The 138,935-nt window shown below is 43.0% G+C and overlaps 12 protein-coding genes and 2 non-coding genes across 23 annotated transcripts; 5 read left to right on the forward strand and 9 right to left on the reverse strand.

The window, feature by feature from the left end:
* Positions 1 to 3,918: 3,918 nt before the first annotated feature.
* taf5 (TAF5 RNA polymerase II, TATA box binding protein (TBP)-associated factor) lies at positions 3,919 to 10,881 on the forward strand. The gene is made up of 11 exons (XM_049008702.1): positions 3,919 to 4,416; positions 5,109 to 5,349; positions 5,475 to 5,790; positions 6,336 to 6,499; positions 6,732 to 6,867; positions 7,012 to 7,132; positions 7,681 to 7,810; positions 8,061 to 8,225; positions 8,511 to 8,688; positions 8,788 to 8,965; positions 9,578 to 10,881. The coding sequence occupies exons 1-11, from the start codon at positions 3,990 to 3,992 to the stop codon at positions 9,790 to 9,792; spliced, it is 2,271 nt and encodes a 756-aa protein (XP_048864659.1). The 5' UTR covers positions 3,919 to 3,989; the 3' UTR covers positions 9,793 to 10,881.
* LOC125739042 (RING finger protein 24-like) lies at positions 10,718 to 16,335 on the reverse strand. Of its 3 annotated transcripts, XR_007397015.1 has the most exons (7): positions 16,198 to 16,335; positions 14,802 to 14,949; positions 14,670 to 14,712; positions 14,225 to 14,272; positions 14,022 to 14,104; positions 11,924 to 12,479; positions 10,718 to 10,846 (listed from the first exon to the last, which is right to left on the reverse strand). XR_007397015.1 is itself a non-coding variant. In XM_049008704.1 (6 exons), the coding sequence occupies exons 2-6, from the start codon at positions 14,909 to 14,911 to the stop codon at positions 12,359 to 12,361; spliced, it is 405 nt and encodes a 134-aa protein (XP_048864661.1). In that variant the 5' UTR covers positions 14,912 to 14,949; positions 16,198 to 16,335; the 3' UTR covers positions 11,596 to 12,358. The 3 variants fall into 3 exon arrangements, 2 of the variants coding, with proteins under 2 accessions (XP_048864661.1, XP_048864662.1); XM_049008704.1 differs by lacking the exon at positions 10,718 to 10,846 and having other exon boundaries at positions 11,596 to 12,479; XM_049008705.1 differs by lacking the exons at positions 10,718 to 10,846; positions 16,198 to 16,335 and adding an exon at positions 15,202 to 15,477 and having other exon boundaries at positions 11,596 to 12,479.
* trnav-uac (transfer RNA valine (anticodon UAC)) lies at positions 13,378 to 13,450 on the reverse strand. Its single transcript has one exon. It is a non-coding gene; the product is annotated as a tRNA-Val (tRNA).
* A 1,703-nt stretch (positions 16,336 to 18,038) lies between the features above and the next one.
* On the reverse strand, positions 18,039 to 20,284 carry LOC125739041 (calcium homeostasis modulator protein 2-like). Its single transcript, XM_049008703.1, has 2 exons — positions 19,273 to 20,284; positions 18,039 to 18,451 (listed from the first exon to the last, which is right to left on the reverse strand). The coding sequence occupies exons 1-2, from the start codon at positions 19,813 to 19,815 to the stop codon at positions 18,044 to 18,046; spliced, it is 951 nt and encodes a 316-aa protein (XP_048864660.1). The 5' UTR covers positions 19,816 to 20,284; the 3' UTR covers positions 18,039 to 18,043.
* A 2,312-nt stretch (positions 20,285 to 22,596) lies between these two features.
* LOC125738605 (calcium homeostasis modulator protein 1-like) lies at positions 22,597 to 24,376 on the reverse strand. Its single transcript, XM_049007763.1, has 2 exons — positions 23,545 to 24,376; positions 22,597 to 23,088 (listed from the first exon to the last, which is right to left on the reverse strand). The coding sequence occupies exons 1-2, from the start codon at positions 24,091 to 24,093 to the stop codon at positions 22,597 to 22,599; spliced, it is 1,041 nt and encodes a 346-aa protein (XP_048863720.1). The 5' UTR covers positions 24,094 to 24,376.
* Positions 24,377 to 25,395: 1,019 nt separating this feature from the next.
* Positions 25,396 to 30,134, reverse strand: calhm3 (calcium homeostasis modulator 3). Its single transcript, XM_049007428.1, has 3 exons — positions 28,939 to 30,134; positions 27,823 to 28,078; positions 25,396 to 26,930 (listed from the first exon to the last, which is right to left on the reverse strand). Exons 1-3 carry the CDS (start codon positions 29,223 to 29,225, stop codon positions 26,481 to 26,483), a joined length of 993 nt encoding a protein of 330 aa, XP_048863385.1. The 5' UTR covers positions 29,226 to 30,134; the 3' UTR covers positions 25,396 to 26,480.
* Positions 30,135 to 30,476: 342 nt separating this feature from the next.
* Positions 30,477 to 35,551, forward strand: LOC125738474 (inositol 1,4,5-trisphosphate receptor interacting protein). 2 transcript variants are annotated; one of them, XM_049007426.1, is made up of 3 exons: positions 30,703 to 31,209; positions 32,555 to 32,602; positions 32,919 to 35,551. In XM_049007426.1, exons 1-3 carry the CDS (start codon positions 31,131 to 31,133, stop codon positions 34,538 to 34,540), a joined length of 1,749 nt encoding a protein of 582 aa, XP_048863383.1. In that variant the 5' UTR covers positions 30,703 to 31,130; the 3' UTR covers positions 34,541 to 35,551. The 2 variants fall into 2 exon arrangements, with proteins under 2 accessions (XP_048863384.1, XP_048863383.1); XM_049007427.1 differs by lacking the exons at positions 30,703 to 31,209; positions 32,555 to 32,602 and adding an exon at positions 30,477 to 30,689.
* Positions 35,539 to 41,255, reverse strand: LOC125738476 (glutathione S-transferase omega-1-like). 2 transcript variants are annotated; one of them, XM_049007429.1, is made up of 7 exons: positions 41,149 to 41,255; positions 40,803 to 40,838; positions 39,765 to 39,873; positions 39,452 to 39,674; positions 37,660 to 37,761; positions 37,373 to 37,479; positions 35,539 to 37,238 (listed from the first exon to the last, which is right to left on the reverse strand). In XM_049007429.1, exons 2-7 carry the CDS (start codon positions 40,828 to 40,830, stop codon positions 37,088 to 37,090), a joined length of 720 nt encoding a protein of 239 aa, XP_048863386.1. In that variant the 5' UTR covers positions 40,831 to 40,838; positions 41,149 to 41,255; the 3' UTR covers positions 35,539 to 37,087. The 2 variants fall into 2 exon arrangements, with proteins under 2 accessions (XP_048863386.1, XP_048863387.1); XM_049007430.1 differs by having other exon boundaries at positions 40,803 to 40,841; positions 41,149 to 41,243.
* Positions 41,256 to 42,872: 1,617 nt separating this feature from the next.
* On the reverse strand, positions 42,873 to 45,648 carry LOC125738477 (glutathione S-transferase omega-1-like). Its single transcript, XM_049007431.1, has 7 exons — positions 45,576 to 45,648; positions 45,249 to 45,284; positions 44,436 to 44,544; positions 44,123 to 44,345; positions 43,773 to 43,874; positions 43,470 to 43,576; positions 42,873 to 43,325 (listed from the first exon to the last, which is right to left on the reverse strand). The coding sequence occupies exons 2-7, from the start codon at positions 45,274 to 45,276 to the stop codon at positions 43,175 to 43,177; spliced, it is 720 nt and encodes a 239-aa protein (XP_048863388.1). The 5' UTR covers positions 45,277 to 45,284; positions 45,576 to 45,648; the 3' UTR covers positions 42,873 to 43,174.
* A 111-nt stretch (positions 45,649 to 45,759) lies between these two features.
* Positions 45,760 to 64,026, forward strand: cfap43 (cilia and flagella associated protein 43). Of its 2 annotated transcripts, XM_049009352.1 has the most exons (38): positions 45,760 to 45,873; positions 46,410 to 46,663; positions 47,216 to 47,312; positions 47,427 to 47,594; positions 47,852 to 48,002; positions 48,419 to 48,575; positions 48,699 to 48,781; positions 48,929 to 49,060; positions 49,178 to 49,291; positions 49,965 to 50,045; positions 50,360 to 50,508; positions 51,067 to 51,170; positions 51,258 to 51,407; positions 52,802 to 52,968; positions 53,065 to 53,229; positions 54,670 to 54,800; positions 54,980 to 55,148; positions 55,493 to 55,597; positions 56,335 to 56,412; positions 56,496 to 56,621; positions 56,792 to 56,896; positions 57,196 to 57,312; positions 57,782 to 57,985; positions 58,098 to 58,304; positions 58,576 to 58,662; positions 58,931 to 59,011; positions 59,164 to 59,289; positions 59,448 to 59,567; positions 59,906 to 60,013; positions 60,290 to 60,376; positions 60,841 to 60,929; positions 61,090 to 61,297; positions 61,531 to 61,643; positions 62,174 to 62,333; positions 62,415 to 62,579; positions 62,833 to 62,913; positions 63,270 to 63,423; positions 63,596 to 64,026. In XM_049009352.1, the coding sequence occupies exons 1-38, from the start codon at positions 45,845 to 45,847 to the stop codon at positions 63,769 to 63,771; spliced, it is 4,998 nt and encodes a 1,665-aa protein (XP_048865309.1). In that variant the 5' UTR covers positions 45,760 to 45,844; the 3' UTR covers positions 63,772 to 64,026. The 2 variants fall into 2 exon arrangements, with proteins under 2 accessions (XP_048865309.1, XP_048865310.1); XM_049009353.1 differs by lacking the exons at positions 62,415 to 62,579; positions 62,833 to 62,913; positions 63,270 to 63,423; positions 63,596 to 64,026 and having other exon boundaries at positions 61,893 to 62,208.
* Positions 64,027 to 65,712: 1,686 nt separating this feature from the next.
* On the forward strand, positions 65,713 to 65,794 carry trnas-gcu (transfer RNA serine (anticodon GCU)). Its single transcript has one exon. It is a non-coding gene; the product is annotated as a tRNA-Ser (tRNA).
* Positions 65,795 to 66,101: 307 nt separating this feature from the next.
* sfr1 (SWI5-dependent homologous recombination repair protein 1) lies at positions 66,102 to 67,901 on the reverse strand. Its single transcript, XM_049009355.1, has 3 exons — positions 67,375 to 67,901; positions 66,808 to 67,188; positions 66,102 to 66,379 (listed from the first exon to the last, which is right to left on the reverse strand). The coding sequence occupies exons 1-3, from the start codon at positions 67,465 to 67,467 to the stop codon at positions 66,191 to 66,193; spliced, it is 663 nt and encodes a 220-aa protein (XP_048865312.1). The 5' UTR covers positions 67,468 to 67,901; the 3' UTR covers positions 66,102 to 66,190.
* Positions 67,902 to 72,861: 4,960 nt separating this feature from the next.
* Positions 72,862 to 96,929, forward strand: col17a1b (collagen, type XVII, alpha 1b). Of its 2 annotated transcripts, XM_049006645.1 has the most exons (56): positions 72,862 to 73,017; positions 75,146 to 75,216; positions 75,533 to 75,583; positions 75,831 to 75,965; positions 76,461 to 76,514; positions 76,631 to 76,672; positions 76,962 to 77,009; positions 77,167 to 77,310; positions 78,124 to 78,234; positions 79,090 to 79,227; positions 79,337 to 79,396; positions 79,651 to 79,761; positions 81,188 to 81,340; positions 81,516 to 81,599; positions 81,681 to 81,725; positions 81,842 to 81,985; positions 82,362 to 82,532; positions 82,690 to 82,740; positions 82,882 to 82,908; positions 83,330 to 83,356; positions 83,441 to 83,503; positions 83,599 to 83,703; positions 83,926 to 83,988; positions 84,116 to 84,151; positions 84,251 to 84,304; positions 84,429 to 84,464; positions 85,139 to 85,174; positions 85,335 to 85,397; positions 86,318 to 86,353; positions 86,464 to 86,535; positions 86,733 to 86,759; positions 87,929 to 87,964; positions 88,052 to 88,087; positions 88,272 to 88,352; positions 88,467 to 88,502; positions 88,745 to 88,771; positions 88,977 to 89,072; positions 89,404 to 89,454; positions 89,549 to 89,611; positions 90,139 to 90,198; positions 90,490 to 90,516; positions 90,844 to 90,903; positions 91,144 to 91,224; positions 91,431 to 91,478; positions 91,903 to 92,025; positions 92,141 to 92,260; positions 92,417 to 92,500; positions 92,814 to 92,930; positions 93,136 to 93,210; positions 93,417 to 93,560; positions 93,968 to 94,117; positions 94,204 to 94,488; positions 94,565 to 94,726; positions 94,871 to 94,951; positions 95,082 to 95,144; positions 95,506 to 96,929. In XM_049006645.1, the coding sequence occupies exons 2-56, from the start codon at positions 75,156 to 75,158 to the stop codon at positions 95,553 to 95,555; spliced, it is 4,404 nt and encodes a 1,467-aa protein (XP_048862602.1). In that variant the 5' UTR covers positions 72,862 to 73,017; positions 75,146 to 75,155; the 3' UTR covers positions 95,556 to 96,929. The 2 variants fall into 2 exon arrangements, with proteins under 2 accessions (XP_048862602.1, XP_048862603.1); XM_049006646.1 differs by lacking the exons at positions 78,124 to 78,234; positions 79,090 to 79,227; positions 79,337 to 79,396.
* Positions 96,841 to 117,443, reverse strand: LOC125738085 (serine/threonine-protein kinase 10-like). Of its 4 annotated transcripts, none has more exons than XM_049006648.1 (19): positions 116,572 to 117,443; positions 111,837 to 112,001; positions 110,985 to 111,033; positions 110,482 to 110,631; positions 109,832 to 109,904; positions 109,490 to 109,684; positions 109,311 to 109,392; positions 108,618 to 108,749; positions 107,644 to 108,477; positions 107,441 to 107,571; positions 106,704 to 106,827; positions 105,397 to 105,576; positions 104,525 to 104,617; positions 100,832 to 100,961; positions 100,580 to 100,704; positions 100,291 to 100,479; positions 99,719 to 99,844; positions 99,509 to 99,622; positions 96,841 to 98,859 (listed from the first exon to the last, which is right to left on the reverse strand). In XM_049006648.1, exons 1-19 carry the CDS (start codon positions 116,719 to 116,721, stop codon positions 98,713 to 98,715), a joined length of 3,189 nt encoding a protein of 1,062 aa, XP_048862605.1. In that variant the 5' UTR covers positions 116,722 to 117,443; the 3' UTR covers positions 96,841 to 98,712. The 4 variants fall into 4 exon arrangements, with proteins under 4 accessions (XP_048862605.1, XP_048862606.1, XP_048862608.1 ...); XM_049006649.1 differs by having other exon boundaries at positions 107,644 to 108,474; positions 116,572 to 117,442; XM_049006651.1 differs by lacking the exon at positions 104,525 to 104,617 and having other exon boundaries at positions 107,644 to 108,474; positions 116,572 to 117,442.
* Between the last annotated feature and the right edge of the window lie 21,492 nt (positions 117,444 to 138,935).

Raw genomic sequence — 138,935 nt, forward strand, 5'->3', positions numbered from 1 at the left:
GCGTTAGCTAGCTAACAAATATTTTTTAAATGGTTTAGTTTAGGTGTCCTGTCCCTAAGCACTGTGTGTTTTATTAAAGTTTGTGTACTCATCCCCACAGGTGGGGGGCAGCTTTAGAAGGAGCAGTTTTCCATTGTGACTCAGCTCAAAGGCCGACAGCTAGTGCGATGACTCAAGCTACCTGCTCATAAAGTCTCCCTGGATCATTAATTGAACTGCTTTGACCCCCCCCCCCCCCCCCCCCCCCCCGCCCGAATGATGAGGATGTCCGGATTTCTGAGAGTCAGCTGCTATTCCTCTCCCAGATTCTGCTGTCTGTCATAACTGAGGGATGAGCAGGGATCGGGCCGTCAGGGTCGGGGAGATGGAGAGCAGGGAGTGATGCCCAGATTCTGTCCCCGCGTCATCCAGCCCTGTGATTAGACAGGCAGACTCCTTTGGGTCAGGAAGACTAGTTAAGGTTAGGAAGACTAGTTAAGGTTAGGAAGACTAGTTAAGGTTAGGAAGGCCCAGCTGTGAATAGGGATGGTGATGCAGCTTCACAGTGCATATTAAATAGGCAGACAATAAGTCTGCATCTGAACACACACACACACACACACACACACACACACACACACACACACACACACACACCGAGGTAAATGTATGGTGAGCAGATGGTAAAAGTCCCACCTAAAAGCTCCTCTCTTCATCATCTTCTGAACAGACGGTAATTAAAGGTTAAAGGTTTTCCCTTGTGACCAATCTGAAAGATTCCTACCGGAATGTTCCCTCCATGCTGCTGCCTTCAGCGGCTCCGCTTAGCTCCCCTCCCTGCAGTACTGAACAGCTATAAGAGTGGCACGCTGACCTCACCTCCTTCAGACGGGCCTTGGGAATTCATGGCATCCAAGTCCATGCTTAACAACCCTGCTGGAAAACAAGACCATTAAAGGACATGCTGGGTCACCAGAACACTGTGGGCCAGCTCTGGCCTCTCTGAGAGACAGCAGAGGGTAAGATAAACTAAGCTAAGCTAAGCTAAGATAAGATAAGACAAGGTAAGATAAATCTTTATTGTCATTGTCACTTGAACAACGAAATTGAAATGCAATCAATGTGGCATAAGAGTAACAAAAATATTTTAATTAAAAGAAAATGCTGTGACCACAGTCCTTTATGCTGCACTGACCGAGCTGGACCTGAAATATGAGGAGATGTTGCACAACTGGTGGCACTGTTACCTCAGACTCTCAGTGTTAGGCCTCTGCTGTGTGTATGTGTGTGTGTGTGTGTGGAACTTGCATCTTCTCCCTGAGTGTGCTGGTCTCCTCGGGTTACTCTGCCAAACACATGTACTTAGGCAAGTTGGCATTGCTGAATTGCCCATAAACTGAGTGTGTATGGGCCCTGTTACTGACTGGCAGCCCATCCAGGGTGTACCCTAGCCTTCTGGCATGAGATGAGTGCCAGCCCCCAGCACCCCCCCCCCACCCGTGACCATACTCAGAAAAAGCAGCACAGTTTTTTTGGCATCCCAATCCTATCCATTCAATATTTAAATCTGCCGATTCCGAATCCTAATCTGACCTTTTAATAAATATTTAAATATACATAAACATACATCTGGCGCATTCATTGTCTGAGTAAGCCTCATGATTTTGCGGTATTCTTCCTTATGATGGCCAATCAGGCTTTGATAGTTCATACAGATGAACTAGAAGATATCTGGATTGGCCCAGATTCACATCTTTGTTATCGGATCCGGACATCACTGCTACAAAACACTTCAAAATGTTAGTAAATGCTGCAAAACTGTAAGTGGAAACTCTACTGAAAGAGGCATTCACTGTAGGAAAGTCCATACTGCACTCTTACTCCAGTAATGTAAATTCTGCTAAACGGGAACAGTCTGCCACTGGCTGGCATCCATGCCAACTTGAGACTGACAGCAAACTGAAGAAATATCAGCATATGCTTGTACAAATGTCATCATCTAATTGAGCTACCAGCCGGAGAAGAAAAGTATGCACAGAGTCAGCAGGGCAGAGCCCACAGTGATGTGTCTCAGTACTTTGCTGCCATTTAGTTTTTCATTGATACAATACATTGATACATACCATCCAGAGCAGATCCACTGGGCCATAACAAGTGTGGATTTAGGCCTAATCTCAGGAAACACAGAGGGCAAATCTGTGGTCACCCTCTACGGTATGCCACGGACTACAGGCAGGCTAATCAGTTATGCTACCCTACCTGCCTGAGGGAGGAGACCGGTGCAAACATGGGGACGATATGGAAGCCTAATGGAAGAGAACTTTTGTTTTATGGTAAATGCATTGCATTTATATAGTGCTTTTCTACTCCTACATTGTATTCAAAGTGCTTTATATTTCATGCTTCACATTCACCCATTCATACACACATTCACACACCGATGGTGGAGGCTGCCATGCAGGGGCCCACCTGCTCACCGGAAGCAATTTGGGGTTCAGTGTCTTGCTCAAGGACACTTTGATGGGGTCAGGAGGAACCAAGGCTCAAACCTGCAACCCTCCAGTTGCCGAACGATACCACTACCTCCTGCGCCACCATCTTCCCCAAGGTTATCCAGGATGCATGAAGTATATTGTTACCATGGAGCAGTTAGCATTGAAACTGGTAAACATTCATGGTCGTCTACTTATAATCACTGGAAGGAGCTAAAAAAAATCAGTCTAACAGCCACAGTTCTTCTCAGGAAAATTTGTTCTGGTCCAGACTGCAAATATCACAACTAAACTCCATTTAATCTGTAATTCTTTGGATATTAACCTCAGTGACTATTAAGACACACACACACACACACACACACACACACACACACACACACACACACACACACACACACACACACACACACACACACACAGGTTTGTAATTATATCTTTGGAGAGACTTTCCATTCATTTCTATGGGGAAAACTCTAATCCCAACATGACAACCTTAACCCCTACCCAGCCCTGATTTTAACCAAAAGTAACCAAACAAAATATGAGAATTTTAATTTTTTTCACATTCACAGATCTTTGTGGGGACCCGAAAGAAAGTACCTACAACGTCAAAAAAACACAGGATTTTATTACATTATGTGTCCCCATAAAGCAATATAACCCTAATCCACACACACATGCGCATTGTCCATTGTCTCAGAAAGGCTCTGTGTCCACAGAAGGATGCAGAATAACAATGAGTCCCAGCAGCCTGGGCTGTACACTTAGCAAGACCCCCCCCCATCTCAACACCCCCGTCTGTGTACCTGACAGAGTGTGTACCTTCACCCCAAAAGCAAAGGTTATGCACTTGAGCGAATGCTCCTCCCCCAACTCGAAACCAAAATATGCCTCGTAGATGCCAGTGCCCCAAACTTTATGGAATACAATGGCTTCGCTCCTTATCATAAATTTAAATATTAAAGCTACTCAAAAGATAAAAATCCATGGCAGGAAAAAAGCACGTATGTGGCATATATCGCCCGTCTGTGTTCAGTTACTCGGGAAGTGAACAGTCAGGGGATGCAGACATAAAAAAATATCACTGACAAAATTAATTTAAAGGAACCCACTATCTACATTAAAACATCAAACAGAATTATAGATACATCATGTCAATTAAAAAATATAATACGACAAATCTTCGACCAAGGCTCCATCTACTGGTGAAATTTATGAATGCTTATACCAATCACTGATCACACTTTGGGCAAAATTCGAATTCACAAATATCCCAGTTGCCATGAAATGTGAAAACAAACAATATTAAGCAATATATTATGTCTGTACTTCACAGATTAAGTCGACAATATTTGCAGTCTTTTTAAAGTAACTTCAACGCAGCGGAAAGATTCCTCCACACTCCCACGCAATAGGTGGCGGTAACGAGTCGCAAGTAGGGTCATTTCCTCCGAAGAAGAAGCAACAGTGGCAGCCTATCCATGAACTGAAAGAGCCGCAACGTAACATGGGAAAATGGCGGCTGTTCAGGATGGTCAGATCGAACCGGAGAGCGAAAAGGAAATTAAATCGGAAGCTTTAAACGATGCGACGGGAAACCATGCAGCTGCAGTCGGGGGGCTGCTTCCCTCCTCTCCGGTTTCGACTGTGTCCGTCGGAGCCTCAAACTCCTCGAAAGCGGCGGCGTCGGAGGACCAGCAGACTCTCCTGGCCGTGCTGCAGTTTCTCAAGAGGAACAAGCTGGTGGAATCGGCCGATATCCTGCGCCGAGAGGCCGGCTTGCTGGAGGAGCCGGATGACTCGCAGGGCTCAGAGGGCGGCCGGGATGAGTTAGCCGGAGGGGCGAGTGCGGATGAAGGCGGGGATGCCGCGTCGCTTTTCAGCCGAGTGACAAGCGCCACGGGAGCCTCTGGTACCGCAACAGGTCCGGCGCCTAGTAAAGGTACAGTAAAATAAAGTCAAAGGCTCCCCGGTTATGTTAATTTTTTTACTTGTTATTTGGAGGGTTTATGAGGTAGATTGTTTTTGCGCGATCTGTGCGAGGGGCGGTGGTGTGTGGTGGCTCCGTGAGTGGTGTCGCAGATTGCTGAGACCGCCCACAGGACTGCTTTTCATGCACAGCAATAACAATCACATCTTTTTTACGAGGCTGCATTGAAATACAATGAAATCGATGCTGTTCGTGTAGTCTTATAGTACATACACACACACAGAAACTTGTAGAGGAGGTGGGACCAACCAATCAGATGTTCGTCACACGTGCTGTTTTAAAAATGTGGAGTAACTGAAGATGGGTAAACTGGGTTTTCTTTGTATTATATCAGCTGGAAGCAATAATATTTCAATTCTGATACGTCAATTGTATTCCCAAAGCTTAGCCTAACACAGCCCGCACTATCACTAACGGAAGTTAACTGAAAGCCATTCGTTAACTAAAAGCCATTCGAAAAATGTCTAATTCCTTTTACCCAGTTATCAAATCTCAACATACAGCACAAAGGAGTGTCGTAGGCAATCAGTAAAATTTAATCCAAACTTCAAAAGTTATAGATAATTAATTGCTGGTACAACCCTGTATGATATATATGACTGGATAACCATTGACTATTTGTCATGTATGTTTTTATCTGTCAGTTACAATAGCCCCAGGAGCCGAGGACCAACCAGATGTCAGTGTGGTACTTTCTGCCTACAGCCAGCAGGGGGACCCAGCACTGTACCAGATGTACTATAGTGGACTCAAGAGGTTTATTGAGTCGGTTCTTGACTGTCACAGAGCTGAGCTGTCGCAACTTTTTTACCCACTTTTTGTCCACATGTACCTGGAGCTTGTGTACAATGACCATGAGCAGGAGGCAAAGGAATTCTTTGAAAAGTGAGTCCTAAAAGGTGGACCGCTGACATCGGCCTGCGTAGTTCCCTTTGGTGTTTGTCTGTGGCTTAAACTCAGTGGTTTGATTTGTTTGTTTAGTTGACCCAACCTCCCTTGTGCGCCACTAGATTCCACGGAGACCAGGAGTGTTACTATCTGGATGATCTGCGGGTACTGTCCGGTCTGACCAAGAAGGAGCACATGAGGGGCAACGAGACGCTCCTCGACTTCCGTACCAGCAAGTTCGTTCTGCGCATCTCCAGGGACTCGTACCAGCTGCTCAAGAGGCACCTGCAGGAACGCCAGAACAACCAGATCTGGAACATCATCCAGGAGCACCTCTACATCGACATCTTCGATGGCATGCCACGCAGCAAGAGCCAGATCGACAGCATGTCGGGGAGTCTGGCGGGGGAGGCCAAGCGGGAAGCCAACAAGGCCAAGGTGCAGAGGTCTTCGGGAGCTGCTCTTTCGACATAACAGGAAATGATCGAGTACAGAGTACATCATTTGCCAGCGTCACAGGAAATGCTTATGCTTCTGGGAAATGTAGTCAGTCAATTCAACTTTGTCATTATACAATCATGGAACAAACGTACACCCGAATGTATGTTTGTGTAAACTCCATTGTGATTATATGTCACATGCACAGTAATCACCAGGGATTATTTTGATGCCCAAAAGTTAGTGATTTGTCTGAATTCAGCGTAGCAGAAGGTGTAAAAATGGTACTATAATATATGATGGAGTGGGAAATATGTAAACAGGATGCAACAAACACAATACCAAATGGTACCATTCATTTAAAGTGAATTACTAATAAATGTGCTTGTGGGAGTGGCAGAATGGAAAACATGATTGGTTCAGGGAGAGAACCAATCAGATTATAGAGGAGTTGGGTCATTGGAACTAGAGGAAGCTGGACCAAGACATCTGATTAGTTGGTCCTCTACAAGTCTCCACTTCTTACCCCGTGACCATGTCCGTAGGTGTTCTACGGGCTCCTGAAGGAACCGGAGATCGAGGTGCCCCTAGATGATGAGGACGAGGAGGCGGAGAACGAGGAGGGGAAGCCCAAGAAGAAGAAACCGAAGAAGGACAGCATGGGCTCCAAGAGCAAGAAGCAGGACCCCAATGCGCCCCAGCAGAACAGGTACGGCAGAGATGGCCTGGAAGGACTCGCCGGGGCTTTGGGGTCTGCGCTTATCTTCCGGGGCTTTGGGGTCTGCGCTTATCTTCCGGGGCTTTGGGGTCTGCGCTTATCTTCCGGGGATTTGGGGTCTGCGCTTATCTTCCGGGGCTTTGGGGTCTGCGCTTATCTTCCAGGGATTCCGTAACATCGCGAACATTCCCTGGTTTGGGAATAAGCTCCCTTTCTTTGCCAGGATTCCTCTTCCTGAGCTGAAGGATTCTGACAAGCTGGATAAAATCATGTATATGAAGGAGGCCACTAAGCGTATCCGACTGGGCTCAGACAACCTGCCATCAATCTGCTTCTACACCTTTCTCAATGCCTACCAGGTAAGTCTACCCAGACCATTAACTACCCAATAGGAGTGCACTTGTGTTTATCGCGTATGGTCTATACCACAAGCGGCGACACTGCATGATGACCTCGCCTCATTCGGCAATAGCAGAATCTTAGCGCTGTCATCTGCTGTGCAGGGCCTGACTGCTGTGGATGTCACGGACGACTCCAGCCTGATCGCCGGGGGCTTTGCCGACTCCACCGTCCGAGTGTGGAGCGTCACTCCCAGGAAGCTGCGTGCGGTCAAATCTGCAACAGGTGAGCTACCGCAGGTTGGCGGCCTCTGAGGCACCGGATTTTTGGGATACACTTAACATGCTGGGGTGAGAAGGGAGGTCATTCATACCACACTGGAGACACCCAAAAATCTACAACAACCGTAGGGGTGCTATTTGTCATCTTTACCCAAAGTTTCCTCATTTTCAGTCCAGCTGGCCCCTTCTGGTTGGTTAGTTTTTGGTGGGAATATCGGCGTGAGCAGAGAGGTGTGGCTATAGCTACCAGAAGGCTGTATTAGGGTGCTGGCCTCAGTAGGGAGAAGGTCAACGTGGAGTAAGACTGGACATGCTGGTGTAGATGTTGGGATCGACACACTAACTCACCAACCATACTCATATGAATATTTCCTTCCGTTCGAATTTGTTGGGATTGATTTGATTTAGGGTTTTCTTGCAGTATGCTCTGCTTTTGATCTTCTCTACTGTCTCTATCCACTATCCATACCCTAACATTGCTGAAAAACATGCCCAGTTATAGACCATTAGAGGCCAGCAGACATTTTGAGGACCTGTTGTATCCCTCTCTAGACTTGAGTCTGATCGATAAGGAGTCAGAAGACGTCCTGGAAAGGATCATGGATGACAAGACAGCGAGCGAATCCAAGATCTTGTACGGGCACAATGGTCCGGTATATGGAATTAGCTTCAGCCCGGACAGGTAATTCATTCTGAAATATCATTGCTACTGTTGTTCTTATTAATGATAATTTGTACCTATTTTCCTGCACAATATTATTTGTACTGTCTGCTGTCTGTATGTTTGTTTATATTACTATATTATAGTAGTAGTTTTAGTAGTAATAATATAGACTTCCCTATTATGTCAATTGTGCTTTGATGTAGGCACGATTGTCGCTTGTTTGAAAGACCCCCGGAACCGGTCTGGATATGTCCGCCTGCTCTTTCAGGAACTATCTGCTGTCCTGCTCGGAGGATGGTACTGTGAGGCTGTGGAGCCTGCAGACCTTCACCTGCCTGGTGTGCTACAAGGGACACAACTACCCCGTGTGGGATGTGCAGTTCTCCCCGCATGGCTACTATTTCACGTCCGGGGGCCACGACCGCGTCGCTCGGTGAGCCTGTGTAACTGGGCCGGGAGCCTAATGATTAATGACTTCAAGGCTGTTTCAAGACCCTCAAGATGTTTTTCTGTCATGCAACTGAGCGCGATACTTAAACTACGTGGCTATACTTAAAGTACCGTTCAGATGTGGCTACGTATAAATGCGGCTAAACTGTATAACAAAAAATTGTGAATGATTTTGTTAGTGGTAATAGCAGGGTCATTCCATTAGGAGGGGCTGGTGAGCCCCATACTGAATAGTGTCACTTCTAAGTCTGTCCTTTCTGGTGTGAAGGCTCTGGGCCACAGATCACTACCAGCCTCTGCGCATGTTTGCGGGCCACCTGGCCGACATCACCTGCACCCGCTTCCATCCCAACTCCAACTACGTGGCCACGGGGTCTGCTGACCGCACCGTCAGGCTCTGGGACATCCTGAACGGCAATTGCGTCCGCATCTTCACGGGGCACAAGGTATGCGCGCCACAAGGAGACATGGCAAGGTCATGGGTCAGAAGGTGCTTGCTTGAACCCCCCCAGCGTCCGTGTACCACATAGTCACTGTTTCCCCAGGGACCTATCCACTCGCTGGCCTTCTCCCCCAATGGGAAATTCCTGGCGTCGGGGGCCACTGATGGCCGGGTGCTCCTGTGGGACATCGGCCGGGGGCTGATGATTGAGGAGCTCAATGGTCACACGGACACAATCTACGCCCTCAAGTTCAGTCGAGATGGAGAGATACTGGCTTCAGGTCAGCTGCGTACTCTGTCTATTAGCCATCTGGATTAACGAATGAAAGAACTCCTCTGTCTTGTTGCCCATTGCTACTTTAGGTGATGTGCAGCTTTTGCTCCAGTACTGCTTGCATATGTAACTGGGCATTCATTAGAAGCTTTGCTTAGCTCTACCATTGCATGGTTGACTCCTTGAGTTATTTTGACTTTGGCTTTGGACCTGGGGTGGCCAATCTTATCCGCAAAGGGCCGGTGTGTTTGCAGGTTTTTGGGGTAACCTTTAGGTCAGCTGGTCAAATCCAGGTGTGAGGACTCATTAGCCAGTCAGTCCTCTAATTAGTAATTTAATAAGGGTGTTGCAGTGAAGACCCTCATACACAGCGGCCCACCCCTGGATAAGATTGCCCACCCCTGCTTTGGACTATAACGTTTGCTAAGTACAATAAAAGTAGATTTTAAAGGGAGTTAATCTAATCCTGTGATTCTTTATCCAAAAAGTTAGTGCAGAAATTCTAACTGGGCTTGTCCTGCAGCGTTTCTGTTTTACACTCTGTTTGACTTAAGAAACCGCCCTTGCCCTCCGTCTGCTCGAAGGCCAATCAGCAGCTCCTCTGTTTCCTGCTTCCCAGGCTCCATGGACAACACGGTCCGCCTCTGGGACTCGGTGAAAGCCTTTGAGGACATTGAGACAGACGACTTCACCGCCGCCACCGGTCACGTGCACCTGTTGGAGAATTCCCTCGAGCTGCAGCTGGGCACCTACATGTCCAAATCCACACCCGTCATCCACCTGCACTTCACTCGCCGGAACCTGCTGCTGGCGGCTGGGGGGTATAACCCGTAGGGGGTGCCCACCTTGAGGCTCCCCTTATTGGGGGGCATGGCGGACATGGGGTCCGGAGTAGCGACAGACCCATCTTAAGAACTTTGCTAGTATAATAAGAGGCGGTTGGGTCTCAGGACTGCCCTGTGATTGAGGTCCCGATCTTTCACAGAAGTCACCCCCCCCTCATTGAATCGCAGCGAGGCTGTGAGCACCTCCTCATAAACTCTTAAATGGACGGTTTAGGTAGCAGTCACTGCCAGGACCGAGGCCCACGTTCCCGAGTGTGTGGCTCGCAAACATACAGCATTTCAGTCATTATGCAATATGTAAATAGAAATAAACGTTTTTAACAGGAACGCTTGTACACGCTGTTCGATTGAGGCTCTCTGCACGATTGTATGCGGCAGCAGACAGAAGAGAGAAGCTGATCAGGAGGCGTGATTCAGCCGTGACTGCAGATCCAGTCACGAAAAAGAAAATCATCTACCGTGGGAGGTCCTGCTGGTGTCTTAAGTCAATGTTTCTCGACCTGGTTTGCAGGGACCCTCCCTTTTCTGGTAGGGAGCTTGGAGGGAGTAAAAACATGGACGAGCTGGAGGTCCTCAAGGATTGGGCCGAGAAACATTATTTTAAGTTCTGCAGATTTCTTCTAGTACATGGACTTAAATAATAGGCCAGTTGAGTTGTTGGCTCAGACATTTCATGCCATTGATTTCATTAACAAACCTACCTATGTAAGGATGAAAGACTGTAACACTCTTTTGAAAAGGTTACTTAGTTACTGTTTTAATAAATCAGTGGAAGAAAACTTGTTGCCAAAAGGGCCCTAGTTGTACTGGTGCTGCGGGCTTCTGATTGGTCATTCCCTGAGAGCCCAGTTGTGATTGGTCCACATAAATGCCAGTTGAAATTGAGTAATATAAAAACACTGTGTTTTATATATGCTATTGTACAGCTTTCTCCTGTTTTCTAATTACATATTTATGTAACGATTTTGCCTTCACATATTCTGTTACTAACCAATGTCCCGTCCTGGGTGATTTCTGGGATTGGATCCTGACTTGTCATGAGCCTGATTTGGATAAAAAGTTATGGAAAATGGTTGAATTGACAGGTATCGCTACTGGACCCTGTCAGTATGTATTGCTTTTTTAAAAGTAATTTACCCTCTTCCCCAACAACTCTCACTCTATCCCGTTATGAAGCATAACTATGAAACTAGCACCTTGGTCTCTGCCGGTGCAGTGTTGAGCTTAACCCTTTTTCTATGCTTTTTCCTTTATGTGTGAGATGCGAGGGTCACGTATGGTTGATTGCGCGTGTCTGCTGCCGCTAGATGGCATCATGTTTGCTGTAGAAATGTAATAGTTGTTTTGATGAATTTTCATAGGAAATTCTGTTTATTGTAAAGTGTGATCTCATAAGTACTTTGGTACGAATCACTGTGATAATTTTATCATGAAGAGAGGGAAGCATGTACGTGAAACATGCCTCCTGCAATTGTGAATCCTGCAATTGTGAATCCCGCAATTGTGAATCATGAAAATCATTTTTTGCTACAACAGAGGGCGTTTCTCTCATAGGACATGTGTGCCTGCACAGGTTGTGCTATAACAACAGAATGGATCATGCAAAGCCACCAGGAATTGTTCAGTTCCTGTCCTGGTTCTGTGCGTATACAGTTTGCATGCCCTCCATGGCTGGGTGTGTTGGTGCCGCTGAGTTGCCCATAGTTAATTTACCCTCTGAGTATGTTGTGTCGTAGGTATGATGTAGGCATGTTACGACGGATTCTGTAATAATTTGGCAAAATGAGACAAATTTACACCACGTCATGTAATAACTCGATAATGTTACACACCTATCGACTTCAGTTTTACATTGTAACATTACCCTATCGCCATTATTGTCATCATCTAATTTACATTCTGTAATCTAAGTTACATTCTGTAGAGTTATAATGTAGTGCGGCATTATTACATAATGAATTCTTAAAAGGTGTCAAGTGGGAACAGTTGATAATACTGAAGTGAATGTGAAGAAAAATTGAAAGTTTACTCATCAGACTCTTCACAAAAAATATATATTTACTTTGGTGCAATTAAAAAAATTGTTAGATTGTTGCATTCACATCCTGAGGAAAGCATACATAGTTTTACTTTTGTGGTGGTGCAGCGGTGAGCATTGTCACCTCATACCTCTGGGACCGGCGTTCGAGGTCACCAGCCTCGGAAAGACCCTTTAAGTGGTTTTCAGTTCATAAGCAAGAAAAGCTTTTTGGGGAATTTAAACCCTGTTTACATGAGTGTTAACTCTACAGAGAACATCAGCATTTATCTACAAATGATGAAGGCTGGGACTCTGCTTCCTTCACTGGGAGGTCTCTGAACCACTTATGGTTCATCCCAATGAGGCTCCCTCAGGAAAGCAGAGCGGAATGCAGATCAGCTCAGTTCCGATCTCTTTTTGCCAACTTGGAGACCAGGATCCATGAGATCCAGAAGGAGGAGGCTGAGATTGGGCTTCTAGGACGGAGGTTAGACGCTCGCCATGTTGGTCCCAGTAAGCCACCAACACTGCCCTCTCACAGGTCCTGGGGAACCTGGAAGTTGATGATGTCCTGTGGGCCGGTGAGTGGCACCTTGTACACAGGCTTGTTGCACATCGGGCAAACGCTACGTATCTCCAGCCACTTCAGCAGACACCTTCCCAGGTATGGAATGGGGAATAGGAAGGAAGAGGAGGAAGAGAGATCGGTCAAAGCTGTGCATTGGCCTCTGGATTAGCACAACTTAACATTAACAGTACCAGTCAAACGTCTGGACACACCTGCTTTTAAAGCATTTGTCTCTATGTTAGATGTTATTCACCTTATAAAAAAATGTCTCAAAGGCAATGAAGAAATACTAAATTTCACCAAGAGAAGTGTTTAACATGAAACTTTCTCAAATTTTAGATTGTTCAAAATAGCCCCTTTTTGCTTGGATGAAAGGATTGCTGACTTGACGTTCTTTCAACCAGCTTCCTGATGTAGCCACCTGGAATTCAACCAGCTTCCTGATGTAGCCACCTGGAATGCTTCTCCAACTGGCCTGAAGGAGTTTGCACAAGTTCCAGCAGCAAGTTGGCTATCTTGCTCTTACACTTTGATCCAACTCATTCCAAACCACCTCTATAGGGTTTAGGACAGGGGATTGTGGGGGGCAGGTCATTGGTCACAGCGCTCCATCTCTTTACTTGTTCACTAGATAATACAGTACTTACATAACCTGTGTGCTTAGGGTTGTTATTTCGTTGAAAAGTGATTTTCAGCATGTGTGTCCAAACTTTTGAGTGTATTTGAAAACACCCCATATTACATCTGCCATTTTTCTGTTTGATCCTCAATTGGAAATCTGAATACCCACAGTGCACTGCAAACTTTGGTATGCATTTAGATTTATTTTATTTATCAGACGCATTTGTCCAAAGTAAAATACAAGTGAGGCCAGTAGCATATTTCAACCGTACGTGCTGTCGAGGAGTCGACTAGGCATAAGGGCAGCTAGGCTGAGCTTCCAGCATATGCATAGGTACAAGTAATATTGGAGCTAGAAAATAAGCTGGTTCTACCGGGGCTTGAACCCAGGACCTTCTGCGTGTAAAGCAGACGTGATAACCACTACACTACAGAACCACTCTTCATCGTGTGATAGATGTTACAATGCTACAATGCACACCATAGAATTAAAAAAATAACATGATTAAAGTAGGGTCAATGAAGCCTGAAGTTACCACATGAAAGTCAAATAATAAGACTTGTTTTAATACTTCTGTAGCTCAACAAGTAAAGCAGTGTGCTAGCAAGGCAAAGGTTGTGAGTTCACATCCTAAAGAGCGTACGTAAATTGTAACCCTTTTTAATGTTGTATATTGCGTTGGATAAAAGCATTAGGTAAAGGAAATGCAATTGTAATTAAATTATCGGTTTGCACATCCGTATTTGCTTTATTCAATTAATTTTGTTGCTATGTTTTGCTATTTGGAAATTTCAATGGTCTTTACTGCCAGAAATCATTAAATTTCATTATTTTCCTATAAAGTGAACGATGTATATTTTCCTATATGGGCAGTAGGGAATAACCCAAGAGAACCATTTCAAATACAGCCCTTCACTCATTTAAAACGCCTCTTCCCTTTGACATATGACCTTTAACCCAGACAGTGTCACGTTTACTATTGGTGGGCTAGCAGAGGTGAGTACTTACTTTGTGTGGAAGGTGTGAGAGCATGGGCAGAGAGCGAGCTCGTCACGCATGCGAAACTCCTCCAGGCAAATGGCACACACCTGCTGCAGGGGCAAGTCAGGATCGTCAGTCACTCAGCGGAAACTCCAGAGAGTCGCAGCCTATCGCATTGCAAAGGCCTTGGCTATGGTCACAGTCACAGGAGGACAATGCAAGGGACTTACTCCAAGGAGACTTTGGAAAGTCTTCTGTCCAACTCGTTTCAAAACTACCTATGGGGGAAAATAACAGCCTGTAACGGCCTTTTCGTGTGAAGCAGAGTCTTCCGGCATGAGAACTGCATGGAGTCTTTATTGCCACATGACCAAGGCTGGTGGAAATTTTTGTTGGTTCAGCCTCCTGCTGCTGGACACAGCATGACAATAGACAACTAACAACGGGGACACAGCGCAGACAGAGTAAATGCAAGGCACAAGATGCACAGCAGAGCGCAGTATATGCGTGGTATGCGGCAAATGCAGCGGTTTGTACAAATTCCAGTCGCACAACACAGAAAGTTGACTGAGGCACATACAGATGTTTTTCTTGACACTTTATTGACATTCATTTCAGCCTTTGAGAAACAGGGGTAATTGAAAAAGATTTTTTTTTTGATATTTTAAATGTTACCTCATTGTATTCATAGTGTTCCCTTGTTCTATATCGTCTCAACCTGCAAAACACAAAAACGACTTATATACACTGCCGTGCAGCTCCAGTTAGGGGTTCCAGGTCCTGGAATCCACACAGAACCCTCATTACCTGAACAGATAGCAGCAGCAGATGACGGTCAGCATGAACAGGAACAGGCCGACGCCCAGCCCAGCGATGTACACGTTGAGGGGCATTTGGTAAATCTCTCCCCAGGTCATCTCAAAGCCCCCAGGGTTAGTCTTGTGGCACAGATACCCTGTAAATGAAGACTACTGGTTACATGATGGCTGTCATTATGTGAGGTCATGTAACATTTCGTTAAGAATCATCTGCCCCTTTCACACAGAATCATCTGCCCCTTTACCAAACCGTGTTATAATCACCAGGTCTAAGCTTTCCTGGAGACTTTCTCAGGATCACAGATTCAAAGGATCTGTGAACCTGGAATAAACGTTATGCTGGTTCACTAAATTTTAAACTACCGAAGAAGAAGCTTTGATAGACTGACCGTAACGGAGCCCCTCCCACGTATGGTTCAGCTTTAATGGACGCCTCACATATGCACTGACTAGTTTAACATACCCTCTCTCACTGTAACTTCTCTCAAATGTACATTGACCTTTCACTGCTCCGACACAGACTTAGTTTCAGTGAAACTCTGGTCAACCCCTCAATCTGGTAACGCTAGAGGGATGGGGTGGGGGGAGTGGGGAGGACTGTGGCAAACTTGATCCATTAAACACCCTTTGTGACACTAACTGGACTGCATTCCAGTGCTGTGTCGTATTCCATTGTATGCGGCATAACACAATGAACTGCACACTGCATAGTTCACTATTTAGTGCATTGTATTGCACGCTACACTGTACACTACACAGTGCACTAAATGCTGCAACAGCACAATAACATGGGCCCTGCGCGATGCTTAAGTAGTTTAACCACAGGATCCACAGGACTTAACCTGTTCCTTCGTCAGGAAGTCGTGACCCCAGTAGAAGCTAAAAGTTGCTGGGTGGGGGGGGGGGGGTGATACTTTTGTAAAAACTGGGCTCTATCCATCTTGAGCTGAGAAACATTGACTTATACTGTACTGCCTTAAAGCTGCAGACTGACACAGTCAGTTAGTGAGGGCAGCCAGGCCTTAATCCCAGTCAGACCCCAACCCATCATCAAACTGGTACCCAGGCTAACCGAATGGTGGCGCACAGCCCAGAGAGGAGCTATGGAGGGAGACAGTAACCTCAATCCTATCCTAACTGATAGACCCTGCTGCTATTTAAAAGGCATTACATTAAGAACAACCAGCATCAACCCTGTGTACTTCCCTGTGGATATTTTATCTCTGTAGATCAGTTTACTCCTGCTACCTTTACATCTGCATTACAGTCCTGCACAAAGATCTTTCACATTAATATAAATGCACCCTGAGAACAGTACAAGACAGCAATCACTTCTGAATCTATTGAGAGTGTCTATAAGTAGTAGGATAGTATTTGTTACTTACTCTTTGTTAGCAGACTTGTGTGCTCAGTATTTAACCTTCTCTCAGTGGTGGATTGAGCCAACGAGGTATTGGTAAGTGATCGTCATCCCCCTAGATCCTCCTTTCTTTACCTTCATGGATACAGAAGATCAGCTAAACTGCCAAGGACTATAGTTAATGGGTTTATTGGTTGACTTCTTCTGAACTTCATCTGTACATGAAATACAAAAATAGAGTGAAATCTATCTAAAAAAAACCTTCATTGTTTATATACATAGTGTTGCTGATTGACTGCTCTTGTCTTGCAGAAGTTTAGATGAAAGATGAGTAAGAGTGGAAAGAGCCGCATCCAGTCCTGTTCATGGTATCACTCTTCTGGTGTGGAAAAACAGTTTTGCTGGTGTGAGTCTGTGCAGCAGGAAATTTGCTGTCCATTGGAAAGGCTTGAATCAATGGACACTTGTTTTCCAGAGTACAACACGCAGCGCAAGCAGACCAGTTGCAGGTTGTCCAGCAGGGGCTGGACAGGAGCTCAGCAAATGGAGGAATGTGTGATGCCGCTGGCAGCCGTGAGAGGTACCGTCAGCCCAGCTGGCGGGAACTGTGTCATGGTGTCATTGAGAGAGTAGCCGTTATGCTTTGCTTACAAAGTGCTTCCATTTCTTTGCCCCGAGCAGCTGGTAATGGAGCCCAGTGCTGCTTCTACCCGGTATGTAAACAGATCCAGCTCATGTGACCGCCGTTTGCATGGCTACAACCCCCACCTTCACAGAGTGTCTGGCTGAGAGAGGGGGGGCAACATGGGGGGAGAGGAGGAGGGAGAGGGGAAGGACAGGAAAAACAGAAACTATGGGAAATGGGAAAAGAAAGGAGCAGAAAATGGTTGTAGTAGGTCGTAGATGCCCAGTAGGTGTCACTGTTTTCTTTTGTTCTGTGACAGAGCAGAATAGCTTTCTTTGGTACAGTAGCTTGCTTACTGGTAATACTGGTGCAGTGACACTATATATGTATATTGCAACACATAGGCATAGTAAAAGATAACATGGTCCAACTTGCCATCTAACATAAATATTTTCAAAACAGTTTATTCTGATTTCTGATTCTGTAAAGAATATAAATAACAAATGAAAAATGATACTTAACAATAACAACAAATCATGAATGGGCAGAAGTTCTTGGGCTAACGAGCAAAAAAAGTGGCCCACTTTGAAGTATATAGTGAGAATTCAGGGCTGTTTCTGCCAAAAGCAGTATGAACGCATCACAAAAAATGGTGTTTTCTGGGTAATAGTTTGCTGTGATGGGTTGTTCCCTGAGTTGTTCCCTGAGTTGCACCCCCAGCCCCCCAGGTTAGGCTCTGGACCCCCCATGACCCTGAATAAGATAAGAAGTTTCAGAAAATGGAACGGATGGATAATAGTTTGATGTGATCATGTGAATGTATGTTGAGATCTGCATAACAATTGTTTTTAAATGCTGGCGATCTGGCATAATCACGGTCCCTGTGACTAACGTGCTGATTTTCATAGGTGAAAAGGTGAGCAGTATAAAAGGCAACAGTGAAAGAAGAGATGCTAAAATTTGCTGTCATGCTTGTGCATTACAGATAGTATTATTAAAAAGTCCAGGCGACAGTGGGAGGGTGTCACACCCTACACCATGACCCTTTCTCTGTAAACTTTATCAACTGCAAATGCTACCTCAGCGTTTCTCGTGAATGAATGGCACCCTGCCCCAAAACAATGGTTATTATTTCTGTCTAGCTGCCAGGCCCTCTTACATAAATGCAGCAGAAAGTATAGAGGACAGATAAATGAACAATAAGGTACAAGTCGGTGGCTTCCTGGTGGCTGGGGGTCAGCTGCCATTAGCAGAGTGCATCCATCTCAGTAACTTCCACGTTATTATCTGAGCTGACAGCAGCCCATTTGTTGAGTTGGCTGTAGAGGGGAACCCCGTTCTTTTCCTTGTACAGGTAGACCCCTGTGATGTTGTTCCACTGGGATCGGGGGATGTTGTTCTGGGCTTGGTACTGCTCCAGTTGCTGTTTGTCCTCCTGCTCCAGTGCCACAAACCCAAAGAACTGCTTGACGCTCTCAACCGCCAGCAGTTTGGCGTGGATGCCGGCGGTGCGTTCGAAGATCTGGTCCTCGCTGTAGCGGAAGTTCTTCCAGTAAGCCTCCTGCTCGGCTCCCAGGGGGCTACAGCATCGCTTCAGGCAGAGCAGGAGGAAAAGGCCGACAGCGATCAGGCCGGTCAGCAGCCAGCCCAGCAGCTGGGGAAGAAGGGCAGGCCATAGGGTTTGCATGTCAATACAAGCAAGGGACGCGGAGTTTACAGTGGCTTCTGATGTTATGGCTTTATGAGACATGGCAGGGAAATTTTTGGAAAGATTTACATACAAACTGTGGTATCTGGTACATCCTCTGGAAAACAAATCATATTAAGCGGCAAGTAGGTCATCAGATCACTGAGCATGTGAAGACTGAAGGCTAAACTTATCCTGGATTGTATCATTAAAATAATTAAAATGTGCAAAACTGATTACTTTACAGTTCTATATTTAGCAGATACTTTTATCCAAAGTGACGTACAAGTGAGGCAAACAGCTAGGCTGAGCTCCCAGTGCATGTCCAGATACAACTGTAAGCCACACTGCAACAGACACTGCAACTTTTAACGATGAGGAAACTTGTTAAACATTAGTCTGCAATAAACATATTTCAGAATGGCAATAAAAAGTAGGGATATCGTTCATACAGAAACATATAGAAAATGTCAGCAAACATGATATGAGAGATTTTTAGGTGAGTCGACATTTACCTGACACTTTTAACCAAAGTGACTTATTGCCAGTGTTGGACATTTCAGGCCCAGAAGCTACAAATCCGGACCAAGGTTTTATTTCTACCACCCAGCTGAATACTCTGTGACTGTGACTCTTTAAGCTCAACTGGTTGGTAGAAACAAAATCCTGGTCTGGATTTGTAGCTTCTGGATCTGAAATGTCCAAAACTGCTTAGAGCAGACAGAAAGGTTACAAGACTCTATATGTTGAACTACAGGAAGACATTGTGATATAAGTAATTGTGTTACCTGAGACTCGTACTTCAACTGACGCTCAATTGCTGCCCAGAATAGCAAGACCTCAGCAGGTACATCCCGGCAGGGGAAACGTGCCATTATGTGAGGTGCGTAACCTTCCGGAAAGCCCTCCAGGGAGGCGGGGTCCACAAACTCACTGCGGGCACAGACGTAGGCCTCGCCACGGAGCAGCGAGAGCACAGTCCACGTGACTGGAGCCACAGCGGCCCGGCCCACGATGGAGCCCAGCAGGGCGAAGCCTGCCGGGCCGGTGAGGCGGCGGCAGAACCGAGTCCGGCATTCCGACACCAAGCTCCAGGTGTTCCGGTTGAGCATGACCCCGATCAGGAACAGGGCCAAGGCAGGCACCCCAATGGCCGCCAAGCCGTACAGGTAGTTTCGTTCCGGGGAACAGGGGCAACTGAAGGCGAAGATGTTGTAGGCTGTCTGGCTGGCGACCGTGCCCACAGCGATCAAACCGTTGAAGATCACCACATCTTTGCTCTTGAAGAAGAGGGACAGGAATTTGAAGTTCTCTGATATGAGGGCCGCCATCGTATCCGAGCATTGAGCGCGCCGAGGATCACAGAGTGCAGCTGACTGTTTAACTGCGAGCCTTCAGTACCAGCTTTCACAGAGCGATCGGCTTTGGTAGGTGAGGGAGCTGCAGAACCCAGTCCAGCTCAAGCTTCAGAAGGCATCTGGTCCTTGCAGTGCAAGGCATACTCTAAAAACCCTTGTAAAATTTCTGTGGCCTCCACGCACTTTAAGTATCCTAGACAAACCAAGTTGAGAAAACTTTCTTTCTGCAGTGCTCCTTACGGTTTAGATCACCTCGCCTCTGTCGGAAAAACCAGGTCAGAAATGCACAGGTTTGTACAAAAAAAAACAAGAAGCAGAGCGGATTTTAACAGCTGAGACGCAGAAGTGCCGGCGCAGGGAAGCAAAACCCGACCAACGCCTCACTCCCAGGAATTCGTCACTGGCAGGAAGTGTACCTCAATCTCCTCCCAAATGGAAAAAGCATGTTTCTACTGCAGACATGTGGCAGAAATAAGGATCCAAGATGGCTGCTGCCTGATTTGCATTACACACCAGGATGTGTGTCTTTGATTATGTGAATTGTTAGAAAGATTAAAAACTGATCTTAGGTATTCAGACCAAAATATAAATAGGCTGAAATGGAGCTAATAACATTATGAATGGGTTGATATTGTATAAACATTAAAAGGATGTAACAGAATATACGTGATTAATTTATTTTTTTTGGTTTCTTTTCTGTTACAGTCCAGACCGTGTGTGTGGGTGTGGACTGAGTGACATCATTGGTGAATTGTAGGTAACTGCAAAACACAGGATAGGAAGCCTGTTTGGACAAAAATTGACGCAGACAGTGATATCGGCAGGTTTCTGCACTCTGAATGATGTTCTTTATTGCAACTGTATTGATCTCCAGCGACTCACTGCAGCCTTCAGCCAAACACTGTAAAGAAGAGTAACTGTTCCTTTGTTGATATTTGTAATGGTTCGAAGATTACATGATGGTTAATCACTTTAAAAAGACAATAGGAAACATCCAGGTGAAAGTCCTCCATGTGACTCCTTTGTCCCCTTTTTATGATGTCACTTTCTAAGCATGTAACTGCGAATGGTCAGCAAATGAAAGTACTTTATATAAACCCAACGAAAACTAGGATGGGGAACAGATATCAAAGTACAAGGGGAAAATTAAACTATAAACATGCTTGTACTGTACAGAGAGTAAGTTCAATGTATTAACCACTGCATTTTTTTTTATAAATGATTCAGCATCTGAAGTTCTGTGACGACAGGTTCAGGAATGTGTTTGCTTTGCCTCGAGGGAAGAGAGCCAGCAGTCAAGGCACTTCATTAAAAAGCCCATTACAGTCTAAATTACATCATTATATAAATTAATCACATACATGAAAAGTACACATGCAAAATTAGACTGGCAGTTTGTACTTTGCTTTAATGCTTAAGGAAATGAATTCGAACAGGACGTCTAAACTTCCTTGATCATTTCTAATGTCCTTCTATGCATTTCACACACGCCTCACTTTTCATTTTACATATTCCTGAGCAGTGCTGTCTTACTCATATCATTACTTTTTATTTTGTCTTACGGATTTATTTTTGTTGTTGTTTTTACTATTTTAATCTTAGTTTTCTTTGCATTACGTGTTTCCCTTTTCCAGTGGAAAAAGCATTTCACTACACACATGTACAGTGTATGTTTGTGTATGTAACAAATAAATATTGAAACTTTAACTGTAGGCTGGTGTTTTTCAGGTTGAAAAGATGCTTGTTTCATTGATTTCCGATGTATGTCAGTTACTGCTGTCCGTGGGGCCCGCTCTACCTTTTCAGGGGCCCTAGGCAAAGCTTTATTAGCCCCCCCCTGCCCCCCACAAACATAACTGATTATCAGTTCACTTCCTTAACAATGCAAGTAATTCGGGGGCCCTAAGCTGCTGCCTGTAATTAAAAATTTCTTTGTTAGAAAATCAAGGTTAAATCCAATAATTCTTTGGATCTTTAGGCACTTAACCTTGTTCATATCAATCACTGTTAAACATATATTCTATTAAACCATGATGACAGGACTCCTCTGTGTCAATCACAGTCATAATATGCTCTGTTGTGGTCCACTTGCAAGTAAAAAAAGGATCCAGTCCTGTACATTATTTTGTGACATATACATTTTGGAAGGATTTTTCGGAATGACAAATATGTTTGCCATTTTCCAAGAAGAAATCATTCAGAACCACATCCTTTCAGTTAAACAAAGAAAATACCTCGTCTGTTTCAACATCCATCAGATTTTTGCAAACCATTTTTCGAAACGCCGATGCAACTGGTTCAGCTTTCTAATGCCAAGGTCCCTTTTAACGGTAAGTCATGCAAGACAAATGACAGTCGAGGTTTCCTCTGGTGACGCGAAGAGCGACAGAACTCCATGGACAGTGAAAGAGCACTTGTGAGCATGCATGTGTGTGACTGCGTAACTGAATGGGGGGTGTGAAGCCTGATAGGAGTTTATGGGCAAGCAGAGCTGCTTTGATGTCTGTCATGGATGGTGTGGTCCGCTTAGTATGTGAAGGCTTTCTCACTGCTTCTAACTTTCAATCAAGATTGTGGCTGATGTTTCCTAGCAGCTCAAAGTTCAGTGCCAGATCTAGGACAAAATCATTAAGTGTGCATCTAAGATTGGAATCGTGTGAAGGAACAGAATTCCCACGAACTTGCAGCTGAGGTTGTGCATAATGAATCTAAGGGTGCTATGGATCCTTAGTTCTGCTTGTAAACACAGATCTGTCAAACTTTACTGTAGTAGACCGCCCACTCCTTTTTTGGTGGGTCTGACTTTTGTAGGTTATTTGAGAAGCCATTGATGTTGATAGTCCCATTGGAGCTAAAGTCCTCTTTCTTAATATTGAGCGGTGGTTTGCAGGTGTGCCAGTTCCAGAGCACTTTGTTCATATCGTCCTGGGCTCGTATCCCCAGAAGTTTGTCCTCGTCGCCCTTCGTTTTTTCCCCCTCATCCTCGCTCTTGTCCTTTCTGTGGAAATGCTGCCCGTGGAAGTCCTGGATCTCGCCGCCGACGCTCTCGAAGTAGCGCTGGATGCAGATCCGGGCGAAGCTCTTGGCGTGCTCCGTGCAGGTTTCCTCGAACATCTTGCGCTCGATGTCGACATAGTGGGACCAGTACTTGGTCTTCAGGAAAACGGCCTGGGTGAAACACGGCCGGATTGCCCGCACCATGAAGGCCACCAGTGTTGTCAGCAACAAAAACGTCCAGCCGCAAGCCTGTCAGGTGGAGTACATCACAGACATGCAGCTGAAAGCCTCGCAAAGCCTTAGAACTGAACAAACAACAGGCGCCTCATGAAAGCAGTATCTGAGCATGAAAGATAACGACTCTTTCAGATACAGAACAGAGAATTTCACAATGCAGAGGATCAAACTATAGGATGGTCCTTGACCATATATTAACCCTATACGTTTACACAACTTAAATTTCATTAAATAATATATCATAACCAGGGGTGTCGTTAGGCCTGTTTAGGGGGGGCTTTATCCTCCTTAAATGTTTTATAGCCCGCAAAATAAATGTTTATTGATGACGTCATGAATAACTTTTTATATTTGCCATTGGCCCCCCTATCTATTCTCCTCTAACTACACCCCTGGTCATAACTCTATTTATCAATGCAATTAATTCACAAAAAGGTATAAAAAAATGTTTTGTTGTCGTTCTTGTACCTGTGATATACAGCGTAGGTACCTCGACGCAGCTTCCCTAGATACCACCTGCTCTCCGTCAAAGACGTCCTTGCAGGGTATCTTTGCAAGCAGTCTGACCAGGTCTGCTTTGGCCAGATCGGGAGTGCTGCCGTTACCGAACAGACGCAGGTCCAGATTAACGCTGAAGGCACACAGGAAACTCTTCCCGTCCATCAGGGTTACGGAGATCCAGACCACGGGGGCGATCAGTGATCTCTGCGTGATGGAGCAAAACATGTAGCGCAGCACCGCCGGGTCCTTTCGGCGCTGCCCCGTCGGGCGTCTCCACTCCTCTGCCAGCATAGACACGTTATTATTCAGCACAAATCCAAGCAGAAAGAACCATATGGGCGGAACAATCAAGATCCCGATGCCGTACGCATAGTTATACTCTGGCAAACATGGGCAATTAAACTCAAATGCGGAATATAACTGCGCGCTTGCAAGAGCCATTATCCCACAGATGCCGTTCATGAAAGATTCCTGGTTAGACTGCAGAAACTGGAACATCATACGAAATTTATCCATCTTGAATTGATTTGTTGTTCCTCCAGGAACAGAAGCAAAGTTGTTGAAACGATTAGAAAATTAACAAGACCACTAACAGTCGATTAAATATAAGCACTAGTAATTTTTATGGGAATATGTAAAGCGTTTTAATACACATATATGTAACCACAATATATTAGTGATGCAGTTCTGTTATTTTTTCATTCCCTTAGACAAGATCCATTAATAGTAGTTTTAAACCTGGGATACTTCAGTGCAAAGATTCAGAAAAATAGTTCAGAAAAGCATACGGCACATTGCATCGCGGTAGTATGTATTTCCAAAGCATACCTGTCAGTGACAGTGTAGGTTAGCGACGCACGCTTCTGCCGGCGATAAGCCCTCCCTTTGAAGGAGCTAAACAGGGTGGGTCGAAACCCCTCCTCCGCGTAATGGCGTGAGTTCGCAAAGATGCGGCTGAAGATAGAGATTCGCGTCTTTCAGTGGCATTATTCATAATCATAGACGAGTTGCCTGTCCTGCCCTTTCTACCATTAGTTTGCAGTTATTAGTGACGACTGTTTTTAGTAGTCAAACTGGGTAAAAGGGTGAATGGTACTTAAAAAAATACTTCTAAATTCCTTGAAAGTATTTTTCAAAAGGCATTCTGTTAAAACCAAGCCATGAAAAAATAGTGACAGCAAATTATGTTACGACTGTTAACTATCCAGAAATTATATACGTAAATCATAAACACAGTTAAATCCAAAAATACATTTCATCATGCTGTTCAGTAGTCTTAGTATTATTAAAATCAGTGCATATATTATCACTTTATAGTCAGGTGTATTTAAGTACATCACTGGACTAATTGCTGGGACACGCAAGCATGCAGCTGATTCATGAGAAGGTGCGCGTCAGATGACTTTGGTGCTGAAGTGACCCGCAGAAACCAAATCTGATGGTAAAGCACGTTTGTCTGCTTGACGGGCGGCCCCGTCTCTCGGCACGCTCGTCACGCTGAGGTAGCATCCTCTAGGCCAGAAGTCAAACCGCAAGCACCAGCCCATCACCCAGTTGGCACGTTCAAAGTCAATAAGCACTAGTCAGCCCAAAAGTGCTTTTATAATAATACAATTCATTTACTCTGCACAACATTTATCATAGTGCACATATGCGACATATCAAATATATTGTGTACATCAATCTACTGATATGGGGATATGAGTGATTGATAGCACAATAAACTATTCAACAATAAATTATTCTGCAATAAGTTATTCAACAATAAGCTATTCGACAATAAACTATTCGACAATAAGCTATTAGACATAGGGTTACTTGATGGAGGTGTGTGTGTTTGCCGATGAGGTTCCTGGGACGACTGAATTAGGGGTCGGTGAGCATCTACATACATCCTAGAGCTATTGCTCAGCAATGGGATCCGAGGCTAAGTATGCAAAAGCCGGCAATGACAAAGCCAGCGCATTCAAATAGTCTCGGGTCAAGTTAATCACATTCAAATATCTGAGGATGTCCACATGTAAACAAAAATCAGAGGTGGATGTAGAGGGGGGAGTAGGCTTTCATTGGGCTGGGGGGTGGTACAAAACAACCGCTTCTGCCTATACAGGGGCATTGGAGGGGTATGGAAACCAGGGCAGATGCAGGGGTCCAGCACCTGACAGGAGCCCTTGAATACAAAAAACTGGACAGAGGGGTCCAAAGTGATATTTTGTTAGATGGCCCAGAAGATTTAACCTGAGACCTGGGTTCGAGTCTGCCATGGCTCCATGTTTGTGGAGTTGCATGATCTCCCCATGTTGGTGTGGAGTTTACTCTGGTTTCCCCCCACAGTCCAAAAACATGCTGAGGCTAATTGGAGTTAACATGTGTGAGTGACTGATGTGTGAGTGTGTCCTATGATGGGCTGATGCCCCATTCTGGGTTGTTCCCTTCCATGTGCCTGTAAGCTCTGCCTCCCTAGCAAACCTGAGTAGGGTATGTAGTTTCTGAGAATGGATGGATGATTGCAAGTATGGTTTTTTATTTATAAAATTGAGGTTCCCCTTGCGGGGACCAAAAAAATGGTCCCCATGTCAAAATTACAGTTTTTTTCACATTGTAGGGACATTTGGTCCCCATAATGTAATATACACATGACCCCCCCCCCCCCACACACACTGCTATAGCTGTTTTATAGGGCAATTGTTCATCTTATTTTTCTTTTCAAAAGATTTATTAAAAGTGTCATTTTCCTTCATAGAAATCACAGTGAACACAGGTACAAATGACAAGCATTCTATACCAGCCATGATAAGGATACAATGATCACAGGAGATGACGGTACAAAGACATACAACCCTCAGGGCCTTAAACTGCATCTGGTCTCTCAGGATCCACCTTCCAGGATTTCATGGCAGGAATTAAACATCTGAGAACAGCGTCCGGCCGTTGTGGTCTTCCCAAGTGATGCACACTTTGGGCTGATGTGCAGTCTTCGTCACATCCAACTCAGGTCTGCAAGAGTACCAGGTATGGAGCACGCGGTCCACCTGTTCGTCTCTGGTGATTCCGTGGAGATGGTCCTCATCCTCACACTCCTCATCCCGGTGACTGGGGTGGCAGTGAGGGGGGGGCAGCTGAAGCCGCAGCTGCATGTCCTCCTGCATGCTCTGGAAGAACTGATGGACACACTTGCGGGCGAATTCCCGCGCGTGCAGGACGCAGGTCTCGTCAAAGAGCTTCTGCTCGATGTCTAGGTAGTTGCTCCAGTAGCGCGTTTGCAGGAATGTGGCGTGATCGAAGCAGGGCTTCACGACTCGGCTAATGGCTCCCAGGAGAATAAGGAACAGCAAGATGGACCAGCCGATGGCCTGTACAGGGAAACCAGGCAACTAAAAAGTGCAAAGCGGCACTGAAGGGCAGCCTTAATATTGTCATAATTACATTTATAATGGAAAACTGCACAATTATTTCAATACATAATATTTATACAGTCAATCAGATTAATTAGGTTCTTGGTTTGTTGGAAGTTGCTGTGTACCTCCTGCTTCCATACTGCTTACATTCATACCTGGGCTTTCACTGGAAGCTCAGCCTAGCTGCACTGATGCCTTGTTGACTCCTTGACCTCAGCTTTGCAATATGCGATTGGCCTCATTTTGATCATGTTTGCTATCCATCCATCCATCCATCCATCCATCCATTTTCTGTAACTGCTTATCCCTTTCAGGGTCACAGGGGATCCACAGCCCACCCAGGGTTCCAGAGGCTATAGGCACAAGGTAGGGAACAGCCCAGGATGGGGTGCCAACCCATCACAGGGCACACTCACACACCAGTCGCTCACACACCAGTCACTCACACACCAGTCGCTCACACACCAGTCGCTCACACACCAGTCGCTCACACATACACAACTATGTGCAATTTGGCAACTCCAATTAAGCTGATAATGTGGGGGGGGGGGGGTAACTGCAGCACCCAGAGGAATCTCCCGAATGACATGGGGAGAACATTAAACTCCTCACACCCCGAGGTCCCAGGTTCCGGGGGTGTGAGACAACAGTGTTAAGCACTGTGGCACCATGCCCCTCCCCCACAAGTTAAAAGCCAAAAGTAAATGCAATTAGTTTTCATAGCCGTTTAACAAAATAAGTGGAAAGATGGCTATAAATCAGAGCATTAAATTCTGAATGCTCCTCTTACACCAAGAGAACAAGTTTTCAGGTCCCTCCCTGAATCGGAATATAGACGAACGCTGACCTGTGAGTAGCAGCGCACATAGCGAGTGACGGCCTTCCGGAAGGTGCTGTTATGAAACACCGCGTCCTCTTTGCACGGCACCTTGGCCATCAGCCGGACAAGGTCCATGCCGGTGTTGTTGGGTATCCCTGTGAAATGCCGGGGGTCCACACTCATGCTAAAGGCGCAAATGAAGCACTTTCCATCCAGCAGTGTGACCAGCACCCAGACCATAGGCGCTAGCAGGGATCTCTGCATCATCGCTGAGCACAGATACCTGAAACGGAAACGCGGCCTTAAACGTCAGTGCGCACCCCCAGATAACGCTCGGAAATTCACTCAGGCAGTGCCGACACACAAACCACAACTGTTTACCAGAGGACAGGACGTGAATTTCATGAGCACCATTAATTATTGTAACTGCATTAGCTGATTTGCTTTTGATAAAATTATAAGGAGACCTAACTGCAGAACTCCTACCTAAGACAGCCTGCAGACGTCACATTCTTTATTATTCATTACTAATTGAGCACTGTTTTAATTGGCCTCATAGACAATAATTCCTTGTATATACCATAGATATTGCGTTGAGATATTAAGATATTTGAATCTTAATATTCTAAGATTCAACATTTTATGTGATACTCTTCATTGTACCTTTTATTTACAGCTTGACATGCTTCCATTGATTTTTCCATGTCAAAAGTTTAAACGTAGATTGGTTAGAAAGGGAACATTTTATATTTGATCTTGAATAAGAACGGAAGTGTCCCTATTCCGGGTGTTTGTTGGTTTGCCAGCTGCGACTCAAAGCGCATTATCTTTGACACATTAAAATGACGCTTTTGTAACGCAAACTCGAAACTAGCTGTAAACAAACTGGAAAGGTTCACTTCAACATGCCTTTTTTTGTTTTCAACCTTACCAGCAACCCAAAGAGCATTATAAGCATTAGGACTGCATTTTGAGCAAATTAACAAAGCTAAACGTAATAGACATGACAGCAGTTAACACTATGTATGCGATTTAAGCATCGTGCCTATTATACACACACACAAATACACTAAGCATAATTAACAAACCTACCGATTTATTCCAATACCACCAAGTGAATAAAACAGCAAAACGGAAACTTACTTGACAACAGCTGGATTTTTCGTTCTCTTCCCAATTGGTCTTACCCATTCCTCCATCATCACCCCGGTGTGCCGGTTTATAATCACCCCCAAGAAAAAGAGTATTACTGGAGGCACAAACATCACCCCTAATGCGTATAGCTTGTTGTATTGGGGAATACAAGGACAGTTAAAGTCGAAACTGGTGTACAGCTTCACGCTAATCAGAGCCAGTATAACACAAATCCCGTTTGAAATCGATTCGGAGTTTGATTGAAAATATTGCAACACCAGTTTTAAACGGTCCATAATTCACTTTCAAATATTATGTTACGATTATTAGGCTAGATTTTTGTCTGAAAAATTAGGCTTATTTTATTTTAATGGTATACTATCTTTGTTCTTAATTTTACTTTGCTCTCAAAATATAACTTTTAAAATATAATTCCACAAATTAAACATAAAACATCGACATTAAAAATTAAAGTCTTATTTAAGAAATCGCGGTAACCGTCGCAATCATCGATTTTTAATCAAACGAATATCTACACTTCTTGATAATATACACTAATAATGCTGATCGAAGCGACTAAAGCAGTTCTCCTCTGGGTGACTAATACCTACGCAAGGCTTGGATCGGTTGCTGAAACCTTCCAGACACCTGTCACAAGAAACTTCCCACATATTCTAAATAGCTTTGAAGCAGGCCAACCTTTGGCTGACAGCGCCTCTCGTGTTGGTCTGGGCGTTTTTCAGCTTTCCTTTTCCTCATTACTTGACTAATCGAATTGGTGCAGTCGTGAGGGTTATTGGTGCGAATATAATCATATAAACTTTTGATTCTGTTAAGCCTACCACTACCGGGAATAAAATGCAACTATGACTGGGTAATTGAATATTCGGATTGCACAAACTAGATGGATATTTCACATTGCAAAATGTTGTTGTCCTGATAATTAGGACATTTAAACCCGGTTTAAATAAAACAAATGCAGTCTTCATAGGCAAGATTGTATTTCTGCGGAACATGAGATTGATGTTGAAACTCACATATGTCATGATTATTTCCAGAAAATCAATATGAGAGAAGCGCGATTAAATCCAGCAAGTGCTTCTGGGATATCGGTATTAGTGTGACAGCCGTATTTTGTACACCCCCGCCATAACATTCAACCAATCACTACAAATACAGAGAAAGAACAGCGGAACACCTTCAAACTGCGCATGAATTAAGCCATTGCATGCTCAGATAGATAGAAACAAAAATGCATAAATATCCAATAAGCTGAAACGTTATTATAATAAACTAAATGGAAACATTTCCTATAGTCACCGTTGCCAGATGTGGATGCAAATAGTGGAACACGAATTTTTTTTTTTCGTTTTGGGCGTCGAGAAAATCAGGCTTCTTGCTCAGTTCCACCCCTACAGCCTAATTTCAGGCGGTCACACCTTCCATAATCTCTTCCTTTGTGTTTAGTATTGAATCGCCCCTAAATTGAAATGAGGCGATAAAGAAAATCAGCAGGCGGTCATCTAAGCAAATAAAAGAGACTCTATAGCAGAGGCGCCCCCCTTTAAAGCGGATGTTTGTGTGACGGCCGGGCTTTTTATAGGAGAGGGAAAATGTTTCTCATGGTCAGGGCAGTCAGGAAATGAGTAAAAGCTGCCCTGTACGAACATACGGGCGAGGAAGACGCAGAAAGGCGGCTTTGCATCTCATGGCCTTGCATATGACGTCTTCCGATTAAAATGAGCATGTTTTGTCAGAAGGTCGGTATGTTTTTGTTGTTCCTTATTTATTATTCCTTAGATTTTCATCGTTATATTAATATTGAATAGTAGCAGTCCGACGTCCAGCGCACAGAAGCTGGTTGGTTCTGAAAATGTTGAGATTGTTGTCCTCGATTACTTTAAAACTTATAATTTTATTTTATTTTTCTCGGGCTAATACAGCTATTAACCCGATTTCTTTGTTTCTCGTTTGCTTTGTGACTCGAAACTAGCTGGGGTAATTGAGTATATGGTGAATCTGTCAGGAAGTCGCACATGCGTTTCGCCCGCTCAGGAACCACCGCTAAGTTACAACTGGAAACAAGTATTGTACCTTTTTACGTCTGTATTCAACGATTCCTATTGTAAAAAAATAAATGCGCATTTGTCTAGTTTTATTTAACGAGTTATATGGCTGCGATGAGGAAGTGTTAAACGGGCATGTTTAGGTTGTACCAGTTCCTGCTTATTCTTAAGTCAAGGTTTAATGAAGTGTGGTTTGCGGTGCCCACTGTTGCTGGTAAGCGGAATAAACATATATAGCTCGTTTCACCTGAAATATTATGTTTTCACGGTGGCGTAAAATACGAATGATATGCGATATACGACATACTACGCCGCAAAAACAAATAAATGTATCATATCCGCGTTTATTTTTGGCCCGTATGGTTTATATAAAAATGACAGATGTGCATGTACAACACAAAGGTACACAGTCCACATTCTAGAAATTATAACCATGTTGAAAGGGAACATTGAAGACGTGACTTAGAGCCGTGAACAGCCTGGGTGAGACAGTGACGTGCGTACATTCAAATATCAATTTGTTCGCGTGCTTCATTATTTTGTATGACAATATGACGTTATTTTAAGGCGATGTACCCAATTTAAAGAAAACATTTCGCTGAATGGGAAAGAATCCACTGCGGTTATCGGTGTTGTTTCCTATAGATCTGAGATTTTCCTGAGCAAACGGTGTTACAGTGTAACAAATCTGACTTTAAAACAAACATTAGTACCTTCACTCTGGCTCGATTGAGTATATCACATATTTATCCCGAGAACTCGTCCTGTAAAACAAAGATAAGACTTTAAACAGAGCCTGTTTTTGTGCTGATCTTGTTTCACTATAGAATGATTTACTTTGCCCAGTGCAAAAGCAATGGCCATTAACGACCACTCAGTCCTTCAAACTTATTTTTGGAAAATGTATCTGTTTGGCATCCATTCTTATCAAGTTTTCTGCTTCTTATCAGCAGCAGGTTCTGAAGTACAACTTAAACACCAGGAACAAGTTTTGCACAGAACTTCCTTCCTCTAAAAAGTCTGTACCAACAAAGTGAATGTGAAGTTTGCAGACTCTTGCATAACTCAGAGGACCTCTCCTTTGTGAACCTAAATCTGTTGTATTTTATTGTTAGAAAGCAAAATTGAACTAGGCACATAATTGCCATATCAGGTAGAATGAGCCATTCATTGTGGGGGGGGTTAATGGTTTTTGATTCCACAAGCGTATTGAAGGATCAAAGTTTTATTTGGGAATGTATTGTGCTACAGCAGACCCTTGAATGTTATCTGGTTTCCCCTCTATGCTGGCTCCTCTTGGAGCAGGACAGTGTCACTCCTCTTGCCCCACGAATTCCTCGTCAGGCCCCTGAAGAAACTCTTGGCCTATAGGTTATCGACTGTGCTACTACTGTTATATGTAGTCTTCTTGAGTTACAACTAAGTATTTTTTTAACACAATCATGCATTCTTAAAAATAGCATTGAATTATAGCCGTGTACCTAAAGATAAACGTATTACTTTCATAATATGTTGAAGCTGTTTTTCTCAACCCGGTCCACATTTTCGCTCCCCCCCAGACAGTCCACATTTTCCCTCCCTTCCGGCTCCCAGCCGACCTGTACCAGGTACATGGTGTCCTTGGCTGCTTTATTGTTTGGTTCGGGTGTGTCACAGAGTTGGGAGGGAGCATAAATACGTCTCGGAGTCCCTGAGGACTGGATTGGGAAACACTGTGTTAGAGAATATAATCATGATGAGGCAATATGCAAGTATGATAAAAGACGATGAATTTCACTTGAAAGAATAATGCAAATTACAGGGTAAAGTGAAAGCAAAGGTGTGTCAGTGGGGTGAGGGTGTGTTTGCTCACTCACACAAAGGTCCATGTTTCAAGATGGTGTTGTTGAACAGTGGTGATATCTGGATCTTCTATCCTCACAGATACCCCAGTGACGATGCAGGGGGCTCTCGTCCGTATGTGTGTGGTGGTGGCTGCCGCCATCCTCAACCACCCACTCCTCTTTCCGAGTAACAATAACAGCATCTTGGAGCAGGATGCCGAGCTGCTGGCTCGCATGAGGGAGCATGAGGAGCTCCTTCAGGCCCAGCAGCTGCTGCTGGAGGTGGAGGTGGCTGCTGAAGACCAGAGGGAGGAGACCAGCTACAGCTGGTACTTCTGGAGCGCACTGTCTCTGGTCGCCTTCCTGACGATCGAGCTCTGCAAGCAGGAGTACGTAGACCCGCACGCTCGAGATCCTGGTCTCGAGGATGAGGACGCTTTGCCAACCGGTGCCACGTGTACCAATAGTCTCTTTCCAGACAAAGGGCTGCTTGGGGATTTTTATGAGAGATGCGTAAAAATGTCTGCCCACGAGAACTGGAGAGTGCAGGAGTTTGTGGAGGGTTTTTCGGACGACCTGCTGGAGGCCTGGCGTAGTGTCTGTGACAGGGAGGCAGACATGGAGGTGGAGGACCCAGTGGGGGTGGGGAGTATGTACGAGGGATGGAGGGTGAGCAAGCCCTTGATGTGCGATCTGATCGTCCCGTTCGCCCCCCCGGAGCCTTACCGCTTCACGTTCCAGCTGTGGTGCACCGGGAACGGCGACATCCCCCCGGATATGCAGGGTTGCGGCCGGATCCAGGTGGTGCAACCCGGCGAGGACGGAGGCGGCTGCCTCTGCGGCAAAGCCAACCTGGGTGACGACCTGCTGTGCCTGCTGCATGGCCGAAACGAGAAGCCCGTCGTCAGCAAGGCCGCCGGGGACCTCCTGTGCTCCAAGAACACGTCCTACCTGGCCAAAGACAAGGTCATGAAGTGGTTCCAGATCGCCGTCACGAAAGCGTGGGGGCGGATCTCCCACAAATACGACTTTGAGCTGATGTTTCGCAGCCTGGACTTCCCCGGTGCTCTGAAAGTGCGCTGGCCATCAGGGAGAACAATCGTCCTGAACATTATACCAGTAGTCCAGCTGGAAGACACCGATGCGTACTTTGTCTCCCACTTTCCTTCTGAGGACCACAACTCCTCTGATATGTACTGGCCCATTTCCTTTGCTATTTATGAGAAAAATCTACTAAAATATTTAGTCAAACGCTTGCCAGGTGACTCCTGCCACCTGCAGTGCCTTCAAATTGTGTGTTTCCTGCTTAAAAAGCAAACAGGCTTGACTGGCATGAGCGCGTTGACGAACTACCACCTAAAGACGGTGCTGTTGCACCTGCTCCTCAACCGACGGGTGACCGACTGGGGGGGTGCAAAACTGGGGGCCCGGGTATGGGACCTGCTCGGCTTTCTGGAAAGCAGCCTGCAGGAGAAGCGGCTCTGTCACGCACTCCTGGGAAACCCCAAACTGCCCCAGGAATTCCCCTTCCCTGTCATCTTCCGGACGGTGGAGCCAATCAATCTGTTACGACCCCTGGTTCTCCAGAGGCAGCGGTATGCCAGCATGGTGGAACACTTCCGAGAGATGCTCAAAAACGCGCCGGTGTTGATACAGGAGTATACGCCCCCGTTCTCCATTCCTCACCTGCAGCAAACCCCCAGCTCAAGCAATCAGGCATAGAGTCAGCGTCTCCAAGAACGAGCGGGTTGACATTGACCCGGAAAAACCTCAATGTTGCGGTTCTAAAATTCAGTTTTATACATTGTAGCGTATTTATCAGGAGCCAACCAGGTTCCTCTGTACTTTTTTTGCTCTGATTTTGCATTTGTTGCTACCCTTCATCAGTGTGGAACATGTCCTGGGCCGAAAACACATAGTTTTTTTTTTTTTTTTTTTTTTTTTTTGTAATTTGAATGTTCATTTCTAACGCAGCACTGAATTGCTTCATAGCACTGAAACAATTTCAATATGGTGTTGATAATGTATCATACCACAGAATGGTATTTAAATTGTATTACTGGTAAGAGATTTTGTATGTTACTCTTCCATCTGCTGTTTATGAAGGACGATGGGGAACCTGAAACCTGTACTAAGCAGTGTAAGTTCGAGGCTGCCAGTCCAGTTCAGGGCCTAAGATATGGTTCTGCTGTGTTGTGCTGGTAGAATAATGCGTTCTGAATATCCGTGTAAAAGCAGAGAACTCTGTACTGCAGCTCTGTTAGCTGGATGCTTCTCCAGAGGGAGCACACTCCGTTCTCCTGTGGTTTGCTGCAGGAACTCTGATAGACGTGCCTTTGCAGGGCCGTTGTAGAGGCGGGTTTCACAAAAGGAAGGAAATTACGAAGCGAAAGTAATACGCCCTTCGCTCATCGACTCGACTGAAGAGCCCGTAAGGTCCCTCCGGTGCTCACTACACCCAGACGCCTGGGACACGGGGGCAGTTTGGCCTATTTACACGTCTGCCTGCCTGCCTGCCAGTCGGTTAATATATTTAAATTATACCGGAGTTGCATCTGGAGTAACAGGACACACCAGCAAGTGAAGGCGCTGGTGAAAATGTCATCTTTGTGTTTTAACTTTCGTTTTAATATTTGAACTGTTACATGTTTTACCATCGGGTAGAAAATAATTTTTGGAAATGTGTTTTTACACTTGTATTTTTAAAAAAATAAAACACAGAGATTCATTCATTTTATTATAGAAACTATATTTTGAATTTTAATACAAAGGCTTCTAAATCCATCCCTTTTTCGACTCTATTCAGTACAGGGTTGGGGGCGGTAATTTTAAACCATTAAATATTGTGAAGTATTATGGACTTTCCACAAGCGTAGGATTCAAAGGACATTTTAAAGCACACTAGAACATTTTAATATGCTAGGTTACTTCCAATAATCCCCATTGCACAATCATATCACATTATTTATTAAAAATCACTGATGCATCCATACTAATCATGTAACCAAGAGTAGATCATCCTGCAAAGGGTTTCTTTGATGCACACACATACAGAACAATAATATTGGATTATTGACTTTTCACAGGGAGAAGCCATAGATATCTGACAGGAAGCCATTATCTGAAAATTTCCATTGTTCAGACATTGTAATTATTGATGGTAATTGGTAATGATTAAAAAGTGTCTGATGTCTGAGGCTGAGCCAACTGGGAAACACCCATTTGGCAGAAGGAGACTGTCCACCTTTGTTTACCCAAGTTAGACTGATGTCACATTTCTACAAATCAGTAGCGACATCTTGTGGATGTTGTCAGCAGTGCATCTATGATTACTAAGGGGTTGGTTGAATTTCACTTAACAACATAAGAACTATACAAACGAGAGGAGGCCATTCGGCCCATCAAGCTCGCTTGGGGAGAACTAAACTAATAGCTCAGAGTTGTTAAAATCTTATCTAGCTCTGATTTAAAGGAACCCAAGGATTCAGCTTGCACTACATTATCAGGAAGGCTATTCCATACTCTGACTACGCGCTGTGTAAAGAAGTGCTTCCTTAAATCCAGCTTGAAATGTTCTCCCGCTAATTTCCATTTATGGCCACGAGTTCATGTATTTAAACTAATGCTGAAGTAACTATTTGGTTGATCAGCATCCAAACCTGTTAGAATCTTCCCCCCTCAGTCTCCTTTGCTTGAGACTGAACAGATTTAGCTCAAGTAACCGTTCCTCGTATGACATTCCTCTAAGACCAGGAATAATTTTTGTGGCCCTACGCTGCACCTTTTCTAAGGCAACAATGTCCTTTTTAAGATATGGTGACCAAACCTGCACACAATATTCTAGGTGAGGTCTCACCAAGGAATTGTATAATCTTAGCATTACCTCCCTTGACTTAAACTCCACACACCTGGAGATATACCCCAACATCCTATTGGCCTTTTTTATTGCTTCCCCACACTGGCGAGAATGGGACTTGCAAACCAACCAAATATGTATTATTTTGCTAGTGCAATGAAGAAGCGAGGCATAAAGTAACCCACACACTATGAAAAGGAAACAGGAGGCCCAACAGTAGAAATTTCAGTATCAAATAAAACATTTAGAAAAAAATCACTTTATCGTCATGCAAACCATCCCAACAACAACTTGGTCTATTACAATCACAATCACCATAACAGATATGGAATGTTACTTGATAGAGAATATACCTGATTGATTAAAAAAACAGAAAGCCATAACTCAAAGACAAGAACAGGCAAGAAAAATCTCTACAGGCCAAAGTCAAAGTTGGGGTTGCCATCAAAGAAGCTCTTGAGGAAAGCTTTGTGGGTCTTGCCATCAAACATGGTTGCCTTGACAGTGGAATCCTCAACCATTCGCTTCATCCACTCCTTCAGTAGAGGGGTTGTATCCAAGAGGCTGGAGAAACAGTGAAACATTTATGCTCCACAGCCGTTCTAGTAGATCACATTTTAAAGACCGTAGTATGATCATCACAAAGTCATGCAGAACACATAGGATCTTAGATGTTATGGGCAACAAGCCATACTTACTGTGTCACTCCATAGCCATCGACCCTCTCAAACCAAGGCCACATCAAGTAATCGATCATAGTCACAGAATCTCCTCCAAAAAACTTTGTCTTCCTGCCAACTAGAACCTGGAAAGCAGACATACATGCACACATGAATCCGGTAGTAATGCAGCAGGAAACTCAGACAAGTAAAATCCGCATGCAGAAATTACCCCAACATTTGTTTTGAAGGAATGACGAAATCCAACACTACACTGCATTACAGCAATAGATACCTCAAGAACGCAATACCAGGTCATCACAAACCTCATTGAGTTTGACGAATTTTCCTTTCAGTTCTTCTTCCTCGGCAGACGTGTCCTCACCCTTGCTCTTCCCAATAGGGATTTTATAAAAAAATGGAACAACCTGAAGTAGAATGGAACAGATTATTGTGAAATCTCAGATGGTCCATGCGATCGGTCGCTCCCACTCTGGAGAGTCACAGACCAAAAATTACAGCAGAACCAACAACCAGCATTCAATGAACTGTTTGATATGGGTGGTAGAAGAGAGACAAAAGGAACTAGAAGAAGATGCTGTCAGAACAACAAAATTTATTCCCCATACAGCCCCCCTCCCCCCCCATCAAATCTTTTCTCCTCCCACATCACCCAACTTACATAATTTCTTGAATTACTATTTGGATCAACTGAGAATGTCAATAGATTTGCAATCACGTTCACCAGACCTGCAGGTGTTTTTTCATGTGCTGACCTAGAGCTAACTGACGCAATTAAATTCCCCCATGATAAATTTTGCCAGCCTGGCACCAGGGGGAGGGCAGCACGCAATAAATTTCGGCAAACAAAAATCCACGTTTAATTAAAATATATAAGCTTTGTTTTAGAATATTTAGAAAATCAGTTTGCCCAACAGAATCTGAGAACCACTAACCTGTACTATGTTCTTAAGAATTCAGAAAACATACACGGAATACTGTTCTCACAAGATGGCTGCTACAGCCTCCCATTCCATCCTCTACCACCCCCTAGCACAGCTACTTCAGTTTAGGGGTGATTTGTCTCAGGGGCATGAAGTATAGATTTTCATCCATATAATGTTTTTGTGAAATGATAATAAGATCCAAAGATCAAATAGAGTTATATCCTTTTCAAAAAGTCAAGCATTTTCTGCAGTCACCCTTCGCTTTCTTGCTCCAATTTTGGTGCAATTTGTCTCTAAATTTCCAGATGTTAGTCTACACAGTATTTTTTTCAAACTTTGCAGACACACCTGTGAAATAGTTACTGCCGCTTAAGTTTTGGGGTAAATCGTCTCAGAGCAAGCTTTTCCACTGCACCAGGTACCGCAGTTTCGTATGGAAGTTTAACCTATGAACATTTTGTGTCTCCCGTGCTAATCTAGCATAAAGATCACAGTTCCTGTTGTGTGGTGAAAGTGACACAGGAGCTACTAAAGTTACAGAATGTTGTCCTGAAATGCTGGGGACCGTAGCGGCTGGACCAGGCCAAGGGGATGCCCACGTAACACCTTGCTGCAGCAGATAGATGACCATTTCTGGAGGGTGGGACTGGACCTGGTGTGTGTGTGTGTGTGTGTGTGGGGGGGGGGGGGGGGTCACCAACTGGCATCCTGAGGTGTCGCATTGTGTGCAAAAGTATAGTACCTGGTGCAGTGAAAAATTAGCCAAAATGAAATCAGGTGCAGATCTTCACCCATACAATGGTGAAGTAATAATGAAGTAATAAGATCCATTAATTAATTTTTGACATCACATTCATGAAGTTAAATGTCATCTGTAGTCACCCTTCCATGTGCTGTCACAATGTAGCATTACTTCAAATTTGTGATTGTCTCAAAATTTGATCAGTTCTAGATCATCACCCCCCGCCCCCCCCCAAAAAAATATATGTTTTTTTTACAATGAGTTTGACTTTTTGAGTTATCGTGTTGAGAAAATGTCTGTGGCAGCAGTGGTGGACTGGTGCCAAAGCCACATATATCCCCGTCCAGGGAATATGAAAAATGGGAGGCTAATGTCCAGTGAATGAAACATGGTTTTGACACATATGTTGAGCTACAGGTGAGTTACTACCTTGGAGAACTCCTCAAGCAGCATCTTCTGCTGGGCCTTCTTAAATGGGTCAGCTGGAAAGAGCTTCTTGTCCTGAAACATTTCATCCAGGTACTCACACGTGATCGGTGATTCACAGATCAGCTGACCTTGCACAGTTTCCAAAACTGGAACGGTACCTGCTGGATTTTTGTCAAAGAACCAACTAGGCTTGTTCTTCAGATGGATGTTAATGACTTCATAGCTGAAAATGAGAGTGTGATGGTGTTCATTGTCACCTTTGAAATGTAACAGAAATTGTTATAGCAGCGGTTGTGATTAAATCAAAACTCACTTGATACCCTTGGCATTGAGCACCAAACGCGTCCTTTCAGCAAAGGGGCAGAACCTCATACTGTATATGCGGATTTGGGAATTGGTCACTGGACCCGGAGCTGGGGATCCTATTGGTTTAGAACAGGAGGAGTGATTCAGAGGAAATAATGGCACAAAGGGCAACGATTATTAAACAATCATATTTTAATGCCATTTTGATTGACCACAGGCTTTATCATTTGTTTTCTCCCTTTATTATATCGAAATTAGAAAAACGATGCATACATTATTTGCCTGCAGCTTTACACAAATGTTAAAACGTAAAAGAGTAAGTAAGCAAATATACAATTTACAGGATCGAACAAAATCAAAACAATCCAGATTGGCTCCAGCTCAGGGGCTTTTGATGTAGATAATTTTAGGCTCATAATGGAACAATATAGATTTGTTGTAAGATTTCTTGCGCGAGCAAGAGTCTGAAAGCGTGAGTAGGATGCATGGGCGTTGGCAACCCTGTTAATTATTTTTTAAAAGTTAGGTTAAATAAGTAGGCAATTTTACACGATCACAATGAGTCAGCGAAAACATTGGCAATCAGGGCCTTACCCAAGATTTTTAAAATAGCGAAGTTAAACTGTTAGGTGTCCTAAGATTGGCTATTGGAGTCGCATAAAAAAACACTGAGGACATGAACTCGGTGTCCTCAGTGGCAGGTACGAACATGCTGGCAATGAATGTCATAGCTGTCAGCCTGCTGTCTAATCTGAAGTTCCTATCTGAAAAATCATCTATATTTAATCTGTAATTTTCGCAGTTTTCTAATGTACCTAAAGGTAATAAAAACCAGTTACTAAAACAACTTAACATGGTATTTCAGTTCATTTTGGAAGAAATGTTTGGCACTTGACATAACAATTATTCATTACTAGATAAAATAACGAAACCAATCTTAACCCTCATGAACTTTGATGAAATGAATATGCAATAGCTTTACACTTTTTGCTGCCACACACTTTTTAAGAGCCTGGTATATTAGATGTAGGTAAACTGCGATTACCTTGGACGAGACATTTCTGCGAAGCCATTGAGTAACCTGCTGGAAACCACAAATTTGTATAAGAATTAAGGCAGTAACGATAAATCCTCATAATGCATACAGTGACTGTTCCGAAACCAAACATTTCAAGTTGAAATGAAAAATCAATGCGTTAACTAAATACCTAAAAAACTGTACACGAACATAAACACACAGTTCCTGTTACAAAAAAAGAGTAAAATTTAAATAGTTATAAATAATTGCAAACAGATCTGCCCCTCTCGACGTAAATCTAGGTGCGTTCTTTATTCTTTCTTAGCAAAGTTTACTCAAATATTTCTACAGATATTACAGGAAAAGTACACACTCGAGTTCACGCTTTTCCGCCGTCAGTGATCCGCACTGCTCACGGAAAATGGCGGAGAGTCACGAACGTTGAAGGCCCGGAGCATTTCTAGCCAATCACTTAAATAATGCTGGGGTGGGCGTGGCTTTTGGGAATGTGAACAAACAACCCAACGCTTTACAGAAAGAAAAAAAGCAAAAGAAAGGTTTTTTTCTGACTGCTGTATTACCATAGATACAAAATTCCTACAGGTATTTTGTATATGGATGTTGTTAGGAAAATTAGTAAGTCGGGTAAAGTAAGATACCACTGTATCGTAATACTATATTCCTAAATTGAAATATATATTCCTGCTGTTCATATTGTACAGTTACGTGCAGGGATGTTGGCTTCACTATAGGCTGACTTAGCATGATGTCCTATTTATCATGGGTTCCATGGGGCCCTGATTATTTATACATCTGCCATTCTTTGTATTTTGTGGTTAATGTTAAGAACAGAAGGAAAATACAACGCATAATTTCTGCAATATACAATGCGTTAGATAATTTGATAAATAATTTGAGCATGTTGCTAGTGGATAATGGCAGTCGGCCTTAAATAAAGCTGAAAAAGAAAAACAGTCTTTTGTAAATTACAGGAGTGGTATATTCAAAGCACAAATAATCCCGTTAAATCTTGCAGAGTAGCTATGACTCGGCAAAAAATATTTAATGAAAACAACCAGCATGCTTTGTGAGCTGTGAGTCATTAAGTGTATCGAATCATACAGAGTTTGCCAGTGCTCTGTGTTCAGTTCCAAATAGTACAACTAATCTCCTTCTACTATAAACGCCAATGGAATATAGAGAAGAAGAAACAGTGCCCCCTACTGGGCAGCCACATGTGAAGTGTACGTGGGCAGCAAAAAACGGGCATTTACTAAAGGCGTGCCATAGAAGTGTCTATTGTGTATAATCCCAAACCAGATCACAATGCAACAGGCGGGTCCTCTTAGATCAAACTGTATTTTGGATTGCAAAATAAAGGCTTTTAAATCCATTTAACTTCTAATTGTTTATCTAGTACAAGGTTGGGGGGGGGGGGCTTTTACATTTTGAATCCTTAATTTTTGAACTCTCACAAATTATTTTGGGATTTTCCCAGCTGGATAATAGAAAAATTCACAATGCGTGGTAAGTTCAAAACCACTTGTGTGAATAACATGACCGTATACTACATTCTGTAGTAATGGTGAAGTCATGGAGACATTTATACTAATCATGTAACAAAGACTAGATCATCCTACAAAAGGTCTCCCCAGCAGACACATACAGATCAATTTAGTATGGGGTTATTTAACTAATTTACATGAACCAAACATAGATATCTGACAGGTAGCCATTATAAGGCTAGTGAACATTTTCATTGTCATAACCTTGTAGTTATTGATATATAACTTGTAATTAGTTACAGTTATTAATAATATAATGATAAAAAAAATTATGAGTGCGCCAGACAGCAAACTGGGAACACTTACCTGTCAGAGCCAAACTGTTTGAATGACAGCATGTTAATTAAGAACTTCTTGTGCTTATTGCAGGTAATGTATCAAAGATCATTAAACTGCTGGCACAGTTATATACTCATGGTTGAACTGTAACCAAATATACAACTGCTGTGTAGCTAATGAAGAAGCGAGGCACAAAGTGACCCGCACACAAAAAAAATGGAAAAAAATAAATAAAATCACAGAATTCGGAGCATCACCAGTAGGAATTTTAATATCAAAATGTATTTTATAAATCACTTTATCACCACGAACCATCTGAAGGACTGGTTTCTGCAGGAAGGACCTAATCAAATCAATTCAAATCAAATAATCCAATAACACAATTGAAAGCAGAAACTCGGAGTTCGACAACTTGATTAATCATCAGCGGACTCAACACAGTTTTGTGTTATTTGGTATCATTATCATTTGACAGATAATATACAACTGTCATATAGAAGAGATTCGTAGAAAAGAGAAAACAATGAATGACAGAAGAACAGACGAGAAAAATCTCTACAACCCTAAGTCATAGTTGGGGTTGCCATCAAAGTAGTTTTTGATGAAAGCTTTGTGGGTCTTGCTATCAAACATGGTTGCCTTGACAGTGGGATCCTCAACCATTCGCTTCATCCACTCCTTCAACGCCGGGGCTGCATCCAAGTGTCTGGAGAAACCGTGAAACATTTATGCTCCACAGCTATTCTTGTAGATCCCATTTTAAAGAGCATAGCAGATCCCTTCTGGTATGATCATCTCAAAGCCATGCAGAATATAACCTTAGATATTCAGGGTAACAAGCGATACTTACTGTGCCACTTCAAAGCCATCGACCCTCTCAAACCAAGGCCACATCAAGTAATCAATCATAGTCACAGAATCTCCTCCAAAAAACTTTGTCTTCCTGCCAACTAGAACCTGGAAAGCAGACATACATGCACATATGAATCCGGTAGTAATGTAGCAGGAAACTCCAGAAGAATAAAGTCCACATGAAAAAATCGTTCCAATATTTGTTTCAAAGGAAAGTCTTATTGACCAAATCCAACATTACATTGCATTACAGCAGTAAATGCCTCAAGAATGCAATACCAGGCTCATCATCTTAACAAACCTCATTGAGTTTTATGAATTTCCCTTTCAGATCTTCTTCGTCGGCAGACGTGTCCTCACCCTTCCTCTTCCCAATAGGAATTTTATAAATCACTGCAATCACCTTAAGTAGAATGTAATACGTTATTGTGTAAATAACAGATGGTCAATGCGATTGGCCACTCTCACACTGGAGAGTCTGTAAGAGTTACTGTAACAGGTTTTCTAATGATGCAGAATACAGGCAACAGCACAACCAACATTCCAACATTCAATGAAAGGTTCAGTATGAGTCCGCTGGAAAAATATGGGAAGCTAATGTCCTGTCAACGACGTTTTCATACATATGTTGAGCTACAGGTGAGTTACTACCTTGGAGAACTCCTCAAGCAGCATCTTCTGCTGGGCCTTCTTAAATGGGTCAGCTGGAAAGAGCTTCTTGTCCTGAAACGCTTCATCCAGGTACTCACACGTGATCACCGAGTCACAGATCAGCTGACCTTGCACAGTTTCCAAAACTGGAACGGTACCTGCTGGATTTTTGTCCAAGAACCAACTAGGTTTGTTCTTCAGATGGATGTTAATGACTTCATAGCTGAAAATGAGAGTGTGATGCTGTTCATTGTCACCTTTGAAATATAACATAAATTGTTATAGCAGCGGTTGTGATTAAATCGAAACTCACTTGATACCCTTGGCATTGAGCACCAAACGCGTCCTTTCAGCAAAGGGGCAGAACCTCATGCTGTATATGCGGATTTGGGAATTGGTCACTGGACCCGGAGCTGGGGATCCTATTGGTTTAGAACAGGAGGAGTGATTCAGAGGAAATAATGGCACGAAGGGCAACGATTATTAAACAATCTTTTTAACGATACTTCGATTGTACACAAGCTTTATAATTTTCTTTTAGAATAAACAGATACAATTAACAATACACTGCACACAGTAATTGCATTTAATGCAGCTTTTGCACATCTTCGTTAATTCATTCGTTCGTTCGTTTTACATAAGCCTACCACTTATCCCACACATGGTCAGTCGGGTCCCAGAAACAACAAGGCAGGAATAAAACAGAACGGAGCACCAACCCATCACAGGGCTCACGCACCATTCACACGCACCATTCACAGCAACGGATATTTTGGCAACACCTTAGCGTGTCCATCAGTAAACCGACAAAGTGCAGGGTCAAGCAAAATCGATTTTTCTTAATTTTTGATATTTCCTCCTATCAAAAATTTCGCCTGTCAATCATGACTTCATTATAAAGTCAATTATTTAAAAAGGTCAGACTAATAAGATGCCAATTTAATACAAACACAGTGAGTCAGCAGAAATATTGGCAAATAACGACTTGGTGACTAATCTGCACTTCCACTCTGAAAAAGCGGCAGTACTTTTTTTGATACCGTACACCTTTTCACGCATAACGCATACACTTTTTTTTTTTTTTAAAAAAAATCATATTAGTTGTTAGTAAAAGAAAAGCGATTACCTTTAACGAGACATTTCTGCGAAGCCATTGGATCACCTAGTTGAAACATGCATAAAGAAGACAACACAGTAATGTTGTTTTTACGGCTTAGGCCTACAACACAGTCATTTCGGAAAATACAAGTATTTCAAATTCGCTTTCTAAAAAATGTCCTAACTAATTGATTAGCATAAGAGTACGGTTCATATTGCTCTAAGTTTAATAGATATGAATCGCAAAGGCAAAATCCCCACTCTATTTAAGTTGCATTCTTAAATAGTGATCGAAGGATTCCTTGCATAAAACCCGCAGAAATATATTTAGAGACATTAAATGAAATGCACGCACAAGTTCGCCGTGATCTGCAGGTGCTGTCAGTAAACGGACTGATCGCCGGCGTTCGGGTCTCAGTAGAGTCTAGGTTCGCGCCCCGTTTTTCAGCCAATCACATAAAGGGTCTTTCGGAGTGGGCGTGGCTTTTGGCAATGTTACGGCTGGCTGCCATGGAAACCAACAAACGCTTTCAGTGTCCAGCCGAAAGAGAAAAAAAAAACGACCGAAGACTTCTCTTTTCTGACTATTTCCACGATTGAAAAATTCCTACAAGTATTTTGCTTATGGATGCTTTGGAAAATCTGGAAGTCGGGTATGGTTGTTACTGATGTCGCCTATTAACTACTGTCAGCAAATTCAGAACAGTAATATGAAATATTCCTGTTTTACTTGGTTCAGAAGTCTAATTAGACTTCAAGATGTTTTAATAAGATTATGATAAATGCTAATTTGAATTATCTAAGTTTTCTCTTTATACTATATAGCTAAATTTAAATATATATTCCTGCTGTTGATATTGTAGTTACGTTCAGGGATGTTGTCTCCAGTCTGGTCCCACTATGTCCTGACATCCTCTATATGCTGGATTCCATGGGGCTCCACACTTCATAGCCTAAAATGATTAGACATTAGATATTAATCCATCTTCCAGCCACTAACAAAGTATGGAGAACTTAGAGACTATGACTGACTGACTGCAAGTTCTGGAGGAACCTGCTCCTTCACCACACATGATACGCAATACTATAAATCGCTTTTAGTCTGTTCCCTGTGACTGATGGAGTTCTCATCCAGAGTGCCTGGTACTTTATGTCATAGGTTGTGCGTTCATGTTACACTTTATTACAGGTGGGTACAGGGTTTTACCCAGCAAAATGTGGAATTTGTGGACACGAAAACTGGCTGCTACGTTTGTGGGAATTTCCTGGTTTTCTTTGACACGGAGACCAAAATGAGACGGACGTTTCAGTGCCCCGGCCGTGGCATAGGGGTCTTCACTGCCTGCGGGTCTTGGAGGACCATAGCCTTCTCCGAGCACAAGCTGAACCCTTCCATATTTGTATACACCTACCCTGAACTGCTCCTCAAGAGTGAACTTAAGGGTATGTATGTATGTATGTATGTATGTATGTATGTATGTATGTATGTATGTATGTATGTATCTATCTATCTATCTATCTATCTATCTATCTATCTATCTATCTATCTATCTATCTATCTATCTATCTATCTATCTATCTATCTATCTATCTATCTATCTATCTATCTATATGCATGCATACCGTCAATTCCACATGACTACTTGTTTTTGAAAACCAAACAAATCCATAACAAAGTAATGCCAAGTCCAGTGATCTCCTACTGGTTAGGGAAGCACACTTGTGACTGAAAGGTTGTGGTTCGATTCCCTGACCAGCAAGGGGCCACTGAGGAATTATGAGCAAGGTACAGCCCTCAAGCCCTGCAGGTGTCATGGCACGTTTGGGCTAAATGCAGAAGACACATCTTGTTGTTACGTACTGTGGCGTGTCAACAATGGCAATTAATGACTTTAACTTTAATCCTTATAGATAATGGGATCCTTCAGATGATGGTACTATTGGAACACAGTCGTATGAATTGTGTTGTTAGTTTTGTACTGGTTTGCTTTGCAGGTTCAGCCAAGTTGGACTATACCTCACTCGCTCTAAGTGATGCAGGCCCTTATTTGGCCTGCTGCTCTTCCATTCCTGACCTCACACTCACGCTCTGGTAAGAAACTAGCTTCAGTTTCTTCTCAGTTCACTCTATCAGGTAGATGCACAGGCCAGGCAGTGCAGAAGAGCAGATCTGCGTCAAGGCGACAAATAAGTGTTTGTTTTGTAGGAACTGGGAGACCGCGGTGCCACTCTGCAGCAAGACACTGGCAGGAAAGGAGGTCAGGGATCTGACCTTTAACCCCATGACCTGGAACCAGATGTGTGCCACAAGTGCATCAGCCATTAGAATTTGGAGTGTTGAAAAATGTGATAAGTTGCACATAATGAAATCAAGGTAGAGCTGCTCCTGTTTATATGATTATAGATATACATATATATTTCTTATATATTATTTTTATTGTATAGTAATAGCACATGCATTTTATACAACGTTTACTGGATTTTTATTTTACCTTTCTGTCAGGATACTAATATCGTTGTGTGAAGTTTCATTAGATAGCTCTGTTCATTTCATATTTATTCATCAGTCAATTCAGTGATTTCAGCCAAAACAGGGCTGTTGTGTCAAAAGATAGTTTGTTTTCTCCACAGTGAGATTTCCCTCCCAGCTGCTGATGGTTCTGTGATCGAATGCGTATCCAATCTTCGGCATGACACTGGCGGCAAATTCTCTTACTATGGTCCCCTAATGCCCATTTCCGCCATCGCTGGGCTTGTAGGAGCCGAAGCAGAAATGTTTGTGGTACCGTATGAGACTTCCTGAAATGCTGAAGACCGGTCCTGAAATACAGCCAATCTCTATACTTTGTGGTTGATGTTAACAACAGAAATAAACAATAATTCATAATATATGATGCATGCAATTATTTAATAAATAATTTGAGCATGTCGGTACTGGCTAATGGTGTTCAGTCATAAATAGCAATGCTGAAAAAGAAATGTGCTGTTTCTAAAGAAAATAATCTTTGGCAAATAAGAGGAGTGGCACGCATCCCTCTGAAGTCTTGCAGCTTAACTATGACTTGGCAAGAATTCGATAATGGAACAAACCCATAATGCTTTGAGTCACAAAATGTATAGAATCATACAGAGTTTGCTAATGCTCTTGTGCTCAGTTTCAAATAGTAAGATTAATATCTTTTTTTCTTACTTGAAAAGCCTGTTGAACAGGAAAGAACCAAGCTGTGCCCCAGCGCCATCTGCTGGACATCCTCATCAGAAATATACGTAGGCTGCAAAAACGGCCACTTACTAAAGGTCCAGCCTGACAATAAAAGCGTCTCCATTCTGGTTGATTCCAATTGTAATCCAACAGGTGGGTCCTCTTAGGTCATGCTTTCTTCTCTAATGCTATCCATGCCTGAATGTTCATTGTTCATTATTTATCTGGCTTAGCTGCCTTTTACTGTGCTTGCTGTGTGTTCTGTTCATCCTATAGCGGCTAGCGTGGATCCCGTACTGCATGAAGGGAGTCTTTGCAGTCTGGTGTTGCACAGAGATGGCCTGTTAGCTGCTGGACAAGTAAGAACCACATTAACTCCTATACTCAGAGCAATAAAGTTAATTCTAATCTAATCTAATCTAATCTAATCTAATCTAATCTAATCTAATCTAATCTAATCTAATCTGATGTTGACCTGGATTCCATTTGGTTTTGTATCTCCACAGGATGGCATTTTACGGTGTTTAGATATTAAAGGGACGGAGGTGCGGGTCAAGCAGCAGTGGGATTTGAAGGAGCCCATTAGAACAGTTCGCATCTCCCCAGACTACGACATCCTCCTTTTATCTTCTAACAGCGTAAGTGCTAGGCTACCTTGGAGCTGATGTCGCTAGGCAACTTAACTTCTGTGAGGGCACAATTACTGGTTCGGCTATTAGATCCCACAGATAACTGAGAATCTCTGGTCTTCCCAGGGCAATGTGTACAGCAGGTCACTACGGACTGACAAGACAGAGAAGGTCCTAGACACTCTCTCTGGGGACTTTGTGGCGGCTGCTGCACTTACCACAGATAGGAACCTCTGCGTGGTATCTATGCTGTTTCGTGACTTTGTCAACACCTTGCTAGTCAAACAGTTTTCCTGATTATGTTGGTGACGTAGTTAAACGGCTGCCGTTGAAGCTCCACCCAGTCTGTGCATTGAAGGCTGACATAACATGACAAAAGCAGATTAACTTTATTCTATTCAAGCGAAAAAAGACCTGTCACATCCTGCCCAGGGTTATTACGTTGGAAATTTATACAAAAGCAACTTGCTGAAATTCCTACAGAGTCTAGGAAATATACTAGGGCACTGGGTTCAGAGTAATGCAATAGAGAATAAAAAAAATACCGTTTGCTAGATGTTAAAGTTGACACAAATTTGCACACGTTCCTATTGTAATAAACATTGATTAGCGGCTAAGGGGGAAATGCATTGTGCTTCTCTGGCTACTACTGTAGCCTCACACCTTCAGGATTGCGGGATTTAAATCCTGCCCAGACTCAGAATACATACGTGAAGTTTGCATGGTTCTCTAGTTTCGTACCATAGCTCAGAAATATGCGGTTAGGTCAACTGATATCTCTATATTGCCCCTTGTGTCTGAATATGTGTCCTGGGCTTAAGTAGTGATTTACTCTTCATATAGTTCCATGCCTTGCTCTGTGAAATGCTCATTGACCTTAGTGTACAGTCGTGTGAATGTCTCCTAATTACAGTCGGTTCGGGAATCCGGGATGCTCCAGCTGTGGGCTGTTGATAGCGTGTCCTGTGTTGGATGCCTGTCTCTCCACACTGAGGTGTGTATCTAATCCGGCATGCATTCTTTCAGCTTAAAGTTACCGTCTCTCCAGGTACAGGTCTTCAGTTCTGTCTTAGCAGCTGTATTCTACGCCTTCGGGTCTTTGTTATTCTGTCTGTATCTTGGTTTCTTAAGGCCAGCAACTCTGACAATGCAGTTTTTTGCTGAGTTATCCTCACGAATTAGAAAACCCGAACGAGAAATAAATGGGGATCAATCCTCCCCCTCCCCCACTCAATTCTGGCCCCATACCAGGTACTGGAACACATGCTCAAACATCATGTAAGGGTTCTCTGGTCCTTGTGTCCCCAGGTGACCAGCCTAGCGTGTTGCCCATGTGCCCAGTATGCAGCTGTGGGCACCAGGAGTGGCCACGTGCTGTTTGTGGACCTGACTCAGACAAGGAGGCCTCGTGTGGTTCACAGGCACAGGATCTGTCACTTTGCAGTTGAGCACTTGGTGTACGTGTTTATGTGGGAGTAACTATACTGAGCACATATGGCAGCATAAGGAAAGCCCGTTATGTAAAAACACACTGAGACACAGGATGTCACACAAGGATGTTACACAATCAACAGAGCACAGGAATCATACATCCATCTTCTAACCATTTATCCCGATCAGAGTTGGCTGGAACCAATCTGTTTAGGGCACAAGTTTTGAGTAAATTCTGTATGGCATGCTAAACTATATCATGCACTATGGGTAATTTAGAGACACCAATTAGCCTAATTGTATGGGGGCAGCCCACATAAAACAACATCCAAAGTCCCCCAACATCCAAAACTTTATTCATACCCTCAATCATGGAGGCTAGTGGTAACAGTACTCCCGCCACCACAGAGAGAAGCAATAAATTCTGTTATTTTACAATGGTTAGCATCTTTGCAAAACACAGACATGCTTTTTATACACTTTGACCCTGTACTACAGGTTTTATGGAATACTGATGAATGGATGCTTCTTAAAAATAATTCTTACATTAACTTTGTTCTTCCTTTCTCTGCCTCTGTTGACAGTTTTGACCAAGAAGGAAATTTCCTGCTCTTAGGAGCCACAGATTTGCATGTTTATGTGCTCGATGCAAGACCTTCCAGGTGCTTCGAGATCATCGGCTACGCAGGTCCTGTTAGCTGCACCGTTTTCTGCTGAGTTGTGCTGACTGTGTGATGTAGCTTTTTTTGACGACTGGGTTGTACTGCTGTTTCAGAGGCGCCTGGAACTGTACTGGGCGTGTCGACCCACAGCCGGCCAGAGGGTGGCAAGGTGCAGGTTCTGCTTCTGTGCTCAGTGGAAGGGGAGGACCCCAAGCAGGGCCGTCGGCTGCTGACTTTCTGCCTGCCTGTGTCTCTGCTACAAGGTGATTTCTCTGACCATTAGGAGTTTTGCATAGGCTACTGTACCGTCCTAAAGCATCACATCAATGGCAGTAGCAATGTCTTCATTTATTTGCTTAAAATGTATTTGACTTGTTTGTCAATCCAAAGGTCACTCAGCATCTTGCATGGATTTTTTTATCAACTGAAAATCAGTCCTGCCACAACGTGACTATTGCATTCCTGAAAAACCTGGCATTCACTAAAATGCATACTGACATACACATATCCAGCGGGAAAGATAGGGCTAGGGAAATGGAACTCCATAATTTAGTCACGTATGCGAAACGAAATTTAATAAATAATAAAATTTGTGAAGCAATTGCCAATAATGTAATTAAATTAATTTAAGAATAAATAAATTCATTAAATTAATATAAATTAAATTAATGCATCCACGTCGTTTGTTTTCTGAAACCACTTGTCCTATTCAGGGTCACAGGGTGTCCAGCCTATAGGCACAAGGTGGGGAACAACCCAGGATGGGGGGCCAACCCACTAGTTTGTCCATTGCCGAGAGTCGGGAATCATTCAGGAACCATTTGCTGTATTTTCTGACCCCACTAGATGGCGCTCTTGGCTTGCTTCGGGGCATGCTTTGAGCCCTTTTTTGAACGGAAAGCACCATCTAGTGAAGTCAAAAAATGCATCAAATGGTTCATAAGTATAATTTTGCCCATCACTACACCACATTAGTCGGGAGTAGTGAGCCACAGCCACCTCGCACCCGGGCATTCATGCAGCACAAATGCAATGGATTATGGTAGGCGGAGGGCCACTGTAGGTAATATGGTTACACACAGTCTACGAGAAATGAATTAAAAAATATTGTAGTGTGAATAAGCATGGAATTTTTCCTCTACTACATCTCTTTTTCTGAACTTCTGCGTAACTTCCAAGTTCCAGAAAAAGATTCTGGTTCCAGAAAAAGGTTCTGGTTCCAGAGAAAGGTTCCCTCGGCGTGAAAATAATAATAATATATCAGTCACAACAATTGCATTAGATCATATTCTCAGTATGTTATGACACATTGTAGCAGGTCTCACTGCACTCCATCCAATAGCATCTTATCCAGTATAAGCTGGAGACAATCCCAACTCGCCATAGAGCATAAGGGTCAGGGGAACACTGGATGAGATGTCAAGCACATCCATACACTATAGGTACCTTAGAGCTGTCAATGAACCTAATTGTAAGTCTTCTGACTGGGGAAGCAATACCTGAATGAAATCCACACAGCATGGATATCAAGACTCCACATATAGAGAGCAGAGGCAGAATTCTAAACCCTAAGCTTGAAGGTGAGGTGCATCAGTACAGCTCACTGACTAGCTGTAGCTCCTGTGGGAAGAGTAATATGGAATTGAACTATCTCCAGGTGATGAAGGCTGCAGTGACCTCCAGGGCCGCATACCAGACAACCTCCTGCAGAAGCAGCAATTTGAGGCTCCTCTGCCTCTCTGCTCAGTTGTCCTGGCACCCAGCAACAAAGTGTTCAGCTACTGCAACAAGAGCAAAACTCTACAGAGGTTCCAGCTGCCAAAGGTGCAACTTGGTTTTGATAAGCAAAACACTGAGATCCTTTGTCTCTGAACAATCTTTTGCCTCCTTGCATTACCTCAATGTTTGCTTGTCCAACAGAGTACCAAGTCTTTAGATACTACAAAGGTTGTACAGCTAACTCCAGAACAGGAAGTGGAAGGGCACCCTCTTGGCCCTGCCTCTGTCCAACTATCGCCTCATAAGCAGTGGCTGGCATCGGTGGGGAAAGACGGCCAGCTGCGTGTTCGCGAGGCCTCCCGTATGGTATGACCTGTAGCATAATTAAATTAGGCTAAAATTACTTTTGACTTCTTTTTACTTAGCTAGCTAGTTAGCTACATCAGAGTCCTGATAATGCCTGTCTACCCTGCTGTTTTGTCTGGGTTTCTCTTGTATTTTAGCCTTCATTCCTGAGATCCAGATTCCTGTCCTCTTGTTTTCCCATAAATCCCCCCATTTTTTTGACCTTTCATAAGATTAGGCATACATAACTGGACTAATAAACTAGTAATGGCCAAATGAAGCTCCTTGAACCATTTGCTGTATTTTCTTTCCCCACTAGATGGCTTGTTTTGGGGGCATGCTTTGAGCTGTTTCTGAAGAGAGCACCATCTAGTGGGATCAGCAAGTACAGCAAGTGGTTCATGAAGCTTTATTTGGCCATCACTACAACCAATCTCTGTAATGATGTGTACTTTCTACAGTCCTTCAGCAGCGAAACATGTTGTGGTATGAAGAACATTAGCGACATCTAATGGGGAAAAGAAGTCAAGCATTTTTTTATAGGTGGAGTTTATCTAAATTCTTTTGTGCACTGAGCTGAGAATGAGCGAGGAGTGGAATGGTGGGCAACCGGCCAAAAAGGGTATTTTTTTGTGTAGGGACCTTTCAGAATTGGAGGAGGTTTACCCATATTTGACTAAGAGCTGTGTGGATCAAAACCATGCTTTTTGTAAACTTTGTTGCATAGACTTTAGAGTAAGTCATGGTGGGAAAAGTGATGTTACCTAACATGATAAATCAGCAAAGCGTAAGGGTGCCCAAGAGTCGCAGACACACACTGCGAGTTTGATGTCATTCACGTCCAGAAATATCTGTGAGGAGGATTGAATCACCGGAGTTGAGTTGAATTTGAAAATGCTATGTGCAAAAAATATCATTCTGCAACCTGTGTTTACAACAAGTCCCTACAGCTCCTGCAAGGCTCTCCCTCTCTCCTCCTCTCCATTTTCCTACTCAATCTCTCTCCCACCCATTGCGAATAAACTTCTAAGTGCTGAATTTTATGCCCCCTTTGTGGTTCCATTTAAGTTATGTGGGGCGTGTTCACAGCATTTCACCTTCAACCAGATATCTGACCACCTGACTTTAGTCACTTAGCTAATCTAGGATCCAAATCACAGCTCGAGGGGAGGTTCAGTGTGGGACTCTGGAAAATATCCCTAGATTTCAAAGCCCAATAGAGAATTTTGCATCCAAAAATTGATAATATTCAATTCTGATGTTACAGATCGATGTAATTAAATTGTCACCTTAATAATAGGTTGATCACAATTCATGATGCATCTTTACACGTATATAGCAGAAACCCTTTCACCCATCCACCAATGAAGACTAGCTTAATATTTTGCTACTGTGCAGTGCGAAATGGTGCAGGACAAGTACAAGTACTTTTCTAACCATGGTTTATCTGGTTATTGACAGGACCAGTACCTGATGATGCAGTGTCACTCATGCTGGCTAGGCGGGGCTCGGAACATGTTCTTCACCCCTGACAGCCTGGCCCTGGTGACTATTGGCTCTCAGGATGGTTCCATGATCTGTGTGCGGCTCAGGTAAGCCCAGCTCAGGTAAGCCCAACTCAGGTAAGCCCAGCATTTAACTCAGGATGTCTTCGTGTTGGTTCCATTACAACCCAGAGACATTGTAATGGGCAAGTTTTTAATAAGACCTTTTTGAATTATGCTATATATATGTTAAATAACACTTGATTTTTGTTTGTATGCTCTTTCAGTATCAAAACAGCTAATGGTGAATCCAGTGCAGCAGCTCAGTTTGCACAGAGCCTGACCTCCAAGCTCAAACCTCTCCAGACCACGGAAAACCCCATCCTCAGCCAGTTGCCTGAGTGGGAGCCACAGGCTTGCTTGCCCTGTAGAACAGCACCCCACGACAGAGAGGAGGTACATTGTCAGTCTCATTGGTAACACGGTTTTTTGTTGTCCTGCATTTGTCCACTTAAATTTGACATCATTTGGTTTCAACCATAACAGTCATTAATGTGGCATGTTGGCTCAGTGGAGAGCATTGCTGTCTTACATTTGCAACATTGGGGGTTTGAATTCTGTCTGGTTAACTGCTTGGAAGATGGGTGAACACAAGAATTGCGTTTCCTTGGTCAATTATAGTAACTATAAAAGGATTTATGGATGAACTTTGAATTGTCTTGTATCTTTATACTTTACAGTAAAGGATTTGGTTAAATCAGAGATACGTTTGTTGAAACCAAATTGCAACATCTGTTTAGGGAAGTCTATCAGACCCGGTGGAGACTGAACAGGAAGGGAGAACCACCAGGCCCCCCTCAGACCCCCTGGGAGACCGCACATGGCTGGAGCATAAGCAGGATGAGGTCTTCAGTAAAGCTGATACATTGTCATTTACTTTATTACACTCCGAATATATCACTTCAATAGAGAATATTTTCACACAGATAAGGAGATCCAGGCTCTAATGTTTATCAAGATGCATACTTGCGTATTCTTGTGTTCTTGCGTGCCTGTTTGATGTCATCTTCCATTTCCAAAGTACAGTTCCAATAATTAAAGCAGAAGTATGGTGGACGGTGTAAATCCGCAGGTGTTGTTCTTGCCCTCCCGCTAATGAGAACAATCCCAGGATTCATTGCGTCCAAAATTTGTTCTTGGGAGGCAAGTTAGCAAGACCACTCTTGCCAAGAACACAAATACATTCTTTGTGTTCTTGGTATTGATAAACACCCGAAGACTTGCTCTCATAGTACTGTAACCGTGCATATAGATTTCTTGCTTCAAGAAGGCATATTAGCACTCTAAATCCGACCTAGGCCAAAATTTGGTTGCAGATATGAACTGCTGGTAATAATAATAGTTATCATATAACCAATGTCGTAGCTGATGTGAGTGTAGTTTTTCGTTAACCAGCAGAGGGCAGTATTTCCCGATATGAATTGTTTAACACTGTTACTGCTAAGTCACCTGTAAAGGAGACTTTGGGCCAGTATCTAGAACACACTTACCTCACCTCACTCTCACAGTGCAAATTACAGGTCATTGCACAAGTTGCACCTTCATCCATACCTTCTTATTATGTCATCTCAATACCCCACAGGTCATCAGAGAACAGAGGCGACGGTTTTCTGCAGAACACCAGAACTTGAGAAATAGCATGAGGGAGATCTGTGAAAGAGTAAGCAAGATGGTCAGGGCTCTGGATCAACGTGCATGTTCAGTGCTTCCCGGAAGGGCCTCAGCTGATCATGATGTCTGCAGGTCCAGGAGATGATGAGGGAGAATGAGAAGCTGCCAGACATAGAGAAGCTGGATCCCCTGGAGTTTAACCTGGATGTTGAAGGGCTGCAGCAATTACAGGCCGAGGGGGAGGAGGAAGTCACCAAGGTGACGGAGTTAAGGATTCCCCAAAGGCTGGAGCTGCTAGCTTTGCTGAATATGGCCCGATACGCAACATTTTGCCACACATATGACTGTTGCATTGAGGATATACTTACCTTCCTAAAATGTTAGAAGCTGAATGGATGAGATCGTTGAATGATTTCTTTACCGTTAAGGTCCAGAATGAGATTGAACTGGAAAACCTAACCAACTGCTACCTCCGTGAGGTCCTCAAGCGGGAATGCTGGGATTCCATGAAGGTCAAAGGGCGTGCCATCAAGGTAATGCAAGGACGATGCAGAACTACTGAGAAAAATAAAGGGGATGTGTTTTGTTTCATTGTCTCCATTGAATGGCCTGAAGCAAGTATGTGCAATATGAGGTCAAATAAGCAAATCCCACATGAAATGAAACAGGTGCGTTCATTGTATGAGTTTCACTGTCGCCTCTGGCCTGCTCTCTGGGGGCGCTGGGCGGGGACAGTGTAAAGTGCTTTTCGAGACAATGTATTGTTGTGAAAATACGCTGTACAAAAATAGAATAAAAATGAATTGAATTAAAGTATGTTTGCTATCCTCAGGCCTTCCACTCGGACCATGAGGTGAAAAACTACCCAATGAAGGAACGCACACAGAAGGAGCTGGAAGATCTGCGGAGGGTGCAGTGCATGAGGGCGATTGAGCAGGCGGAGCAGAAAGTCAGTCCTGCAGAGTGGCCTGGGGACTTAAAGGATTCACACACACACACACACACACACACACACACACACACACACACGCTTGTATTCATAGCTTTATGGGGACTCTCCATCAATTTGCATGGGAAAAAAGCCTAATCATAACAATGATAACCTTAACCCTACTCAGCCCTTTTGGCATTTTTTAGTTTTTTGACTGCAGTTACAGATTTTTATAAAATCGAATGTCCAAAAAAAAAAAGACAAATCTTTAATCACATTGTGGGGACATTTGGTCCTCACAATGTAATGTATATCTGACCCCCCCCCCCCCCCACACACACACACACACACACTACATAGACACACAGTTCCTGAAACACACAGATAACATTTCAGAGTGACAGCAGAGTAATTCAGTGGCTACAGCTTTTAATCTTTTTGAAAATGAAGAGAATGGAAGTGCTTGAGGTGCTGATGGTGTGTACAGACCCAACGTGGGATCCTGGAGAGGAAGAGCAGAGTGCCAGGTGAGGGGGAAGAGGAAGAGGAGCAGGAGGGAGGTGGAGAGGTAGAGAGCTTTGCCCTTGCTGGCAGCCTCAGTGCCCAGTTTGGTGTCTCCAGCCCGTACCTGTACAGCCAGTTTGAACTGCAGACACGGGAGCAGAAGATCAATCAGATAACACTGCTTCAGGTGTGTGGTTCTTATGGTTTTTCACATTTTTTTGTAACTTTATTGAATAACATCACCTTTTAGTTTTTATTCATTTTTTGCTATTTTGCTTTTCACTTTCTTTTCCTCGAAGGATGTCATTTACCAGTTAAAGACTGCATTCAACGCGGAGTTTTCCAGGCTGTATGAAAAGAAGGAGCAAGAGTTTGGTCGCGTGATTGAAAAGAACAAGCGGATAGCAGAGATCATGACTGAGCTTGGCCTTCAGGGGGAGCTGTGGGAACCGGTGTTGACAGACAGTGAAAGACCAGAGAGAGCCTTTCATGTGGATGACTCAGAGGTACTGCAGGAGGCATAAAACATAGAAGGTCCAACAGTCATTCAAGAATTTATACAGCTGTTATGCTAGCACAGTATTTTTGTGAAGACTGAACACCTCTGTAGTATTGTTGGGTCATGCGAGTTTGGTCACAAATAGCTCAACAGAGAAATTTTCAGCCATTGGACAAAAAGAAGGAGGATTTCTCTGCATGTTTAATGTTGGTTTATGGACAAACGCATTGGGTTTAATTTTAAACCAGCTGTCTTTGACAAGTTTGTGATCTTCTCAGATTAAAGTAGAGAAGTACATGAATCCAGAACAGGGTCAGGAGGCGGAGCAGAAGAAGGAGGAGGAGCAGAGGAAACTGGCTGCCAAGGTAGAGCCGACATAATTGGTTTTGGCAATACCAGGGCAGGGCAGAAGCTGTACATGTAGGGAAGACACGTAAGAACAAGTACAGCAGAAGGTATTTGGTGACTGTTTATCAAATATCCAGAGGAGAATAAAATCTGTGAAATGAATTTGCATTTCAAGGCTCCTGGCAACTGACATAGTTTCTGATCTAATTGGTGAAAGACAAAGATGTGTAGATGTCAAATTATTAATCTTTGACCAAGGTCATCATTTCTTGTTTTCCTTTATAGGGTGAGAATGTGAGAGAGAGAGCTCTCAAAGATATGATGGCTGGGGTCCTCGAACACAGGAAAGAAGACATATTAAAAATGGTGGGAAGGTGTTGATGTTTGGCACAAAATGTATATTAAGTGGTTCAGATTATTGTGACTAGTAATGAGTGTTTTATGAACCGGGATGATAATGGGTGAGGAAGTAGGTATGAATTGAGACAGGAAGTCCTGAACGTATGCTCTTCGTGCAGAACGTCTCCCAGCCCGACTTCATGACTAAGCCAGAGTCAGACTGGACTGAAGAGGAGAAGAAAATCTTTAAGGGGTTTGACAAAAAAGTCAAGGAACTGAGTGAGGAGCAAGAAAAATACAGGAAGGTGTGCAACTGGTTTCTTCACAGTCGACGTGACACCGATGGCTTGAGTTACTCACATGTAGACTAGAATGGACACAGATTAACTACCTTACTACCAAGACATGAACTTATATGCAATGTGTAGTTCAGTCTGTACCATGTAATTATATTCTGTTGCAGGCATTAGAAGTTGAAATGAAGAAACTACAAGCATCAATTAAAGATGCCGCCCAAGGGTTTGATGAAGCCTTAATAAGGATATTTGAGAAAAAAGTGAAGTGCGAAATGGTGATATGCCAGGTAATAAAGCCATTCATAAACATAACATAGTCTAAACCCACAAATAAAAAATGATCGCACTGATCCAAAATTGATCATTATATATAATTCTTACAGTCTTGGCTCAATGACCCAGGAAAGCTCAAATGAGGAAGTTAAGTGCTGCAATTAATTATATGGTTAACGCTAATGCTAATGTAGAAGCAGAATGTCAAATGTATTTGAATTTATTGTCATTATTTATTGACAGTCTTTATTAATGAGAATGCTAGTCAATGGTGCTACAGGAATTGAAACTGGCGCATTAACTTGTATTAACCTGTTTCGGAATATGCTCTTAATGGGATCATTTTTGGCAGGAGGAGCTGAAGATTGCCAACTTGGTGTATTCAGTCCTTATTGAGGAGGAAATCCTAAACAGAGAACGGCAACTCAACCACCAGCTTAAAAAAGCAATAACCTTAAAGGTACATTTATTTTTTATTGCAGTTTTCTTCCTTAAAACCTTTTAGAAGGGCAAGTGGAAAAGTATTCTAATTCATCCTTTATCCAGTACAAAACTTTATTGTAACATAGCGCCTAATGGCTTCTGAACAGAGAATCCATTCATTTTTCCCATTGCACATTGTTCTGCTAATTGAGTACATCCACCTGTAATTTTCCCAGTGGAAAACTTTTATTAGCCCTGGAAGGTGTTCTGTCTTTGTCTGTGTCATGAGCACAGCTCACATTTCTCATGATAGAATGAACTGGTGGAGGATGTGAGAAGAGCCAAGGAGCAAGTCGATGCTTTCAGGGAGACTTATGACGATGCTGTGGCTGAAGACAAAGTAAGATCCCTGCGTCTCACTGGAATACGACCTGTTACAGGCTCTGCCCATCAAACTGTGTGGCCATAATTTTACATAATTTTAATTTAAGTCGTACAATTCTAAAATCGGTGAATGACTAAAGTTTACTTTAGGTGGAAACAGAGGCTTTACTTTTTTGTAAACTTGTCCAAACCTGTCAATCTCCTGATAATAGGAGGGATTCCGTCAGATTTTTATGGTGCTATATTAAAATGTGGGCTTCTTGCCGGTCTGTTGTAAGAACTCATGTGGCAGAATCACTTTTTTTTATCATTAAACCCACACAGGATATCACAGAAGGTTTTCTGATACAAACAGAAGATTTTTAATAGAGATTCAGATCTAATTCTATACATAACTCAGACATAAAATTTCTTAATGATTGTAGAATTATGATATAAATTCTGTTTATATATTTAGTTTATGCGTTTCTGTCTATGTAGTTACTTGACCGGGGCTTCAAGAAGGAGTTCTTTGATGTTCCTGGACTCCTGATTGATCAGCTGTATAAGTTATACAAGAAGAGGCCAAGGTAAGATATTAACAGATGGAAAGTGTGTCTACATGTGTTTGGGTTAAGATCTTGCTGCACACTGTAACATTATGAGTCTTATTTACTTCAGTGGTGGTACTGAATGTATACACAGGCCAACAACAGCTTACTCAGTGGGTGTGGTGTGTTTGCGGCACAGGGTACAGAGAATGAGGACGCAGGTAGACACCGCGGGTCCTCTCCGGCAGAGGCCTTGGTCTGGGCGGGCAGCCAGTGAAGGGCTGGTACACTTGTTGAAAGCCATGGATGAGCTAGACACTCCGGAGCACATGCCTGAGGGCTTGGACAGAGTCACATGGGAACGCTTCTGTCGGTCCCGGAGGACTAAGGTGGAGAGTGAGCAACAGGTGGGGACTCTTTGTGTTGGAAGGCTTTGCAATGCATGGATTCTATGGGTGTCTCGTTATGACGTTGCCACCACTGAAGTTAATCAGAAATCTTTGCTTCAACTGCTTGTTCCAGGTATTAGTCATGTGTATATAGGAGTCTGGGAGGAGGAATGCATCAGACAACAGCAGAACTGAGCAAATAATGGTTACTGGGCTCGATTCATTGCTACTGTCTGTAACGATGCCTGCAGGTAAAACAAAAGGCCCTAACTCTGGCAGAGATGCAGGCCTTCTTGCAGAGGAGGATGGATGAGGAGGAGATGGCTGGACAGGAGGTTAAAAAAGTCATGGATGATCTGCACAGGTTAGAGTGTTCGATATGAGAACCTTGAGTCCATCAGGAGATTGCTTACAGAAATGCTTGTGTATCCCATAATGCTTTAAGTTGATATAATTTCACATGATATGCAGTCCTGTGCAAAAGTGTGAGGCAGTTAAAGAAAATGTTTAAAGCTATTTATCTGGGTAATAAGTGTACATTTGCTAAGAAATAAACTGGACTTTGAATATATGCAAATTAACAATAACAGGAACTTCTTATTTTCTCCAAAAGGTAGCTGATATTTTGTTGGATGGCTAGATGAACATCACTTCAGTGCTCAAACCTCTCCTCTAATTTGTTAAATAACTCATTGAGGTATCGATTAATCAAGCAAGATGGAGCAGTGGCCAAGTCAAAAATACATTGGTGTAATGAAAGGTTTTGAAATGTTTAACATAAAATACTTTGATAGACAAACCCAGTTTTACACCATGAAGATCATGTAAACATCATTTTCTTTCACTGCCTAAGACTTTAGCATAGTACTGCATATCCTGAAAATCTTGTCACAGCCTCAATGAAGAAAGGATCATATTCCGGTTGAACATCATGGTCCAGATCCTTATCAAGCAAGGGTTGGTGGAGCTGGAGACAGAGGACTTCAATACAGACTATTCTGACTCAGTACTTATCCATCGGAACGTTGTGGAGGATCTCAACGCGACTATTAAGGTTGGGCCAAAGTTCATACTTTAATTTGTTTAAATTACATCCATCCATATTGCTTCAAATCTGTTGATCATCTGGTGTCAGACTTTGGGAGAGCAGAAAATTGCCATCATGGTGGAGTGCAAGGACTTCCGCAAGGGTATCATCCGGCAAGAATGGGAGCACCGACGGATGTCCATGCAGATTGAGGACCTCCTGAACAAGGCCCGGGATATCCAGCAGCTGCATGTCACTCAGGAACTCCAGGAGGTGGGGGCTGCGTGACCCCATTGGATCCCACGCCAGCATTCTGTTCTCAGAACATTTTTGTGTAAAACTCCCACATTATTATACAATCATCAATAAAGCATGATACAGATTGATATAAAAATATTCTGATCACTTTCCTAAGTGTGCACATCATACTTGGAAAAACAGACGAAAGAACAGTAAGACGAGATATAGACTAAAAAAGATCAAACGTAAATGCCGATTTTTGTTGAAATTCTTTTCCTTCTTGAAGTATCTCAGTGAAACAGATCATGAGACCCGGATCGCAAAACAAATGTCAACTCTAGAAAAGAACATCTCACTGCAAAAGGAGGTAAGACACAATTGTTTCACAGACATTTCACAGACACGAATGCAGCTACTCTTTTTTGTTGAAGTATAGTATGATACTCATTATCATTCTAAATTTTCTGTTATATATGTTCAGGTGCTAACAATCTGTATTGAAAAATCGGCAACACTTTACTTGAGGCAGCAGTAAGTAGTTTAGTAACTCAGTTCCTGCTCAAGTACAAATCACGAACATATATAGCACTTAACTATGTTTCTGCTTAGTTAATACATAAAGTAAGCGTTCACTACTACATTATCTGTGCCCGCTCATGGAACGCGTTACCCAAAATAATTCCGAAATAAAATCACTAAGGAGACTTGGCCATTCATTTTAAGATTCATGAGAAGGACGTGAAGAAGATGAAGATGTTGATTCAGAAGCTGAACAAACAGGCCGCTCAGAGGGCAGCGAAGAACGCCGCGCTACACCAACAGCTGGAGCTCATGAACGTGACGGTGGCTGAGAGGAGACAAATCTGTGAAGCCGCAGGTAAAATTACTAACAAGACAGGCCAGGCTAAAATCCTGCCTTTAAGTGTTTAGAGAACATAATCCTCCTCCTACTTGCATACCACATCCATCAAAGAACCACAAAAGTACGATCTAGTATTTCCTGCTGCCTGACATTCAGTGATAAAACACGATGACCTGGTCTCCAACAGCAGTGGAGCAGACTCAAGAGAATAGCGCTAAGGAGCGCTACCAAGCCATCCTGGAGAGGACGCGTTTGCGGGAGCTGGCCAAAGCCCAGGCCCAGGAGCTGGACATCCTGCGAGCCGAGAGGGAGAGACTGAGAAAGAAAAACTTCCCATCACTGCCACAGTCAGGGCACAAGTGAGAGAAACGTGCCTCAGTGGAATTATTACTTTGTACCAACTTTGTTCTAAACTGATAATCTTACACAATCTGTATTATACAAGTACACAGATATATGCAATACTTCTTAGAGATGCAATATAATCCATCCATCCATCCATTTTCCAAACCGCTTGGGGTCCCAGAGGTGTGAGGCGACAGTGCTAACCACTGTACCACCATGCCGCCCCTGCAATATAATCTATACAATAAATATCAAACTTTTTATGAAAATTAATGTCTTTGGTTGGAACTCACATTTCTTAGAATAAAATCTTTTCCTATCTCCAGTCAGAATTTAGACCTGTGATTTCTGGACATGAATTTTATTGTAGCAGTAGAATTGCTTTCTAACTGTACAACCATACAACAAAAATATAAAGAACGATGGAGGACAACAATCACCAGCGGCAGAACCATCAATACAAGCTTAAACAGACCAGGATCTGGTGAATCTATTCGGTTATTGCTAGTAGTATGAGAAAGAAACTGTTATTTTACATCAGCAGGAAAAGGGCAATACTACATACTTTGATCCTGAATTTCTGCAGGGAAATGTTTAGCTGTATTACTGTAAGCATCAACTGAGCGATTCTGATCTGTCCTATAAATGCATAAAATGAGTCAGTTTATTTCTCAAAGAAACACCTGATGCTATTAAACATTTCACGTCATTCTTACAAGACATTCTTAACAACTGCGAAGACTATATTCATATGACCATTTTCTTACAGACCAGATTCATTTCACACTATCCTACTTAATAACATTAATATTTTTCAATGGTAACATTTTGAAAAAACAAAGAGGTGCGATTAATAAATAATTATTCTATTCATATGTTTTAGGTTGTACAGCAAAGTCAGTACATTGCAGGAATCTTTTAACTGTTTACAGTACTGTGCAAAAGTCTTAGGCAGGCAAAGAAAATGATGTTTAGATTATCCTCATGTTGGGGTAAAACTATGATATTATGCCTGTCAAAGTGTGTCAGCTTAGCCATTTCAGAACCTCTGCTAAAATCATCCTAGTATTTACAGCGACCGTCCAGTGCAGCAATTATTTTTTGACTTGGCCACTAGCACACCTCATACAGCTAGTCAATCTGTCACTGACTTTTTAGACCAATATATTTAATTATTTAATTGAGCTGTTGGTGAAATTTAACAAAATCATGGAACGGCTGAGGTGCCCCTGAGGAGAAGTTTGGGAACTGAAGCGATGTTCATCTAGCCATCCAACTAGATATCAGTAACTTTCTAGAAAACAGAAGAAATTATTGCTAGTTTTTATTGTGTTACTCTTAATTTGCACATGTTCTAATGTTAAATCGTGTTTTTTGTTCTAAGCCAAAGTACACTTGCTACCCAGATAAACAGCTTTAAACATTTCTTTGGACTGCCTAAGACTTTTGCACAGTACTATATACTCGACCCCTAGTGACCATTCTGGTCTGTTTGGTCTGAGGGCTGGTTACAGTCATTGCTTTGGTGTTACAGAACACAACAGCATCAAACATGTTTCCGGTTCCATGACTATGTACTGGGGGGGAAATTTGCACAAAGGGTACAAGTCTAAAAAGAACACACTTTGTATTTATATGAAGTTCTCCCCCTCATGGATGACATTGTTACAATTCTCAAAATGATTCCATGCACCGAACTGCAGTTACTGATCTTGGCAGAATAACGATATTCAGCATTATGTTGTTATTGCTCGATAGGCATTTTATCCTTGGAAAAGCTGCACACTTTTAACACCACTTTGTACATTTTGGGAAAGGCAAAACACCTGGTCCTATACAACTTTCTGGCAACTATTCATAACTGTGGGAAGTTGGGAAATAGAATTCTAATTTGCAGCATATATTAAATGCATTTACAGTATTACAGTAATACATTAGACAAACCAATACTAGCCATTAGATGAGGTGGCCGAGTGGTTAAGGCGATGGACTGCTAATCCATTGTGCTCTGCACGCGTGGGTTCGAATCCCATCCTCGTCGGAACCTGTTTTGTGGGCAGTGGAGTCTTGATGGTTAGGGAAGCACACTTGTAATTAAAAGATTGCAGGTTTGAATCCCCGATCAGTGCCACTGAAGTACCCTGAACAAGGTACTGCTCCCCGGGCGCTAAATTAGCTGCCCCCTACTATATCACAAAAGTCGCATACGGGTTAAATGCAGAGGACATATTTTGTTGTTGCGCACTGTGATGTGTCAACAATGACCACTGATCACTAAATTCTACATGCAAGAAAGTTTACGATGGAAATTTCCTACTTAATGGAACAAACTCACACCCTGTAGAACATAGAGAAAAAACATAAAATTTTATTAGAGGAACTTACAGGACACCATAAGCAACACAGGTGTCAGACAAGGGGACACACTGAAAGCTACTCAGTCTCTGAAGTTCTCCTCTGAGCGGTCAAAGTGCAGCACGTGGTCCTCCAGGCCCAGGTGGTCTAGCAGCTGGCTGAGGCTGGCCGCCTGCCCATTGATGGGTAGTGCCACCTGGAGCTCATAGAGTACAGCCTGGCAGCAATGCCTCCACTTGTGGATGAGCCTTGTAAGCTGTGTCAGGTCATTCTGGAAGGAAAAACAGATGTATTCAGCAAAGGCTTATTCACAGGACTGGTGACTAGTATTTCCCATATATGATCTATAACTTTGCACAGGCATTTAGAATACCATGCTTGAATGGGGACAGTGTCTAGCTCTGTGGGTAAGGACAGTGTACCTGTAACTGGCTAGTTGCTGGTTCAAATCTCAATGTTGGCAGAATGATTTCACCTTTGATCCTTTAAGCAAGGCCCTTAAACCAAGACCTGTCTCACCCTCTCAAAAACGTATGTTGCTTTTGGGTCCCATGAAAACAAACCATATTCCAGATTTTTTAGGCTCAGTCACTCAGTGCCCCTTGGAATCGTCATAACTTTCCTCTGCTTCCTGGTTGCGTGGGACAAAAGTATCTGCTAAATAAATAAAATGAATATATATATATTCCGGATCTCTACCTTTCTCCTGTACATTTTGGCCATCTTCAGTCTGCGCAGTATTTCTGTCTTTTCCCTGACTTCTCTTCTTAGCGTCTCACGCAGCTGCAGCAGGCCACTTTGCTCAGGCTCCCTGCCATTACCTGGCACCTCCGACTCCTGGGCTCCTTCACGGGTCGCAGGTTTTCCAGTCTGATTTCTGTTTATGTCTATGTCAGTCTGGTGATCTCTCTCACAGAACACGTTGTTCGACGTGCCGGTATTCTCAGTCTCTTTTACTCCGGCTGAATCTGTTCTAATGTCTTCCTCCGGGTCGACTTTCAGTCTTTTCGCCACCGATAAAGGAGCATTGAACGAGCGTCGTGATCTTTTCAGTCTGTCCCTCAATGAAGCGCTCATGGGCTGAAGGACAGAGCAGAATAGGTGGGAGTTTTAATACTTAAAATCGCCACCCCAAACACTACGCACTTTAACGAACAGATCAATGCCCATAGAATAGAATCACAGCAGTAAATAGATGCAACTAAAAGCACTTGAGATGTACATTAGTGCAAAAAATATAAAACCTGCACGTTTATCAACGCCTACCTTGGGTGTTTTACATCCACTTGGCCCGGCATTAACCGAACTTTCCGGTGTACAGTTAACAGGTTTTGATTTTAACGCATTTGGTGTTTCCATTATGACTCTCGATGGTGGAATACAGTAATAAAAAGATAAAGCATCTATCTCATTACAAAAGCAATAAGGTTTGCCGCTAGCCGAAAAAGTGCACAAGATAATTATCGATACGAACACACTATGTTGTAAACCAGGTAAGTACTTAGTTAAGTGCAACCTAGCTATGTACTAGCTACTTTAATTAGTCAGCTGCAATGAATAGAAATATATCGAAAACATGTTAAGGCGCCAAGCGTTTCCATGAACCAAAACCAATAATAAAAGCAGATATTACTACTCAAACTACAAAAAGGCTACAGAGGAACATGACATTACAATTATATAAATACAGCATAAAGTTCTTGAATAAATAATTTATGTATTTCTTCTTTCTTTTTCTAAAAGCTTAAATCGGCGAAACAGAACTGAAGTTTTCAGTTGAGGGACTTGTGCGCATGTACAAAAGGCATCATGGGATTTGAAGTTTTTGCATGGATCCGTCGTGCGCCTAGTATGCTTTTGATTTATATCCATCCATCGATCCATCCATTTTCCAAACCGCTTATCCTACTGGGTCTCGGGGGGTCCGGAGCCTATCCCGGAAACAACGGGCACGAGGCAGGGAACAACCCAGGATGGGGGTCACAGGACCCAGGACTGGCATCCCATCCCATCCCACACTCACACACCATTCACTCACACATGCACTCCAACGGGCAATTTAGCAACTCCAATCAGCTTGAGCATGTTTTTGGACTGTGGGGGGAAACCGGAGTACCCAGAGGAAACCCCACGATGACATGGGGAGAACATGCAAACTCCACACACATGTGACCCAGGCGGAGACTCAAACCCGGGTCCCAGAGGTGTGAGGCAACAGCGTTAACCACTGCACCACCATGCCGCCTCCTTTGATTTTTATATTTATACATATTATTCACCTATTATTTACATATATTATCCATATATCTCTACTGTACAAAGTGCTAATAAGTGAAATAAGTGATTTTGAAAGCTATTATATGTTTAATCTCTGCTTCACTTGACCTAATATTAGGACATCACGTACACTAAATAGGCTTTACTATGAATTGTGATGATAGATATAAATACATCGTTAATAAGGAAATATAACTCGAAATGTCCAGTGATCAAGTCTCTCCGCTTAATACGGAATAGAGTATCTTTAATGTAATAAATAAAATCTCTAGTTCCATGTGCCGTAAGCGCTAAGGTGTGAACTGAGCTCTGTCATGCCCTGACTTGAATTAAAGCCTTGGTTCACATCTCTGAAATTACCTGCCTCAAGGTATCGTTTTTTTTCCATTTTAAATGGCTCTTTATACCGGGTGGGTTTATAGCTGTTAATCTTATCTTGAGTCATTGGACAGATGTTTTTTTTTTTCATTTTTTTAAATTAAATTACTTTAGTCATAAATTTGTTGTAGCTAAATCTTAGGCTGGGAGCATGATGGTTCAGTGGGAAACTCTAATGCCTCATTCCTCTGGAGTTCTAATCCCATCTTGCGCTTTGTATTGTGCGGGTTTCCTTGGGGTACTCTGTCCAAAGACATACAATTGGCTTCTTCGTGTCACTGTATTGAGTATGATTGACTGGCATCCCCTCCGTAGGGTAGCAGCAAGACTGAAGCCTAGGTTACGAAGAACAAGGCATATCCTCAACAAGATGCCAGTCCATCACAAAGTACATAGACCACTAAGAGCTATTTATAGATGGTAATCCATCAAAATTAGATCTTGGGACAATGAGAAGAAACACAGAACAAACAGAAAGTAAACAATCTAAGTTGAAAAATACAGTCGAAGACCTGAACCTTGGTTGTTGATTTACTCCTGTTCTGGAACATTGTCCTGTTATTAGAACCCAGGTCCCAGTGGTGTGAGGCAACAGTGCTAACCACTGCACCACCACCGCCCCTTATACCCAATATGAATTATCAAATATCAAGTGGGTCTACATTGTCATACCATTTATATTGTGGTCAGAAACGTTGAGGTTCCAAAACCAGACAGTGATGCAACTGGTGAGAGGACACCCTCAGTGGTTCTCTTGTAGAATATGATGAGGATGGGAGGGAACAGACTTCGCCATCGCCCCCTTGGAGGTGCTGTAGGGGGCGAAGCCATCGCCCTCGTGGAGGTGTTGTAGGCTTTCCTCAGCCAGTAATGGAAATGGAGATGCTGCTGCACCTTCTTGGTTAAGGCGGTGGTGTTGAGGTTCCAGGTAAGGTCAACTGCCAGGTGTACTCTAAGGAATTTGGTGCTCCTGACCAACTCCACTACAGAGCCCTCAATGTGCAGTGGGAAATGGACAGCATGAGCCCTCCTGAGGTCAACAAGCATCTTTTTCGTTTTGTCCACATTAAGGGAGACAGATTGTTGTACTTACACCAGTCCACCAGTCATTATGTTTCCATCCTGTATGCCAACTCAACACTGCCACTGATGAGACAAACAATGTTGTGTCAACACTATTTTATAGATTGTGATGAATGGACTATACATGCCATAAAAACCCCCTTTAAATTAAATTGAATATTTCCAATAAAATGTACAAAATGTTTTATCGAGATGTATCTCGTACTATAGCTCTGCCCCTCCCTCACCTCATCACATGGTAGACTGTCAACTGATAGACACAGCGTACCTCATAGACAGCTTGCACACACTTGTATAAACCTAAATAATGCACGGATCCACCAAAATGAATTATACTACCCACCGTGAGTCATAATTACAACACAGAGTAGAAATTATTCAACACCATATGGGGGAGACCTGATTACTGGCAGTTTTGGTTTCCAGGTTACCTGCCACAACCCATCAGCATGTTCAGACTATGCCCACAACTGAACCAGACAAGAAGTTTGAATCAGAACACAGAAAGTATATTTTCCTCTGCAGTAATGGTAAAAACTGATGATCCCGCATCAAACCTCATCAGTATCCCTTGACTAGCTTCATCCAGCAGCGAGGGCGAGCAGTCTTATCCACAAAGGGCCGGTGTGTGTGTGCAGGATTTTGGGATAACCTTTGGTTGGGTTCTTTAAAGAGTGGATGGGAAATGAATGAATAGGTCTGATTGGTCCGGCCAAATTTCCCCAGGTGTCAGTGTCATTTAAAGACTTCATCTGAACGCGACCAGGTGGTTCTGAGAATGAGCTGTTCCATATTTTGAGGATGATCTTGCTGCGCTTCATCACAACTGCCAATCTGTCCTCTGGAAACAAGAATGTGTACACTAATTGGTGTTTGAAACCGGTGAGTCAGGCAGGTGGATGTTTCTCAAGGGTGTGGAGGGTGGAGTGCATGTATCTATGTGTTAGTTTTTGGGGGGGCGGGTTGTTATTTGATGCCTCGGGGCAGCAGATGTGAGGCTTGTGTGAACCTGGATCATCTAAAAAACATCATACCCAGGATGAATTAAAATTACTGGGTATGTAAGTCCTACTACACTGAAATGAACTGCATTGTTTTAATAACTTTTAGGCAAAAAAAATAAAAATAAACATGGTTTCGACCTGGGGGTGGCATGGTGGTGCAGTGGTTAGCACTGTTGCCTCACACCTCTGGGACCCGGGTTCGAGTCTCCGCCTGGATTACATGTGTGTGGAGTTTGCATGTTCTCCCTATGTCGTCGTGGGGTTTCCTCTGGGTACCCCGGTTTACCCCCACAGTCCAAAAACATGCTGAGGCTAATTGGACTTGCTAAATTGTCCATAGGTGTGCATGTGTGAATGACTGGTATGTGAGTGTGCCCTGCGATGGGCTGGCCCCCCATCCTGGGTTGTTCCCTGCCTCATGCCCGTTGCTTCCGGGATAGGCTCCGGACCCCCCGTGACCCAGTAGGATAAGTGGTATGGATGGATGGATGGATGGTTTCAAACTATTAAAAGGGCAATTCCAATAATGGCCAATAAAAGGCAGAAAATTACATCATAGCTTCACATCTACCTATTCTGTACCCTACAATTGTCCTTTCTATTGAGGAGCTACCCCATGCCAAAAAGTCATTTTTACTAATTGATACTTTATGGTTCCCCAAGGGGAAATTCTCTTGATGCATCTCACCCAACTTTGTCTCTCCGTTTAGGAGAGCAGTCTGGCTGTGAAGAGTATCCACCTGTTTCAGCACCTAGGGGTTACGAGCCTTGCTAAAGGCAGCCCTGGATATTCCAAAGCTAGGCTTGAACCTGCAACCTTCTGATCATAAGGACAGAGGCTTAGTCTGCTGAGCCACATTTAGCATCCTTTCAATGTTCCGTGTGCATTTTGGGAACCGTTCTCTCAGCATCTGCCAAACAATTCAGTGAATAGACACGTCTGGATGGAAACACATGATCATTACAATGACTCCAATTCAGATAACTGATACAAACATTGCAACAATGTATTGACTCGGGGCCCAAAAGCTGTTATCTGCTACTTTATAGCTCTTTGTCTCCTTTGAAAAAGCACCAGTCTTGTACTTGCAAGTTGAATGGAGATGGAGGAAAACATCTTACAGATAAACAAGCTATAATAACAACATGTAAGACTGATCCCAGTGCAGCTAGTAGTTAAATCACAAGCCCAAACAATCTCCCACAGCCTTAGTAAACAGTCAGCAGCAGCATATATGGTTTGATAGATAATGGTGTTAAAAAGATGTTAAATTATGTAGCAGCAAATAAGAACCCAAGTGATCTGGCAGGTCCTGAACAGGAAGCCGATTTTTAAGTCATTTTAACTAGTTTATGGCTACTTCTTAATAAATTGTCAAATTATTCAGGTACTGCCATAATTTATTTGCTGTATGAATTTTTAAATAAGACGCTCAGCTATCTATAAGAATCTTAGCTTGTCACTTTGTCTTACCGCTCATTAAATTACCTGTGTGCTGTGTAGCTCATCGTATGCAGAAGTTTGATTCTACATATTTTCCTGACACAAACAGGACTTTTGTAGACCTTCCATCACACACTTAAAGCATTTCAAACAAGTTCAACTCCAGCTGTTTTTTTGTTTACCAGTTAAATGGTAATTTGGCATAAAGTACCGATACAATTCCAGAATTCAGCCATAACCTGTGTATTAAACAAGGGAATTATATGTTTTACATCTATAAAGTGTATTTGTTCATATGCATCTAAATACTAAAATGCTACTGTAACCGTTAATGTTAAAAGTCAAGCGCAATTTAGCCACAGTTTCCTGGGTCACTACAGCTATGGAGTCCAGCACCATCACTATTGCCAGTCAGCAAATTCGGATTATAGTGTGAAACTCATAACCCAGGGGGGTTAGTGCCTTCGCATAGATGCGTCTGCCTTCCGAGCACCCGCCTGGGCGCGGTCGAGGGCAGCCCCTGTGATGTTCAGACTTGCCCCTGGAAGTGGAGAGAAAGTTGTCCTCATAAAACATAAAAGCGTACACAGTAAGAGCAGAAACGGCTGGAAACGCACCTAGACTCCATCCGAGGCGAACTGGCAGAAGTGATTAACAAAGTGTCGTTCTTCACCTCGTCCTAATTTTGGTTTTGATAATTCTCCTTGTAATTTGGGATTGAAGGTATGAAGCATGCTTATAAATAAAAACTTGGGTCTTATGGCTATTGTTAGGCTCATTACAAAATCAGTGTTTATCGCACTCGTTTGTTCTGGTTCAGACACCGATGGTCTGGACCATCGGAATTTCTTAGTAATGTTCTGTTTTCTCTTAGAATAACAGTTATGCCGTTATAGGATGCCTTACATGCGTTGCAATTGTGAGATTCTGTTGATTTCTACGTTTTCATTGTGAGTTTTATCTTGACGATAGATGTTGTGGCTTATATCCACCTGTTAAACAACAATAAATAACAATATTCTTACATGACAATAATAACTTTAGGTTTCAATGACTTTATATATTTCTTAGAAGATAATACTATTAAACTTGGTAGTTGGCAGTAAAGTCTAACTTGTTGGCTGCTTCTTTTCGGGTAATTGTAACGGTAAATATCAGACTAGACGGGTAATTCTCGGTACATTATCAAGTTCAAGTTCTAAGCAATTTAAATTAAATCAGAGATTGTTTAATTGAATGTCTGCTATAATTAATTCTATAAGTTGCACGCCACAGTCCTATACCACGCGAATGTTCACGCAGGATCGAGTGTTTATAACAAGTCAAATTATAAGGTTAGTAAATGAATAAAAGTAATAAAGATATTTTTCCTTAAGGTGATTATGTTGGTTAAGATGTCTTTTGTTTATTGCTTTCTTGTCTAGTTAATTTCGTTAAATCAGACCAGCGTGTTCGGGTTGTTTCCATTGTTTGTACACTGGACATGCTGCATGTCTGCCTGCGTGAATACTGGAAGGGAGCGGAGCAGCCGGGTGTGGTTCAGGGCTGGGGGCGAAGCTTTGTGGGAAACTGCACAGGAGCACATCAAAGCCATTGTTGCTGGGAAACTGGAGAATGAATATAAAACGCTTAAAATGGCAGCCGTGACCTCCGGTGGCCGCACATCACTGTGTCTGTCTGCAGGTTGTGTCTTACAATTTAAAAACGGTGATTAATTCCTGTTTAGATAACGTTAGGCATTGTGACTCATAGACACTGAAATATCTATGTCCACCACGCTTATTGTGGCGTTTAGCCGTTTATCTCTTCCACTGTTGGAATGCTGGGGAAATCTGAGCAGCGACTACAAGTTATTAGATTACAAACTGATCAATGATCAAGTTAACATGATAATCTTCCCTATGGTTTTCGGGGTCGCGAACTCTCACGCTTCTGGTATTAGTACGGCAAATCTATGTAATTCCATTATAAACCTAAATTTACCCCATAGACTATTTACAAAGTAATAAACCTGTTACATACATGTAAATGCACGCGTATGTATGTGCAGACTAGTCTCAAATTGAACATCTAAAAATTTCACTCTAGTCAGATGACTCAAGTTGGCAGGCCTTGGATAGAGTGTATTCCTGGCGTATTCTGAACCAACCTCGAAGCGATGTATTTTTCTGTGGATTCGGACTCTCTGCCTGGATCTGGAGGTTTCTGGCTCAAATCCTGGTCGGCGGAGAGATTTCACAGTCGGGCCCTTGAGCAAGGCTGTTAACCTCAGTTGCTCCAGGGATTAGCTCACCCTGCTATCTCAAGTGTCTGTCGCTATGGATAAAGCCATTCGCAAAGTAAATGTTGCTATTGTTGTTTAGAGGTGAAATGGATGCAGTTGTTTGGTAAACATCACAGTGTAGTGGAGGAATCCCTGCTTTTTACTTTGCTAGAGGACCCATGTGAATAACATACTGGGGTTCTGTATCATTTATTATCATTACAGTTATTTTGCTAAGAACAAATGTTTGTCTTGTTTATAGACAAAAACCTTGCCCCTCGTCTTATATGTAAGGTTAGTGGTAATGGTAGTAACCGAAAATTTAACATCGTTTTTGTCTAACCAACTGGAAAAAATATATCAAGCTATAAGTATGCATATGTTTGTAATTATGTAGTTAACAATGGATTTTGCCCTCAGATCTGCGATAAATATCTTTTATGAAGGATACGTGTGCGTCAAGAATCTATTAATTTAACTGCATACCCAAGGAAGGATGGAATAAAGCAAATCCAGGGTATATTTGATATTACTAATAATGTGGATGTGTAGACTGCAATGCATTCTGTAACTGGTGTCAATTTACAGTTATCATGGAATGGACAGTTTGACAAGATACAGACACACTTCCGGCGGGAGATCGGAATCTCTAGGCAAAGGTAAGAATGTTTTGCATTTCATAACTAACTTTGTGTGACACAGAGATCAGGAAAAAATATGATATGATTAAGGGATCTAATGATATAAAGCACCATAATTAGTTTGAATGTTCCAAATGTGTTTTAATGGTCTTCCAACCCCATTGTCACACATCTTAAGGCAGAGACTGCCCTCTAGTGATGAGTGGTTAGAAGATAGATGGAATATATTGGCTTTCAAAATATTAGTAACATTTTACTGAGAATTGGAGCTTTTTTGTATGGATTTCAAATAATATCATGAATTTTATGCTTGTACTGTATGTACTTTTTCCAGCTGTTACAGAAAGTATCACCAAGACTACAGCACTGGCATCGTTGCCCCCCAGTAAGTTTTCAATGCAGCTGAGGTCTTTCTGCTTGTCATCATGAGGGTCACGTCCTCCACAGTAACCATATTATTCTTGTCTTATCTTATAGGTGGTGGGTAGTTTTGGGTGCATATTCATAAATACCTATTTAAGTGAATGTGATTTTTTTTTTGAGAATTCAGAGAATCACAACCTTTTTTTTTTTAAACATCTTTCGACTTGAGTGTGCATCTGACTGGTGCCTCTGTGCCCTGCTGTCCTCAGGTGGAGGTGGAGGGAGTCAGGCTAGGAATGGTAGGTCAGGCTCTTCCACATCTGGAGGCTTGAGGAGGGGACAAGGCTCTTCCCCAACCTTCATGGAAAGAAAGACCATAGCTAGTCGCTCAGCGGGCTACGACGGTGAGTTAGTGGTTAATAATGTACATGCGTTGGGAGTGTTGGACCTCATGCGTTGGGCGTGTCACTTGAATGTTCATGCTTCTGGGTCATCTAAATCTCTGAGATTGGTGCATGTCGATCCCTACACTAGTTGGGGAAAGAGAGCACAAGGCTTTGCCCCTTTCATGCATAAATAATTAAAGTGTTACAGAATTGTCCAATTATTTGGACACCATGCATCAAAGAAGAATATTTCTTGAAACATATTTAATATGTGTTTTTAGGCATGTATAGGTCATTCACCAATATTTTCCTTTTACCGCTATAGATCTCATAGCATTATGATGGTATTTCTTGGCTTGACTTTGCCTACACCATATGGTGTTTTATACCAATAATTACCAACATCTTATATTTACTAAAAATAGCCTCAAGTCAGCTGTCATGCAGGGTGCCATGCATGAACGAATTAAATGGCCAAATGTCCTGTTATAATCCGTTTCTTTTCTTCATCAGGAAGTTCCAGTGGAAATTCTTCTCCTGAATACACGAGGAAGGACTATGGCACTGGTATACCGGAATCAGAACACCTACTGATTATCACAATTCATAGGCACCAGAAAACTGACTGTAAATTAGTGCCTGAAGATTACAGACCAAAGTAACATCCTCGTGGATTTTCGCAGGGTCTGGTGGCAGCGGCAGCAGGGGCAGGAGTCAGACGAGAGGTATACTGACAGTGTTAAACATTTTCACATTCACAGTCTATTGGAAAGAACATCGGACATATTTTTTCTTTTCAAAATCAATGTTCAGTTTATCGTAAATGTCATTTGTATTTTTGCGTTAATTAGTGGAACGACATGCAGGGTAATGCTTTCATTGCATAGCGGAATTGGCTGTTTACTGTACATACAAACAGACTCTTGAATCTTGTCACCCTCTGAATGATGCAACTAGAGTGGCACCCAGCTGAATAGCTAATGCTGTTAATTTGGATAACCTGCCCCTTCACAGAGAGTGAGATCCGAGCTCGGCTGCAAAGTGCTTCCCCTTCAACTCGATGTGAGTAGCTCCCTACTCTGTGTCGGTCTCATGGTGGCCCCTCAGACCTTATCAGACCCTTACATTTACACGGAGTTGGGTTAACGCACTTGAACTGATGCTGGTTATACTGTTGACCTGGTAACTCCAGACTTGAAGCAGTGCTTCTCCTTCACAGGGACAGAGCTGGACGAGGTGAAGAGGCTGCTGAAGGGCAGCAGGTCTTGCAGCGTGAGCCCCACGAGATCCCCCTCCAGCACCCTGCCCATACCCAGGAAGGCCAGTGTGGAGACCAGGATTATTTCAGAGCACTCCCAGTCAGGTACTGAAGCAGCAGAGCTAATGAACATGTATGAAAGCAGCTAAAATGCTACATGGATGTTCTACAATGTTGGCTCTAGAATACTTTAATGTATTACTATAGTATTTCACATTTCGCACAAATGTACATAGTGATGCGCCGATAAGGAAATCCCTGGCCGATTATTTCAAAAACTGTCACTGACACCGATAAAGATTGTTTGGCGAATATTGCTTAAATAAGTTTTAAAGGGACACTCCACACAAATAAATTTAAAAATAAATGAATTACATTCCAAAAATATGAAAAAGTATTTGTTTTTTGGTAAGGAAATGTCGGCTTTGGCCCAGAGCACTGTAATTTCTAACAATATCTAAAGATATATCTATATCAAGTCATCTGATATGTCTATAACATTAACTGCTTTCAGTTACTGTTGCACATTTCAAATAACAATTTATGCTACTTAAATCAATAATGAAAAAAAATATGCCATGGGGTTACTGTAGTGTTTATACAGTAACTGCTGCTAACAAAGGAACACAAAAAGAACTTAGAATCCTGAATTTGCCCTCAGCTACACATTTCAAGCATTCTGTTACTTACATGTGCGTTACTGAATGCTGAAAGCCAGTGCCCTCGATGAAAGAGCATGGCTGATCATCAAATGTGATAAACTCTATAGTTTTCTGAGTAATAGCTTTTGGTTTTGCACTGTTTAAATTGAGTTTTCTTTCGAATTACTGATGGAGTAGCGTTATTAGGCAGAACTGCATCCTAGGCCGCCCTTGTGCTAACCCATTGACTGTTTGTTATCTGTGCTCTCTGTTACAGTCTGCGGTTTTCCGAATAACCTGGGTACTGCTTCCCCCAGCATTCTGAGCAGTGCTGGTGTCAACGTGGGAATCAGCACAGGAACCAACACTGGGAACAACCCCCATTCCGGTAATGTCTAACCCAGGAGTGAGAAATTTTCGCTGTTCACCCAAGCGCTATATGAGGTGCATTACTCAATTTCTCTTTATTGTGATTGTAATTTCATCAAAGTGTATGACTAATGATTGTACAGCTGAAGTCGCCAATAAGAAACTTTTGAGTTCCGACTTGACTCAGAGTTATTGTAATATGCAGGTATTTTGGCTTCAGAGAGAGAATGTCATTATTATCATAGTAAAGGTGAAATCAAATACAACCTTTTCTTGTTACATTTTCTTTCTTATTAGGCATGCAAATATAAACGAGAGTGAAGCTTGTGGTCACAGTACAAGCTTAGCCATTGATCCAGCAGCCCTGGGACAGTTTTTGGGGTTAAGGACCTTGCTCAAGCAGCCAGCAGTGATATTGCTGTTCTGCCAGCCATTGGTTTTGACTGAAAAATCTAACAGTTAGGTTGTGTTGGCCAGGAATCAAACCAGGATCAACTGCTTGGAAGGCAGCTCTGCTAGCCACTAGTGATGGCCAAATGAAGCGTCATGAACCATTTGCTGTATTTCTTGATCCCACTAGATGGTGCTCTTGGTTTGCTTTGGGGCATGCTTTGAGCCCTTTTTTGGACAGAGAGCACCATCTAGTGGTGTGAGAAAATACAGCAAACGGTTCACGAAGCTTCATTTGCTCATCACTATTAACCACTATACCACCAAAATTTTGGGTATGCATACTTGTGCATACTTAGCCAGGTGGAATGTTACACAGATGCTCACACAAGTATCTATAGTCTATGACATGACCTGAGCTGCTACTTAAATTTACTGGCATCATTAATGTTGCACTTTAAGTAACCAGTGGTTGTCCTTACAGTTTCAGGGCAGTATGAGAGCACAGTTCTGGGTTCTACGTCTCCGTCCTACATGTGGACCAGTTCTACTCTCCCATCAGGTGGCTTCCAAACCAACACCAAGAACCTGTCCCCCACCACCTCGCCCTCCTCGCTGACAGGTTATAGCTCCTGTTTGTAACCAGATCCTATGAAGGATCTACTGTCTTTCCCATTAGCTTTTATGCACTGAAAGCTAATTGGCATATATGCTCATGTGATTTTTCATAGGCTTTGGGGTCCAGAACAATCTCACGCTCAGCTCCATGCCAGGGAACAGCTGCAGTACAGGTTTGTGCTCCCACTGCTCCCACTGCCAAGCTAATCCCACGTCACAGAATGATATTGTTCTGCTGTGCCTATATTTACAGAACTATGTGTATGTATAAACTGTTAGAATTCTATACTCGTATCTGTCTCTGAATAGAGTTTACGCTTTCTGATTTATTTTTTAAAAATGATCATGTACCGAGGGGAAATGTAAACACCTAGGCTGCCATTGTGCTAACCCATTAACTGTTTGTTATCTTTGCTCTCTGTTCCAGTCTGCGGTTTTCCGAATAACCTGGGTACTGCTTCCCCCAGCGTTCTGAGCAGTGCTGGTGTCAATGTGGGAACCAGCACAGGAGCCAACGCTGGGGTCACTCCCTACTCCGGTAATGTCTAACCCAGGAGTGAGAAATTTTCGCTGTTCACCCAAGCGCTGTATGAGGTGTATTACTCAATTTCTGTTTATCAGTTGCAGTTCATATGGAATGATTTGTCCTGTCTTGCTCGCTGAGCAGGTGAATGCACTGGCAGAATGACAGGGGTTTGATGCATTACTTCCTGTAGCTGAACCAGTAGAGCGCTGCACTATCAATGCAAATATTGTGGGTTTGAATTCCAGAAAGCATGTGTCAATTGTAATTCTTCCTTCTGATGTAAGTTGCTTTGAATGAATGCATCAGATAAATATACCTGGTTTTGCTTTAGCGACCAGGAACACACGTCACAAGCAGGGCTGCCTCTAGCGTTAGGCAGAACAGGCATTTGACTGAGACACCTAAATTATCTGCGTGATGGAGGAAGTGAGGGGCCTCGCAAGTGAAGCTTTGCCCTGAAGAGGTAGAGCCAGACCTGATCACAAATATTGCCTTTTCACAGAATACAACACAAGTCTGAACCTACTATACTCACGTAGCATCTAGGCCTGGAAGCATTGGGTGACTAGAACAAAACAAAACCCTACAGCAACCACCCCTAGGTGACATTTCATTATACCTTGATCGCTTCAGTGCAATAACAGTAATTCACCTCTTGGTGGCACTGATTGGCAAAAAACATGACTTGCAGCAAACACGCCATCAGTATAAAATGTAACGCTCTACTCGTATGTTAAAATTATGTTTAGTTGAGTCCAGATTTCAATTTGAATTTAATTTATTGCAATTGCAATATAAATCTGATTTCAAAACTGAAGAGAGTGACAATGTGCAAAAATAGAATGTCACTGTGTCCGGTAACATGATTATTAAATGAGAATCACAGATGATTATATTTGTCTCTTTTTACGTTTTTCTTTTTATGTTTACCGTGATCTTTTACTGGATAAGTGGTTATGGAAGATGGATGCTTTACTGCTGATATTTCTTGCTGTCAAAGCTGATTTTAGCTGTTCAAGTCATGTTCAATATGTTTTCTGAGGACTGTAGTATCTTTTTAGCATTCATGCTTATTTTTATAGTATATTATATGCAACCAAATGAGCAGACCTGCGTAGAAGATGCTACTCAGGAAGTGAGTGAAGCGTCACAGAACTTGATAATGTATAATTCCTTTGGAAATAATGAATCCCCAGATTCTATATAATAAATTATTAATTTATACAGATTTATATCGGGACTTATTTTGGTGAGTGTGCATTGATGGCTGCAGATTACCAATGCTTGCAATGTCACAGTCAAAGTTTTACACTACAAACGTTTATTTTTGCTGAGAAAAAAAGGCAGTGGGGCTCATCTATAGCCGTAAAAGCATATCAATAGTGATATTTAATACAGCATGAATTTGAAAAATTTATCCTACTGCTTACAATGACAGGGAATACGGTGAAGCTGCATAATGACGATACGCTCCTCAAAGACTATAAGTTCCTGTTGCTGGAGAAGGAGAACATTCCAGCCAAGAAGGACAAAGAACTTCTCGTTATGAGCAAAAACAGCGGCAAGCAGTTCAGAGAAAGATTAAGAGACAGTAAGAACACATTCTCTCTCTTGAGATGCATTTTGGTCAAGCCTTCAATATACACCATTTTGGTGGACATCTGTTTATGGGAAACAGACTAGTCTGACTCATAATTAGATTAATAGACGGCGAGAGACCATCCTGCTGAATTAGCAATACCCAAGTAGCTGGTTCTCCCTGACAGGTACTTGTTCAGAAGACTCCCTACAGAAAGAGAAGGAGGTATCCATCGCAAAGCCTGCATATTTGCAGTACAGCCAGGACAGCTGTAAGCAGAACCCAAAATATCACTACTTATCTTACACACTGCCGGAATTGCATGTGAAATCTAACATTATTTCTTTCATAGATGGACCCGTAAAGGCTTCTACGAAGGACAAAGCCACATACGCAGGTATAATTGTTGTCTCATACTCATAATTAGTACAGACTTCGGCAAATCAGTTGGTTCCTCAGTGTCAGTGCTGGTGCTACGGCAGTCGCATCCCACAATCCTCTGCTCCCCCACAGAGATCCGTAAAGAGGGGGACTCCGCAAAGGCAGGAGCGGGCTTCTGTGGGGGCGGCTCCTGCTGCAGCTGGTGGAAGTGGTTGCTGGGATTGCTTCTTGGCCTGCTGCTTCTACTGGGTCTCCTCTTTGGGCTTATCGCCCTCGGTAAGTCTTCTTGTGTAATATTTCCATGGTGAGAACATTTGTATGAGATCACGTGGATAAGACCACTTTCATTATGCTGCCTGGGTAATTTTACATGGGTGAGACCCACCTGGGTGAGACCATTTGATATAGACCTCCAGTGTATATATCACCTGTTTAGAACCACCTAGGTAAGTTAAGCTATATAACCTCGCTCGAGTAAGGTCACATGAACAAGACTGCTCACGTTAAATTTGCCTCTACACCACCTGGGTAAGATCACTACAGGGAAATAGGATGCAGTGATGTTGCAGTGGGGGGTCTACCTCTTCGTGAGGCAAGGTGAACTGGTTGGTGCTCAGTGCATTTTTCTTCATGGACTCCTCACCCGCAAAAGCGGAGGAGGTGAAGAAACTGAAGAAACGTGTTACGGACCTGGAGGAAAGACCCCACAACAGCCGAATGTTAGGCTTGGAAATGGGTGGTGTACCAAACATGGACCAAGACAACCTCCAGCAGACTGTGCGGCAGCTGATGAGGTCCGAGCTACAATCAGAATCATTCAGAGGTAAAATGACCACGTGTGCAGTATGTGATCCTGCATTGAACCTGCTTGATTGTTGAATATCTCTCCTTTACTTGACAATGACAGTGAAATGTAATGTAATGAATCGTACTTATTTTTGGTGAACAAAAATATTTACTAATGTTTATATCGGTTGAAGCTGGTTTTGCATCCTCCATGAGGGGAGAGAAAGGAGAACCAGGACCCAGAGGTAAGAGTTGCTCACACTGTGTTAATATATTTGTGTATCAAGTTACTCAGTGACTGCTACCTACCTCAGTCAAATGCCAATGACAGGAAATCACGTCAAGGCAGAGCAGTTTTCTGACCACTTTTATACTCCATGTCGCAGGTGATACAGGATCTCCTGGACCTAAAGGTCAGTATATAAGACATTGTTTGTAGTTTTAGGTTGTTCATGGGAGTTTTACTTACACAAAAATGATTGGCACAAAGAGATAAACAATGCGATTGTAGAGGAGGTGGATCCAAGCGATCAGAGGAGACGGGACCAACCAATCAGGTGTCTTGGTCGCGCCTACTTTAGTTGCTTGCACCCACCTCCTCTACAATTTTATTGGCTGTATCTCTGAATCAATAATGTTTCCTTCTGCCCTTAGAAAATGTTTGTGTAAGTAAAACTTCCATGAGCTTTTAATTTCCTGTTGATAGAGCACAGCAGTACATAGCTGACCTTCAGACCAGAATGACAAAGGTTGTGTAGTGTGTGTATGTATTGCTCTGTAGCAAGGATGTAACAACATGCAGTGATTCGGCTGTGTTTCCACTCTTGCTTTCAGGTGACGCAGGTTTTCCAGGAGTGCCAGGTGAGTCTAGAACTTGTTCTGGAGCTGGTCTCCCGGAATTATCAGGTTAGCAGAACCTTACAGTGCTGGCAAACTGTGCTTCAGGTCCACCTGGGCCCAAAGGTGATACTGGACATGAAGGAGCCAAAGGTCAGAAAGGAAGTCAAGGTAATGGCAGAAAACAGATTCCACTGGAAAAAACTGGAAAATTTCAAATTTCACAAAAATTCAGTCTGTGAGATTTCTCACTGTCCTTTGTACAGGGGAACATGGAACAGAAGGGTCACCTGGGTTACGGGGACGAGAGGGACCTGCAGGGCCACGTGGGGAGGCCGGACCTCCTGGAATTGGGGAAAAAGGAGACAGAGGTTTGACAATCACTCTGCACAATTAATGGGAGAAATTAAGTTTTAAAACCTGCAGTGGGGGAAGATTTCCACTGCATTATCCAGTGAGCACTGTCTCAACACTATATCAATAATATATCAACATTAAACTAGCACCAAGTCAACATTATAATAAACAGTAGTTTTGGAATTTGATGATCTTAAATCAGCTGGTATTGTTTTCCTGTTGTCATACTTTCACAGGTTCTCCTGGTGTACCTGGGCTTCCGGGGCTTGTTGGGCCACCTGGTCCAGTGGGACCCAAAGGTACGTCAGCTTGCTGCTGCACCAAGCCTTGGTTCTCGTTTCATTAAGATAGTTAACCTTCTTTGTTAGACTAGAGGTTCTTCACTTCACAAATGGATGTTAAACTTATTTCCCTTTGGTGTTGAAGGCTTTGCAGGTCCCCCCGGCGTCCCCGGTGTCCACGGTGAGTTACTTACTGCTTCCTTTCTCTCAGCCATTATACTGGAGTTTTGTATAACATAAATAAGATCTGTATAATTAATGTACGTCTTGACATTTGTAGGAGAACCTGGCCCTCAAGGCTTCCGTGGAGAAATTGGACCTTCTGGAGCTAAAGGTACAGGGACCACATGTGGAGATACTATCGTGATTCGCGAAAGTTGCTGCCTGTCATGCGCTGGTAAGACTTGTGCATTATGTGTGGTGTTATTGCGCTGACATCAGCTTGTCTTTTCCTGCAGGGGAGCGAGGGATACAAGGGAGCCAAGGACTCAAGGGTAGGATTCTGGGATTCTTGAATTGAAATTGCTTACTTGTAGTGGTGGCCAAATAAAGTTTCATGAACCATTTGTTGTATGTTCTGACACCACTAGATGGAGCTCTCTGTTAAAAAAAAAGGGCGTGACGCATGCCCCAAAAGCAAACCAAGAGCGCCATCTAGTGGGGTCAAAAAATACAGCAAATGGTTCATGAAGCGGCGGCATGGTGGTGCAGTGGTTAGCACTGTTGCCTCACACCTCTGGGACCTGGGTTCAAGTCTCCGCCTGGGTCACATGTGTGTGGAGTTTGCATGTTCTCCCCATGTCGTCGTGGGGTTTCCTCCGGGTACTCCGGTTTCCCCCCACAGTCCAAAAACATGCTGAGGCTAATTGGAGTTACTAAATTGCCCGTAGGTGTGCGTGTGAGAGTGAATGATGTGTGAGTGTGCCCTGCGATGGGCTGGCTCCCCATCCTGGGTTGTTCCCTGCCTTGTGCCCATTGCTTCCGGGATAGGCTCCAGACCCCCCGCGACCCAGTAGGATAAGTGGTTTGGAAAATGGATGGATGGATGGGTTCATGAAGCTTCATTTGGCCGTCGCTACTTGGTTAAGTAGTTTGGAGCAGCTTCCATCACAGGGGGCAAATTAGTTAATGTTCTTCTAAGTGACAAGCTCTTGTTTAATTAATACAGGTGACCAGGGAGAGAAAGGACCGCGTGGACCTCCAGGTGAGCATCAGATATTACTGGTTCTTCTTCAGAAGAATGTAGTTTATTACTGATGTGGACATACGACTTTAAACCTGGAGATTTCTATTTCCTTCTGTTGTCTCATTAGTTAGAGCTATTTGGGTTGGCTGATGGTTGGTTGTTGGTTCCCACCCCACAGGCGATCCAGGACTGTCAGGACTTCCAGGCATTGCTGGGGAGAAGGGACCAAAAGGATCTGCCGGTGAGGGGACATAAAAATCCCAGAATTCATAAAGCTCTGAAGTATTCCGATGATTGGCACAAAAATTAGTCTGGGCTGCTAGAGAACCAGAGAGTTCTGAAGATCTAGATTCAAACAGGGTAATTCTCTTATTACCATAAAATGTAAATTAATTATGGCTTTTATTTCTAAGTTTTCTCAGGAAATTTTTAATTTAAAATGTTAGATAAATCAGTGAAAGTTATTATTGCTCAAGTCATTTCAGGTGATACGCGTTTATGTGTCCATCCATTTTCTCAGCATCGTTATCAGGATAGTGGGGGGTTGGAGCCTGTCCCAGGCAGGGCACAAGGCCGGGGTGCAGGCGGACAGGACGGCACAGAGCTGCAAGGCAGAAACACGAACAGTCTCACTCGATGCGCGATTTAAATACACCAGTGATATTCTTTGGACTGTGGGAGGAAACTCACATGAACTAGCAGAAGCCACACACATACACACACAGAGACACACAGACCGGTAATCATATCTTTGTGGGGACCGCTCATTCATTTCTATGGGAAAAATTAACTATGACAACTATGTCTAAAAAAAAAAACAGGTATTCATCATGTTGTCAGGACATTTGGTCCCCACAAAGTAAGTATATCTGGTCCACACACACACAAAGAGCAGGGAGAGGATTCAAAACCTCAAACCTGGCACTGGGAGTCAACAGCGCAACCCACAGAGCGACCATATGTACCACTGACAATGCATATACATTACATTGTTAGCACAATGTCACTTCAAACAATTTATTTGTCTATTATAATGTATTATAATGTTTCTAATTTTACACTGAATGCAGTTTAATAGTCACACCAATAAACTGTACTATAATAAACTGATAGCTGCTGCCAATTCTTTTTTTGTGTGTTTTCTCTTATTATTATAAACAGGTCTTCCTGGCGCTGATGGAGAAAAGGGCCCCAGAGGTATGTCCCATGAACCAGCTCTAATGGGCAGCCATGTGACACCAGGCTCATTATACTGTAAATGACACGCAATAAACACAGATAAATGTTTGATTTTATGCCATTTCCAGGTGACCAGGGTCCGATCGGACTGCCGGGAATCAGAGGCCCGCCGGGATCTCCAGGCGACGCTGGTGTTCCAGGTGCGCAGATTTTAAAGGACGTAAACACACCGGTGCATTTGCTTACAGTTTTCCAGATTGACCTGCAGTGTTAATTTACCATTAGGGTATCCACTTAGTCTATAAATAGGGTGAACTCTCTGTGCCATTAAATCGCTATGAAGTGAATCACTTTGCAAGTTTCTGTTGGGTCAAATGACGATCCTTTTTTACTCTAGGATCGACTGGACTGCAAGGACCACCAGGTAATGCTGTTTAATTAGGGCTTTGGGGCAGGGGTGGCCTAATGGTTAGTGAAGTATGCTTGTGATGAGATGGTTGTGGGTTTGAATCCTTAAACAGCAAAGTACTGCTGCCCACTGTAATATCCCATATGGGTTACTTACAGCATACCCATTTCAGTGCTGGGGTGTGTCAACAATCAATTGCTTTTTAAAGAAATACTGCAGGCAACAGGTCAGTTCAGGCATTCATATAGAAGGATATAAATTTCTTTTGCAATTAAACTTGGTTGATAAGGTTACTTCTCATGAACTTCTCAGAAAACCCCCTAAGCTACCTGATAGCAGGATACTGCTGTAGCAGTGCGGTTTTTGTATAGTGATGCACATTAGCACTGTAGCCTTGCTAGGTTTGCTGTGTGGCATTTGCATCTTCTCCACATGTTGCATGAGCTTCCTCTGGATTCTCTGGTTTCCACAGTCCAAAAACATGTGGTTAGGCAAATCGGAATCTTTTATTTTCCCATTTGTCTGTGATCTGTGATCTGTCCGGGGTGCTTTATGATTTATGGGTCCTGGGACGGGCGCCATGGTAGTGAAATGCATGGAGGGATATTAATATGAATTTCTCTTTAAAATTGATTGGACGTGACATTAACTTGCATTAGTACTAATTCATATATGTGATTTGTAGGAGGACTGCCTGACTTGTTAAGAACGAATTTATGGCTGTTACAATTACAAAGCGACTACATGGTGCCTGTAGATGTAAAAATCATAAATGAGCTTCTTACTGTGGTTTCACACACAACGATTCCAACTAGTAACACATTACATTGCTGAAACAATCAATATAACAGCAGTATGTTGTTAATGTGACAATTACTCAGCTTGACACGATCTTATGTGCCTCGTGCCCATTGCTTCCGGGATAGGCTACGGCCCCCCCACGACCCAGTAGGATAAGCGATTGGATAAGATGGATGGATGGATGGATGGATGGATGATCTTATGTGTGAGAAAATTCACTCGCCCTGTTTCTAACTTGCCTTTTGTCTTATCAATGCCAGCCCTAGGGTCAAACCAGGCGCTAGAAAAATAATGCCGGCTTCACAGAATTTTCTGTCCTGGTTATAACACTGGCATTACATTTCTTTAAAGATGATGAATGAAAGATATTTCATATTTCACAGGAATCCCAGGAAATCCAGGTGCGCCTGGGACCAAAGGTAACACCTAAGCTATGGTCTCGATGGTCTTGATGGTCCTTTCCTGATTTTCGTTATAAGGTTGCATCATTCAAACTTGTATTTCAGGTGATCCAGGTGAACCTGGAAGAATCATCAATGCAGGTCAGTGACTGGAGATGATGTTTTGTATTTTAGGTGTACTGTAGTGTATTGAAATAAAAGTTATGGCTAATTCATTGTTTTTACTAAATTACAATGTGATGCATGCAATCGTTACATACCTCAGATCCGTGAAAATAACTAATCTGTCACAACCTTTGATAATTGTCTTTGCTGTGTTTCTCAGCGGGTTCAAATTCTGTGGGCATACCTGGCCCCCCCGACAGCCCTGGACCCCCTGGACCTGCAGGACCACCAGGACTGTCAGGTTGGACAGAGAAAAATATGTCACGTGGTTTATTTTCTGTAGAAGCTTCAAGATGACATTCTCCGTCTTTTAATCCAGATTTACAGTCATTAATGATGCTTTTTTATTTTTTAGGTCCAATTGGTCCAGCTGGGCTGCCTGGTCCACCTGGTAAGTCTCTTCTTCCTCATAAAATAAGAAACAGAGCATCTTTGGTCATGCGGAGTGTAGATGCGGAGTGTAGATGCGGAGTGTAGATGCAGAGTGTAGATGCAGAGTGTAGATGCAGAGTGTAGATGCAGAGTGTAGATGCGCATCGTACAAACGATACTGTAACCTAAATATGTCTGTGTACAGCTGACCATCTTCATGTGTATGTGTCTAACATCGAGCATATTGCTGTACATTGGCAGGTCCTAAGGGTGCCAAAGGAGATCAAGGTAAATGGGAGAGGCTCACTCCTGGTCCTGCCATGCATCATTCAAAGTATCTGCAAGCTTTCCACGGCACGAATCCTCTGCCACATGCATGATCCAAGCAGGAAGTGCTGAGAAGGACAACTGCTGACCGCCCGGCTGCTTTCAGCTGATCGTGCCTTTTTCTCCTTCCTGTGACTCTCACCCGTTGCTGTCGTGTCCCTTTCAGGACAATATGCTGAAAGCAGTGCAGTTCTGTCAAGCCTCCCAGGTCCTCCTGGACCAGCAGGACCACCGGGGCTGCCGGGGCCAGCTGGCCGTGCAGGTCAGCAGTACTACGCTTCTGTCCCGGTCAACACTTCAGTGACCTGGCCGGGGTCAGAGTGGGTTTCAGCTGGGGGATGTCACACCCCAGACCTGCCCTGATAATGAAATTGGGGGGTCGGGGGGTGGGAATCGATAACACAGTCTGGATTCAAGTGTACGTTTATTAATAAAATTATCTCCCGGCCACTGTCACCAGCCGACCACCAGGGTGGCGCACTGGAAATTCTCCCAGTTCTCACAACTAGACATTAGAGCTAGTTGTTAGTAAGAACTACTCATGTTCTCTTAATGTCCTTCTGTTCAAAGTAAAAACTGATTTTCTTCTTTAGGAGAGTCCAGACAAGGTCCACCAGGCCCTCCTGGTCCACCTGGAAATCCAGGTTAGTCTGTGCCTTTCCATTGCATCCACAGTCACGCTACTCTGCAGAGGGCTTTGTGAGCTCTGCCGAAAGCACATGTTCTTGTTGTTACCAGGATACGGCCAGCCAGGCCCCCCAGGACAGAAAGGAGAACCTGGAAGCCTCTTGCCAAGCTCAGGTACTGACTCATACAAACCTCACTGTTATTTTTTCATATGTTTTTGAGATCAATCGATCTCGACACATATGTCACTGCAAGGATGCAGTGTAGTGCTTCAATCCATTAACTAATTTAGTCGTACTTTTCAATTAATCTGTTTTTATTCTTCATTTTCTGCTAATCAGTTTAGTCTTTGTCAGTTTTTCTAATGTAGTGAATTACAGCCACTTTCACTGCCAAGCATTAAAATTGGCGTCATTTAACTATGGAGTGTCCAGATCTTTCCTAAATCGAAAACCTTTTAGATACCAGGATGAGTGATTTTTGAAAACTAGCATGATAATAACTGCCATTGCAATGACATTGAATAAGAAGCCAAATAAAGATATTTATAATAAAGATATTTCATTTCATAGTAATTAGACCTAAAACGTCAATTCATTAAAAAACCTTTTTGATATATATCAGTTGAAGTACAGTAGCATGAAATCCACTTGTCCTTAATATGTAAATGTGATAATGTCTTTACTTGGATCGGTGTCCAGGAACATTCTACGCCGGACCTCCAGGACCCCCTGGACAACCTGGACAGAAAGGAGCGCAAGGTCAGCACACTCAGCAGTGCAAGTTCCAGCTAATTAAAGTTCCCGCTAACGAAATTTTTCAGCTATTGGAATCAATGTAACTGTACTGGAAAGACACAGTCAGTGATCATTGTTCCACCTCTGGGTTCTCCAGAGAATGTAACTGTACTGGAAACACACAGTTAGTGATCATTGTTCCGCCTGTGGGTTCTCCAAAGAATGTAACTGTGCTGGAAAGACACAGTCAGTGATCATTGTTCCACCTCTGGGTTCTCCAAAGAATGTAACTGTACTGTATATTTACAATTACAGGTATTCAGGGTCCAAGAGGATATCAGGGTAAGGTGTTTTTTTTCAACAAAATAGTCTTATATATGTATTCATAGTTAACAATCAGATATAAAAGATTAATGCATCTGCTGCAGCCAGATTAGAGAGTCTGTTTGCAAGACAGCTGCCTTTGAATCATACTTGTGAATCTATATATGCGGTCGGCACTGGTGTGTAGGTTGCGTGTGGACTATGCTGGTGTGTAGGTTGCGTGTGGACTATGCTGGTGTGTAGGTTGCATGTGGACTATGCTGGTGTGTCAAAGTACTAAACTATGAGCTGAGTGGCGGAAGCAGTGTAATGCATCATTTTCTGCATGTTCTTGTCATTTCACAGGTGAACCAGGCCAACCAGGCCTGCCTGGATCATCAGCAAGCCTTGGAGATCATGGAAGAGGTGAGTAGGTGATAGCATTCATTTTCAATACTCCCACAGTAACATTCAAAACCATTTGACGCCGTATAATAACATTTAATCTCAATCCACAATGCCGGACATTAGTATTGAACGGAAAAGTAAATTTTGTAATATATAAATAACAAACACAAGTGGTCAGTAATGATGCTAATGACTATATGAAGCAACTATGTAATGGTTAGCAACACTTACTACTGTTAATTATGTTCTTGAGTTTAGGTCTTGCTGGCTCCCCAGGACCAATGGGCCCCCCTGGTGCTACAGGGCCACCTGGACCCCCAGGGAGAGAGGGACCAAAAGGTAAACTGCATTCCCTCAGATATTCTGGGTTCTGTCTCTCTTCCTGGGCTCTGACAAAGCAGCGATATGAGCAGTAGAGTTCATGGGTATTTGATTGATGTAATTGTAATTAAATTGCAATTGTGTAATTCTGTTGTAATTGTGTCCCTGTGTAATTGCGTTGTAACTGTGCCTATTTCGTTGTGTCGTGTTTCTCGGATTCCCAGGCGAAGCCGGAGTGCCAGGTGCTCCGGGCATCCCTGGTGCTTCCAGAGGTAAGACCCAGTCTGGAGCTCTAGTCATGCAGATATCAGAATGCATTTTCATTAGCGTCAAATTCATTCTTGAGAAACGATAAGTGAGGTAACTTGCCAAATTTTTACTTCAATAAAACAATACATTAAACTCCGCGGTATAGAAAAAACCTTCATAACTGCCAGTCCTTTGATTTACTATTGATCAGGAATTTACTTAGCAGGTCAGTAATAAGCATTTTGACAACAGACACTGAACTGCCTGTATATCATCTGAACTGCCTGTATATCATCTGAACTGCCTGTATATCATCTGAACTGCTTGTATATCATCTGAACTGCCTGTATTTTTCCCTCAGATCCTAGTAGTTGCCCTACATTTTTGCTTGTTTGGTTCTCATGCCCTCCATCTGTTTGCAGTAAGCATTCTGTGTAACACTTCCAGGTGGTAACTCAAGAATCAGCCAAGGGCTACCTGGCCCCCCCGGCCCTCCTGGGACCCCAGGTCGGGCAGGTGATGGGTCATCGAAGGAAGAACTTCGCCAGTACATTTTGGAGTACATGCAGAGTAGGTAGCACTCTTCTGGGGTGTAGCATCTCTTTGGGTGGTCTCACTGCTATATCTAAGCCATTTCCAGATGGAAGAAGCTCCACAGTGATCCCATTACTGTGTCTGTTTGTAGGTGATGCCCTCAGGCAGTACCTTGTTGGCCCTCAGGGGCCCCCCGGGCCTCCTGGTGCCAGTGCTTTGGGAGCTTATTCTGTGGAGGACTTGGCCTCCCGAGTGGTTGCCTACATCCAGCGTGAGTAGTTGTCAACATCATACTTATTCCCAAGAAAAGAGCAAAACGCAGGATACCTAAAGAGTCTTTCTTGGCAGTTGGCAGGCTAAAATTATTACCTGTTAACTGTGGCTATGAGAAGTTCACACTCATTATAAATGTGGGTGGGGCTCTTAGGTACGGGCGCTGTGATTGGAGCTCCAGGTCCAGCTGGTCCCCCTGGGTCTGTGTCTGTCAGTGACATCATCTCACTGATGCAGAGTGAGTACTGGGTTTCACTGCATTTTACTATCAGGCCCCCTGTCTCACATTGAGAAAGCACTGAGCTTTATAATGTGACTGAAACAAGACAGTTAAAGTGTGGTAATGAAAAGCACTCCATCCATTTGAGAAAATGGTAGCATGCTCTTCCTTCTAGCAGTGGCAAGATGAAGACAAAGGATTTAAATGATATGGCACCAAGTATCAGTATAGTAACAAATGATGACCATAGTCCAAAAGCGATATTATGTTTACTGATTGTGAAAAACAGTGTAGAATTACTGTGTGTATGATATTTTATGGTCTTATGCAGGGGAGGAAGTGCGACAGTACCTGATTGGTCCAGCTGGTCCTCCTGGACCGCCAGGAGTTCTTCAGACCTCACTAAATATGCAGGAGGTGGCTACTCGAATCCTTGGAATCATGAATGGTAAATTTTTGCTCAGTAGATGCAAGAAGAATTCACTGATTTATACCTCAAGAAGTCACAGAAATGCATGCTAGGCTCATGCAGTCTGAAACCAAGCATGTCACTGAAATTATGATGCTTTATGTTTTGTGGTTGAAGTTTGATATGCTATGTAGCATACTATCGCTCACATGCTGCCGCTATGTAAATGTTTCTGTGTGGTCAGAACGTGGGATGGTTGGAGTTCCTGGACCCCCTGGCCCTCCTGGACCTCCTGGGCCGGTATCTTCCCACCTGCCCTGTAAGAGCTCGTTCCGCTGGACTGCTCTTTACTCCAATGTCTGTCCTGTTGTATTTTAATTTTCCAAAATATTTTTGTCCACTTCTATTTGTTACATTCCTCTTGTCCTTCTTGGTAGTTTCTTATAGCTTCCCTGCTTATGTGCTATGACTGACCTCTTTTTTGTGTCATACTTCTCAATAGTTAAAATTTGTTTCCATTTACAGCATTAGAAAGAGTGGAGTACGTGTCACAGCCGGGGCCTCCAGGTCGACCTGGACCTCCTGGGCCGCCTGGACCTCCCGGCCTGGCCAGTGGTGGATCCCATAGCTCTGGCTATAGACTGGAGGATATCAGACACTATTTGCAGGGTAGGTAGACAGTAGGCATGCAAAGGTGCATTGGAGTATCATGAATCAAATCATTTCAATGCACTGATCTGTAAAGACAGAATCGATTTTCATAGATGCTCCTACTTCTGGGTTGTGCATTGCCTCGTTCACGTACTGCAAGTAGATGCACAAAGTAGCAATGCCGCTACGCAGATTATCGAAATGTAAGATGTCATGATGAGGCTCATAACATGGACCGACTGTGGATCTCCGAGGACTGAATTGGGAAACACTCTTATAGAGGAAGGATACAAGTTGATAAGAAGACTAAGAGAGTATTATAATGTTGGTCTAGTCATATCATGTATTCAAACAACACTAGCTGTTAATACATTTAATCAAGGGAAAAGAACATACCAATAAAACCTTTTTTTGCTGCATCACAGATTCTGGATTTAGTGGACCACCTGGACCCCCTGGCCCCCCAGGACCGATGGGCCCTCAGGGGCCTCCTGGGGACTCCAGAGGATTGGTGTCATACACTGGAAACTCTCAGCAGGAATGGGTGCATACCTTTTTACAGCAGTACTTCAGCAGTGAGTCCTCCCCCTACTCATATATAATGTCATGGTATGGTCTGCTTTAATGTAGCTAATTCATCTTCTAATGTGTTTTTGTTTAGATGAGAGTGTACGTCGCTCCATCACAGGACCACCCGGCCCTCCTGGTCCTCGGGGAGAGAAGGGGGAACGCGGGGATAGCAGCTACATCCTGCGGACGACCGACCAGAGCAGCCATGGTCAGGGAAGTGACCGCGCATACAGTCAAAATGGTGACCGCGGGTACCATCTAGATAGTGAGCGGAGACTGGGCCAGAATGGCAACACAGGATACGGCTACAACGAAAGATGGCTGGAAACAGCAGACTACTCAAATATGGCTGCGAAAGTGGCTGAGTATATCAAGAGTAAGTGTCTGCTAGAAAGTGTAGATCCATTTCCAGGGCTGTTGAGTCGAGGGCTGAAAATGATCTCCACCTCCAGATCAGGGTCTACTGCGGGGCCTGATTCCAGACGGTCATGGGTTGGAGCGATGGGATGTCCAGGGTCCCCCTGGCCCCCCCGGCCCCCGTGGCGCTCCGGGATACAGCCGCATCATTGGGTACCATGGCAACGTGACGGCTGATCTCATGGACTTCTTCAGAAGTGAGTAAAAAATGTCCGACTGAAATCAGTGTATTTCTATAAGCATATGTGAAGCCTAAAGGCATGTCTGTGAAGGTGTTAGAGGGGCTTTCGTGTAGAATATTCTGAAATAACGCTGCGCAATTTGTTTGGATTTACTAACAGCACATGGTGCCATTGTTGGCCCACCCGGCCTACCTGGACCAAAGGGGGAGAGAGGATATCCTGGACTGAAAGGTGACACAGGTACAGAATTTCAGCGTCTGAAATAGCTAGCAGCACCACTCAAACCAAAAGAGAGCAAATGACGGCATTTTTTGAGTAGATTATGCTACAGCTGGCACTTATTTACATTTATTTCTGTTTTTGATTGTAGGTGAAGTGGGAGCCCTGGGGCAACCAGGCCGTGACGGCCCCAGGGGAGAGAAGGGTGAAAAGGGTAAGTCATCAGAAAGTGGATATTGAGGCAAAATCTAGTTATCCGGCGTTATCAGCTTCCTCCATTACCAGTGAAGTCAATGAGTCATCCTATCACAAGGCACAGTTCATCACATCCTCAAGCCCTTTCAGGTTCTCACCAAATTACATCTTCCCTTAGAATTTCTATTTGGATGGGGGGAAAAAAAGCACGATACTTCACTAAAAATATTACCTTCACATCCACCCCCTTTCCTCAGGACAGTTTCGCTAACTGTTGTTCTTTTTTAATCACATCTGTGGCTCCCACACTCTTCCTGAACCCTAAATGTAACCGAGCTGGACTGCGAGGGATGGATGTTTTGAGATTTTTCTGCTTGCAGGAGAGCCAATGTTGGTTGGGCGTCGGAAGAGGAGGAGCTTGGGGGTGTAACGGCACAAGAGAAGGCGAGAAGCCATTCATCACGCTATCTGCACAATAGCATTTAACATAGAATTATAGTGCCTGGGTAGAGCTAGAAAAAGTATCGAATTAGCGGTGCGCTTCTTACCTACACAGCCATATATATTTGCTTGTACAAGTCACTTGGACAAAAAAAGGGGAAATTTAAGTTTTAAACCCCAAAAGTAGCGTCAAAACATACATTTTTACAACGCTAATTAATCGATTCCTTCTCTATACCGCACGTCCATTTCTGGGCTGTGGGGGTCCAGAGCTTATCCTGGAAACACAAAACAAATTAATACAGGGGAGTCCAATGCCAGCTCTCCCCATAGGACCCAATTGATGTGTAGTGCCACAGGTTAGGCTTTTGGTCTGTCATCAGAAGGGCATAGGTTCAAATTCTTTATTTGGCGAAGTACTTGCATGACTGCTAGGTCCTTGTGCAAAGTCTAAACCACCATCCCCACAAAAAAACAGCTCTAAGCTGCCAAATAAATGTCTGATCCCAGGCTTCATTCACACTCATATACATGTAGCTCTACTAGGAGAAAAAGGTGGGACATGTGAAAACTAAAGAATTCCTACGTAACTGGTGAATAAAGCATCTTTTCTCGCGTGCCAATAAATCAGCTTAAACCATATAAATGAGCAAAATACAAAGATTTTTTTTTTTTCTGAAATGATTCCGTTTTGATGATCATTTTGCAGTTACTGAATTTGCCAGCCCATGTGATTCGTACACGGTAGATCAGCTATTGCTTTCCTTTTTGCAAGTTACAGTAGAGGAGTACATTTGAAACTCTTCAGTAGTGGCAGATTTTTATTTTAGTTGGGAGTGCGCTTTTGTATTTTTGTACTTTTTATAAAACACAATTTGCGAGCTTTTTTGTACACTGAAAACCCCTGAACTAAAATATGGTCTAATTCAAAATTAAAAACTAGAGGGTTGTTTTACTCTCACTAGCACTTAAATTTCATACTACCCCAGAAATTTATGTAATAATTAACATTGCTGGAATATTTTTGTTTAAATAAAATGATTGTCTTTTAAGTTGGTTTATTTTGATACGCATTGTCTAATTTAAAATATCTTCCACTGACATCAAAAAAAGATTTAACATGGAAGCAGCATTCTGTACAATATACCAATGTTGGCAATATATTACAAAAAAATTCAGGCTACATTGTGTCAAAAATAACAGGCGAAGGCTCATTCATCACAGTCTCTGTGACCTTTCACAAGGCTGGACAGTCATGCACTGGAATCATGATAAACAGTGACATGGTTTATTTACAACGATGTTGATCTACAGAGTTGTTTTAAAAATAAATCCATGAAATAAATCCACTTTTAAAAATCAATATGTTCTAAAGGGTCATTCTTTTGAAAATGTTCAAATCTATCCTCTCTGAAAGTGAACAAGAGTTTTATAAGTTCTGTAAATGGACACAACTCCCCCCCCCTTTTAAAAAAGATGAACTACAGACATTTTCTTTCTGTTCTTACGATCCTTTCCCTCTTAGCTGTGTACTTGCATCTAGATCTTTCCTTTGTGGGCCCGTGTTTGTTGCTGCGTGGGGGCATGCAGTGTTGTCGTGCGCGAGTATGGATCGCTCACAGCTAACGAATGGTAGGAACTCCAGCGGCTCTTCTGCAGTGTTGTACCCTCTGCTACTCCACTGTCCTTGGTCACAGTCTCACGTTTACATCCACAGAACAGTTTTTCGTGATTCTTGTGGTATTATGCCGAGAACTTCGTGGGGATTTTTTCTTTAAACATCCATTAAAATATCCTCCCAATTGAGTATCCCTCTGTCTACCACACACGATGTGAGAATTAAAATAACTTTCCATACAATTTCATAAGCATTACAGTATTACCCAGTCGTAACTAAGAAATATTAAATTGCATGTACACATAGTTACAGTAATATAAAAATTCGGAAACATGCAGTGCCGCTCAAAACAATCAACAAATTTGTCGCTGGAACATCTAAAACAGACACCGGATGTAGTGGCTTACAAACACAATTGCTAGAAGCTAAAATCTGACCAAGGCCAGAATTCTGCCCTCTTAGAGTAAACATCAGTTCATTACTGCATATTCTCTGGTATCAATGAAACAGTGCAATGGCATGAATAAAGGTTTATGAACCTGAGGGTTTGTTTGTATGCTTACACCACTGACCACTGCAACGAAGACTTTACTGCATAAGAATCAGATAAATAATAAGACAATTAAAACAAACAAAAATGAAAAACCAAAGAAGGGATTTCACTTGAAACTAACCCACGGAAACCTTAGGTGATATGTACACACACACACACACACACACACACACACACACACACACACACACGATAGTTGCACATCAAGTAAAAATTGTACTGAGGAAGCAGTCACTGTGGATGAGAGCTCTCCTCAGGCTACCAGCAGCGCTAGCACCATCGATCCAGCATCTCCAACCAATATATTGATCCTCATCCCATTCATCCCATCCGGAATGCCTGCTTCACCAACGTTTACGTGAGCATTCCACTGCATACTACAGAAATGCAGCCTTCTGAAGCCTTGCCTTTAAAATTCAAGCATCAGCTCATGTGCTAAATATACATTATTATTATTTTCCTTTGTGGCGCCGACGCAAAACATCCAGCAGATTCTAGTGCAAATGAACCTGATGTGAAAACAGAGTAGCGAAGCAAGAGGGGAAAAAAAAAAAAGACTGAAAGAGACTGTTGCAGACAAATAAAAAAAAAATATTTAAAACGGCAGTCACTGAATTTCTCAATAATCATCAATATTGATGCCAGAGCTTTAAAGCGTTAAAAAATGGGAGAGGAAAAATGGCCAAAAATATAGACCTCCTAAAACAATTCCAATTCGTTTTTTTTAAATACTACAGAGGATAAGCTATACAGGACTCCACATTCTAATCTAAATCTAAATTCCAATAAAGCCATGATTTAAAATAAAAAAAAAAAAACTGAGGCTTCGGGTGGCTGAGTTCGAGTCATACAGCACTGAGGAGCAGAGTGGAAAGAAGACATCGTAGAGGTAATAGAGATTGTCGTCGGGGGGGATGAAGGCAGAGATGACGGTACGTTGCTCTCTGTGTCCAGCTCTGTGAGGTTGGCACAGGGCTACAGACCAGAGGAGGGGACATTAGGGATCTGGTAGAATTTGGAAATCCGGCTTTGTGCTGAGGGATTAAGGCATTCGGAATCCCCGCCCATCTTGAAGAAGACTTCCTGCTCCTGCATCTTGCGGGCAAACTCCTCCTCCAGGGTCTGCAGACCCAGAAAGATGAGACGCAAAAAGCGAATGACTTAATTACAGCATCATTACAGGGCGATGTGCGGTTTCCTTTAACTTTATAGCTTATTTTTCCATAGAAGGCATCACGGAAAAATCTTAAGGCCGGCAGGAGGGAGTCTTACCAAACACCCTGTTATAAACGTCAACACAAACTGTTTCAGTTAAGTCAGTTTATTCAGAGAAATTGGTGAAAGTTGCTGCGGGTACAGATTAATGGAACGGCATTTTTATTTGGTGGAAAATAAAATATTTATCTACGGGCAAGATTTAGTAATGAATTACAAACGTTTGGCGGGCTGCTACTTTTAGACCTCTTATAAGTGGTGAATGAGCTGATGAAATTCCTCGTCCAACGCAATCATCGTTATTTCAGTGGTGGCTCTAATGCAGTTACCCTTGATTACTGATAAAGTTTAAATATTGAACGGCAATTCTGGTACGTATCGCCGTAAAAAGACTTCATTTAGCTCTGAAATGTAGCGAAGTGAAAGTATTTGTGCTTCGTTACTTAACACCTCTGTCAGAGGATGGATTAAAACAAGATTTACGGGAAGAGCCGCCTGTGTTTCAGTTCCGATTCCTCCCTTGAGACGCGGAAGAGTGCATTCTGGGCCGTCATACCTTCTTCCTCGGCCGTAGTTTTTCCCTCCATTCCTTCAGCTCCTGGCTGTGTTCCTCATCCAGCTCCTTCAGCTTCTGGGTCTCATGCTCGATCAGAAGGTGGCACTTCTCATTCTGTAATGGGTCCAGACGGCCAGTTAGCCCCCGTCTCCCACAGCCGGCGGTGCACTGTGCTGTTACACCGCGGATGCTTTCTACCGCGCCACGCACCTGTAGCTGCTGCAGCTCCCGCACGTTGCTCTCGCACTGCGTCTGCAGGTCCCTCATCTGATTGTCGTGCTTCTGCATCTGCTGCAGCCGCTCGTTCTTCTGCCTCTTGTCCTCCTGGACGGAGAACTGCCCCAGACACAAATCCGTGACGTTAATGAGCATCTTCATTCTCAGTCACATGACCCTAAGTACTTCGCAGGATCTCTGAATGGGTGCTTGCAGTTGGCGTATGAATGAGCATTGTTTTAGAGTCCCTATAGTAAGAGCAGAATGATGTCACTGGTGGGCCTTCCCCATTGGCTACTGGGACTGGCAAACCCTGCTTTCTTGCTTTTTCCATCATTCTGGATAAAAGGATCTGTTTTTTTTTTTAAAGACATTTTTGCATCCCCTAAAGCAGCGTTTCCCAATCTCGACAGACAGTCCACAAGGGAGCAAAAATGAGGACTGTCTGACAGGAAGCTGGGAGGGAGCAAAAACATGGTCCGACTGTGGGTCCCTGAGGACCGGGCTGGGAAACACTGCCCTAAAGTGACAGTAGAGGGAATGACCAGTGGATCACAGAACATCACCTGTTTGATCTTCTCCCTGTCCTGCTCCGGGGTCCCGCTGGAGGCAATGCGGAGGCTCTTCTTGAACATCGCCATGCGAGTCTTGGCATCGCTGCGTTGGATCTTGGGCAGCCGGGCCTTCTCCTGGGCTTGCCGGATCTTGATCTCCTCCTGCAGCCGTTGGTTATACCTCTGCATCTGTTCCATCTCCTGCGGGACACGCATACAGAGAGCACGGTGTCAAACGAAGACACTGGAGCCGGGGGGGGGCTACCGAGGACCCAGCGGGACGGCTGGACTGTCACCTCACCTTTTCATGTCTCTTCAGCAGCTGGTGTCTCTGCATGAAATACTGGTCTTTGAGCTGCTGCTTTAGCAGCTGGTGTTTGTCCTGCAGGTGGCGCTCTTCCAGCTCCCATATGGCAGCTTCGCGAGCTGAGGAGACAGGATGCGCATCAACACCAGCCGCTGAGCTGCACAAAAACATCCTATAACAACGAGCATGCAGTGGCACACAGAAGTGAATTCTGGGACTGTGGAGGACACAGCCCCGAGCTCGGACCTCTCATGAGCTGCTGCTTGCTGTTGAGGCAATCCCGCTCGATGGTGGCGACCTCGTGCTTGTGCTGCTGGATGATCTTCTTCAGGGCGCCATCCAGCTCCTGCTGCTGCTTCTGCAGGAACTCTTGTTCCTGGACGTGCACAAAACAGCACAAGTCAGCATATAGTGCATGGTGCACTTAACCAGGCGAAGGCCGTAAACCACATGATGCACACGTACGACGACACACACAATCCAACACGCTGCAGTCCAACAAGCAAAACTATGTACAAACACACAGAAATCAGAACAGTAAACGCCACAAATAAAACCTGAAATAAGCTAAATTTATAGCTTCACCAACATGGAAAACAAACCTTTTTTAAACACTATCAATGTGAGACTGTTAAACACAGACCTGCAGGCAATTCAAATTTACACTAGTAATCATCTTGATATTTAGAGTAATTCAAGCTTCCCCCAATCATTTACTGGAAGGATCACTGCATGTTCTTAATTTAACAGGTATCACATGCATGTATTTATATAAACACAGGGCCCAGTATAGAAATACTCAGGTGTCCTGCTCCAGTGATAAGCTGCCCATTCTTCGCTTTTTGGGAAGCAGGAAAACAGCAGTGTGGTAAGCGAGAGGGACAGCAGCGCTGAGTCACTCTACAGACACCGTGCGCTTTTCTTTAATGTATGAAAGACAGCGGCACAGTACGCTGAGCACGACCATATCGTATCAAAACCAAAGCAGGAAACAAAAGTGCTGCGTCAGGCTCGCGTCTAATCATTTCCTCAGCTTGGCGCGCAAAGTGAGCATGCTGGCCATGGAGCAGCAGGAAGCAGGTTACGCTATGTGGATGTAAAACCACAGCCCCCCCCCCCCCCTCCCCCCTTTGGAGAACACAAAAGAAATAGCCAGAACACGAACTAAAGTCACGTCCTTTCTGGGCACAGAGAAGTCTAAGCAGAGGTTTTACATCATATACTTTTAAATAATTTTTTATTTACTTAGAAGACGTCTTTACTCAAAGCGACGCACATTTTTCAGAAACTGGGGTCAGGCCATACTTGGAACTACTGCGTATTGAGGTCCACTGCTCACCGACAATGAAATCGCTCTTCCGGTGCTGCGATCTGAACTGGTGACCTTGTGATCGCAGCCACAGTGTTCTAACCCGTCGAGCCAGACACCCCCCCCCCCCCCCCCAAAAAAAAATTCCCTTATTTGAGAGTCAACAATGCTTCGGCAGTGACAATTGTCTGAAGATCGTATGCCTTTGACAGGCTGAATATTTCAGATGTGAGAAACTCTGACAAGCCAGAAGTACTCCACACTGCACTGCCAGTGAACGTGTCAACTGTCATCTTGAGCTTCCAGCTAATTACACTCTCAGATTGGATGTTGAACAAAAGTACATATCTTTTTTTAGCTAATAGTTATGTAGTATTCCTTAAAAAAAAAAAAAAAAACTAAAAAAAAAAAAAAACACTTCAAAAGTTATATTTTAAAATGAAAGCTGGTAGAGAAGAGTTTAAAGAAAATACATTTTTATCCCTTTTGAGGACATTGGATTGCATACAAAAATACACGACATTGGCCACTACTTCCGTTTGGAATCTACCTCAAAACTTTGGTTAATATAAAGAAGTCCCATTTCCTGAAACGATTGTTAGTTACTTCTACAATATTTGAAAGCTTACATGATAAATGCTACAGTGGTATGTTCATTTGAATCAGCTGAACACATTTCAAGTATGGCGGAATCATTTATAGGAACATAAAGCGTTTATAAAAGACAAAACAAATCAGGTAGAAAACGAGGACGCCTCTGCATTTTTCTTGATGGTCTTTTTGAAGTCCTCCTTGCATTGGACACGTCATTAAAGGAAATGGCAGGAGGGTGAACAAACTGTAAACATCTACCCATCTTAACCCTCTGGGGTCGACGGCATCTTTCTTGTGTATTTCAGTTTATATCTCGCTGAAATCTTGTAGAAACGTAAAAAAAACACTGACTAAATCCATAATCTGTCTTCTTTTCAAAACGTCAACTGTCGAAAGTATTAAAGTTTTTAAAATTAGGTTAAAATCGGCAAAAACCATGTCACCTTTCTTTGTTTTACCTGCATCGGGGGCGTGTAGTGTCGCCCTCACCTGAATATCGTTATTCGCATTTGAAATAGCTGCATCTCCGCATATTCAAATCCGCATTCGCATGGTGATTGGATGAACGACGCAATGGTGAAACGCGATCCAGATCCAGGGGGGGGGGATGTGACCAGGTGTCAATGGGTCACGCATACACATGAGAGCTCTTACATATTCAATGGGAGGAGACCAGAAATAGTGACATGAGTTAGGTTTTTTCTTATTTATTTAATGTTGCAACTACACCATTTAGTCATCTTCATGTAGCCAAGACTTTGGTGAACAGATATCTGGGATCAAAACAAACTTCCACCATCGCTTATAATATACTTTTATAATGTTTCTGCAAGTGTTCCAAACTGGATTTTGCAATGTCTATACTTTGATGTCAAATTACAAACTTCACATAAATCTGACATATTTCCAAAGTACACTAAGATTAAGATGAGTTTAATGCCAAAACAAATATATAACAAATAATTTGCCATGAATTAAGTTTATGATGCTGAATGAAACGTTTGACCATGTCAACGTGTGACCCCAGTCAGTCAAAGTGTGTTTCCTACCCCCAGACCCCAGAGGGTTAAAGTACTACAAGTGGACAGTGGAAGGAAACCAAAGTGGGTCCAGGAAAGCAAACCTATAAAACTATTACTGAAAATGCTCAGAGATGTGGACCTTTGGTTAATGCTGAGCGGAACGCAAACATTAAATGGTTTGGGGCCCAGTGCAAAATTTATTGCTTGGTGGAAATTTCTACGACATTGAGTGAATGTTAACATGCTGAGGAACTGCTCCACATCCTCTTACAAAGGAATGAAATGAGATTAAAAAAATAAAACGAATCATTTAGGCAAAATAATTAATAAATAGGGGCGGCATGGTGTTAGCACTGTTGCCTCACACCTCTGCGGCCCGGGTTCGAGTCTCCGCTTGGGTCACATGTGTGCGGAGTTTGCATGTTCTCCTCATGTCATTGTGGGGTTTCCTCCAGGTACTCCGGTTTCCCCCCCACAGTCCAAAAACATGATGAGGCTAATTGGAGTTGCTAAATTGCCCGTAGGTGTGCATGTGTGAGTGACTGGTGTGTGAGTGTGCCCTGCGATGGGCTGGCCCCCCGTCCTGGGTTGTTCCCTGCCTCGTGCCCATTGCTTCCGGGATAGGCTCTGGACCCCCCGCGACCCAGTAGGATAAGCGGTTTGGAAAATGGATGGATGGATGGAATTCATAAATAAAGTAATAGCGATAAGTACAAAAATGACACCTCTGCATGAAGAGGAGAATTTTTTAAGGTCTGAAGCTCTGCACTGAATTTGTCAATTAGAAACAGGGTTGAGCAGGTAAAGCAGAAGTAACATGGTTAACTACACCTAAGGTCTGATAAGAGAGCACTGTACAGATGGCTGAGACTCAGGTTAACTAATTATGATACAAGTCAAGAACAGAACTGGAGGAAGGGGAAAGAAATTGAAGTACTGGCTTAAAGTGCGCAAGAATGACTGAAGGTTTCAAGACAAGAAAGACGTGCGTGTGGACAGCGGCCACCAAGTTACCTGTTGCTGCTGCGTGACCAATAGGTCCTCTTTTAAGCGTTTCATGAGCCCTTTTCTCAAATGTTTGGGAGAAACGTTCACTTCTTCTTTCACCTAGTGTTGGCAGGCACATGAATTGGGGTGAACACAAAGCCTATCTTTGTCCGAGGGAACAAACTGGTGAGCCTCCAGTACGGAGTTAGCTCCCAAAAGAAGCGGCACCCATTAGTGTTGGAACACCCATGCGTGATTTCATGGTTCCGATGTTTTAAAGGTCCACCTCCTCCCATTTGGCACCTATGGACCAAGGGGCAGGACCACCAGTGCTTAAAAAACTGGCCAGTGGACCTTTAAATGCCTTTGAGGAAATGAAGGCCCCAAAGGAAGAAGACGATTTGCTCACGGGGCTGCAAGTACCCGCCCCCAAAGTCGAAGTGCTGAAGATCTTTCGATGACAACGTCTTACCCCACACTCATGCCGATGAAAGAGCCAATAGCATGGAGCAGAGCACTCCAGGTAGAGAGCACAAGGCATGGGACAGATTATTCTGCATGAGTCATGGGTAGACGTTGTTGCAAGTCATACACGCTAGACTTGCAGTTCCAATGCCACAACTCAGGAGGAGTAAAGTCCAGCCAGGTGTGGGGAGGGGGAGGGGGGCTTTAATGCGACAGCCTGCACCCCTCCCCACAGGAGCACGAAATCACCACAAAGCCGGGACCGATCTCAGCACCACAAGCTCCCCTCCTGTTAAGCACGTCATTGACACACAAGCCCCTCCACCTTGATCTCCCTCCAAGCCAATGGCCATTAGTGACAGAGGTGCACAGACCAACAGCAAGCTGTTCACCATGAAGGCGCCCGGCACCCGAATGAAACCCCCCCTTCCAACCTCTTTCCTGCGGTTCTTCATGGTGCTCTGGAACTTGGCCAGCTCCTTGTCCTGCTCGCCCTTGATGCGCTTGGCCTCATCGCGCAGCCGTGTGGTATGATCCTGCTCCAGACGCTCCACTGTCTGTTTCTGCTGCTTCTCCAGGCTCTCGATATCCTGATCATACTGCCGCTTCTTAGCCTGGTGCGAAGGCATCGCCGGGCCCATTAATAATGCATTACATAAGGGATATGCATGAATTATTAAGCCAATCAATATACTTAGAGAGAATTACATAGCAGAAATGGGAATTCGGCCAGGGTGTTGTAACAGTTGGGTATTTTTTTTTATAATTCTGACAGTCAGGACCTTCCTTCAAAAGGAGAACACACTACAGCAGAGGTTTACAAACTATGGGTTGTGACCCAAAATGGGTTGCAGTTGTGATGGGTACGTATTGGATACTTTCTATTGGTCTGTTTCTGCAAAAACTGAAATCCTATTGGTAACTGTTTTGCAGAACTCGAACTCTCTCCAAACAGGAGAGTGACAGGTCATGGCAATTCGAATTTGTTGGACTTGGTATGAGAGCCTTCATGAACATACCTGTGTTAGTCCCTAAATAAAGTCATTAGGTTTCGTCCGAAAAGGACTTCTGTTCCTTTAGTATGGATGGGTAGGGAGGTGAGGAGGTTATACTCCCGTTAATCCGGGTTTCCTACCCCACAATTCCAAAGCACACTGAGGAGTTACCAATTCGCCCATAGGTGTGCATGTGTGTCTAAGGTGAGTGCGCCCTGTGATAGGTTAGTGCCCCATCCTGGGTTATTCCCTGCCATGTGCTCACGGCTTCCGGGATGGGATAGGCTCCGGACCCCCCGCGACCCTGAACAGCGGTTTCAGAAAACGGATGGATGGATGGATGGTTTTTCATCATTATGTCAGATGTTCCACTGTGTTTGTTTTGTTCTTTGAAGGATGGAGGAGGGGTTTGTAGAGAGGCGTATTAATTGTCATTAACAGCAATACAAATTATAAAATTAGAACCATTTTTTTTTTAAAGAAAATAAATGAAGAATATTGTTTGCACTCTTTAAATTCAGTTTTTTTGTTGATCTCTTTTATATTATGATGGTATTACATTATATATTTTGGGTTTGCGGTCCCAGGTAGACAACAAATCACTCTTTTGGGTGAAAAATATTGGTACCCCCCTACACTACAGTATTGTAAGCTGCAATGGAACATTCCGGCTCATTAGCAGTGCCGTCATTCAGCTTCTTGGGCTTCCCCACTGGCCGGCCCTCGTCTGCGGCCTGGCTGCTCACCGTCATCTCCTGCTCGAAGCGGCGGTAAATGACATCCCTCTGCTGCAGCAGCTTGTCACTCAGCTGCTGCTGGGCCCTTTGCTCCTCCTTCTGTAGCAGACGCAGCTCGCGCAGCTCCTGCCGCCTGTTGGGGGGGGGGGGGGTGAGGGGAACCAGTGCAGGTGTGTGGTTTGGCTGTGTCTCATGTTCATATAGTACCAGTCAAAAGACTGGACACACATCCTGAAAATCATTTGTTTTCCAACCCTAAGTTCACCACGAGGTATCTGGTAAACAAGGTAAGATATGGAGTGGCGCTTTGGGATGAGTTTGGTCAAACAGGAAGAGCAAAGCAGCCGACTTGTGCCAAAAAACTTGTGGAAACTCCTTCAGGGCTGCTGGAGAAGCATTCCAGGTGGCTACATCTGGAAGCTGATCGAAAGAATGGCAAGAGTCTGCAGTGCCGTCATCGAAGCAAAAGGGGGCTATTCTGGACAGACAAAAATTTGAGAAAATACTGATATGCTGGACACTTCTCTTGATATTGCAATATCTGATATGACTTAACGGCCTCAGAGTCATTTACTCTAAGGTGCATTAAAAACTGGTGGCTTAGACCTGTCAGCCTATATTTTATTGTCCAAACACCATTATAGCATCATAAAATTTAGGGAATGACACAGAAAAATACAACCAAATACTGCCAATTTGAAAACATGGGTGCCACTTCGAAATATAACAGGAAGATACATCCGTACCTTAAGAATCGCATTTCTTCATTTTTGGTGTCATTGTCTGTGACGATCTTTGACGTGGTCACGCTGACCTCCACGCCGTCCACCAGGAACTTACGGGTCTTCTTTAGAGTCTTCTTCTGCCGCTTCATGTCCTGGAGAGGTGGGCCATCATTAAGGGTTTCGGTAATCTATCCGCAGTCCGCTTTATGGCACAGTATGCTTACCTGAATGGAAACTGAGCCAGTTTCCTTGTTCTTAGTAAGGAAGCTGGAGATGGAGAGGTTCAGGTCGATGCTGCTGTTATCCGCTGCATAGCTGCTCCCAGAATCGGAGTCTTTCTCCTTCTCGCCGTTGGCCTGTTTGGGCCCAGCCTTGTCTGCCTGGGCCTCCGTCTGAGGGGATGAGCTCGGCGCCGTCTTTGGCTCTTGTTGCTCCATGGGTGCAGCTGTATCATCTCCAGTGCCTTGGGCCTCCTTCGGAGCGTCCGCCTCTTGATTTTGATCCTGAGCCTTTTTAGGTTGCTCTAAAGGTGCTGGTGCTGCCTCCTGCCTGGTGTCCATTGTTGAGGCTTGTTCTGGAGATTCGGGGGCTTTCTCTGGGCTTTCAGAAGTTGCTATAGGTTCAGGCCTGAGCTCAGGCAGAGGTTCAGGTCTTAGGTCAGGATCAGGTTTAGGTTCGGTTACAGGTTCAGGACTGAGCTCAGGCTCAGGTTCTGGTCTGACTTCAGGAATGGGTTCTGGCTTGATCTCAGGCACGAGTTCAAGCCTGATCTCAGGAATGGGTTCAGTCACGACTGGAAGGCCCTCTTTTGCTGGTTCCTCTTTACTGCTGGTCTCCGGGACATGGACCTCACTGAGCTTATCGTTCTCCATCTTGTCAGACTCGCTGCTTCCAATGCCCTCGTCTGAGAGCTTGCCGCTGGCCTTGTCGTCCGAGCTTTCCGGCTCCGCCTTCTCCGACACCGACTCCAAGACGGAGGTCGTCTGAGACAGCTTCTCATCCTCCGAACTGCCGAAGCTGGCATCTGATAGAGCTCGCTGATGTCCAGGCCCCAGCTGCTGTGCAGAGAAGATTCACATGAACATGGGTACACGGCCATTTGTGTGGTTGATGATAAACTTCTGGTAGGACAAAACTGCAGATATGATTTGCATACTAGCAAGCAGTCAAAAGGTAATTCCATTCAAATAACCCTCACCAGCTGTGCCTCAGGCTCCTCATCTTCCTCTTCCTCTTTCGATTCCTCAATTTCCTCCGTGACCTCTGCTTTGGCTTCTGCTATCAGCTCCCGAAGAGGCCTGCTGTCCATCACGGTCGCAACAAAAGGGTGCTGCGTAGGGAGGCCGGCAATCAGTCCGAAAAAGCAGTCATGGATACACATCCCACACATGCCCATCAACCCAGGCCACAGCCTGCTTAGAACCAGCCTCGAGGGATTCGGCACTGCTAATTGTTCCACTACAGCTAGCGGCATCATCAGCTTTTGTTGTCTGTATACTTTAAGCATCCTTACTTACATTACTAACGCACAGTCATTTTTACAGACACCAGCATGCCCGCCTATGCATAAATCTACAAGCTTCAACTAGTGCGGCCAATGGGTATTTCACTGATTAACTAGCTAAAAAGTTAATGGCACAAGATTGTGACTTTGCCCAGTTCTTGCTTTCTTACTTTATGCAGGCTGCATAGCAGATACAGACGTCGAAAATGGCAAACTAGTTTTATTCCCCGCTATGCTTCTTACTTTACTGCCGCTTTCACATACATGCTAATCGAACAGACTTCAGCTCTTGTTCTACTCCCAGCAATAAGGCACAGCTTTAAGCAAAGACCCACTGATGAAGCTCGGTTGCGAGGCTCTGTCCATGGACCAAGGCTTACCACCCACCTGCAGGAGCTGGACGCTGCTCCACCTGTTGTCCACGTTTTTATCCAGCGCCTTCCGCAGGAAGTCGCTGAACTCCGGAGACCTGCCGAATGCAAAATGGAAAGTTTTAACAAGAAGGGACCAAATAACCTGCATTGACATTAAAGTACTTCGAGGTCCGGTGAGACTCTATCCCTCACCAATGCGATGGATGCATCAAAGTAGGGGGTTCGGATTTGGCTATTTTCAGCAGGACTCTCATGGGGTTCATCTCGTGGTTGGGGGGCTCTATCTGCGCCAGCTCAATCAGCGTGACGCCCAGGGACCAGATGTCTGCCTTGAAGTCATAGGGTCGGTCCTTAGAGGTCTCGCACATGACCACTTCGGGGGCCATCCTGCGGGGCACGGGAGACAGGAAGTGACCTCAGAGGATGCAGTTTCTACAGGAAGCTGATAAACTGCACAAACACAAAGACAGTGCAGAACGCAAGACAGACAGGAGGAAGTCAGCAGGCAGAAAGACAGTTGAGTATGTTACTCACCAGTATGGGGTCCCAATGAAGGAATCTCTTCTCTGAAGAGTCTTTGTGTTCTTGGCTGACACACCAAAGTCAGCTGAGGGTAGAAAGCACTGGCTTAGGGCCAAAGTATGACTGCTGGGTGGGGCAGTCAACAGCCCCTTACTCAGACCTAACTAAGCCTAACGTTCTCTCTATGAGTCAGGTGGCCACTCCCTACGTGTACACTGGTAAAACATTAGCACACTCAGGTAGCCCCTGTGCTCAAGCTACAACAAACGTGCTATTCTCTCAGCCCTTCTTTAAGACCATAGTAATTCAGTGCCCATTTACATCACTATGCCAACCTGATCTTGCAAGCTAAATAAAATGACTTTAAAACTAAAGCATTATTAAACACAGTACATTTACATTTATTTATTTGACAAAGCGTCATACAATCGAGAAAGCGGGGTCAAACATTCACTGGAGCGATTCGATTGGATAAGCGCCTTGCTCAAAGGCCCAATGGTGACATCAGTCTGCTGAGCCTGGGATTTGAACCAGTGACCTTCTGATTATGGGCGCAGCATGCTAACCTATTGAGCCACACACATCTCTGTTGACAGTCATTCTGTTAAAGCATAAGAACAGAACTCCTTGGCCCTCAAATCATGACAGGCAGTGGTGCTTACCCAGCTTGACGTCCCCGTCCAGAGAGAGAAGGATGTTACCAGCTTTCAGGTCCCTGTGAATCACCTTGTTCTCGTGCAGGTAAATCAGCGCTTCGAGGGTCTGCCTGCAAACCACCCGGATCTGGGGCTCAGTCAGGGGTCTCTCCAGCTCTGGAATCAGACGCACACACAACAATATCTCTGTCCACTCCTTATTCTGCAGTCTATGATTTGGCCAAACTAACAGAAGAGCCCCCCGGGTACAGAGACAGGCAGCACAGAGGAAACAATCACAGAATATGGAGGTTCTGCTGCTTAATTGCACTGAGGTACCACACAATGGCAGCGTGAAGAACACGCCGTTGCTCACAGGACTAATAAGTCCTCTGAGAGTCTTTATGAAGGAAGTAACTAAAACAAACACGCAGTACTTTGTAGAAAGGTCAGTCTGTCAACATTACCTAGTGAGTCATGCATTTACATTCCTACGCCTTTCTCTCAGTGTGAATAAAAATAGCACCTACCCAGCATCACGGCATCGACGGCTCCCCCTGCACAGAACTCTATCAGAATCTGCAGAGTGAAAGAACAATGCATTCAGGAGCAGCGCCGCCATAATCTCCCATGCAAAGTGAAGCAACCCACTAGGAAACAGCTCAATACAACTCAGAAATGTATCATTCAAAGAGATAAAGGTTTGTGTGTTTTATCAGGGCGGCATCTATCGTCGGTGTCACCAAACTATTTGAGGAGCTAATCTGATCTGCAGCCTCTCAGAAGAAATCATGAATCCCAGGTGACCAAATACACACAATTTATTTAATCGCGTTGTTTACAGAGGCTCCAGGGATCAACCTCAACTACTTGAGTTTTTAGAATTAGCTAGCTGCTGGAAGACCATCAGTACAGTGTGAGATGCTGAAGGACTTTCCAAGCAGGGAAAGGCAGTTGGAGACCATCCTTAAAAGAGGGACTGGGCTTTCTGTCCATTGTAGAATCGGATATCTAGCATGACGCTGCAGGCAGCTGGCTCTGCTCAGGGGACATACGTGAAATCTCAGCAGCATGGCCATATCATGCTGACAGAAACCTTGACGTTATACTTAGAGTGCGTGCAGCTTTATCCTGTTGCGCCTCATCAATAATGAACAACGATAATGCAATAATGTTGTTATACTTTAAAGCCGTCTTTGAGTCCATTGCTTGAAAGTATTACATAATCAATCACCAAATTAAAGAGGGAAATGAAGCATGTTAAGAACAATCATGCTGTACAATACCCTGCCAACTACTTTGTGATTTCCTTTAGCCACGCCCATGGGGAGAGCCACACCCACATGGCACACAATGCAGGAATCCCAGAGAAAATCACACACCCACAGTTTGGTATCATAGTAGAAGGCATCCAGCAGTTTCACAATGTGATGATGATCGCAGGAGGCGAGGATTTCTATCTCCACCATGTAATCCTCCAGCTCCTCGTCAGTCGCCGTGCTGATGACCTTGGCGGCAGCCAGGATACCCGTCTCTTTATTCTGGGCCTGGAGCACAGAGGCGGGGAGAAGAGCGTCGATGCTAAGACTGAGAATGTTGGGCTGACATAACAACGTGAGGCACACTGAGAAACAGAACAAGCACGTGAAATTAGGAGCCTGTCAATTCCAGAAATTAGCAATGCATTTTTATTAATGGTTTTCCATCACAACACAGACTCTTGCAAAAGTGGTAAAAGCAATGTAATCTGTGGCATGTAGCTGATGGCCGGAAACGTGGTGAGTCAGATGAGGTGAGGCCAGGCGTGGGCCTACCAGAGATCAGAAAAACACGCCCTACACGAGTTGGTGCCAGCCTGGTCCGGCATTCCCTCCATTACAACACTTCCCCCAGAAGCAGGGCAGTGACCGGACGAGGGAAAATGGTTTCAGGAAGGATGAAAGTCGAGGGGGTGAGACCAGCATTTCCCTACCACTCCTAGGACCTTTCATATTGCTCTACACTCTAACTTAATGCTCAAATGTCAAGGTAGTTTGCATCATTTTTACAGAGCCACCACAGGGGGAAAGAAAGAACCTGGGCAAAGCAGTATCCCAACATAAGCCTCTGCTTATTGAGACACTAAGTGTTTAACAATCCTACCATGTAATGTAATCAAACAAAAACACAACAGAAAGGTGCTTCCTGTGAACACGAGGGCTTCCTGGATGAGTAGCAGGGGAGGAACTGGGCAGCTGGGCAACAGACAAGGTTTGCTCAGCTTCTGACTTCCTTGCAGGGCTGGGGGAGGGAGTAGGGGGACGGTGCAGCTATTTTGGGCTAAGCTCGGGTTTAAGCAGGGAGGGCTGGGGGCGGGCGAGTTTGGATGGAATCTAGCGCTGTCACACTTCTATTTACATAAGCGGACGTCACTTATATTGAACGGCCCCACGCCTCACTGTGTCCCGCTCCCAGTCGCCATACAGGGACTACAAGCCGGCTCTGCCACTGGCAAACAGGTTTTGGCTCTGACCCAGAATCAAACACTTAACTCTGGCTCATGTTTCAGGAAGGACTGTGGGTGTGTCTCTGATTTCTTGGGCCAGTCAGTTTTTCAAACCAGTCAGGTTTTGTGATGCGTCTTTCAGTCAAATGACATAATTATGGCCTGAAACACAAACTTGTACCACAGCCTAGCTGCAGATTCAGCTCAAAAGAAACAACATAAAAAAGAATAATGGACTGACTTATCAATAGAGACATCTAACACAGCAATTCCTAATTCACAGATACAATTTCTTCTGAACTGCTTTAGCAAAACACTACTTATGTGGCTGAACAAAACATCCCAGTCATTTCATAATGCAGAATACACCAGCCCAAGAGTCATAAAACTAAAACCATGGCAGCACCATTTTTAGCCCTGCAACTGACTGGGGATCAGCGAGAAAGGCAAAAAAACTCCACTGCCAGTACGATTCATTCTAAACTCTGCACAGAACTACTGTTCGCATTGACTAAGAAACCCCATAAACTATGCTATTCTAAGCATATTTCTGACATACCTGTCCCTCTATCATACAGACATCTAAAAATGTTGATGTGTGACCCTTCAGCTGGCCCTGAATGCACTGATGTCATGGTCTCATGCTCTTCTGTGTTTCCATGTCAATCGACCAGAGCAGAGATGAGCATGCTGACAGTGACTGGCCAATCTTCAGCCGGTCGAGCATGTTTTCTCTGTTCTGCTGCTGAATACCACCATGAGGAGCAGTGAGCTGACAGTGCGACTCTCGGCTGTGGCAGGCACTGGGATTACGGGCAAGCAATTCTAACTTAAAACCTGAATTTCTCCAGCAAAACCGCAAGCTTATAAAATGGGTTAATTGTTTCAAATAAAACAATGAACAAATAACCATTCAGACCAACAGAAGAACCTCAAATCAGCTGCAACACGCAGGCTAGCATGATCATTATATATATATATATAACATGGTTATCATCCTACCATACGGCAACCTTGAGTTGTAAAGTAGACTGAGGTTAATACATTCTTTAAAACACTCGCAAATGTTTCTGTTTCCCTGCAAACCGATTTAAAACATGGCTGCAGCACTGAGAAAAAGGACTAAATGAAATAATAAAGTTGCAAGAAGCCGTGCCTTTCAGTAACAAACTGCAAGTACTGGAGAACCTCTGAAAATGAACTTAGCACTAATGCCGCCATGGAGCACTGCAGTAATGTATGTAATCTTACGTTGCACAACAGGAATGTTAAGACATCACTAAGATAGCATTTACAAAAGCAGAACTAACATACCTCTAAGACTGTGTCTCAGTCCTGAGGCTGCTTTGGGTGCGATTGATAAATATGTCAAAATGGAGGTGCCCAGAAAATAAACAAAGCAGCTTGGAGAAATTTCCAACCACAGTGTTCAATGTCTTCCAAGCATCATGCCATATGCTACCCAGAAGAGGTGATACAGGTCTCCTGCTGCAGAGTTCTGTCACACCTACTTGACAAGGCAGTGGAGAGGGAAGCTAGAGGCAAGTGGCACTTTCTCTTCTCTTACAACATTTACAGTCGTGGCACTCGCTTGGGTCGGTATGATAGAGTTTCTATGACGTTTAAGGTTAAATATCAGACATAATGACAGTCTACGAATTCAGTGGCCAAATATATTGCCTGCTGGATTTGACGCACCTATTGGAAAGTGAACAAAATGTGTTTCCTATGATGTCAGATGCATGACTAATGTATAAACAGGCTCGACAGACTATCTTCTGAAGGGCAACTACACCACAAGGCTCCCAGTGGTCCATGACTCGTCTAGGGTAAGACTATCTGCTGCCATTCCGGTCTTTAACCTGTTTGGCTTTGCTCAGAATAGGTGACTCTGAATTTGTACCCTTCGCTCTAAAGCACCGCCCACAACCCTCCTCCTGTCCACTAGCCAAGTGACTCTCACTAGATACGCTTTGGCAAGCCCCACCTAGCTGATGTCAGGACGTGCTACTCAAAGCATGTGGGCCTGGCAAGCACATTGGAAAGGTGTGATTAAATGTGCTGAAGCAAGCAGTAACAGTGAAGCCACTGCCGGTGATGTGACCCATCCCCCAGCACCCCACTCCGAATGCAAAGAGTTGAAAAACTCTCTATGATCTGTACAATAGCCCATTATGGATGGGCCAGTATCTACAATTCTCATTTCCACTAATTGATAACTTTAAACAGTGGTACATTCGAAAACATCTAATTGAGGGGACAAAACTAGCAATGGCCCATGGAAATTTGAATTTTTGGCTTCAGTTGATAATGCATTTGCTGCTAACCTCACAAGCTTTTATATATAAGAATATCTAGATTGTATATATCGTTTATATATCTTGGGAGTTTCAGGCTAGATGAGGCATCCTGCAAATTTACCGCACAAATAGGGAGAGAATGTGTCTCTCTCTTCCAAAACAGCAAATCCGCCCTTCACTTGCTTAGGTCACTGGCTCTATCATCCCACAATGTTTCAAAGACATTCACCTTGCCTGTATTCTTTTGGTTCAAGTTAAACAGTAGAATCCTCTCAAGTCTAAAGGCGACGATTCGCAGGGCAACTTTTTACACATCGTTGCCAGCAATGTTGCTGACCAGTGTTGCTTGGGCAGCAGATTTCTATTTGAAAAACTTTAACTGGCAGTGGGCAACATTTTTCAGTGATCCAGAGGAGTTGTCCTTTGGCTCACCAGGTTGGCAGTTGCCCGGCGATATTGCTCGAAAAGTTGCCCTGGTATCATCACCGTATCAGTACGGATACCTTACGAAGCTCGCTCAACCGCACAGCTGCAACAACCAATACCTTTCCACAACAGTCATCTCACCATCATTCTGGGCATCTGATCCCTTACTTACGTTCTAACCACCAGGTTTGCAGAGTTACCAAGATTCTCCACTGGAATCTCTTACACCATCAGCAGTCATGCTACGAGCACAGTAACATACACAGATCACTTTGATGTAGGTCTGGTCAAAGTTATTAAGCTTAATCTTAGAGTACATGGTGTGCCAACAAGCATTATAACAGTGATGATTTAGCTTCAGTATTACTATTTTCATCCATCAATGACTTTATTTACTAAAACTGAGTTCTTTTGCCACAGATTCAGCACCGATGAACCACCTTTGTTGCTTGTGTGCCAACTCAAGGCCAGAACCCTGTTGGACTTTACTGAAGTCTTAACAAACCTAAGGCAGTAATAGCAATATAAAATGAGGCCCAAACTCAAAATTATAGAATAATATTTACATCATGAGAGTCACGAATCAAAACATGCTTAAGTATTTAGGGAAGCAATGAAAAATGAATGACTGGTATAGCTGGAGTTACATTATGTATTTCAAATTGTATAACTGCATTGCTTAATAAATTATCTTTACTCCATTTAACTGTCAAAAACAGATCATCACACACTAAAGCATTAAATTAGTACCGTAAATAAAAATGGAAACATCATGGTCCACAGTAAGGTTGACTTAACCCAGGGTAACACATTTAGATTGGCATTTTACAAATTAATTCTTTTTTAAGAAACGCCTTTTGGGCTGAGTTTACCACAATGACAAAAGGCCCTTAGAATAAACTTCACCTTGTACACTTTCCCGAAGGCTCCATCGCCCAGCTCGCCGATGATTTCCCAAATATCCTCCGGATTAACGTCTCTGTGGACGTGCTCATACTGCTTCTTCTTCTTGTCTGCCCCCAGCTTAAATATCTTGCGAAAATTAAAAAACGACATTGCTTCTTTCCTGCCAAGTAACTATCTGCGGACGATCGGATCAGCGACTTCCTTTATTTATTAAAAAAAAAAAAACCCGACTAATATGCTATATGACCAGCTAGGTAGCTCGCCAGTCATTCAATAAAAGAAACACAAAACTATTAGCTATAGACTACATTTATATAGCTTTGGATAGACAGGACCGGATATCAAAAAATATATATACTAAGCAAATCAATGCCACCATTAACTATTATTCTAATATCCTGCCAGTCAAGCAATTAAATCTGTTGTAGGAAAAAAAACACAAGCGGTTAACTAGTAAATCGGACCATACAGTAACTACCAGCCATGTTTAACCGTAATTAAAAAATAAGTCTATATTCGCCAATTATCCGGACGTAGCGAGCGCCGCTGGCCGTCATAGCCGAGGCTAGCGTGCTCTCCGGCGGACTCGGTGGGCATCCACAGCCCCGAGTTTCGGCCCAGCGACGCGAGCGGAGACGGAAAGGGGGAAAAAGGCGCCTTCCGACTTTAAGTAAGCTTTTAGGATAAAATAATAATAATCCCGTAATACAATTCCAGCCCGTAAACGCGTCTCTCCTTGCAAATCACAACGCTTTTTTTGTATGTAAGCCCCCAAAAAATCCTTTCACAAGACTAGAACAAAGTCAGCCGTCTTTCCTCGACTGGAATCAACAACTTGAGAGGCAACGATAACAGCGCGGTGGACGGAGCGCGTTCCCGCAGAGCTCGTCGGACGGAGCGCGTTCCTGCGGGGCGCAGACTCAGTGTGGCATCAAAAAAATAAATAAATAAAATAAAACAAAAACACCGCAAGCTGTACGGTGGGGGCGTCAGAGGCAAACAAAACATTTTCATATCACGTCTGTTTTACATTGGGGAAAAAATGCTTTCTTCACTCAGGAAGCACCAACAAATAAAACAAATTTATGACGCAAGGGGAAATTAATGTGCCAATTCAATGTCGTACTGAAGGTAGACACAATTCACGGATGCAAAAACCAAGCAGTCAAGGCAAAATGATTAAGAAAAAAAAATTGTAATCGAAAAGCAAAGTACTATCAGTCCTATTGAACAACAAATTTTCTTGCACTTAAAACTTCCTCAGGAGTGGATCAGTGGATCAGATGATTGTAATTTATGTCACAAACTGGGAGGATAATTTTTTCTACTTATTTTTAATTGTCCTGATAATTTGAATCATTGTGTGCTTCTAAAACACTGTTAAAGCAACACTTTCTATCCCGGATTTATTATAATTCCATACTGGGTCGCCTTTACAGCCTTCTGTTGGTGAAAATATTGAAATCGCTTTCAGTATTAATAAGTGCCCCTGGAAGGCGTTGTAGACAGTAATCTGCTCCATTATATACCATCCAAGAATTAATTTTTCTACATTATTCGTCAATGCATGGTGACTTCTTTGAACACATCCTATTGCAGCCATAGTGTTCTTGAGGTGTCGTACAGCTGCAAACTGCATTCAGTGTGCTGGCTGAGACTTCACAGAACATCAACATGAGGTTTTTTCAAACTATAATTTGATATTCTTTATTTGTTTTGCTGGCTATCTATCTATCTATCTATCTATCTATCTATCTATCTATCTATCTATCTATCTATCTATCTATCTATCTATCTATCTATCTATCTATCTATCTATCTATCTATCTAGCATTTGTTAATTTTAATAAGCTCATCTAAATTATTATGTTTATAAATTATTAGTGTGTGACTCATTGGGTTTGGCTACTGAGCCTTTGATAAAAAAGGTTGCTCATTCAGATCCTTTGGTCAGCAGAGTGATTTCACCGTCAGGCCCCCGCTGGGACTGTCTGAACCTGCTTACTCAAAATGCACATCACTTTGGATAATTGCTTCTACTAAGCAAATATAATTGTTTATGTAGTTTCAGTCTAATCTGCTGTTTTACTTCTGATTGTTTTTCTGGAATGTAGAATTGGGTCTGTTATACTGAAGGACTTCTTCCGAGCTTAGGCGTAATCCAAGGCTAAGCCACACCAGCTGTGGTTTCAGGCGTAATCGCGACTAACTGGGAGCTGTAAAACAACCAATGAATGTTTATATTGCATGACAGTGTTGTTTTTTTCTACTGAAGGAACAATCAAAACATACATATGAGAATTTAAGCCTCTGGATATAATTTACTGAGAAGGGAAAAATCTAAACAGTTCTAATAAGAATTTCCATCTGGGATCAATAAAGTCAAACTTAACTCTAATCTTAAAGTTTCTGTTTTTGTTAATTTATATAAAAAATAGCCTCAACATAACATATAATAATTTGTTTAATAATTACAGAAGAATTTTGTGATTTGTTAATAAAGAAAATAATAGGGGCTAGTTCCAATTATTCAATTAAAATAGGACACTAGAGGGAAGCATTGTGTAACTTTCAGGAAGCAACCAAACCGCGGCATCACATTTAATTCCATCTTATAACCATTTACATCGGTCAGAGTTGCATAAAAGGCAGCATCAGGTATCAGGCTGAGATGCATGAGATGTCAGTCCAACACAGGGCACATATACACGCTTATACTCCATAGGCAGTGTAGGGATGGCAGATACCCTAACTGCATAACAGCCTAACTGATAAAGCTTTTGTTTGGTAAATACTTTATTTTCGAATTGGCATCAGTCAAATTACACGTAATGAATTTCTGGAATGTTACAAGGCCAAATTTGGGTGTTCACTACAGAAGACGACTCTTGTGAGGTGTAAGCATGTATATCGCTCTTAGCTTCCTATAAATGAGTTATTGGAAGTTTACATGAAGTAAAATAAAAGCCGTGTGGTAAAACATAAACAAAAACAAGCGAACAAACAAACGAAAAACATTCAGTTAGGTGGCAGGATGGCCCAGGCACTGTGGCCTAACATTTTTAGGGTCTGATTCTATCCTCGGGTCTGTGAGTCTGTGAGTCTGTGAGTGTGGAGGCTGCATGTTCTTCCACTATCTGTGCAGGTTTCTGCAGTCACTTTGGTTTCCTCCAGCAGAAGTTGTGTTTCCAAAGTGTGCACAGTGTGCAGGGTTGCAGTGGATATTTCTGATGAATGTAAAAAAACCAAAAGGAAATTAATTTACAAACCAGATTTCTGCTGACCTCTGCTGGACATACTGTTAAAAGCATAGCTTGCAGTGGAAAAACTACGAATAATAAAAAATACATCTAGCTGTCTAAACTGAAATGTATCTCTTTTTGCAAGTGTAAAGTTGTCTCACACCTTTGGGACCTGGATTTGAGTCTCTGCACATGTGTGTGGAGTTTGCATGTTCTCCCCATGTCGTTGTGGGGTTTTCTCCGGGTACTCAGGTTTCCCCCCACAGTCCAAAAACATGCTGAAGCTAATTGGAGTTGCTAAATTGTGTGTGTGTGTGTGTGTGTGTGTGAGTGAGTGTGAGTGAGTGTGCCCTGCAATGGGCTGGGCACATGTGTGCATGTTGTTCCCTGCCTCGTGCCCATTGCTTCCGGGATAGGCTCCGGACCCCCCTATGACCCGGTAGGATAAGCGGTTTGGAAAATGGATAGTGGGATGGATTATAAAGAGGTATGTATATATATCTGATCATCTTAAACAAGGTACCCATCTAAACAATGGAGAATGGAGACCCCAGTTTCCTGCACAATATTCCTACTAAATGGTTTACATGAAATCAACATGTGTGTCACACATCATTGTGTGAACGCGAATATGTAGAACTCACTCTTCTTCCACCTCATGGTCTTCTGCATACTCCAGGGAGTTCTCTAATATCTGTAGGACCATGTTACTAAGATTGACTTGGTGAGCTATTGATAGAGTTTGGGAATTTTCATTTGTAATGCTTAAAATAAATACTGCAAGACTTTAATGTTAAATACTGAAGCATAAAAATAACATTTTCCTTTGAGTGAATAGGGTAACAATGGACTTCTTAGTGCACACAATGGAACTAGCTGCCCCAGAGGCTGAGCCTTTGATGTGTGGTGACTCCTGGGGAAATGATTTGGAGCACCACGCGATAGTGAAGCCTACCCAGAGATTTCACACGCAACATCAGAAGACTCGTAGTTCCGCCTGAATCATTTGTCACTGTTCGAACACATTACATTTTTTTCCCTCAGCGTCCAAGTCCTTCGATCTTTTGTGGTTAAAAACACGAGGACTTGGATTGATGATGAGAAACAGCAAATACAGTAAGAAGTTTGAATAGCCCTCGCTGTCGGCGTGAGGTTTAATGGGCAGGGGGACACGTCTCTGAGCACTGCTAGGGGCTGCTTTCCCCCACATTTTCCCACTAAACATTTCGTGTGTCTCCATTAGGATAACTTCGAAGAAAACGAAAGAAGTCCAATCAATTATTTCCTAGCTCTGAAATGGGAATAAGGTATGGAGGCCGCAAGTACCGGGTAGGGGGAAGAGCCACAGGCTATGGTACTTTAAGGGGGATTGTTGCTATGTCAACATATGTAAGACTTGCTACAGTAAATGAGGTGGTGGAAGTGTGAGATGTTTTAGGCTATAAGGGTTGCTAAGCAACTGAATGAAGCAGTGAGGAGGGAAGTGAGGCTATGAAACACTGGGCAGTTACAGTGCACTGCCAATCACTGCTGGGTTTGCCCAGATGTGGTTGAAAGAAGCAATCAATGAAAAATGAAATATTCCATTTTATGGGTGTTAGCACCTATTATAATTATAATTTGAAGTGTTTCATTGTATCACTAAAATAAAAGAGTACGGATGAACTGAGTAGGACCTGTAGTCCTACCCCCGAGGTTTCAGGAGTATGAGAACCTCAAAAGGCCCCATAGTCATTTCACACTTTGGAAATTAGAATCCAAATCCAAATCAATTTTAGTCATCCACTACTTTTCATTGCACTGTGTAATATATTTTATTCTGCTTAGCATAAGAACAATTGGCATTTAGGAGACCGAATAGCCTGTAAGATAACCTGTTGAGTGCATCAATGGCATATTCTTGAATGTGACGTGAGATTAATGCAAAGTCTATAAACCGCGTGTCTGTAAGACCATTTCGGGTGGGACTGAGTGGAACGACTTGGGAAGTGTGTGGGACACAGTTTGTTTTACGAGGGGTGCAGGAGAAGCAATTTCAGCCCGTACTTGTCAAACCAAAATGCTATTTCAATATATTAAGTTCAATAAAGTTAAATTGTATTGTAGAGTTATATTTGAAAATGTGGCTTGTGTTAGTCATATCAATGTGTAATAATAATTCATTGTAAATAAACTTATTATCATAATTTTTTTTACTATTGTATTTATTTAGATGAAGGACTGGTTGGGCTCACTTTCGTCCTGAGAGACTGGAGCTGCCTCTGTTGGGGGAGAAAGAAAGTGTACAGATGCTAATTAGTTCTAAGTTTATTGGACCTGGATCTGTTTTCAAGAGTCCCAGGTGGGAGGAGAACAGCGAAAAAAACATTGACAGCAATCCTCCTTACAAATGTCTTGTACAGATTCTCAGTGGAGGGGAGATGCAAGTGTTAAGATTTCCTGAACATAGTTTGCCCATGGGAAAGGAGGGGCCAAAAATAAACAAGACAGTGATGTGAATTTTTTTGATGGCTTTGTAGAGTGAACCAGAATAGGCCAGATGTTTTTTTTTCTACTTGTGAGGCGATACATGCACCTTTATGATGTCTTCATGTAGACGGTGAGGTTCTAATACCAGATGTGTGTTTTGGAGTCGGTTTGTGTTGAAAAAAAGGATTTATTATAAAACATTATCAACAAGATGCAAATCACACCTCAAAGTTATGTAAGTACTGTATTATCGGAACGAGGAAAGAGATGGAGTCCTGTGACAGATATCCTGGCCCCCATAGTCCCCCGATATAAACCTTATACAGCTGGTTTGGGATGAGTTGGTGATGTCTGGTCTGATATTACTAAAACGTGTTTTTTTTAAAACGTCCTGTAGATCAGAAGATGCACACAAAAGAAAACTTCATTATTATGCCTAATCACAGTGGTGCCACAGGTAATCCCCGAGATATCTTCAATTTCTTGTGTATCTGTTCAGTACTATTAAAGTACTCCCACAGACTGAGAGAAAGTACCGCTGGGCCCACACTGACTGCAGTGTCAATGAATGACTGACACCTTCAGCTCCATTCATAATGAGAATTTATCATTTGTTGTTTATTATCAGTACTTTTAATCGTTTTGCTTAAACTTGGTGGTTCTCTCCTGATGCAATGTATGTAAATCTGATTGTGTTCTGCACACAGCAGATAAGCAGCCACAGTAACTGGAATATCCATAGGTAGTCATATGCTTGAGATGAAAGTGGAAATTTCTTTGACGAGACTTCACTGCTTTTACATTGATTTATTTAGCAGCTGCTTTCATTCAGAGGGTGATACTGCAGGGTCTGTCTTTGCTCAAGAGTCCAAAGGTGACATCACTTTCGACCTCAGGATATGAACTGGGGATCTTCCAATCACAGGCACAGAGTCCCGAGCCCAAGACAGTCACTCATCATCCTCCATTATTCCTACAGTTTCAGAACGTAGTCTTTGCTTTCTGTATTTATATCTGTCTGCATTGTATTTGTTTGCGTTCCAGCCTTGTGTTTACATGATCCTTAAATGGGTCTGTTGATAGTGTAAACCTGCAGAGTGGCTTCTCTGTTCTGCTTGTAGACTGTAGCGCACCGCTAACCCTCAGTCATCCATTTTATAATGCATGCAGTACATCTCATCTTTTCCCTGCTGCCATAGATTAATGAGTCTCCCTCTTTGTGCGGCCGGGAAGAATCAGAGATTGATATTCCACCTTCCTCTTAATGTTTGGTCAACTTATCGAGACTCGGCACTAAGCCTCCGTCCTTCTTGTACTGCTGTTGGAGATAAACCAGGGATTGAGGCAGGACACGGATTCGCCGCATCTGGTTCATTAGGACAAACTGTATCCCCAGCTCCCTGTGTTACAGAACTCCAGTCCTCATTATTAGTGATACAGAATGAAAACCGGATATTTTCCTTTTGTTAATTCCTAATTGGGACTCCAAATTCACAAAATGAATTTATTTTGAATTAAACTTGTTTTCCATCTTCTAATTGCTCATTTTGCTGAGGGTTGTTTGTCTGTGTGTTTTGGAGGGGAGGGGGCAGCTGGAGTGTCAACCACTAGAGGCTTAGAGCTGGGGTGCACACACACACACACACACACACACACACACACAAACAAACACAGATTAGGTATCTTCCTCTGAATTCATTTTTATGGACGTGACCCTAAACATTACTATGATAACCTTAACCCCTACCCCATTCTTAACCTTAACTATAAGATACCAAACAAAATACAAGATCTCTGGCAGTTTTTTTGTAGTGATCAATAAATGTCCCCACAAAGTCAAAATAGCAGGTTTTCTATCATATTGTGTGGACCACACACGGGAGAATTTCAGCATCAATGAGCCTGAGGGCATGTATTTCAACCACAGGACGAAAAGGCTGCACTGCAAAGGGGGAACTCCACCCATACAGAACAGAAGTAGGGTTTGAAACCTCAACCTTGAAGGCATCAGACAACAGAGCTAAACACTGAGCCCTGACTAGCACTAGCTAAAGATACTACTTATTCACGTGTCATGTCTTATATCATAACATTCAAAGACATTAAATTTGGTGATGGTTCAGCATGATATTCATTTTCAGACATTCTTAACTATCACTTTACCTTTATTCTGAGTGGTTACTTGTAACTAACTTCAAACTGTATATTTATGACCTGTAGAACACCATGACATGGAGTTACCTGAATATGCCAGCCACATATTTTTAAGTGAGTTTAGACCCAGAAATGCAGCATATAATGCAAACTGGCACATCGATTTCCAGTCCTTCAAAGTAAGGTCTGCCTCTGAAGTCTACTCCTTTGAATTTTGAATTTATATGCAATATAGAATATGTGATTCTTTGACCTTTCATTGAGTTTGTGAATGAATTTTTGTCGCACCATATGGGAAGAGAACCTGAGAAGGTCAAATCACAGATAAGTTTAGCTGACGTTCAGATCTGTTGAGGCAAGTCAAGCCAGGTGTTACAATGAATTTGGTCAACGCTGGAATCTAAATCCAGGACAGGAAAAGCAGAATGAAAATGTTATCCATCAGCAGCACTGGCTGTGTTAAATACAAGAGTCTTCCGCCTAGTTAAGGAGCGTGTCCTTCATCCTCTGATGAAGAGTAAAATTCTGTTTTTGTCAATGAAGGTTGTATTACAGACCGAGTTCCGTACCTGTGACTAGGTCGGTAAGCGAATTGGTCGAGAAGTGAGGAGTCGCCCCTTACCGATATTTCAAGCATACTGTACTGGTGGTAGGTTTGTCTCCATCATCTTGAGATATGGTTTTAATGTCACCTATGCACCATTTATAACATTTTTAGTATATCTATAAATGTTTATACAGTAGTGTACCGTATAGTGTAATAAACAGAATAGAGGAAATCAGCTCAAATACACATTACTTAGGTTTGCATACTGTAAATACAGGTAACTGTATTTATCTATTCTGAATAATGAAAAGGTCTGAAGGACCTTTAATTTGAATAGTTGCTTGATGCGGAGACGCCGCACTGCAATTTACACGGCTGAAGCTCTCGTACAGAGAACAACACCGACTGGTGGGAGAGCTGGTCTTCAGTCAGTGCAGTTGTTAAACAGGTAGGTCATTAAATCAGGAGTGTCTGTATAAATTAGAACCTTGTAGACCTGTAGAAGTTGTAACCTGTAGATCCATCCATTTTCGAAACCGCTTATCCTACTGGGTCACGGGGGTTCCGGAGCCTATCCCGGAAGCAATGGGCATGAGGCAGGGAACAACCCAGGTTGGGGGGCCAACCCATCGCAGGGCACACTCACACACCATTCACTCACACATGCACACTTATGGGCAATTTAGCAACTCCAATTAGCCTCAGCATGTTTTTGGACTGTGGGGGGAAACCGGAGTACCCGGAAAACCCAAGGACGACATGGGGAGAACATGCAAACTCCACACACATGTGACCCAGGCGGAGACTCGAACCCGGGTCCCAACAGTGAGGCAACAGTGCTAACCACTGCACCACCATGCTGCCCCCCATATCTGTATCAATTATCTAATATCTGTATCTCCTGTAACCATCTCAAGGTACTGCAGTCTGAGAAATCTGCATATTGTTTGAGTCATTGTAAGAAATCTGAGTGATTGTTACAAGTGAAAAGGAGAGGTTAGTCCAAGTTGCGTGTGTAATAACATAAACTGGCATGAATAACAGCTGCACTGATTTGTGTACAGCTACAACGATTCACCAAAATGCACACAACCAATTCAGCATCCTAATATTTGTCTTCTTAACAAGCTAGTCTATTGGCCATGCTTCTTTCATAAAAAAATGTCACTTTTGGAAGACATCATAATTCTGGTAGAAAACTGGAACTTTTTTTAAAAAAACAAACATGCCAGCAGCAGTTGGTTCTTGTTACCCCCCATTTCCCATCCCAGCGCTGTGTCACCTCCCTGTTACTGGCCTGATAAAATCTCTTCTGCTGCACCCATTGTTTTATCTCGCTCAGTCACACCTCACAGATAGAATGAGATTGTCTCAGGAAACATACGACCCAGTACATATAATGACTTTCTGCATTGATTTCGCTTCAAGGCAACTAAGTCACAATGTAAGGAAAAAAGAGGCAGGATGGTCCTTTATTACTAGACTCTGTGTTGGTAATTCATGGAGGCACCAGCTGATGGCTACATCTTGTCACCAGCTGTTCTGTATCGATGTTTCATCTCTTTGCTTATATGTACTTTTATAAAATAAGGATATCCAATAGAACAATAGTTTGTGTATTTACAAACTGAACTGGAGCTGACAAAATATAAAATTGTCTTTGATCTGAGGCGCTGCACTGCACTTAAGAAAAAAGCTGGCTTGAAATATAAATGAGAAATGCATTCTGTCAGGTATACAAGTTGCTTAGAGGAGTGTGAAAGGACCTATGGCAGTAAAAGGTGATTTACTGTATATCGATGCCATTATTACCCGTTGGCTGTTGGGTTTAACTTCCTTTGACAACTTCAAAAATGGCTTGAAACCATAATTTTGTCTTCATAATAAGTGGGAAATAATTCTTAAAGGCTATTTGATTAATAATCAGTAATAAAAGGAGTATCGCCAGAAGAGAACATTTTGGTTGGCATGTGGTGTTGTATAGGTGTACACCAGGGGGCAGGATTTAGCAATATATTAACTTGTTTTTAAAAGACTGCATGTGTCTTATGAACAGTGTATTTGACGCTCTTATTTGAAAGGCAGCTTGAGCAAAATTGTACTAGAATTCAGATTAAGTTACTGGTTAAATGTAAACTAATTATCAGCTGGTTGCTGGTGGTGTGTAACTACGTGGGGTAAATATCCCTTATCATACTGGGTTCACATCTCGTTGCTGGAGAGTAATCATATCACTCTTGGTCTCCTTAGCTCCAATTACTTCTAGGACACTGCTCTCTGATCCTCACCTGTATGTTGATATGGACAAACACAACTGCTACATAAATGTAAATGCTGGTTAATATCTCAGAAATGGCCATTTTGTAAATTGTTGACTGAGGTAGACGGCTGGAATTTCTCCAGTGAAATCCAGCTTCAAAATTAACAAAAATATACTGGTCATTTTTACCCATTTGAGTAAAAGGTTTCATAGTTGAACAGCTTTTCTGAGTCGACAATATATTTCCAACTTGGCATGAAATTAACAGCAGTTTTACGGTGCAAATTCTGGCCGGGTTCATCTCTGAATGTGCGTCCTTAATCCTCTGATGATTAATAAAATATTTATAAAAATGAGCCCAAAATGCTCTTCTTTTAATTTAGCTTCAATATTTCCAAATTAGTTTTGCTGTCTGTTAAGTACTAAAATAGTTCTCGTAATCATTATCTGAATTGTGTAATAACATTGTGAACGACTTTCCAAGTATCGCTTAAGTTCCTGTCTATCAGCGGTTTAATGACTGTGTAACCAGCTCCGTATCTGCTGCAGAACAAGATGAAGAGCAATGGGTCTGTGGGATTTATCTCGGGAAGCTGAGCTGAGAACCACCCAAGCGACGCTCTAGCTGCTGCATGCCTCCGGGAGGCGATATTTGACTACCTGCTGTCACCAGAACGTCTCTGCTTCCTGATAAACTGTTTGCCCACAGGAAGCCCCCTTTCCCATCATTCCTTCCCTGATAAAGCAATGTCTCCGACTCAGGCCATTACTCGAAGAATAGCGGAGATGTGGGGAGCCTGTATCCAGCCATTCATCAATGTCTGTTTATCGGATGGGGTCCTGAAATAGTAACGATTAAAAAGAGCTTATCTTCACTGATGTGTTTATTGTTCAGAACTTTTGAACAGGCAGTATTAATGACGGGCGTAGAGGAACGTCCTGGAACTGTAGCAGCCAAGTCATGTCATCTCAAATGACAAAATAATGTAAATATTATTTCCCGACGTACAAGTGATTGCTTTCTGCAGTTTATTATTTCTTTGCATTAATGCTTTGAATTTCTGTCAAAATTTAATGCTGACATGGAAAAAAATGAAACAAAAGTGGCTTTAATTGATCATAATGAAATCTACAGAATGCACACCAAAATGAACGCAGGAAAGGGTAAGTTCTCCCACGCGTTACATCATAGAAGTGCGCGATTATACACCTTTTCTGCTTAAACGCATTCACCCATCATCTGGGATCTACACCCACTTACACTAGATACACATTTTGGCGGAGAAGAACTAGAATATGAGCCTCTTGAATATAACTGACTTATATGTACATTCTGCCGCTTAATCACTTTAAATCGCCTTTTTCAATGCAGCCCTCTAGAGCGTGTAGTAAGTCCCACGCCTCTGTATGGCTACACAGAATATTGCAGTGCCTAGAAATCCAAACATGTACAGTGCATGGGAATGATTCAGCTCTTTTGCACACTTTCAGATCAGGTGGAGACCGAGAAATCGGAGGACGAGGGATTTATTAGAAAGATCAGGCAAACGAAAACGGAATCGTTGGGCTTGTCTCAGGGTCACGGTCATGGGCCCAAACAGGTTCGAACCTGCGGAGATCAATCCTACAGAGGCACAGAGAACATGAGATGAACATGTGAGGCGGGTCTGAAGGAAGCAGGAATGACCAGGGCTGGGATCTGGGAAGGCAGGAAGGACCTGTTGAAGCTGTATGACAGGACTGAAATGCTCAGTAAGGCTCATGGAAAGCGAACAACACCTCACATTGACTGTGAGGGAAGAAGGGGTTTTAAAGGGAGCAGGACAGGTGAATTAGCGATTGCTGACAATTGGTCGACCCCACCCTTGGGAAATGTCTACAAAGAGTTTTCATTGAGCTAAACATGTTCTTTTTTGTTGTACGATGTTTTTCAAATGAGCTGAAAGTTTTACTGGGAAAATCTGAAGAAGTTTATTGCTTGAAATCCCAGCAGCATTTATGAAGTTTCCAAAAGAATTTATGACTGCGTGGTTAACACCTCCAGGGCTGGGGGTTTGAATCCCACTCGTACTCTAAAAAAATGTGTGGCATTTTTGTAATATCCTTGTGCTTTATGGGTTTCTTCCTCTAGACCAGAAACATGCAGTCACCCTAACTGGCATCTCTAATTGGCTGTAGTCTACGATTGTGTGTGCATGTGTCTGTGTGCAGCCCATAGACTGGGATCCCAGCCAGCATATACCTCAGCCTTGTGACCATTGCTGCCTGGTGCCTGGGACAGGTTACAGGGCCCTTACCAGGAGAGGCAACTGGAAGACGCACTGGATAACTGCATTTTAAATTAACAGCATAAATATAAGTTTAACCTTCTTGTGCAGCAGCTTATCCAACACAGGCTTACACAGAAATATTAATACACTGTAAATTAAAAATATAAACACAAATAAATCAATGCCAAATACAGGAATATTACTCATGCTGGCAAATACAAATGCCAGGACACATAGATAATTTTCCATTCTTTATAACCATCATGTTGTAAATGAGAGAAAATAATTAGTTACACTCATTATTATTTCATTGCAAATAAAAAAACTCACTTGCAAACATTTAGGCTTTGCACAGAATTCAGTCATAACATTTAAATAAATTTTAATTAATTTCAATCTTTAAATGTGAAATGCAAACCAGTTAATCCGCTAAAAATTTTAAATGAATCCAAAAGTTGACTGCATTTGCATTATTTATACCAGGCAGCATTGTTATTTTTATGAAACTCTACATGAAAAACTGATAATGAACACCTCAGATATGACACCCAGCTATAAGAGAGCATATGGTAATTTCACTATGGTAGACATATAAATACAGTTTAGAAGTGTGGTCTGTAGTTTCTGAGCTATGTTTTAGCTATACAAGTAAATGATTTTCTGTATTAGTTTTACAGTTGTGTTGTTCATCCTGTTTAGAATCGGCATTTATTGTGACTTCTGATAATGCAAATGCCGACTGGGTTAACAATATGACATTATTTGCAATCCTGCAGATGAATGAAACGTGTTAAATCTGGTGCTGATGAAAATCTGCGGGATTGTGAATAAAAACTGGGGAATATAAGATGTTTTGCTTTTCAAATGAATCGGTGTCATTTGCGTGTTTATTTTGTATTTTGTTCCGCTACATAGCTGCTTCGGCATTCAGCAAGGGTCATATAATTATTTACTTCTGACATGACTCATTTTTAGAACTTATAATTGTGTGTGTAACATTTCTTTTAAAAAGTGAACATATTAGGGTTGAACAGAAAAGTTACATTATGAATCAGCAGCAGTGGGTTGCACCAACTCAGCCTAAGTTCGATAATAAAATTGGTAGTAAAGTGTACTCTTATGGAGACATGGAGACGTGCTATCGAGCCTTTCTGATGCATGTGCAGTTCCACCGTCTTGGGATTAGGGTTGGTTTTAGGGGTTAGAGGTTCTGATGGATCATGCACACAATACTTACGGTCATGATAAGTGGATATGAGGTTCTTCCTCACTATAATTCCTGCAGTGAGCTTTGGTTAATATTACTGAAACATAATGTCACACCTTCAAAAGGTAGTAATGTACTCAATGAGCACAAAGACACCATGCTGAAGGCTACTGTACGTATGTATTATTTACAAACAGCTTCTGTATCCTTCTTCCTCTGCCTGTAACCCATAAGATTATAGACTGAATGCTGCAGTCTTTGTTCCTGAAACTCCCGAGTCTGTTCTCAGTTTCTGTTGCACTGAGATGTTTCTCCTTGATGTAGTCGATGTAAATAAGCCAGTGGAAGCCTCCTTGTGTTTCTCACTGCCTCCTCTCTAGGGGGCAGTGTTTGCCACTTGCCCCTGGGCTGTGGATTTTGCCTGGGCCATCTGTCATTCTGGGGCTGCCGATGGACATGGTCCCGCTCTGCGTCAATCTGGAGACCTCTGTGATGGAGCTGACCCTCATGTCTATTCGCAGGCCCTTGTTCAAAATGCTCCCTCACCCTTGACTTCTTCTTCCAGAATGAGACTCTATTCCTTAGGTCCTTGGATCTCAGATCAGAGATCCATGCAGTGTTGGTATGGAAAACCCCCTCTCAGGCACTTGGTGGAAGACCTTCCTTTCCCATTCACCCTCTCCTCTGAATTTTTGCTTCCTCTGAGAGCTTTTGCTTTCTGACTCTTTCACTGTGCCTCTCTCTCTCTGTTACTCCTGAGAGGTACTTTTCGCAGCACTCTGCTCTGCTCTTCAGACTCCATGCACTCTACTTTTGTAGGTAGTGCCTCTTTTACGGACACTGTAGCATTTTCCAGGTTTTTTCCCACCTTCTTTCCTGCCATTATCCTCCTCCATTAAGCACTTATTCGTTGGCATTTTTTCCTTAACTCCTTCACTCGTTATTTTAACTGTAATTTTAATCTTGATTTTGACTTTGATTTTATCCATCTTATTTTCCGTATCTTTTGGACTAAGAAGAAACACAAATACTCTCTTCGAAAAATGCAAGTAAAGTTAAGAGAATACAATGCGTTCTCTGACGACAACGCTCACTGAAAATTTCGGAACATCGCAGGTTGCCACGGAAGCATGTTGAACGTAAACAGTAACATTATATATTGAACTCCATGCACCAATCGTATCACTGGGAAGAAGATAAGAGCATGAGCGCCCCGGTGATATCTTCTGTGCAGTGATTGGTGTGTGGAGTTTGGTAGAAAAAAATAGTTCCTACATTAAACTGCTTACTACAAAATCTATGGATTATCTTGAGTAACCGAGTCATGATTTCTGGTAAGAGATACTTTAATCACCAGCCTTTATTTCCTATATTTGATCTAACGGTCATCTGAACTAACAGTGGCATAATGAATGGCTGATATTAGTCACAGTGATAGATAAAATTTGTCAGTTGCATTGTCTCGCACTGTCACAGCAGCAACACGAAAGTAGCCACTCTGGCCGCACACGTGCATTGGCATGTCGTTTCCGGGATGCTTTGAAATTCATCGCCAAGCATCTTTATGAGATAATTTGCTCACTGGCACAACGTCGCAGACATCGCTACCCAATATTGATTCAACATTACCCTGCTCTCTGTGTGATGTATTTCAACAGCAACATGTTGATAAGATACTGTTATTTTTTTCCCCATACATAGCATAACCCCACAACAGGGTTATATGATGTATAAAAAAATGAATAAAATATAATAGTGTTTTAGTAATAAAATATTAAAAAAATATATAAATATAATAATTCAAATGCTGTTTAATAGAATTTTAATGCTCATGTCACAAACAACAATGCAAACATTTATCAAGTGGAATAAAATATTTTGCTTTCTGTAGTAGGTGGCAACGGTCATATGTTTTTTACATTTTGGACTCACTGACTGAACCTGTCTGAAGCCTGAAAACCTTATAAAGTTATTTTTTTATACTTATCTACTAACTCCAGTGGTATAATTACAATACAGACAGGGCCATTGATAAATATCTGTGGCGAATGGCGACAATCAGTGCATTTTAATGTACATACTGTAATAGCGTGGATTCTACTTGTGCTGTCGCCTCAGCAATGCTCAATGGTCATCATCACTATGTGGCATTCAGCGCATGTGTCACTGCTGATGTGTATGCAAGAGGCATTTTGACCTGCCCTTTCATTACCATGCAGAGACGACTCAAATTACAATTGCGGCTCTCTCATTCAAATAGTGGTTTCAAAGACGCCAAGGTCTTTTGAAGAGAACTGAACAATGTCAGTGTCCATTCAAGGCACTCAGGTAGAATGGTCATGACCTATATATGGTGTATTAAACATTAAAAACCATTTTTCGAATGTGTTTCAAGCCAGCATTGGCAGAGAAAGTTCTTCCTGTAAAATTCACAGAACCTTATTTCCATGTTTTACATTTTAACTAAGGCTTTGTCAGTCAGCACGATAACATTATCTGAACATCCATTTAAAGCAACTAATGTTGAAAAATATTGATTTATCATAAAATATTGTTTCATTAAAGTGCTAAATGCATGTATGGGTAAAACCCATCATGTTTGAGATACAATGCAACAGTGTTGTGTGCTGTTCTACCACACTATTCACTTGTTTTTGTTTCATTAGTGTTAGCTGTGGTTGTAATAGTGGGATAGCATTCTGGGAACAGGAAAACTAGACACTGAACGTTTCCATACCTTAATCGTAACATTCGGTAAACATTCCTAGAAGAGGGAATTGTTAGCAAGGGAGCTGGGTGCTTTCTCAGAATGCACAGGGCACAAAGCAGGGATACATGTCGGGCTGTCGCAGGGCACACTCAGTCACACACTACTCACAATTAAGGGATAGTCATTTACCTAACTGCATGTGTTTGGACTTTGGGAGAAAAACCAGTGTGAATCAAGATGACAAATCTTCTCCATAGCAAAGGAGTGGAATTCTAACCCCTAACTAAAGACAATGGAGGACATAGTGCTAACTACTGAGCCACCGTAACACTAAAACAACGCTACACCGTGCTAAGTTGAATTTAACTCAGTTCGAATTATGAATGTCTGACCAAGTCATTGGGTGTGGTGGTCCGCAGTGTGAAGAGTCAGGTGCTCATCATCCCAGAGAGACATGCTGCATCGATCGACACTCAGTGCTGACAGGATGTGCTCTATAGGGCTCCTTTTTGTATTTTAATTGCCGCCGACAGGTCCCATTAGCATAAAGAGAGTCACCTTTCTGTAAACTTGGGGGAGCAGGGTAATGAATTGGCTAATTGCAACAGAAGTAGCGACATCTGTTCTCATCATGTCGCTCTGACCACCCGTTCATAATGACATTATGTTAGGGGTCGTTGATACAGGTATAATTAGAAAAATGCAGCAGACATAATTAGGAAAACACAACTACATCGTTGAACTGTTCCATGATTATTTTGTTTTATTCGCAAGATACATTTGAAAAATGGAGAACTTGGGAGGACAAGTAGGCCAGGGAAAACTACGAAGATAAAATGACACTGGAAGCTGTGATAACATGCTCCAGACTGTAACCAAAATGGCTGAGAGTGAGCGAGTTAAAATTTCACATCGCTGCATCTGTGTGAATGATAATCATTAGGATTTTTCGCTCCGCCATAGTCACTGCGATATCCAGTTGTGACTGAAAGTTTGTTTTTGTTCTTCCCTGGCTCAGTGTTTTTTTTTTCGCTCCCTATCTGCAGATATTTGCACTGATGAGCACAAAACAATCCCTTTAGCTGTGGTTTTAACGTGTTCCGAAAATAAAGCTGCGTATAGCTGATCATTTTAAATAATCAGCTGGTTAGCTGTCCTTGTGACCGTTGAATCTTTGCGTTTTTTCGCAGTAACTTTTAAACTTTTCAGTGGTGTTAATTTAACATTAACATGAGTCATGCTCAGAGTGCGTACAGTAGTAACTTTGTACATACAGGGGCAAAATTTAGATGGTTTCTATAATACATTAAAATGTCTTGCTAAGAATTGAGAAAGTCATTTGATATTCTAACTGTACAGTTCAGTACTGTTTGTTTACAAATTGGTAATAAATAGACATTTTACATTATCATTCAGACTAGCAGACTGTTATGGATGCAGGTTGGGGGGGGGGGGCAAGTGTTATTCATGGACTGTCACATTGGAGGGGATTTGCCACCCCTAACCTGAGCGTATGTGAAGGGGTTACTGTATCTAGTCTTGAGTCACTGTCAGTCTTTCAGTAATACAAAAAGTAGGTTGTGCAGATTAGGACAACTATTCACCAGCATGCAAGGTAATTGATTAATATCATGCTGTACCAAAAATGTGCAGCATGTAGGACAACTGGGAAAGTCGGCAGCACCAGTACGACCACTGGAAAAGGCATTCTGGAGTCCTGGAATACATATAAAAGAAGAAAAACGATTCCCTCCTTTTGACAGAAATGAGATTTTCTTTGTGTATTATTACTACTTCAGGATATCACTGTTCAGGAGTCTGGAAATCTGCGATATTGCTGTACTAAAACACTAAGATTAAAGCCCTAACCTCTATCTTAAACTTGGAAATTTGTAGCCTTCTCTTCTGATATTGGATCTAAATGACAGACAGACTTTGACATTTTCCATTCACCACAGTGACAGATTGTGAAAATGCTTGGCTACAAAAAAACAACTGCATTAGAGAAGATAAGGTCTTACATAAATCTCCAATAAGGCCAGTTTTATTTGTTCACTCAGCAAGTGGCTTCAACTTCACAAAGGAATTGAGCAGTAATTTTCGTATTTATCAGCGTTGGCATTGTTGGGTGATTGAATGCAGTGTGCGCAGTAACAGATTATGAAGTGTGTTTCCAATCATTCTATCAGTTTTAAGAGAGGATGATGTCTGTGGGGAAGGTTACGGCCAATGCTAACTAGGCATGGGGTGCATGGGAGGTCAGGAGGTAACTGTGTCCTTCTGTCTCCAGGGATGTGGGATTATTTTTTGGGTTTCTTACGGTTCACAAGCATTTATCAACATTTCCTCTGGGTGCTCTGGTTTCCCCTCACAGGCATGCAGTTTTGGTGAAATCATGTCTTTAAATTACCCATAGTTCATGCTTGTTAGACACTGCTCTCAGCTTCAGGTCTGCCCCAGGGCCTGCATTGGATGCTAAAATGTGTAGGAAAATGGAAAGATGCATTGTACTGTTTGACAAGTACCTTTTTGACATTTTAAGTTTTGCCTGATGGTTGTACTCAGATTTCATTGTGTTATACATTTGCCCATAATGTTTTTTTTTCTGCGTAAGTGGACAGGTGTTGGCTAATTTGTGAACAATGTTCTTTGCTGAAAATTTGAACACAACTGTAATAGTTCTGCGTTATTCGTGCGCAGGATTTGTGACGTCTGTGTCATCATTGCGAGACGGGATTATGAAAAGGATACAAACTTTGATATTAATATTTAAACAATAGCAATTGAATAGTGGACAGAAAAGGCCCCAGAGTGCAAATACAAAGTCACAGGGCTTCTGCCGGTTAGTACAGCAATGTTGGTGTCGCAGACTGAAGCACCTGGGGACTCAAGTGCTGAGCAGTGAAAAGCAGAGCCAAGGACAAAACCATAAATCGAAGTAGTACAAGCAAACAGCAGCACACAAACAGACACGAAGAAATTAAACATTAACCACAGCAGAACTGACCGCAGTGAGTGTAAGCAGAGAAGATGCTGGTTCAAATCCACAACCCACGAAGTACCACAGAGGTACCACCTCCACAAAATGCTAAAAAAAGCCTTAAAAAACAAAACACAATTGAACATCAGAGCACATGCAAATGAACGGTAACAATTTAAGACAAGAAGAATTTCCTCTATTCTCCTCAAAGTCACTGATATTTTATTGGATAGCTAGATGAAGGCCGCTTCAGTTCCCAAATCTAGGTCCAAAGGCACCCCAGCCTTCCATGTAGTCATTACTTAATTAATTTATTTAATTGGTTAAAGTCAATAACATATTGATTTAAACAAGATGCGGTCGAGTCAGAGATTACATCTGTATATCGGATGTTTACTACTAATGTCTATGATTTTAGAAGATGTTTTGAGTTTTTTTCCCCAAACATGAAGACCATTTAACCATCATTTTCTTTGCCTTAGATTTTTGCACAGTACTGTACGTGTGTGTGTGTGTGTGGGGGGGGGGGTGCAGGGTGTAGATTGGAGGAGATTTACAGATGAGATTTAGGTAGTTCTGTAATCTTCAGCTTAAGGCAAATAGCCAACAAATGGATTTTGTTTCCCCCCCCCCCACCCCCCATTTTGCTACCTGACATGCTGGTGTCAGCTTAAAGTGCAGGGCAGGATTATCAAGGAGCGCAAAGAAGGAGGTAATACTGAGTCCTTTCTAACGGAAAAGAAAATCCAACAGGCAGGAGGCCCCTATCAGCCAAAGTCATCTCACTGTCGCTTTTAAACAGCTGGATATACGCATGTAGGCTCGTGGACTGACTTACTCTATAGGAGGCCTGTACCAGTGCATACAAACATCTTTGTAGGTGCCAGATGTCTGTTTTTAAACAGTGGAATTTACAGTAAATGAGGTTTATATTACCCATACGTTCATTATTTACGTAATTCATTTACCCGAGTTGGTGTAGATTATTTTGGACTGTTTGAGGTGAGGCGTGGAAGAACCCTCTTGAAAAGATACGGAATCATATTCACTTGTTTAGCCATTCGTGCAGTGCACATTGAGCTGGCCTCGTCATTGGACACAGATTCATGCATAAATGCAATCCGGCGCTTCATAGCACGAAGAGGACAAGTGAAGGAGATTCGCTCGGATAACGGGACGGATTTTGTTGCTGCTAATCGTGAGCCGAAGGCAGCCATTGCTGACTGGAGCACCTCAGAGTTTCAGCATCTGTTCCACCAGCATGGAATTAGGTGGACATTCAACCCTCCCACTGCTTTGCATCACGGTGGAGTGTGGGGGAGGTTGATAAGCTCAGTCAGAAAGGTGTTGAATTCCACTGCAAAGGAGCAAATTCTCGACAAGGAAGGTCTTCATGCATTCTTATGTGAGTCGATCATTAACAGCCGACCAATCACTAAGGCGTCCGGTGACCCGAATGATTTGGAGGCCCTGACACCTAATCATCTGCTGTTGCCGAAAACAACTCCATTGTTGCCTCCAGGATTGTTTGACCAGGACGACCTCTATTCACAGCGCAGATGGAAACAGGTGCAATACGAGTCCAATTTATTCTGGAAGAGATGGACTAAAGAGTACCTACCTCAACTCCAAGAGCGCCGGCGGTGGGCCACAGCATCCAGGAACTTTGTAGAAGTTGATGTCGTTCTTCTCGTAGAAGACTGCACGCCAAGGAATTCTTGGATTATGGGCAAGATCGTCGAAGTAGTTCCAGACAAGAAGGGTCTTGCCCGCAGAGTACGGATAAAGACAAAGACTAACGTCTTGGACAGACCCATTACGAAGGTTTGCCTGCTTGTGGAATCTGACTGGGCTAGTGGTAAAGATTGAGCCCCAACGATAAGCCATGTGCTAGCAACCTCTGGCTTTCTTTGTCCTTCTTTCTTTCACTCTCTTTTCTCTGTCTTTTTCTCTTTCTTTCTCTTTATTCTTTTTTTGGTTGATTGATAATGCACTTTATATCATTTGAAAGGTTGAATGACAACGCAATGGACGTTTAGCGTGTTTATTATTAATAGCATCTTTGTCATGTGAGAAATTTGGATATTTCTTAATGTGGATACTGTTCATATTGTCCATAGTGAAGAGAAATACGGTAATTGTTCTAAGATGTTTGTTATTAGAACAATTAGGGGCCGGTTATATAGGTGCCAGATGTCTGTTTTTATACAATGGAATTTAAATGAGGTTTATATTACCTATACGGTTATTATTTAAACAATTCATGCTTTAGAACTTATAATGTACACGGTTAAACTTGGATATAGTGTCATTGCACTTTAATGATATATTTAGGTACTGCCACTTTAAGCACGTAGGGGCTATGGTCGTGCTTGATAGTGCTTTAGGAGGGATACGGGGGGGAGAGCTGTCATCCATCCATTCATCCATTTTCCAAACCGCTTATCCTACTGGCTCGCGGGGGGTCCGGAGCCTATCCTGGAAGCAATGGGCATGAGGCAGGGAACAACCCAGGATGGGGGGCC

This window comes from Brienomyrus brachyistius, chromosome 3, assembly GCF_023856365.1.
Source record: "Brienomyrus brachyistius isolate T26 chromosome 3, BBRACH_0.4, whole genome shotgun sequence".
Classification (NCBI taxonomy): domain Eukaryota; kingdom Metazoa; phylum Chordata; class Actinopteri; order Osteoglossiformes; family Mormyridae; genus Brienomyrus; species Brienomyrus brachyistius.

Coding starts and splice junctions, on each gene's coding strand:
- sfr1 (XM_049009355.1), bottom strand. CDS start 67,467: ATGGAAACACCAAATGCGTTAAAATCAAAACCTGTTAACTGTACACCG. Junction 67,189..67,374: donor GTGGATGTAAAACACCCAAG/GTAGGCGTTGAT, acceptor TCTGTCCTTCAG/CCCATGAGCGCTTCATTGAG. Junction 66,380..66,807: donor CCAAAATGTACAGGAGAAAG/GTAGAGATCCGG, acceptor TTTTCCTTCCAG/AATGACCTGACACAGCTTAC.
- calhm3 (XM_049007428.1), bottom strand. CDS start 29,225: ATGGACCGTTTAAAACTGGTGTTGCAATATTTTCAATCAAACTCCGAA. Junction 28,079..28,938: donor AAAAATCCAGCTGTTGTCAA/GTAAGTTTCCGT, acceptor TTTCCGTTTCAG/GTATCTGTGCTCAGCGATGA. Junction 26,931..27,822: donor ATGTGCGCTGCTACTCACAG/GTCAGCGTTCGT, acceptor TTCCCTGTACAG/GCCATCGGCTGGTCCATCTT.
- LOC125738605 (XM_049007763.1), bottom strand. CDS start 24,093: ATGGATAAATTTCGTATGATGTTCCAGTTTCTGCAGTCTAACCAGGAA. Junction 23,089..23,544: donor ACCTACGCTGTATATCACAG/GTACAAGAACGA, acceptor TCCACCTGACAG/GCTTGCGGCTGGACGTTTTT.
- LOC125738476 (XM_049007429.1), bottom strand. CDS start 40,830: ATGGCTTCGCAGAAATGTCTCGTCCAAG. Junction 37,762..39,451: donor TGCTTGAGGAGTTCTCCAAG/GTAGTAACTCAC, acceptor ATTCTACTTCAG/GTTGTTCCATTTTTTTATAA. Junction 37,480..37,659: donor AATTCGTCAAACTCAATGAG/GTTTGTGATGAC, acceptor TCTGCTTTCCAG/GTTCTAGTTGGCAGGAAGAC.
- LOC125738474 (XM_049007426.1), top strand. CDS start 31,131: ATGTTTAGGTTGTACCAGTTCCTGCTTATTCTTAAGTCAAGGTTTAAT. Junction 31,210..32,554: donor TGCGGTGCCCACTGTTGCTG/GTAAGCGGAATA, acceptor GCTCCCCCCCAG/ACAGTCCACATTTTCCCTCC. Junction 32,603..32,918: donor TCCCAGCCGACCTGTACCAG/GTACATGGTGTC, acceptor CTATCCTCACAG/ATACCCCAGTGACGATGCAG.
- LOC125739041 (XM_049008703.1), bottom strand. CDS start 19,815: ATGGCGGCCCTCATATCAGAGAACTTCAAATTCCTGTCCCTCTTCTTC. Junction 18,452..19,272: donor AGTTGAAGTACGAGTCTCAG/GTAACACAATTA, acceptor CTTCTTCCCCAG/CTGCTGGGCTGGCTGCTGAC.
- taf5 (XM_049008702.1), top strand. CDS start 3,990: ATGGCGGCTGTTCAGGATGGTCAGATCGAACCGGAGAGCGAAAAGGAA. Junction 4,417..5,108: donor AGGTCCGGCGCCTAGTAAAG/GTACAGTAAAAT, acceptor TTTATCTGTCAG/TTACAATAGCCCCAGGAGCC. Junction 8,226..8,510: donor GGCCACGACCGCGTCGCTCG/GTGAGCCTGTGT, acceptor TCTGGTGTGAAG/GCTCTGGGCCACAGATCACT.
- cfap43 (XM_049009352.1), top strand. CDS start 45,845: ATGGATGCTTTGGAAAATCTGGAAGTCGG. Junction 45,874..46,409: donor TTGGAAAATCTGGAAGTCGG/GTATGGTTGTTA, acceptor ACTTTATTACAG/GTGGGTACAGGGTTTTACCC. Junction 55,149..55,492: donor CACCCCACGACAGAGAGGAG/GTACATTGTCAG, acceptor ACATCTGTTTAG/GGAAGTCTATCAGACCCGGT.
- col17a1b (XM_049006645.1), top strand. CDS start 75,156: ATGGACAGTTTGACAAGATACAGACACACTTCCGGCGGGAGATCGGAA. Junction 77,311..78,123: donor TTCAGAGCACTCCCAGTCAG/GTACTGAAGCAG, acceptor TCTCTGTTACAG/TCTGCGGTTTTCCGAATAAC. Junction 88,088..88,271: donor TGGAAGAATCATCAATGCAG/GTCAGTGACTGG, acceptor TGTGTTTCTCAG/CGGGTTCAAATTCTGTGGGC.
- LOC125738085 (XM_049006648.1), bottom strand. CDS start 116,721: ATGTCGTTTTTTAATTTTCGCAAGATATTTAAGCTGGGGGCAGACAAG. Junction 109,905..110,481: donor GGACGGGGACGTCAAGCTGG/GTAAGCACCACT, acceptor TTCTACCCTCAG/CTGACTTTGGTGTGTCAGCC. Junction 98,860..99,508: donor AACTACGGCCGAGGAAGAAG/GTATGACGGCCC, acceptor CTGGGTCTGCAG/ACCCTGGAGGAGGAGTTTGC.
- LOC125739042 (XM_049008704.1), bottom strand. CDS start 14,911: ATGACCTGGGGAGAGATTTACCAAATGCCCCTCAACGTGTACATCGCT. Junction 14,105..14,224: donor CTTTCCAAAGTCTCCTTGGA/GTAAGTCCCTTG, acceptor TTGCCCCTGCAG/CAGGTGTGTGCCATTTGCCT. Junction 12,480..14,021: donor TCTCACACCTTCCACACAAA/GTAAGTACTCAC, acceptor ATACCTGGGAAG/GTGTCTGCTGAAGTGGCTGG.
- LOC125738477 (XM_049007431.1), bottom strand. CDS start 45,276: ATGGCTTCGCAGAAATGTCTCGTTAAAG. Junction 44,346..44,435: donor CTCAATGCCAAGGGTATCAA/GTGAGTTTCGAT, acceptor TCTCATTTTCAG/CTATGAAGTCATTAACATCC. Junction 43,875..44,122: donor TGCTTGAGGAGTTCTCCAAG/GTAGTAACTCAC, acceptor ATTCTACTTAAG/GTGATTGCAGTGATTTATAA.